The sequence below is a fragment of the Phymastichus coffea genome, unplaced genomic scaffold (assembly GCF_024137745.1).
Source record: "Phymastichus coffea isolate CEN01 unplaced genomic scaffold, Cenicafe_Pcof_1.1 PCOF00072, whole genome shotgun sequence".
In the NCBI taxonomy this organism is placed as follows: Eukaryota; Metazoa; Arthropoda; class Insecta; order Hymenoptera; family Eulophidae; genus Phymastichus; species Phymastichus coffea.
Window position 1 is genome coordinate 547,246 of NW_026706883.1, and position 144,179 is coordinate 691,424.

A 144,179-nucleotide genomic window follows, 5' to 3' on the forward strand; every position below is an offset into this window, starting at 1 on the left:
TCGTCATTTTTTGTTTAAATGACATTTTTTAATGTATAATACTATTTTCGAGCAATTTAAAGTTTACCATTGGACTGAACTTGTCTCGAACTTTGACAGTATGTCCCTATCAATTCTGTTTATACCTATAATATTAGTTAACAGCTTCCAACGACTGGTTTTAGACAGAAACAAGTTAAATCATATTATAATAGCTATTTAAAGATGAATTATGAGTAGGTCATTATGATATACGATAATAAATATTAATAATGGTAAACATTAATCATACCTGGTTTAATCGAATAAAGAAAAATTGAAAATTAGTATTGAAATAGATAAGATTCACCTATTGCGCTAACTACAACTGATAAATATTTATTATACAAGCTCCACTCTGCAAAGCAAAATAATTTCTACAGTGAGCTTTGGACTCAACATTTAATTCTGTAAATTTATTCATTTCATACTTCTTGTGCCATCTCATATATTTTGAGGACGTGATTCTATCGAGCGAAAAGTTTTGCTGAATGATGCTCACAGCCGATAACGTAGTTTCCGGCAGTTCCCGCGTTCGACGCAAGGTAGCAATCTCTGTCGAACTTTTACCATTTCACGCTGTAATAAAATATCAGCTGTGCAACCTTACCTTCCACTGAAAATTTTTCTTTACCAAAAATTATATAAAGCTGTTGCACCACGTAACAAGTTGCTGGCCTCACTTCACATACGAAGCTGCTGTGAAATTCAAACGTGCACAAAACGTAAATTTAATTCGGCTCAGAAAAGCTCATCATCGTATTTAAAACAGCCGCAGTAAGCTGCCGGGCAATTATCATCATCGACATGATAGTGATAAGTTACATAATTTACTGAAGATGGGACCAACCGCCAAAAATATCCCCCGAACCATTCTAGTACTGAAAAATTTTTTTTAAATTATTAAAGGATGGTTAGAGGGATTTTTTTACATGATGCTTGATCTGTGATAAAAAATTTTCCAAGCGTACAAAGGTATTTGACTTTATTTTCTGTCGCCTGTTGCAGAAAGCTTTCTAGCTTCGTTATATGTAATATTCTCTAACTCTTTGAGACAAAAGAAAGTTGATACTGCATGGAAAAATTATTTCTCACTTTTACACTTTGATATAAAAACTGAATTATTCCGGGCGCGTCAGCATAAAATTTTTTTTCCATTGTGAAAAGTTCGAATAAAAATGTGTATCTTTTATATAATTAGTGAAAATGAGGTATATTTATAGTTTAAATACTTTTATTTTTTTATAATTGCTAATTATTGCTGATATTAAATAAAAGCATTCCATAACTGCGTTCCAATCAGAATCAATATTGAACAAAATGCAACCATATAAAATGACGGAGCTCTACCTACATTTCCAATACATTGGAATAAATTCGCAAGTTTGTTGACGTAACCGACACTTACGTACACACAGGATATTGTGAGATAAGTGTATGATACATATAGAATATATGACCTCAATGTTAACTACATGAAATAATAGAGTGAGTACGAACAAATATTCGATAGTTTCCTGTAGTACATTTTACACAAGCACTATTACATCAAGATATTGGATAATAGACTTTTAATAGCCTTTCCACAAGAAATGAAATATATATTTTTGTTTTGAATTTTTACGACTTCAATACGATGATTAATAAAATAACAAAGTAAGAAAACAAGAGAGTAAAAATGAGAAAAATAAATTACGAGAACTAAATACGTTCGATACTTTCACCACTACAATCTAACATCATCTCAGCGTACACAGACAGGAGTGCACGAGGCTAAAGCCCTCCGGGGATATTTCTCCACGAGAACTTTGGGATTGGCAGCCACGCGCAAGTGTACCGAGTATTAACTATATGAAACCTACAATTTGGATCTATCGTGTCGCGCTGGTAAGAGCCTCAGGCAATTAGAACACGACGGGTAGGCTTGGCAACGTTCATTTTAGTGCTAAAATACAACAATTTCCAGCTATTATGTTTACTCACTACTAAATTTTTACATCGTCGAAATCACATCATTTTCTATTTTACATTATATTAAATTTTGAAACTTTTAAATGCAACTGAAACCCACTCTACTCGAGAATAATAAACTTTTCAGTAATTTCCTGAGCAACTTTTCATCTTTCCTCCAAATCCCAGCTAAACTTTTCGAGGTACTTCGCTCTTTCTTCTTCCAAGGAGCCTCCTCGTTATTGCGTTTCCGACTGCGGTCTATGTCACCCATTGTTTTCGTCGCTCAGGCAATTAGCATTGTAGTTAACACGAATCGCGAGAGTTGCATTCTACTTTTTTCACTCTATTATGTCGACTACACTTACGCTCATCTTTAAAAAAATTCTAAGAGATTTTCATGAGATGATTTTTATATTTTATTGATGATCACTAGCTGAGAAATAGTTGTTTTTTAAGACGTAGATATCAATGCGACTTAAAAATATGCTTATGTTTGAAACACGCTAATTTATACGATTTCTATCTTTGACCAAATTATTGAGGAATAGAGACTTTCGTTTTTAAATTTTTGACAAACAGCATGAAAACGTTTGATTTAGCGATGATTATCTGTTTATAATTATAATAACTTGAAAATATAAGTAATATTAATTTGTTTTATTACATGACTAACTTTAATCGATAATCACATAAGTTTGATACATAATTATTTATATAAAATAAGTGAATAAATGAATATGTGCGATAAGCAAGAAAATACAGTTCGCTCAAACTGATAAAAAGTGAAAATAGATAAATTCAAACGCAAACACAACAATAACAATTATTCTCTACTACAATATAAATATGGAAAATAATTCAGAGACATCATAAAGTTAACCAAGTAAATAAAAGTAATAGTAAGAAATAGGACTCGTAAAACTGCAGTAGAGAGCTTTCAAGCGGGAAGTTCTTGCTACACGTTCTTCCCTTCCGTCATACGGTTTAATTTTCCTCGGCCGCCAGAAGCCTCCACCGTTACGAATTGATTTCGCGCTCGTGACAAATTGTAATTGCTCTGACCACATCACACCGAATATTAGTGGTTATAAGTTTCAAACTATGCTATCCACTGATCTACGAGACTGCAAATCTTTGTCAGTATGTGAATTTTAATTTGGGACTTCCACATTAGGTTTGCGCATAGTTAAATTTAAGTTTTAGTTATGTATTTGAAAAAAACTTTATTAACGTTTATATAGCAATAAATTACAGACATTAAAACTTTGTATAAATACGTGAAAACATAAGTTTGAAATATTATATCAAAGACTACACTTTAATTAATATCAAGATTCATACTGCTATCTAGTACTTTGAAACGTATCGCAATGTTTTTCTGAAATTATAATAATATAATCGTATTTTCCGGAAGTATTGCAATTATTTAAAATGTTTCATTCGCACCGAAAAACGTAATCCAGCAATTTCTACTGCCTGAAGTTAATTGAGGATCCTTGAAAAAGTTAAAAGCTCTGCGCACAGACTATAAAACGGCCAAAGTTCTTCATTGCACTACCGCGCGTGCATCGTGCAACTTTTCCTCCTGATGTAGCCGTGCGAAACAGAATCCGAAAATCACTCGGAGAGAGCTTTCTCTCTGGAGATGTAGCGGGCAAAGTCGAGCCTAGAGTAAAGGCACCCGATATATCTGTGTATGCTTATTAAGCTGGAAAAACTTGGAGCCCGAGCTGCAACTTGTATAGAATTCTTTTTTTGTAACTCACTAAGCTACAAAACTTGGAATATAAGCTCATAACTATCCAATATAATTAGTCGCGAACCTTGTTTTCATGTTTGTGTTTGTGAAAAATTTTCTTTTTCAAGTTTAGGCAGCGTTTATTTGTAAGAGCCTCGTTATTAAAATATAGTTCATAATTAGGAATGTTGAAAGCCCTTAGTACAACTCAAATAGCCATGACGGAGAGTAAGAGAGCTTAATCTCTTCGGAAGAAGTCTAAAAGCAGCAGTTAAACTTAAAAAAAAGTTGAGCCGCGCTTGAGCATCTGGACACTTGGTTCTTGCGTGCGCTGACTCGTGAATCACAATGCAGAACTCGAATCTATTCGCCGCGCTTCATTGGCGATCTGCAGGATGATTTAAGGAGTCGACAGACGAATTCGGAGAATCTGCTTCGATTTCCGATGGCGATGGCCGGCGACCATTGCGAGCGTTTGTCAAAGTTTCACTGACTTTCGCATGTGGAAACAGGAATACTAGATGAAAAGGCCAGCGAACTGCTCGCCAGCTGGCCAACCAAATGCACAGTTTACGTGTACTTCGTCCAGGGCTCGCCTTTCCGCATCCCGTAACGATCGATTAAAATTGCATAGAAGTGACTGATACAACTTTCCAGTATTTTCTATACGATTGAAATTGTTTACTTAACAAATTATAAGGGAGCCCATCGTAACGGTTTTCTTGCTTGGATAAAAACGTATTATAAATTATAACCGAATATTGCAATCTTACACATAAATCGAAATGATGCTTGGAAAATTCACGAGTCGATCAAGGTAAAAGGATGGAAAATGATCTGTGTGATCGACGACTAAAAGTATCAAGGATGAAAAGCAAACAAAATAGATCGATGAAAAATAAAGCGAAGAGAAAGCAGAGCCGAATTGTGGGTAGAGAATCGACTTGCTTTCAGCTTGTTTGCGGCTCGACAAAAACGTGCCGAGGAGTCGGAAAAGAGGCTCGGAGGAGGTCAAGCTTCCTCTCGTTTTCAGAATATAATAACGGGAGTCAAGCGGACTCGTCATCCGATCCCCAAGCTGCTTAACTGCGCGAAATGATAAAGGCTCCATTTTCTCACATACGCAGTGTGTATTTCACCTACTCATAAAGCCGATCAGTACGGCCTATATTGTTACGCTTATTCTATGAGTACTGAGGATAAGTTCGCTTCATTATACGTAAACGACTGTTGACCAACGTACTTTACTATATAGGACATGCCAACTGTAATTTTGAACTGCACACTCTCAACGCTTCTATTATTTCTCTTATGTTCTAGTCGATAAACTCGCACGTAGTTTATACTTTAAGTATCTATAAAGCGTCAACCATCATGAGAACGACAACAGTTATTTCAAAAATTTGACTAGGCTCTCCGTTATATGTTTGAAAACCTTTTGAGATGATGCTTATTACTTTGTTGGAGATCAGTGAAATGAAACGATGTAATTAATAGTAAATGGGGACGCGCGAATGGAAAATACATAACTGAACCGTGAAGAATTTCTTTCGTTGGCCACACTACTATCCCGACAAAGCCGAGTCTTCCACATGATTTTTTGTTCAGTAAGAGGAGTAAAAAGGCAAGTAGCAGCTGCTCGAATTTTCACCGAGTTCGCAGGTAATAACTCAGCGCCGAAAGTCGAATGTACGTATATGGGACCTCGAGAAAAAGAGGCTAGGAAAACGGCTCAGATCGAGCCCGATAAAAATCGCTGTCTCCTCTTTTTCCTTCTTTTTTTCTTATTCCCTTTACCCTTTCTACTTCTCTAGTTCAACCTGACTTGTCTTTTCGTTCCTTTTTCTTGGATTTAGGAGTAGTCGCGCAACAGGAAAACGCACGAGCCAAGGGATTTGTAAAAGGATGAAAATGCATCCCAATAAAGAACATTTTTACTCTGCGATATTATTCTCTGTACCAAATAATTCCATTTGATTGAGTGGATAAGATTAATGAGTTGAATAATTATATCTTGAAATATCGCCCATTTTCCACATGAAATACGACGATTTTACGCATCGATAATGAGAACTGATCAAACAGACATAACTTTCGAAAGAAAAGCTTCCGAGAATCCGCACACCTGTACGTCGGAACCTTACGAGCGATCGGAATTATTGTATACTAATAATTGTTACCTCCTCTCGCTTGAACAGCTGTATAAGAATATATTGCGCATCACTAAGAAGAAATGAGCGACATGAAAATAAAAATACTTAAAACTTATTGTCACTGTATTTTTGGTATTCTTCCGGAGGCATTTCTATGAGGAAATGGGGTACTTTTCAGTGCTCATATTTTATGACGCTTTATTTCTCATGAAAGTTTATCTCCGGCATGCACAACTTTGAGGAGAGTTTGACGATTCAACAAGTACATGCATACGAAGAAGAGAATTCTCGAGCGTAGACCCGGTAAATCGTAAACTTTATATCTAGTGCATTTTTCTCGGTTTACTCCGAGAAAATTATGTATGTACATCCTTGATTATAATAACATTTCTGTGCATAAGAATATACGTGTAATCTCAATGCGGCAAAGCTATCGGTCAATACAAAAAACATTTTTTTAAAGGAAAAAACTTTTGACGTTCAATACATTTTCCAGCAAAACAAGTCAGAGAGTGCACCCTTTATCAGTGGCGCTCGAACTAAAACTAGCCGAGGCACCTAACGAGAGAGAGAAAGAAAGAGAGAGAGAGAGAGAGCAGAGTTTATCGGCTAGGACGCCATTAAGATTAGAGCACTTTTTAACCTTTTGCGGAGAGCGGAAAGTAAAGGAGAAGGAACGACGTTTTTTTATCGATGACGATAAACATTTTTATAGGCCCTATGCGAATTACTAGTTTTTTATAGCTACTCTATACCCTGTTGGTTTACCGGCGCTACTTGTTCTTAACTTTTCTTACCGAAAAACTTTTTTGGAGAGTAGCTTGCAAAAGCTCATATCTCGCGTGGATTGAATATGTAACATGTATTCTGTGATTGTGGTATTTTTTACTGCATAATTATATGCGAACTCTATTGTGCTATTTTAGCATTTACTTCATCCAAATCATGTCAGTGTTTAACATATGATCTATCTATTGTTCACTAATATTTATATTACTTTTGTTGCTTAGCCGCTAAATTTCTTTGAAATATGATATTTCAAGATAAAATTAGGCGTTGGATCATGCGCCTATATGCAGCTTTCAAAATCATGCCGGTGGTTATCGCTAATTACGCCAAGCGGGCCTAGCGATAACGTGCGATTCGCTTCATCTGGTAGGCCTGCGTAAGCATGCATCCAGCGGATGATCTGGGTGGAATGTATCATCTCGAGTAGCATAATTGATCCGCCTTTTTGCCCGATGGAAAGCAATTTAACGATCGCGTAAATGTTTCGATATATCGATATATTCTTAAAAAGTATTCATGGGGTTATTTGCAAGATTAGATTTTACGAACCAATCGACTCTTTAAGTTTACAATCCTTCTAAATAAGTAAGTCGATTTTGAGTAGTAGAATTTTGGACCCTACACCATTATCGTATAAACTTTGTGTACTATAGTTGGCACATAAAGTTTACGCGAGCAAAGTCACTTGCTTACTCTATGCATAGTGGATTTATTAATGTGCTCTCGTTCTACATCTGCTGAAGTCACTTCTCTATCGCATCTAAGCAACGCGTTCGTATTCTCGCACAAAAGCTTTTGCATGGTACAAGTTTGATCAATCTATTATTACCATAAGTAATTGATGGAAATAGCAGTTTCTATGTGAACAGCATTATCAACGGTATCAAAATTTTAAGGAGGTACTGCTTTTGAAAAATACTTGATCTCGTTAATTGTATTCTCATTTTCATAGTAAATATACAAGATGACTTCAGAATAGAAGACTTCCGCATTATAAAAATATAAAATTGTCACGAAAGTTTTTGACATTTGTAAATTTTGCTTCTCGTACTTGACACGAGTTCGGTGGCGGAAGTGTCGGGATGCGATTGCAGCACAAGCGAAGCAATGGGAGTAGGGCGAGATGACTTGGGGATCTCGGGCGGCGGCGCGGCGCGCAACCAGAGCGGAGGGGGATAAACGACCGCGAGAGACAGAAAGAGAGAGGGTCAAAGCACTGCGCAGGGTTCAGTAAGCCTCCGGCTCTCAGGCGTTCCACTTCCTCACGCTTTGCTTACTCGTCGGGTTGTCTAAGCACGTGCGCGTTGTATTTTTAACCGGCCGCATCAAGCAAGTGCTACAAATTTAATTGTAGGTGTGCCTGTTTGTGAAAGGAGTGTGGATTTTTGTTAAAAACAAAAGTGTTTGTCGAAGGAAATTCTTTTATAAAACTTCTCGTTGCATATTTGTAATTTGAGAGTTTGGTAAGATGTTTTTTCTTTAGCAGATTTTCAAAACTCGCTTATCGAACGCTACTTATTTTTAAATACTTGAAACCGTATCTTTCAAACATAGCGATAGAAAATTCATATTAGTAATAAACAAATGTAATTTTCATATTAATACATCATATTTGGCATATTTCGTTTATAAAAAATAAATCAAACGTCCGATAGATAAGTATTTCGATATTAACTTAGCTTTCAAAAAAAAATTAATCGATAAATATTTTCTGCAAGAATATTTATTTTGAAAATGTGCAGCGCTACAAAATTTATTAATAAATATTGAGATACCATTAACCTGATTGACGGGTTAGATATTGGACTTTCATGTTTATTTTCGATATCCATGCACTTCAATTTTACGTTGATGTGTGATTTGAAACTCATCCAATATCACGCTGTCTATATACTAAATAATCTTGGCACATATCTTTAAATTAAATATTTTTTGTTTATTTAACAACAGTAATGTAACACGTTTATCACTCATCAGAATTTTATTGTCAAAAAAAAAAATTTTTTTTTACTAAATAAAAATAAAATAAATAATTACGAAACGAAATTAAACAATTAAACAATGACACGATTTAAAAAAAAACTTGTTTTTAAACCGTCTGACTGAATGAAGTGTTAATCATTCATTCCAAAGATACTATGTTTCAAAGATGAAATGTTTGGACGATCAATAAAATATGAAATATGTTATATATTATATATTCTAGATAAGAAACTACAAGTTTACTACTTACTTGACAGTTCGGAAAGAATTTAAGATCGTTACCATACTATCATTTTATTTAAAAATTACCTATTCAATTTTTTATTCGTTTCTAAGTAACTCCAATTGTTATTGTTGAACATTAAAGCCAAAATTTATTTTAACCTTAAATTTATGATATTTTATGTACAATATACTTATTCAAAAGTTCGTTACGTGATATTTTTTTGAAAATAATATTTCAGCAATACCGACATCGTGATTTCATTCTAATATACTAATTGACCTTAAAATCTTGACATGGTCTATAAGTAGCAAAAAAGAATTAATCTACGTCTACACTGAACAAAGTAAAGACTATGATGACGATGTGCAGGAGAGATAAATAATAGCAACCCGGACACCAGAAGATATGTGTAAAAAAACGCCGACGAATGGGCATCTGTACTCTAGCAACGAAGCACGTTTCAGGTTGTAAGGCAGAGGACGGGTGTCGGGTCAAGGATCAAGGTAGCAAACGCGCTTGGGAAACTGCCGTAAAGTGAGGCCCTCGCCACATATGCGCATACGCGCGCGTACGAGGGCGTACAAACGCGTACAAATCGCTAAAAATTTTGATAGTGCCAACAACAGAAATTTACTACTATTCCTCGCATGCCCCAAACGAACACACTTACTCCCGGAACAAACGTATCATAACGCTATATTATTGAAGGTTATGATACGTTTGTTCCGGGAGTAAGTGTGTTCGTTTGGGGCATGCGAGGAATAGTAGTAAATTTCTGTTGTTGGCACTATCAAAATTTTTAGCGATTTGTACGCGTTGGTACGCCCTCGTACGCGCGCATATGCGCATATGTGGCGAGGGCCTAATAAAAAGAAAAAAATATATTTCGCTTGGGTAAGGTTATTTGGACTCATGTGCGATGCGCATGTCCGCAAAACCAGCGCCGGTCTGAAGACGGTTTACGGCTTGGCGATTTAGGGGAGCAGTCTGGACTGTATCTACACATGTGAGAGCAATCGGGAAAATATACGTTAGGGACAAAAGAAAACAGTGTTGTCTGTTCGTCCCGCAGACAGCGCACTAGCACTCAACAGAGGAGTAACGCGCGGTCTAGACATTGTGAAAACGCATAAAAATAATATACCATTATATTGTACGACCTTGTTAGCTACGCGATTGAACCGGTCAAGTGCAGAAGCGAAATGCCCGTCGCCATGAGTCGTATCTGCCTCGGCTCCGGTCTCGCCTGTAACTCGAACTCCACCTATTAACGTAAATGTGCGTGTACCCAGCGCATACCGTCGCCGTGAAGCCGCAACTCGGTTCTGAGAAATTCGATTCCTGGAGGTTAACAGCCCCACGTGAAGCACATGGTTTCCGGGTCTTGTGGGCGCCAAAAACGGAAAGAGAAGGCATACGCCGACCTTTGGGCCAAAGGCTGGCGGAAGAGAATGCAAGCGAGAAGGAGGAGAGAAAGATCTAGCGTAGGCGTGGCCAAGTGGTTTGTAAACCGCAAAGGCCCAAGGAGGAGGATAAATGAGAACATGGACCCCGGAAAATAAGTAGTGACGAGGGGGGACGGACGAGCTTTCGAGGCTCGGTGTTACGCATAGCGAAGGCAGTTCGAGTTTTCCCCTACAACCGGCAAGTCACCGCACCATTTGACTATTCACGCGCTCTATAAAAATTCAGCTTTTCTTTCCAGTAGAGATTATGCTCTTGTTCTTTTGCGCATACTTATAAAATTATGCTTGTTTCTTCTTGTTCTCAATCTTAATTTAATTTGTCATCGTACTATCATTATTGCAAATAAAGTCATTTAGTTCATTAAAAATAAACCATTGGCTACCACTTAATGTTCCCGCTCAACCTCACCCCTGTAGCTTTACATATTGTAAAGCTACAGGAAGCACGTAAGAATACAAAGAGAGAAATATATTTTTAAAAGGGTTGAAGAAAAGCATAGAGAAAGTTGTGCGCGTTACGCGGATGCGCTCGCCGAAAAGAACGGCTAGCATACATTTATGCATGCGCCGGGATATTCGTGTGTGGGAGGGGAGGGGGGAAAAGAAGGAAGAGAAAGAGAGATGAAAAAAGTGATGCCTAGGGGAGCAGGAAAGCAAAAAGGACATAACTCTTCGGAAGAGCCCACGCGCGAAAGTCAGACACGAGCGCTTAATGGATTTTTAGTTATGTGCAGAAAAACCATTAAAAACCGTCGCTAGCCCCGCTCGAAGAAATTAATTCCGATTGCCCTCTATCGTCGCGAATCACGAGTAGGATTTACAGAGGAAATTGCGCTGAGAGTGCTGCTGCTTTAGCCTTTTTGTCTTTGAGCTACTTTTTCGTTTGACTGTTTACCAGGCGTGAGAGCGCGAAACTCTCCTGGGTCTCGAGACCTTGATTCTATTCTGCTTTCTAATTAGCACCGTGAAGCGTTTGTGCAAATTAATTGTTCTACTTTTGAAAGTACGCGAATTTTTCATGCTCAAAAGAATTTTTAATTTACTGTTTTTAATTTTCCGAAGAAATGTAGCACTCGTCACGAGACCGAGCAAAAAGAACGTTTTCCAGTCTGAATAAGGATTTTTTCAAAATCTACTCTCGAATCGTAATATTTTAAGGGTACTTTTTTCAATCGATAAAATAAATGATGTAGACAGCTCGAGTTGAAATGTTCTTCTATGCCGTCGATAAGACCAACTTTAAAGCAAACCTGCGGAGCGAAAAACTCTCAGCCGAAAAAAGTGCATTCACCCACCGACTCTGTGGTCAGTCGAGAGACAAAAGACGGAACATTCAAAGCAAAACTTTTCTCGATCGTACGTGCGGCTTTAACTCACCGAACAGTTCTTTTTTTCGAATGGAGTATGGCAAAGCGGGAGCTCGCCTCGTTCGTGGTTTTCGGCACTATTTTAATTTCCGAAAATTACGCTAAAAGAAAGTTTGCGACAAGCGACAGGGAGCTTAGTTTTTGTTCTGCGCTCTTTGTTTTTCTGTCACTGGGAGTTTCCGTTGTTCCGCTGGACTTTATTTCTATCAGTTGTTCCACTTCCAGGTCCTGTTGAAATTAGTTGAATTTTTATCTGCGCTATTTGTATTGTTAACGTTTAAATGATTTCCCTTTTAATGTTATTACTACTCAAACGATAAGATTAAAAAGAAACTTGAAGTATGGATAGAAAATAAATTATTAGATATACGAGACTAATTAAATTTTTTTATTAATATTTATAGTCTTAAGTTTAGATTTAAAATGTCTTCAATGCTGTGAACAGTAGTCTGCGTACGATTCTACAGGTTTATAATAGTATGATGCTCTTAATTGAGTGGATCTACTACCGTAAATTTTTATTAGAGAAAATAAATACATAACTAAAAAGAAAATAAGAAAATAAGAAAATATCGACAAGAGTGATAGCTGTCAATAATTTTTATTGAAAGCTGAATGTGAAGAGGTATATAGATTATGGACATCTGTATATAGACAACCTCACAGAATTGTATATTCTCCATAATTATTAACATTGTTGGATACGATTACTTTTTTTATTTTCATCAGATCGGAGGGTAACCAAAAAATGTAAATCCTAATTTTTCATCAACTTGATAAAAAAATCTATAAATAAAAGAGAAAAAAACAGCAATGGCTGCACACCGAGTTAGGCAAGCGCGTCGCTCGTAAATGCGCATTTTTACGAGGCCTTTGCCTGCTACTTTTATTTTCTCCAGCGTTACACTCAAAAGATTTCGAGCAAGCGCGTGGGCGACGATCACTCGCAACATTTACTCCTCCATCTCTCTCTCTCTCTCTCTCTCTCTTTCTCTCTCTCTCTGTATTTCTCTCTTTTGCTGTGCTTGCGTAGATATATGGGTAATGAAAAGAGAGCTGCATCGGAAATGGTTTTTCGAAACGATAAACAAGCTGCAACAGCGGCAGCGGAAGGGCGCAACGTGCGCAAAACGGTGCATTTTGTTTAGCTGTATGCCCAGAGCAAATACGATGCCGCGTGATAGCGTAAAAGAGACGTTGCCTTCTATATGCTTGTGTCAACTCTTTCAAATAAAAGAGATCCGCATTTATCTAAGGAAACTCTGTATATACGCAACATTACGATCTGACTGTAAGTGAAAAAGGTTACGGTTATATGAAATTCGGATGTGTTTTCATAGAGAATAAAATCTTTTTCATTCTGTACCATTTGGTTTTAATTGATTTCATCAGATATGAATTATGAGTAATGCATACAAATTATTGACGGGAGATCGAGTCGATCCACCCTGAAAGATTTTGAGTGAGGGAAGCGTCCGATAAGCGAGTTAGGTGGTTCGAATTATCGAGTGGCGTGTGTCATCGTCCCGGGGGAGAATAGCCAGAGGAATTACGAAGGTTTGCAGGCAGACCAACAGTGCTGCAAGCGCCGACGCCGATGGGCACGTGACGGGATTTGGCCGCAGCATACTAACAGCAATCTGAGAGATGTGCTGCTCAGGAAGCGAGGGCGGCACGCGAATGACGAGGTGCGGCTTGCTTTGCGGTATGGCCGCTCTGGCCGCTCTCACCGCTGCTCTCCTCGGACCAGCTTGGCTGCATACCGAGGAAAGGCTGCCACACTTGCCACGTCACTTGGCTGGCCTTGTCAGCGTTAAGTTCAAACTCGGCCTATTTCGCGCTTGTCCCAAGATCATCAAACCGGCTAACCTGTCAACGTGTAAGTTAACGTTTTTTTCCTCTAATGACGTTTGATTTTCCATTGTATTTTTTTTTTTATTAAATTGCAATGAAAAAATCTAACGAAGTTCATTACAATTTTCTTAAATTTATTAAGAATTGATTATCAAAATATCTTAAAAAATTGTAAGTAGTAATGTTCAAATATTGTCAGACAATGTGACTAATTTTGAAATTTCGGTACTTTTGTTAAGAATAGTAACTAAACTACGCCCATAAAATAATTACTGTTGGATTTGAATATCAATCATGGAAGTACACTTGAGTAGAACAATGAAACATGATAACCTTTTAAACCTAATGGAATGTGGCAGACCGTTCTATCAGTAGCTAAAGATACACATAAAAAGCGTCCTGACTTGTAGAGACTTAACATCCGAGTAATTAGCCCACTAGACTCGTAGAAAAATCTTATAACTGGGAGTAGAGGAAAAAGGGAAGAGTATACAAGCAGTTGATGCATCGGTAGTGTCTAGAGAGGACCGAGACGAAGTGACGTAAAAACCCGAGTACAAGCGTAAAAACAAAAGGAGACATGCGGAAAGCCGCTATCGTCGTCGCGCAGCATCCATCCGTGCGATGACAACTTCTTTTTATTTTTGTCGACGGCAGCGTGCACGCCCGCGCGCTCGCTTTTTCTTTAAAAAGACGGGAGGAGAGACCTTTTCTTCCTTTGCAGCTTTCAGCCTTTCTCCTCCATTTCTTGTTTTCTCTGCTGTCATTATGCTGCGCGAGCCTCTATATCTCTGCAATACGATTTTCTTCCGTCCCTTCCCTTGCTTGCCCTTCGTAGCTTTGTCGCTTGCTGGCCTCGGTAAGCAAATTTCTGCTTCGATGAGGTGAAACAAGATCCCCACGTTTTTATCTCACCGCTTTCGCCAATGCTTTAGTTTTTCCTCTTCTCATTGTCTCCTCGTCGAGTAAGCTCGCTGACCTCTTTACATCGACCTCGTTAAGAATGACGAGGAAAGTGAGAGAGACGAGATTCTTTAAAAACTCTTGAACATTTTCACGCAAGCAGTCGTCGTGTCAATTGTCATTATTTCTATGCAGATGAAATCTAGGAAAGTAATAGTACTATTTAAATTAGAATAAGTGCTTTCCTCGTTCAGATTTCTTAAAGGCTAATGTTTCACGCGTCATCTCAACCTTTCTGAAATTCTCGTACGTTCATGCACGCATTTATAACTACTCATCTGGAAACAATAAATCTTTGACGGTTTCATTTTACCGTTGGATAATATAGCTTACTTCGATAAATTATTTAGTTGGACCGCTATCTAGTTCTCCGTACGTAAAACAAATACCAGTAATATTTGCTCGAACTGTTAAATGGAGCGTACGCCAGTCGAGTAAGCTATCTTTTGGGTATCTAATTCGAATTTTGCCTCTCCGTTATGAAAAAGAATAGAGGAAATTAAAGTTACATTTTGTCCTCGAGAAAGGATCTCCAGATCAACGCATAGGAAACAATGGATTCCACGACCTTCTTATTATAATTTTTTTTTGTTTTTTTTACCAGTCAAGACCAGAACAATTTGCGATGAGCTAAAGCGAGGAGAAAAATACTTGGGCAAAAGTCGTTGCTGTCAGGCAGATATCCGGATGCACGGAATTCAATGAATGTGAGCCCCATGAAATTTAGTTGAGAAACACGGCATGCGTACGCTATTTGTAATTCTTATTGCAAGCGATTTAATTTACAGCAGCATTTTAATTATTATGAGAGTTAACTTAATTAATTTTTCTTTGAAATTTCATTTATAAACTTTTCCATAACGTTTTTTGATAAATTAAAATTAAAAGTCATTTCGCAATGAATAACACTCGACAAAAAATATCTGTTCTTCAATAAAATTTTTCTTTTGAATTCGTGACGGAGCAGTCAAAGCATTTCAACGTCGCAAAAAAGTAACCATGCAAGCTATAGTCGATGCACGGAGGTTGAGCCAGTTAACGAGTCTCTTATTATCGCTGCCATTAGCAGCGAAGAAAAGAGAGGGGGAGAGTGGCGCGTCCTGGAGTTCAGTTGAGAAATTCACAAGGTAGTTGAGAAAATCGATGAAGCCGGTGCCGCAGCCGATGCGGCGACGTAGATGCCGCCGAGAAGAAGAAAACGAAATTCTCGGCGTCGCCGTAAGGGTTGATGGTGACTAATGACTGTAGCATTAAAAAACTGAGCTGTAGTGGTAGCCGATCGCCTCTGTATTGATGTGCTATCGAGAGTTCGTGGTTGTGCTTCAGCAGAGACTTTCACGCTTAAGATTGAAAGGTATCGATTGAAATGTGTGAAGCAGGCTCATCGTTTTTGTTGACACACGAGCAACGTGATTGCAAAATCGACGATCGGAAGATAATCACGTAAAAATGTTATATTGTGATTTCTAAATAATCATCGGATTTTTCCATTTGATAGTTATCAGTTTGTTTATCCGATTAATGCTCCTTTTGTAGAAAAATAATTTGTTGGCTAAGACATTCGCTAAAATTAAAACACATCGCTCAAGCTCGACGGCATGACTCGCCACCAGCATCCGAGTCATTCATCTCTTTTTTCTTTTTCTCCAATCCGTCTCACCCTCGAATCCTCGTTCCCGCTTTATCACTGCTTCGAGCCAAACTCCGAATTTACGCTACCCACTTGCCCCTGCGCGATAAGTCGCGTCGCCAATGAAGACAAATCGTCGGTGCCGCAGCTAGCGGTTTTGTCAAGGCCATAATTAATTTTAGGCTTTTTTTATATAACGCATATTTTCACACTCGCGATATATTTTACAGCGCGACATTAGCAGTCTCGAGATGATCTCAGATAATCTCGAGGTACCGCTAGATTGGTAGCACTATCGATGAAAATGTTATAGTCCTGGAATAAAAACTATGTTCACATTTTATTTTGCTTGATTACGCTGTGTCAGATGATTAATAACAACGTTGTTCCTCAATATATTGGTGTTTCTTACTGTGATAATAAGATTTTGGAATTCTACTTCATAAATAATTTAGCTCTAGCTATTAATTTAACTGTACCACAGATTATATCTCATTCCGATAGATTTTTCTTCTGAAACTGACCGTTCATAATTTCCCATTATTACGACGAATGGATTTTCCTTTGTATCAGTAGCCATTAAATATTTGATACATGCGAATTGGAATAAGCACTAATTGTAAGATTAAGTGAACAATAATAGCATAAATTCGAGATTATGTCTGACATTTTAGTTGAAACTTATGTACTACCGCAATCGCTAGATTTTCATGTCTTTCTCATTCTGACGCATCGCAACGGCGATTACTCCGAAAGCATCCTCATGCCTTTTCACCGCTGCAAAACAAGGAACTGTCTTCATCTCGCTGATCCCTCTAAGTCGTCTGGAGGATTTGCAATTTAAGCTTTGGCCTGCAGGATTCCCAACTCGACGATAAAGTCAAGAGATGTGCCAGTGGATCGACAGTGAACTCCATGTACTTCGTTACACATGACTTTGAATAGTTCAACCTTGGTTGATCTTTAAACTGTCTTTAAAAGTTTTTACCTTCAACTGAAATAATGGTATTGCCAGTTATTTATGAATCGTACCATTTTGAAATCGGCATAATAATCTTGACCAGCTCACTTTTTATATGTGATTTTTTTAGCACCCCAATAAACAAATAGCAATGGTTTTAAATATTCACATTGCACTAAGAAAGGGTACGGCGTCAATCTTGTTAGACAAGATACTCGAAGCTTCCGCCGCTTAACGACCACGGGATTATTCCAACTGGTGTATTTACGACGGCTCATCGCGCTAATACCTCAGTAGGCTTTAGCTCGAGCAGGCCTTATCATAAAATTAGCTATTTGCGTTAATCCAAGATAGATCAAGCACTAGTCCCGCGAGCCTCGAATCCACGGGAACGCGGAGTAGTCAAATAGAAATATGATCGGAAAAATTCGACACCAAAGGACAAATCGTAAAAATTGTTGACGAATTGCTTGTTTTTTTTTTTTTTTTTTTTTGACGGCTAGACGTCGAGTGCGAATAGACGGAGAAAGCGCGAGATGGAAAAACGTGCAAATCAATTTCTCTTTTCTCCAATATGGAATGCATTTTCTGATGCAATTTTTTTACACGTTACAATACTTATAACTAATTAATATCTTTAAAAAAGGCGAACGACCATACAAAACGTTTATCTTTTCCATTCATACGCAAATTCACGAATCCATGAGCTACACAATTAATCCCCTCGGCAAACTCAAATATCCACTCAGCATTAGCATAACGGACACTCGATTCCCGTCTATTATCCCGAGCGCCTCGGTGAAGAAAACACGTAGCCTTGCCTGGCAATTTTTCTCCCGGTGCTAGGCCGTGCTCGCCCAGTAATGAGGTTACTCGTAATTCCAGCGAGACGATATCGGATCTTCCTAATTTCCGGCGGGAGAATTACGCGCGCCTGTACCTGCCTCTGGAATCCCAATCGTGAAAACGCTGCAGCCACCTACCTATATATTCTCTTTTTCACTAACACTGGCTGTCGCTCAGTTCGAGTACAAAGTAGGGAAAAGCTATGTGAAATTCGCTGAGGACATTTAACGTTCGGTACGTATTAATTTCGAATGAATTCTCAGGAATCGTGGCGAGAATTTTCAAGAAGATATTTTATGTCACCCTGATCGAGAAGCAAGGCAGGTTCTTGTTAATGGCGATTATAGAGAGCGCAACTAGTCGAAACTCTTTACGGTTCGCGGAGCATCCTTCGCCGCGATGAGTTTCGCGTGGATCTGTGCTTCTTAATTAGAAGACGCGCTCTACGAGAATTCAACCTTCATTGCCGTAAACTCATTCTGTCACTCTTTATTGCACGAATCATTAACCAGTTTCATGAGGCATTTCACTCGGTAATCTCTCGAATATTTGGTTTATTTAAAAATGGCGCAGTGATCTCAAATTTAAACAATTATCTTTCGTAGAACATCAAAGAACAGTCCTTCTCCCTTAAACCCCCGGAAATCAACTAGTTGATCAAGCTAATTCACAAGTCTACAGTCAATTAGCCATCAAAGCTGTTCACACACAGTAAACGGCGGGTTGAAAATAAAAATTTGAATAATCCCTCGCAGTGCATTGTGAGCGACCGTGAGGTAGAACTGCTAAAAGCCGCAGTGGCAGACTCGGCAACATCTGAAATTCGACGTTTAAATGCTCTAGCTGAAAGCCTCGTGACTTGCAAATGGCTCGCCGCTGCAATTATGCTTGCAAGCGCTGACTACGGTATCCTCTGTGTGTGTGTGTGAGTGTGTGCGTGTGTGTCGCCTCATCTTCCTTTTTTCTCCTGCCTAGACAGCTTCCATTTTTCCGTGTAGACTTTTGTTGCCCGATGAGAATATTTGGCCCGGCATATTTTAATAAGTCGTTCCTTCACTAGAAGCAGACTGTATGCACAAAACAATAATCCTTCAAGATCCTCTACTATACATTAACGTCACAGTGGGCATTCATTTTTTTTCATGACTGACAAAAATGATGAAAATCAACCGGAAAACAATTTCATCACAAGCAGAAATAAAGAAAAAATAAGCAAAATAGATATATATCTGATAAGACAAAGGTTCTAGGGTTCAAACACAAAAGTCGGAAATGTAGGATTCTTATCAGCTTAATAGACATCGAACTAACCTGCATACGCAAAAGGCGACCTTATTTGCTTCCAAAGTTGATCCCACCCTTGGCCGACCTCATTCTGATTCGTACTACTTGCATTCAATTGTGATCGCATTGTTTCGTCGTCCGCATTTGTGCAAGAAACATCAGATCTCTGGAAATCAGCACAAATCGAAATAGAATACGTTGGATGCAAGTTTCTAATTAGTAGCACTGATGTTTGACAGATGTTACTGATTTAACCATCATAATAAATTTTTATTTCTAACATTTGACATTTCCATTAATATTATATGCATTGATATTTTTAAGTCATAGTCAACAGCTCTATAAGAATAGAAACAGACAATTATAAGTTCGATATTGACCGATCCAATCAAGATACAATCAAGAATGTCTGTTTTGTCGAGAATTGAATAATTGTTCTCACGAAGATATCAGCCATGTTGAGGCAAGGATAAAATTAAATCAGTCTTACGAATGAAAGGTAGGTTCGCGAGGTCAAGTTTTCGAACAAGTAGAAAAGTTATGATCGCGAAAATCCGAGTTAAACTTAGTACGAGAGAAAACGAAACGGCGAATCGGTCCAGCGCCGCGAGGCTAGTAGCTCCCTTCCCCCTTTCTCCTTTCCTCGTTGGAGTAAGGTACCGCGAGAGAAAACTTCTTGTCTTCTGATAGAAAAGTTTTGTCGTCGCGTTAGTGCTTTTGTTTGAAGTTATCCTATTAGTTCTATGGTGTAATTAAGGCTGTCGATCATTGGGATTGAAGGAGTAGTGACTGAGAATTGGAAAAAAGTGAGGAAAGAAGCATGAATGAATTGGTGGGATAGCCATTCACCGTCAAATTGTTTTAATAAAAACGACATTTTAAAATGGCTCATATTTTGTTTAGAAATTCATTCGTCAATAATAGTTATAACGAAAATATTGTGTGACATTTCTTTTTATCGCATTAATTTCTGTTAGCTTAGTACAGGATAAAGATTAGCTCACTTTGTACATTAATACCTTTATGAGTTGTCAACTTGAAAGGAAAAATAATATTATCATATTAGAGCTACGCGTAAAACATAACAGGCCTAAGGCGACATCTGGTTTGATGTTTAGCTTGGTTTAAGTGCGCCCAAACAGCATTTCAAAGGAAATAGTCGAACGCGTACATATAGAAAGATATTATCATCGGACTGTCTGGAGGGATTAAAGAGGAAGCTATAGGGACTTTTGACAGCAAACAACTCTCTTGTGTCGTTTATCAAAGCGAAGCTCCGCAGGGAGTCAGTGTCGAGAGCGTTCCGTGTACGTGAAAATGCACTTCACTCGATTTACTGACTCGCTCGCTCGCTCGCTATTCATTCATTATTATCGTCCGAATGATATGCCCTTTCATTGCAAACCAATCCATATTCTAGCCGTTATATCGATATACTACAACCTCATCCACATCCTGGTTCCCGATAATTTTAAAAGCTTGTCATTGCTGCGAAGTAGTCTAATGCGCGTGCATAAAGTGAGTTCACTGAATGAATGGGGTATTAAGAAGATTAAGTAATTTATGACCAATGTTTTTCAGCGCTTTTTTTCTCTATATTCTCTTCAACTGAGTTTCGATATTGGAAAATACCGAATATAAGCAGAAAATATACACACATCAAACGCTTTAATTTTTTTATATGGAAATTCTGTGTAATCCGGATATAGAATGTACAACATGGAAATACTTATTTTAATTTCAATGTTTGCTGTACATTATTTATGTCGATCAATCAATCCGATTACATTGCAGATATAATCACACTTTACAGTATTTGTCAATCGAAGAAAAAAAAATCAGTACAGACATTACCACTCACGTACACGTAAGCACCGTTCCCGAATCAAAGAGAGAGAGAGAGAGAGAGAGAGAGAGAGGAAGAGTGAAAGAAAGAGCGATTTTCGCGCTGTCGCTAGCACGAAGTCGTGTGGAGGTCAGGGAGAAAAGGGCGAAAAAAGTGACGCGTGCGAGCTTCGTTACTCGGGGCTTCCGCATTCGATAGCGCTCCAATTTACGATCGAAAGCCGCGCTTGTTTCGCGCGTGGCGCAGCTTCTCCCCCGGCCGTTGCTTTGAAATTCGCTGCAGTTACTGGCTTGCCACGCTGCTCACTCGCTTTTCTCTGCCTCTTTTTTATTTTTTACTTTTTTCTTTTCTTTTCTTCTCTCTCTCTTTTTTTTTTTTTTTTTTTTGCTTTTTGCTTCTGCTCTTTTTCCGCAGACTAGCTCGACTTAGCCAAGGCGCACGTTTGTTTTCATCCGGACTCTGAATCTTGGATAACGAGCGAGCGAATTTATTTACCGTGAACTTTGGACTATACGTGTTTTGACGGGCTGTACGTGTAACATTCGAGAAGTCTAATTGATTTTAAACTTTTGATTGCTCAATTATTTTGTTGAAGTTGCCAGTAACTTTAGCTCGATTCAAAAGTTGCAATAACAGCTATACTGAGTATTATAAAAACAATAGATTTTTTAAAGTTTTTATTGTTTCCATAATAACAAGTCGGTTCCTTAGTGAGTAGTACACTACTTTGCTGTTTTGAAATGTACTTTATACATTGCTAACTCATTTTTCTGGACAATAACAAAATCAACGTAGAGAAAGTCAGAACGAGTCTATTATAAGTTTGAACGAGGCTATTCGTTTCGAGGCGAAACGATCAAGAAGTCGAAGTCACCGCGTCTCTGTTCAACTTTGCAGCGAGTCGCTGCTAAACAAATGAGCGTGTCGAAAGAACCGCGACGATGCATGCGCCTTAGAGGGTCTCTCTCTCTCTCTCTCTCACTCTCTTTCACGCTCGCTCTTGAGAAAACTTTCAGTCGCACCAAACTTTCAGCCCCGAAGATTTTCATTTTCTCGAGGACGAAACAAGTTTCTCGTAGGGAGTGTCGTAAACTTCAATTTGTCGGTATGAACGTGAAAAAAAAGGTTCACGCGGGACAATGAGACTTCGAAGACGCGCGCTCGCCAGCTAACGCAATTTCGCGAGTACAAATCTGATTCGCTTTTCACCAGCTTTTGCAAGTATTTCATGTCTGCCCCATGTAAATTGTACAAGTAGTGATCTAATCTAACGGGAAATTCATTTGAAAAGGTTATCTTGCATTAATTATTGTCATATGAAAACTAACTTTTGCAATTTTCCAATTTCAAAGCTTTGAATGTGAAGACCCGTATCTACAATTTTTACATCTTCAAAGTGACCAAAAGACATTTTTCCAAAAGAATAATGAAAAGAGCGTGAATTTAAACAATAATGTACTAAATCAGGTTCTAGGTAGTTGTTGGGGCTAATTAACTATGCAGTAGGTTACAGTGTGGAAGGTTCTGGCTAACACATGTAAAACGAAGACTCGGGTGCGCGCACACTTAGCCTAACGAGCTTTTCGAGAACGAGCACACACAAGGAGTGCGTCGGTCTGCGGTATTTGCCTTGCTGGTACTCGGCCATCCAGTCTCTGCGGACCTTGTGCAGTCGCTGAACTTAAACCTCCTCTTCGCTGACAATTGCGTCTTCATCTTCCATATGAGAATGAATTACTACTTTATATATATTTGCTCGTATGTTAAATTTAAATTTTAATATCAACGCTGAATCACCTAGAAAATTGAGTGTTTACATTAATATTATGTTGAGACGAGGTTGTTCCAATTTTGTAAATTACTGATATGCAGTGATCGTAATTTTCGCTGAGGTGAGTTACGATGTATCTGCGAGCTACAAAAAAAATGTCTACTCGTAAACTGTCGAACTCACACGCACATGAAAGCACTATACACGAATATCCAGCCCTGCGAAAGCACTATACACGAACATCCAGCCCCGCCGTCGGCAATATTGGCTTTGGCTGGGGGTGTAAATTAGAAGGAAGTGGAGTTTGCTAGAAAAGTTTTGCCATCGAAAGAAAAAGAGAGTGCACGACTCTACCTTTCTGCTCGAACACACAATGTCCTTTTCATCTTTCTTCTCCTTACGCTCACGCCTCGTATTATCGCCACAGACTCCCGATTTCGGAGATTTTTTTCCTTTTGCGAACGTACGAGAGTATAACGTCACCATGGTCAAGGGGAGAAATGATTTACTTAGCTCCTACGGATAAGCTTCAAAGAAAAGAAAGATATTGTGGAAATAACTCTAGTAAGCTTTTTGGTATATATTTTCATCATAAAGTTTATGTGAAGATAAAATGGGTCAGAGCTTTCCGTAAAGAATGTTGAACGATTATTTATTTACCAAAATTGAAACACTCGATTAACAATCTAATCTATTACAAGACAATGTTTAATAGATTCTCAAACTTATTTTATAAAAATGAGAAAAGTACAAATCTCCTATCTTCACTTCCTCGAAGAGTAATTGACTTTTTTGGGGAATATGAAATATATTCTACTTCAAATGACCTAGCTTCACTGCTCGTATTTTATTTTGTTTTCGACATTCTACCCTTGGAATGTAAGTTATATTTTATCCCCTCAGGAAGGTAAGGCATGAGAAAGATGACTAGTGGCTACAAGCCCGTAACGGCACTTTAAGTGTTGCCCAATGTATCGCACCGCTATGAAGAAAAATATCACCTCTTTTCAAATTCTTTTCCATTTTCAACTGTACTTTTCCAGTGGTAAAAATTAATTTCACGCGTATACAGGTATTATATCTTCACAGCATTTTGCGAATTAATATTTTTTAATTTTTCCTTTCAAGTTATTTTATTATCTAGTAATAAAATTCATGACTTAAGAATCTTGAATTTCATCAAACTAATAACTTCAATTCTTTCATGATATGAAGCTTGTTTTTTGAAACGTATATATGCAGTGAAAATTAATGTTCAAAATTAGGTATTATGAAAATTTACTTCGCAACATAATAATTAAACTAATTTTCGTGCATGAAAGTTAATATTACATCAGTATATTCATCTCCATGCGAAAGGTGCAAAGCAGTAACTTTCTGATTTTGAGTTATGAACGCATATTGCCAAAGTTTATCCCATCCCTTCGTCTACCGAACATCCACATACGCGCACGCACATATCTATATACTTGCGCTAACGCAATAGCACCCACCGGTCGATCGTATTTTCGAGTCCATTCTGAGAATCGAAAGAAGAAAGACGGAGCGAGGGAAAGAGAGTGAGAGACAGAGAAAGGGAGGGAGAGTGAGAGAAAGAGGCTACATTAGAAAAAGAGCAAAAGTATATTCGCCTTGCGCTGCAGGAAGATCGACTTCCTAGCTCATGGGCGAAACTCTTCCTCTCTCTTTTCTCTTTTCCTATAAGTAAAGCGATCCACCGCAAAAACACGGAAAAAGAGAAAAGAAGAAAGCGCCCGAGCGATTCTTAGGAAAAAGTTGTCACACGATCGGAGAAACTTCAAAACTTTCAGGATTGTTAGCAAAAGTGTACGGATTTTTTTCCTCTTTATTTTTTCATCCGTTGTATTGTGGAATTTATAATCAGTCTTTCATTTAGCCTCCACAAGCTATTAAAATGTTTTGTTTGTCCAAAATTGTTGAACACGACGAGTTTGACGATTGAAAACGAAATGCACTAATCGCCGGCAAGGCAGCATTGAAGTTGCAACTTCCAGAAATACGGCAAACCAACTATCGCGTGACCAAAATTCCTCGTGAGCATTTTCACCTTCTCTGCCTCTATCTCTCTCTCTCTCTCTCTCTCTCTCTCTCTCTCTCTCTCTCTCTCTCTCTCTCTTCCACTGGCTGTTGTACGTACGAAGCCAGGTCGATTTCATAATGGCTGAGCAGCAACTCGTAGCAGCGGATCACGCACTTTGCTACGAAGTTCGAGAGAAAGTTCGAGGAGGAAGGCGCGGCCGAGAGAGAGCAACTGTGCGCACAGCTGCAACTTTGACGCGTATTATGCTCGTTAAGTTAGCCGCGCTTGCGACCGCAATGCGATAAAACGCGCGAAACTCTGGCTAGCGACGATTAATTCGACTGATATACACACGCGGCTCTCCCGAATGCAGTATAGCCAATTGTCATTAGAACTGTTTAAGTCGCTCGTGCTTGTCAGCTGCGTTTCGTGCCATTATTTTGCTCGGGTGATTACGTGTTCGGAGCGCGGAGTTTTTAATTAGGCCGCGGGAGGATTTAACTTGGCACGGGAGGGAAGAGCCAAGCAGCAGCAACTAAAAGTAGGGGGAATGGCTAATCTCCTGCCAACCTTTCGAGAGAAGATTAACCATTAAATTTGCAAGAGGTTGTTCATCCATTAAATGCTTTACATTACTTTTAAATGCATTCATTACATCTGCATACACACTTCATATTAGACTGGCTCCATCCGAATAATCATCAGTCCGACAATATAGCAGAAGCGAACAGTATAACAAACCTTCTTTTTTAGTTTTTTACACGTCCATAAAACTAACGAAATCATTAATTAATCTGTCAATTGGCAGCAGTTCATTTATTTTCCAATGAAAAAAAAGGTAGAAAAAAATAGAATCACGACAACTCATACCACAGCCGAGCGATATTTCGACCGTAAACATCCGCGATATAACGAGCTGATATAAAGCCAATATCCGTTGGCGCGTGCCCTCGCAGCTAATAATCGAAAATACGTCGACGCAGCGCAACATTTGGTCCTCAGCGTTAAATGCACTTTTGCCCTTTTATTCGGCCTAATTCCCTTTGAGAAGTGAAATACGGTATGAATGGCTAACTGGTAGGTGCTGGTAGCGCCAATAGACCATACATATATATGTACATATATACATATATATACACATATATCTGCCTAATGCCCGATAAATACCTTATACCAAGCTTCGTTACTCAGCGAGCACTTTACCTTGCTAATGGTCACGGTCATAGATCTCTACCCTCCCACTCCCACTCCACCATGTACATGCCATTCTATGAGATTAGGAAAGGGGCTCCCGGATTGCTTTTCTTTATGTAATATATGTATATGTTTTATGAAATACGATATTAACTAAGCAAGATAACAAAGGGTCAGAATGGTAAGTTAATACACCGCATTTCGACAACGTACCAAGTCTCAGACGTTACTTTCTGAATTATCGATACGTAGCTCGATATCCTCTTCGCATTCAATGTTTCTCTACGTTAATCGTACAGGTATATTCATAATACATAAGCTATGGTTTATATTGAGCTGTGTCGGGTCACACTCAAATAATTCTACTTATTTCAACAATACATTAGATGTACCGAAATCCACAGGTAATCAAACATTTGCGCCCTTCTAGATTGAACTTTGCTTCAAAGTAAATTTAATGCTATAAACCGCAATTTACCATATCTTCTGTTTGTACTAGTCAAAGATACCTTTGCGAGTTTTGAATGGCGCATGTAAATTAAATTCGTGAGTAGGACTTGAACGAGAGAAGAAAAAACAACCGGTCAGTTTGTGGACGTGGACGTTCACCTTGAAGCTTTCGTTGCGAAAAAGTTTCTCAGATAGCGTTCGGCTTTCTCCCTGGAGTTGCTACAATTTCTAGAGAAGTACACAGGGGCTTTTTCGTGAACCCCGATCCTGGGCCATTCATTTTTCAAGAGGCCAACTTTGAATTTCAAAGTTAACCCGTGGAATCGTAAAGGTGCGAGAGCCTCTTTAACGCGTCGGGCGACGGGATTTTTTCCCTTGGATTTATCTATGCCACTAGAATCATTCTTTACATAACGGTGCTCTTGATCGGCAAGAAAAATGAAGAAGAAAGAAAGGAAAGTAAGCGAAGCTACTTACAGATAGATCACTTTGGAAGTTTAACCGGCCTACGAACAGAGCTTCGGAAATTGATTTTATCCTTGGCAGCCTCGAGCAAACTTTTAAATGGATAATTAATTACCTGTCAGATGGCGCAACCGCTCTTGAAGACGTCGTTGCCCGAGAGATTTGTATTCCGGGCGTTAAACCCTTTCTCCACTACTGCTCCTTTAACTACGAGGCAGGCAGCTACTATGAGGCAAAGCTTTGAAAATGCCTCACTCGATTTCCCAAAACTTCCGGGCCAAGGCCATAAGTATGCCAAAATACTTTTTCAAGTATCTCAGAAAGCCAACTGCATGGAATCTCGCTGCTCGTATATATAGAGGACGTGACTTTTGTTGAATAATTTTTACATTTTGCCCACGAGTATATCCATTTCCTTGCTTCGCAGAAAAACTCGAGAAAGCGTAAAGCACCTCCTTGCGTGCTGTTAACACAAAAAGTATTGTTGCTTTGAAAAATATACGTCCGACGTTTCGCTGAGCAAGAGACTCGCGCACCTTGTAAGAAAATAACGAATTAATAATTCGGAATAGTTCGCTTTCTTGAATTTGCGAAAGCGTCACTGGCACGCTAGCTCTATAATTTTATTCGCTAGTCATCCGCTCTGAACAAAGGCCATGCACTCTCGGGGCTCACGTATGCGCCCCCGGTAAATAAAAATGGATAACTCGCCTCTGGATTAATGATGTCTTGATATATTGAGCAACTCACTTCCTCAAGCGACTTGAGGATGAAAGCCCCGATGCTCCGTTAGGAGTACTATATCTGTGTGATTTTCACGCTAGTAAGTTGATGCAATCTACGGGCTCCTATAAATCAACTATGCGCAATCGCTTAAACAACCAATCGCTATTGATTTATTTATATACAGAAAACTGATTCAAAAATACATTTTTATATCATTTCAATTGTTGAAATATAACTGTGGACATAAATGAAAGAAGCATCTTCAATTTTTATAGTCGAAATCTATTTTTGTACGTAACTTCTCTAGAAGATATCTGATTCTTTGGCATGTACTGCACTTCAAACGTAATACATGTATTTTGCTTGCAAGAAAATTTATGCACGGGATAAACATAAATACGGCTGTATGTATACTCGATGCGAATGTCAAAACATACCTGTTGTGAGACCTTTGCATAGTTGATATCTTGCAGACGAAATGGACAAAGAGAAGATATAACAATAAAAAAGATAAATCCAGTATCTTTCTCGTGCTCAGAGTCAAGAGAAAAAATTTGAGGGAGATAACAGGGCTATACTGTGAATAAAAGTAATAAAAATAGTTGCAGTATAAACACCGGGAAGTTAATATTAATTATATATTCATAAAATCTTCTGATAAGTCTTATTAGAAGCCTGACATATGATTTTCAAATTTTTGAAAGTAAGATATGGATTCTAATGATTTGTTTGAGATTTTTTATAATCCGTATATAACAATTATCAGGAAAAATACATTGCAAGTAAAAAACCATTATTTAAGTCAGCCTCGCTCGTACATTTTTTTGATTTTTTTAAAGTCTCTATTTCTAATAGAGCATAATCGTTATGTTGTCGTTGTTAAGTTGTTCAGATACCTTACTTACCACCTTATTGTGAGAGGCTATTCTCCATTTTTAACATCCCTGACTGCCTCTTAGTTTTTTTTACTTTGCCCTCCCCCTCTCTCCGCATAATGTTCTGCACTTTATTCACTGAATCAAACACGTAAAAGAAAAAAAAAATAAAAAATTTACATTTTATAAATCTTTAAAAATTATAAATTCTTATTTTTCGCTTTTTTTTTTTTTAAATATTTCCATCGCAAACAGCATTATCAATTTAATCTATTAGTGACTTTATGATATAGCCTGAGTATCAACTGTAATTTATAATTTAATCAGATTAAACTTTGATATTCGTATGTGATATATGGCAATCAACAAGTGCTTGGTAATATTATTCGCGTTGATATTGTGAAATATACGATCTTATCTTTCATACAAAGTATTAATAAACATTTGTATGTTTGCTTTATAATATATCAACGCACACAAGTATATATTGCTGGTAGTATTTGTGTTGGGTTTCGAGGTATGTGTAGGTAATACAATTTTCCTCTGATGGTACGATTTATAAAGGCACGATTTATTAAAAAATTTTGTAAGCCAGTAGAATAAAAATTATACGAATCATTGAAGCACTAAAAATTTAGTTATCTGAAGCGATGAAATTGCTATCAAACACAAAATTCGTTCTATTTCCAGCTTTTGAACTTCGACATTCTTAACATCGATACCTGTTTCCCAATACGCGTGTTCCGACTCGCCTACCCCCTTCTCTCTATACGCTACTATACGCTACTCTCTTTGCGATGCAATATCGTTACTTTGCAGTGCTATCCGGATGCACGTCGATGCACAGCGAATGCTTTTGAAACACCGTATTGAATTATTTTATATAAAAGTAGCGAATTTCTCCTATGCAAATTTGAGAATAAACTTCACTATTGAAAATTTGTAGCATTTTTTTCAAAAACTTTAAAGATAACTCTGCGTGATCATCTTTAAAAAGAAAATCCACATGATTGTGTTCATTATGATGTTATTTTGTGTACGCAATAGTCAATTCTCAAATATTTTTCTATGTACAGTTCATGTTGAAAAGACGATCATCGCTTCGTTTGATTAAAGCTCTCGCGTATTCATTTGAACGTAGGTACTCTCTAGCAGGCACGCTTCAAGAAAAAACCATTAAAAAAAAATCGAGGAAAAAAGCGATCAGGTCAGCCGTTTTTTTCTTCTTCTTTTTTTCCAGTTTTCGATCACGCTTGGCAAGGCAATAAAGCGAAGTTCCAGGGCCGCTGGAAGGGGCTGTCTTTCATCGCGTTTGCCGAGTGTGATCCGGCTGTCGGGTCTAGCGCGCTCGCGCAACTCAACGTCAGCGAGATTAAGGCTATGGCAAAGGGTAATATAACGCTCGCGGCTTGCCACGGTTAAATTACAATTGCTCCCAGGTGAGCACATTATAAACATTTTTTTCTTTCACTTTCGCTCCAGGATTCTTAAAACTTCGTGATATTCTTAATAGTGTGTACATTAATCTATTGAATTTGCTAAACGAGTGAAAACAAAGAATGGTAAATATTTAAGTTTGTCAGAAGCTTTTTATGTTTATTCATGCTAAGCAATTTCCGTTATAAAATATTTGCTTTCATTGTGTCTCAGTGATATGAAGAAAAGAAAAAATAATTAATAACAGAAAAAAATTTTTATTTGCTCGAAGTCATTCAACTTAGATACTCGATAAATGCCTCGAAATAAAACGGTTGGAAATAAGGTTGGGGCGGCGTTATCATTAGCAGTTAATTATTACTTTAGCTCTGCGGTTCAAATGCTAGCATACATCTTAAAAAGAGGCAATGGGGGAGAGAGAGAGAGAGCTACAAGTGCTTGGCAAGCGTAACTTAAAACTTTTAAAGGGATTGTGTACAAAACGAAAAATGCATTTTCCGAATTGCCAAATTACTTATGTTCTGGCAAAACAAAATAAATAATGCTAATAATTTTCGGCATCTGACCTTCATTTAGATTTGAATAGTATTCAAACAGCTGATGGAAAGCGTAGTAAAAATAATAAGTAGATATATTTGAGGAAGAAGCAAAAATGAAAATTCATTAACAGCAGGAGGATAATCCATATTTCCAATACGATCAACGTGCAAAGGAAGCATTTATCCAAGCTCGAGCATCTCATAAAAAAGATAAGTGCTCGTCCAGTACGATCCGTAAAACTTTTTATCAGAGCACTAAAATTTGGTACACGGTGGAGAAGGATCTATATATAGGGGCTACACCAAGAATCGAAGTCTGGAAAAAAAGAAATGAGCTCTCAACCAAATGTGGAACACGAAAATAAAAGATAGGAGTGTCCAGCGGGTACGCGCGTGCCCGCATCTCTCATTCTTTAGTCTGGGGGTAATTTTTCATGGCTTTGATAATTTTTCCTTTTACTGCGTAAAATTTTGACCAACAGCCATGAGTATAGCGCCACACCCATCCACATTTGAAACCTTATCGTGCAGCCTCTCCGCCTCCCTACCCTCTGCGGTCCTTATCGAGCGTTCCGCTCCGCCGGCGACGCCGCGCCAAAGGCTTTCGCTTCTACGAATGCGTGGTATTCACTCGGTCGAGCGAAGTATGCCGAGTGTGTGCGCCACGTGGATTCCTACATGATTGTTGCTCATACTTATCATATGTCAATGACATGTTGTTGATCTTGTGTTTGCACGCAATAAATTTTTATCAACCGACGTGGTTATCGTCTTTTCCAAGAGAGCTGTTGAAGAATTGACTATTGCGTACAAAGATAATTAATAGCTTCTTCAGCATAAATAAATAATGAAACTTCAGTTTAAAAAAGCATCAAATCAGTTTTTAATTTGATGGTAGCTCTTGTACGTCTCCGCCTGTTATCCTAAAAACACGAAATAATATTATATGAAAAATATAAGCTAAAGGCTACGGTGGTAATTTACTTCGAAGACCAGGCTCATCAGGCCAATGGAAAAGTCTCGCGGGCACAACACTTTTATGCGGGCGCTATGGGAATATCGTAACGAGCTCGGTATTGCCATAGCTCTATGTGTATCCATCATTCAGCACCGACAAGGAAACTGCATTAAGCGAAGTCGCCGTAAAAAGTTTTGGTCGAACGAGGGTTGTGCTCTCCGTAGAGGAAAAGTGTTTCCGTAAATCAACTCACGCCGTTTTCTAAGTTCGCGAGTTGGCGAAAACACTAGGGCCACTTTATGCGCTTTGCTGCGCCCTCTCATCGCTGCTCATCGGGTCTACTTTAGCCGCCGCAAGAGAAAAATTTCCTCATGGTGTCTCTTCTCTTTTTTTTATCCGTGTCTGACTTTGACATACGCACCAGGCTCGATTTTATTTGAATATTTCACTGGTGAAACGCGTTTAATGCGCGAGTAAATATGCTTTGATCGACTACAAGTGCGTACGTTTGTTGTAGCTGAAAAGATATATAATATATTTTAAATATAGTTGAGTAATCACAACAGACACTAAACCATGTCGGTTTTGTCTAACGTAGTTTGAAATTACATTTTGCCAAAGAATATTTGTTCTAGTTAAGTGTGAAAGTATGAAAAAAACTGGTTCACGATAAATTGCTGAGCAAAGTAGGTTAAGTTTTATCCCTCCATCTTGGGTTGTGCCCGAAAAAAAGAATGATTACTGAAGGGGAGATAGATCATTTACAATGCAAATTGACTGCAACGCGTGAGTTTGGCGTTGAAATTTTTCCCATTTAATGTACACGATCCAATTTTTGAAGCGACATAATTTTTCATGCTTAAAGACTTGGCATCACATTTTTTCAAAAAGAACTTTTAAATTCATACTAATATTAATTTATCTTCTGAATAATTTCGATGATATTGGATTTATGAGCTGTAAATGAAGCTCTTTCCCATTTCAGCAGAATTTTCCTCTTGCCAATAATTTCTTTTTTATATCGAATTTTTTCATATTTTCATTTTTATTTTTTTTTCTAAAATCCGTATCGTACAAACTTACTGTTCATTATATTTCATCGATATGCATTTTCCATCAGAGGTGCATATATTAACGACAAAAAACGCGAAATAAAAAAAGTTCTGGCAAAGAAATGTTAAAAAGAAGATGAATGAAGCAGGTGGATCAAAGAAATAAGATACTGCAGTGACATACATGCCGGGCATGTCATTGACTAGAAAACCCTGTCTTAAAAGAAGTCTAAAGTATTTCGTGAGTATCACAAGTAAGATACATGGAAAAGTAAAAAGAATTTGTCTATAACGAAAAACTAATTAATTTTTGGAAAAAAAAGTCATTTGAAAAAATATAACGAGGCTGTTTGAAGTTTTTACGTAAATAATTATCATTAATTACTTCACCTGACCACAGCCACTTTTTTCTACTGAATCAGATACAGCCTTAACGACATCTTTTCCAGTCGAACAAACATGCATCTACTACAAAGCTAACACAGTTGTATTATATCGTGGGTTGGTTGTCTGAGTGTTTTACTGTCGAAATAATGTATTCACATCTCCCTTCTACAGGGAGCAACTCCAAAGAGCTCAATATGAGAGTATAGTCAGAAAATGCAAACCACCGCGCTATTTCTGGCCAAAGCGCGTGCACATATACAATTGAATCGTCTGGTGCGTTTCTAGCGATTTTCCGCGCGAAGCTCTGAGAGTCACTATAAATCGCTCGCTCGCTTGCGCGGGGATTTCGCTTTTAATTGAGTTAGAAGAGAGAGAGAGAGAGAGAGAGAGAGAGAGAGAGAGAGTGAGGGAGGAAAAGAGAAAGCGCGAGCGCAGGTGTGTATCGCCTCCACGGAGAGGGTAAGAGAAAGAGTCTCGAATCTATCTCTGTATCGGCTGTTACGCTTTGTCCGCAACGCGTTTAGCCACCTATAAATTATCGGCTCTCGCGAGTGCGCTCTTCCTCTCCCTCTCCCTCTCTCTCTTTCTCTCTTTCTCTCTCTCCTATTTTATCTCGACGAGCTCTCTACTGTTTCTTACTTTTCCCGTTCTTCGAACCCGAGCACTTCTCCATTCTTTTTCCTCTTATTCGAGGAAAAGCCTGCCGCGTGCTACTCGCAAGCTGGATTCGCTCGCGAATTAAAGGAAATCGATTGAGTAATTAGGAAGACTATTTCACTCGGCAATCGGTAATTAACTTGGCTTTCAGACGTGATTTCGGACTCGTTATACGTGATTGTTTTCTTCTTTTGAACGATGTGATATGAAAACTTAAAGAATCAACATGAGATCGATAAAAATTGTTTGCATTAAATTTTATATGGAGCTACGAAACTTTTGCGAAAAATGAGGGATAGAATCGAACGAAGCGATATTGCATTAGTTAAAGATAAGGCTAAGGGTGACGAGGCATGGGTTCACGCCTGATTGGATCACAGACTTGACTATCGTCCGATGGGCGCTACTGAGGATTTATGGCTGAAGCTACGTTGATTCCCACTTCGATTATCGGTCGTCGCTTCTCGATCGCACTTGTGTCATGACCTTCATGCTCGTCCTTCTCTGGGAACTCGTAATTGTGCATGCTCGACCATAAAATAATCTGCAGTATACAGCATTTTTTTTACATCATGATTTTATTGTTAATTAGGACATATTTGCTGTGAGTTTCTTAATCTATTAAATTTAATAATAAGTTCAAACGTAGTTTATCAAAGTAGTAAGCGTGATAAAATATTTATTACTCGTTCCATATAAAAAACTGTCAATTTTTAGTAAAAGGTCGCTAACTGATATTTGAGAAGGAAAAATGGAAGCAAATTTTACTTTACTCAGGTAAAGATTTCAACTCTTGCACCTGCTCAAACAAGGTTCGACTAGTCCCTTTTCAATCTTTTATGTCCATGTTGACTTACCGTCTACATATTACTTATACAAACAGCTATTCAGTATTTATTCTTTACAAACAATATTTGTTTTAATATGTCAACGCATTTTCTGGAAGCTTCAGATTCATTATTTAAAAAGTACAAAATAACATTTTCTTTTAAATAATGTCTCATCTGTTTGAAGAAAGTAGGATTTAAATTAAAAGGAAAATGTCTCCTTGCAGATGCGCCATTAAAAAGTAAACTCAAGTTGAACTCAGCTGGGCACGAGAAAGAAAACCAACGAAAAATCTGTCCCGCGAGAAAGTAGAGTCGCGCAATGCGCTCGGAACAGTCACGCGGAGAATACTCCTTATTCGTGTGGACAATAAAACCGCAAGAAAAAGCTCGCCTCGGTTTTTTCAGCTCCCTCTCGGAAAGTCGGCGACGTTCGCTTTTTAAAACAATCGGCGCTCGTAAACAACGTCATTCGCAGCTCTTTGTTCGCAAACTCTCTAACGTTTCACGCAAGCGCCGCAACCGTTATATTGTTATTATACGCGAAGGGGTCGCGCGCGAGCGCTCCATTTATAACTGACGCTGCGAGCTATTACTCGCACGACGAGAACTTTCGGAAAGAGCGAGAGTCGTATATTTTAACGTCTAATTGCCAGAGAATTAATGTCGTACATTCATATACTACTTATAGTACAGGAGAGGAGTCACTCGCCAGACAATGCCAGTGCCAATTCAATGCGCCATCTATCCTGTATCGATGTCAATCTTAGCGATACATCATCTTCAAATCTTATTACCTGCTACTTGCCGTTCAATAAGACTCAATGTTTTGCCTGGAATTCGAAAGTCGGCCGAGCCGGAAAGCCACCAGATCGCGCTCTGAGAAAATGAAAAAGAGTGTGTATGAAAAAAGAGTCTACGACGACAAGCATTTCGCGGCAAAGTGAGAAAAAGAACGCGTCCGATAGGAGTCATCGACAACTTTCCCGCCGTCGCGTTATATACGCTAATGGAACTTTTTTTTTCTTGCGTCGTCGTCGTCGGTGGGTAATTTGATCGAATGTGATGCGCTACTAAGGGGGAGCATAGAAAAAAAACGCCAACGGCTGAAAGCCTTGTACATAAACAGTGTAGTTGTGATGCGGCAACCAAAAGACCTTTTGGTTACTACGACTATAGCCCTGAACGAGTTTACTCTGATTTTCGACGGACGTGTCGCATCAGGCGACAATTACACTTTCAGGGCTCGATTCGCCGCAAGCTTTGGAAACCAAACTGCTGTTTGCATTTACATACAATTCTATCGCACTCGTTACTGCACACGTATAGTGGCGTTCGCAGGACAATGCATTTCACGTCTCTGGAATTGAGAGTGGCACTGGTAAAATCACACGTTACGTTATTTGCACAGCAAATAGCTGTAAATCATTTTCGACTTATTGAAGCAATTGTCGTACGAAATTGGTTTGCCTTATTTATTATTTACATATTTTTCATTGTAGCTTGCTCGAACTTAGGCAACATTTAAGGATTACCTCTGTCATATGAAACTGTGAAAAATCAATGAAAGTAATTGAAAGAGGTCACCTTGTAGTACAAACAAAACTTTGAAAGTACGTCGAGTCTGCTTAGCATTCTTGCGAACAACCGATAGGTTGCGACAAGTTAAAAGGGGGAGGGCGGCAATCGAGCGAAACGCAATTATTTGACCCTCCAGCTGAAACGTAATTTGCCAACGAGATTGCTGGGGGAAAGGGGGCTGCTATAGTGTGGATACTGCGTCTGATATCGCCGCTCGATATTTATTACCAGAATACTAGGCTCCAACTTTTTCAAAATTCCACCATCAATTGACGCTTTCGGAGCAACTTCTAGATCATTACTGGCATAATTAGGCTCTTCAAGTGCACGCTACGTCATTTTTTTCTGAGAGTTCTAAAAGTTAATTATCCATAGCAAGAAGTGATAAAAAGAGCAAACAAAAGCTAGCCAAACTTGTCGGAAAACAAACTTGCATACCATCGAGTGCGTTCAACCTGGTTGAAACTGAAGTTGAAAAAGCTCTGCACCTTGCGACTCCTCAAAAAAAAGGCCATCTGACGAGACGCCGTCGCTGAAAATTAATGCGGTATGATGATAATGGTGAGGTCGTAGACATTCCACGCGACGTGCGCGATGAATAGTCAAGCGTCTCTTTCTATGCTAGGACTTCATATCTCTGGCTCGACTTTTTTTATAACCAGTTATATTGTGCAGGGGCTGTAAAAAAAGAAGGCGAGAGCGGCAAAAATGTTTCAATGAAATTGCTTTTTATAGCCGAAGGGATTCTCGCCGATGAATCTGGATGATTGCAGCACTTGAATGTTTCTACCCCTCCCCCCCTTTCTTTCTCTCTCTCTCTCTCTATCTCTTTCTCTCTTTTTCACTCTCGGCAGGTGAAAAGACTTTTTTTCACGCAGAGCATTGCCTTCCAAGCCGCAAACTTTCTGCGTAAGGCAAAAAAAATTTTTATTTGTGTAGTGGCGGCAATCGATTTCTGCCAACTTATTCGCGAACAGCGATAAAGTTCTTGGCGCAATCAATAACAAGAATCATGCGTAATAATCGCTAAAACAGCGCTGATTGAGATTAACGGAATCGGCATTCCACGAAGTGCGGTAAATTAAGGATATTGCTCCGGTAGTACAGCGCGTAGCCCTACTCGCGGATTCCACAATCTGCGGGGCTAAGAGTATAACGGCCTTCGTGCATAGACTGTGAAAGTGATATACCGCGGCGAGAGAGATATGGCGGACGATAAACGCAAGTTTGTAAAGATTTTGATCTGTACAGCTGTTTTCTTATATTGCACCTCGTCAATCAACATACTGCCAGCGCGTTGCTGGGTAGATGTTCTCCGCCATTTTCCGCTCAGTAATTCAGCTCACATCTTATCAAGATGATCATTATATCCGCTTATATACGCGATAGTAGACGTTGCGCTGCTGCAGCGGATTCGTGCGCGGAGAATCGAAATACATAAGCGGCGCACGTACAAATTTCAGCTTGTATATATGTATATGTGAATGCGCGCGCGCATGTGTGTATGGGTGTATAGTGGGAGAGTAAGGCGCCGTAGACGACGTGTCTTTTAGAGCAATGTCGAACGCTTGATATGCCGACCTCTAATGGCAGCACTCAAAATGAAATAGAGTCACATGAATGTTGCATGCCCTTTTCTCTCTCTCTCTCTCTCTCTCTCCCCTCTTTCACTCGTGTACCGTGTGTTGTTCGATTCTTTGAGCTGGATTTTCTTTTTGGTTTCCATTAACTATTAGATACGAATTTCTTCTCAAATCTTTTCGCATTCAATAATATATTCACCATATTATCCATTTATCTTGTTTTTTATGTAATGCTATTTTATATATATTAAATTTAAAAGAACGAAGAGTTACGTTAATAATAAAATCGAGTATTTTAGTATTTATATGAAGCACGAAAAAGAATCGATAAAATGAGTAGACTATCACTAAATGTGAGTCTGTATAAAAAGCGACTCGATCTTTCGAAAATGCCTGTCTCAGAATCGACATTATTATTTATTTATATATGTCTTTTATCTTATATTTTAATTGCTACTCTTGACCAGAATTTCCGTTTATTTAAATAACTTTTTTCTTAAAAAGCCTTTCATTGCAAAATTTTTTTTCATACAATCTGACGAATCAGAAGAAAGTTCACTCAGCTATTTTCATTCGAGATGTATTTCTTCGACATCATCATCATTGCGAAGCAAACTTTTGATTTTATGAAAGAGTTTTAAGTATATTTTTTTAGATGCTTTATAGAAGAGGAAAAAGTTTTATTTGCTTCGTTTTCTAGAAGAGTTTTAATAGGGACTTTAAATTAGGCATTGCCTTTTTAGTTTTCTTGAAATTTTCAGCCTTACTAAATAATTGAAAGTAATTTGTTTACTTCAAACTGTTAACTTTAGATGCTAACGAGCGTATACCCACGGTAATGGAACTACTCGAAAGAGAAAGTCTATACTTTTGCTAATATCGCTAACTCATTTAGAGTTTCTTCAAAAATAAATGTAGTTGTATTAAACAAAAACCCCTTGATGCATTCAAGCTACATCTCCTATTATTGCATTTTTTTTCTCTCTTTAATAAACACGCATAAAAGCTCCCAGTTCCATTTTCTGCTCCATAAAAGCCACGGTGAAATGCTAAAAGAACACCAGATGACGGCATACCTTAACTTTTTTTTCTATGTTTGTTTTCACCTCATTAGGCGGCAGCTCAGATTTTACACCAGAGGTCTTGCCAGAGATCAAGAAAAAGTTGAGAGATTGATCTCGAAATGCTCGATTGTAAAATCAATGCGTTGCACCTTCGTATTTGCAGTATTAAGCTATATTTTTCGATATCACTATTACAGACCTGCATTTAAAAAAAAATTGTCTAAAAGATAATAATTGGAAAGTCTCACGTCAATAACTACTCAATGCTTTATATCATCATGGACTACTCGGGAATAACCGTAGATCAATTTCTTAAATTATTCGTTGAATAAAAGCTGGCCAAACAATCATCTTCATAATCATAATAATCTTTGTGGAAGGGACAAAACTCTTCAATTAAGGTAGCAGATAGACGAGAGGAATCTTGAGAGCAAACCTTAGTAATGCAGCGGGCCGTGGTTGACTGAGCTTTCACTTTACCTTTGTAATTGGTCTTAGCTCAGCTCGCTGTCTTTTCACTGTTTATTTTCATTATATTTCGAAAAAGACATTAAACTATCGACAGGATGATCAAATTTCTCATGTTTAAGTAATATTCCAGCAAATTAACCGCAAATAATGAAATTATTCGTGTTTGATTGATAACGCATACGATCAAAATTATGTGGTTTTTTGAATCTATATTATATGTTTCAGAATAATTATTAAGCATTTGATACACACACATACACACACACAATATATTCAACATATACATGTGCACGATATTATAGAACCGATACTGTGTCATTCTGAAAGCTATTATGCTCTGAATCAGTCAATTAATTGATGTACATATTCCAATCAATTGGTTATTAAATGTCAAACTCTGCAGGACTAATTAATATTTTCTTTATTAAAAGATAAACTAATCTTAAGATTGGAGGCGCAATCGATGCCGGTGTGTAAAAGCTAGCGTAGTTACACCACTTGAAAATGAAATTCACGATTACATATTGCAGAGGTCCCAAACGACACATGCGACATTTGCTCAGGCTTATTTATGGATATGGTCGAGTGAGAGAGAGAACGCGGCCTATTGATTTTTCGTGCGCCTCCCGTAGCGCCAGTTGTGCAATCCATCGCTTCTCATCCCATGTGTATATATATGTATATACACGCACGCACACGCGCGCGCGCGTGTATGTGTGTGTGTGTTTGTGTGTTTGTGTTTTCGGACGCGCGTCAGATACACGCGTCGCCACCACTACTACTAGTCCAGGCAACAGAGGCAAAAAAGGCCTGTTTCAGACAAAAATTCCGGGATGGGTTTTCTCAACGGAAATCGCTTCAGTACAATGTAAATAGAAACTCTTGATAAAATGCAACTCCTAATTTATTGTCAGATTTTTTTTATGAGCGTTCAAAGTTGACGAAATATGGTTTTTTCAATCTGCAAGCCACGGTATGCATTTTAGCTGAAAAAGTTTCGTATAAAAGTTGTAGGCAATAGCAAAAGCTACAATTTGAGCTGTCGTGCAATTTTTTTCGTTTGTTAGTTATTGAAAAAAGCCCCAAAAACCCTTAAAAATGGCCATTTTTACTATATCGAATATTTATTGCAAAAAGAACTTTTTTTAATGTTTATGACTCTTAAAAGAAAGCTCTTGTGATTCTAAAAAAAATGAATCGTCGCACGACTATTTAATTTTATTAGTTACTGATATATTCTAATTAGTTAATTAAGAGACGTCCAAAGTACGGGGCTGTAAATTTTTTTTGGCCGAAGATATCGAGTTGTAAAACAACTCAATCTCTTTGTCAAAACGTCAATTTTAATAAATGAATGGGAACGAATCAAAAAATTAATTTGCAACCCCTAAATTTTGACTTTATAAAAGTGCACCTTTTTTCTTTCATAAACAATTAGAATTGCGGCTTCCCTATGCATTATAGAGATTTCTTTTTTAGAAATTCACATATCTGAGATCAAGGTGCATATTTTGAAAAAAAAAAAATTGTGTTTCGACCAATAGGAGCCGAGATAATTTTTTTTTTTGTTTAAATCGCCATTGTTGTAATAATGAAAATTAACAAATCGGTCCAAGGGCATTCGATCGTTATTAAGTTATATTTTCTCATTACGATACAAGGCTTTACATATTTTGGCTTTTTAACAATTAAAATGACGTTTCATTTCCAGCACGAGAAAAGCCAAAGGCCGGAGGCGGTGGTGGGGGGTCTCCCTCGCGCGCTTGGAAATACTGAAAGTCCGCGTTCAAATCGACGCGCTTCGCGAAAATCAGGCTTATCTCGCGAACTATTGCATCAAATTCGATCATTTTTTTTTTTAATTTGGGGTAGCTTCAAAATTTATTGAGATTGGTGTAGTTGTAATTAGTATATTTAGTGCCAATCGTTTATTATTAACTTAATTGAATTCATACATATCAGTGTATGTATAAATTCCAATTAATTATTACTTGCTATCCGTAAATATGGATAAGGATAAATAATAATCAATATATTTTCAATTATTAATAACAATATTTTAATTTATATGCATACGTAGGCTATAGTTTACATGATTTCTTATTTTCTAATTGTACCTAGTTCTTTTCGGCGCAGACTCATTTATTTCGTTTTCATTGCATTCTTCATTTAACATTACTTCTAAAGACTACTTAAATTATACTCTTCGTTATCAATATTATCATATTCATGTATTTCTTCTACGTTCGTACAATTATCCCCGTAGCAAAATCCACACAAGCGAGAACATTTGAGGCCATGTTTGCGGCAGCTGCACGCAGCTTTACAGCCTTTTTGGCATTTACAAGATATTTTTTCTGATACTTCGGGAGGTATCATTGGCTCTGAAGAATGAGTGGGTTCCAAAGTATTTTCGACTTTATGCCACCCATACTTCATAGGATTTAAATCATTACCAAGCCACGATTGTATTTGCAAATAAGCATATATATATATATATATATATATTCCAAAAAGGTTGTGCAGCAAACATGGCCTCAAATGTTCTCGCTTGTGTGTATTTTGCTGTACGAATGTAAAAGATATTGACAATGAAGAGTATAATTTAAGTAGTCTTGTAGAAGTAATGTTAAATGAAGAATGCAATGAAAACGAAATAAATGAGTCTGCGCCTAAAAGAACTAGGTACAATTAGAAAATAAGAAATCATGTAAACTATAGCCTACGTATGCATATAAATTAAAATATTGTTATTAATAATTGAAAATATATTGATTATTATTTATCCTTATCCATATTTACGGATAGCAAGTAATAATTAATTGGAATTTATACATACACTGATATGTATGAATTCAATTAAGTTAATAATAAACGATTGGCACTAAATATACTAATTACAACTGCACCAATCTCAATATATTTTGAAGCTACCCCAAATTAAAAAAAAAATGATCGAATTTGATGCAATAGTTCGCGAGATAAGCCTGATTTTCGCGAAGCGCGTCGATTTGAACGCGGACTTTCAGTATTTCCAAGCGCGCGAGGGAGACCCCCCACCACCGCCTCCGGCTTTTGGCTTTTCTCGTGCTGGAAATGAAACGTCATTTTAATTGTTAAAAAGCCAAAATATGTAAAGCCTTGTATCGTAATGAGAAAATATAACTTAATAACGATCGAATGCCCTTGGACCGATTTGTTAATTTTCATTATTACAACAATGGCGATTTAAACAAAAAAAAAAATTATCTCGGCTCCTATTGGTCGAAACACAATTTTTTTTTTTTTCAAAATATGCACCTTGATCTCAGATATGTGAATTTCTAAAAAAGAAATCTCTATAATGCATAGGGAAGCCGCAATTCTAATTGTTTATGAAAGAAAAAAGGTGCACTTTTATAAAGTCAAAATTTAGGGGTTGCAAATTAATTTTTTGATTCGTTCCCATTCATTTATTAAAATTGACGTTTTGACAAAGAGATTGAGTTGTTTTACAACTCGATATCTTCGGCCAAAAAAAATTTACAGCCCCGTACTTTGGACGTCTCTTAATTAACTTATTAGAATATATCAGTAACTAATAAAATTAAATAGTCGTGCGACGATTCATTTTTTTTAGAATCACAAGAGCTTTCTTTTAAGAGTCATAAACATTAAAAAAAGTTCTTTTTGCAATAAATATTCGATATAGTAAAAATGGCCATTTTTAAGGGTTTTTGGGGCTTTTTTCAATAACTAACAAACGAAAAAAATTGCACGACAGCTCAAATTGTAGCTTTTGCTATTGCCTACAACTTTTATACGAAACTTTTTCAGCTAAAATGCATACCGTGGCTTGCAGATTGAAAAAACCATATTTCGTCAACTTTGAACGCTCATAAAAAAAATCTGACAATAAATTAGGAGTTGCATTTTATCAAGAGTTTCTATTTACATTGTACTGAAGCGATTTCCGTTGAGAAAACCCATCCCGGAATTTTTGTCTGAAAATTTCTCTGTTGCCTGGACTATACCGCTACCGACATCCTCTGCACATTTTACTGCCTTCGTACTCTTTTTTTTAAACGTGAAATCTTCGGGCTTGTTTTGGTTTCACTATCTTTACGTTCAACCCTTACTACTTGCACTGATTCATCACCTCAATTATTCCGGTTACGAGTAATAGCAAGATTGAAAAAAATTATTTGACGTATAAACCAGTGGAAACATAATTAAAAATATAAGAAACACCAATAAAAATTAATTTTTCTCTATATATTTTTCAATATAAAATTCGTTGAACGAAGCTTTTAACAAATATGCGATTTTTATACCACAGTTGCATTGCCTTTGAATTATTCTTTTTTTTAAAACTTAATATTGTATATCACCGAAATGTTTCTTCAAACAGAGATTGTAAACAAAAATTTTTCTTGTTTCAGACATAACCATTCCCGCTTGCAGTACGATTCGGTACAAAAGTTTAGATGACGTCAATGCGACAGAGCTTGGATTTCAACGTCTGGAATTCACACCCATTGTTGTTTCAAAAATGAGGTATATGCTAGTGCAAATATAATATTTTTATTGAAACTCTAAGAATATTTATTGAATTTGTCTGTAAAGTGCTCCTTCCTTTTTATAAATTGGAAATAGTCGAAACAACCAAGTTTTATCAACATTATCGGAATTTGAAAAAAAAACCTGTATAAGCAGATTTGCTCCTCTTAGAAATTTAATCAGTAAGAAATCCAATAAAATCGCTTATTAATAAGGCAACGTCGAAAAAATTGCTTTACTAAAGTTTTTTTCAAGAGAAAAAGTAGCTTATTAAAAGTTAAAGTTAGCTTCACCTTATTTAAATTATTCTTTTTTTCAAATAGAAGGATCTAAGATAGATGGATCTAAATTTCTATTGAAACATTGATGTGATGGTTATCTATTAACTACTTAATTTGAGTGAAAGAAAAAGAATAAACCTGGAGAATTAAAGAAAAAAAACCAGCCACCGGTCGTAAAAAAAAAGTATAAACCGCGTGGCGAGACCGAAGGATTTCAAAGTCAGTTACAGCTAATCCCCACGTTATTAAAAGTCACTTTAAGTTAGCATTACGGCTTACCCAGAAAATTTTACTGACTCACGAATTCTCACGTCTCTATTGCTTCAAGTTTAATCTTCGACTTGTTTCAAGCCTATCTTTCTTTCATTCTGTGGACTTCGGGCTTCTTAACTTCGCGGTCTCTTCACAAAGTCAATTGAATGCAAATGAGAAACGATCGTGATTCTAAGAATAAAAGAAAATCTTTCTGATTATATTCAATTGGCTCTACAATGGTCAAAGACTTGACAGTTTCAGTGAGTAACAGATATATTTTACAAAATAAATGGAACGAATAGCTGCCGAAATTGATTGCTTCGTAAGCGTAATACGATTTTACGCTGATCGACAAATTATAAAGACGAATAGCAAATGAACGGCTGAACGTATCTGATAGCCATTCGCGTAATGCACAACGGCCATACCGCATTACGTGGCGATGAATATAGCGCAGCCTGGAAATTGTCGATAACCAGGAGCGTATTCCGAAACAACGGTCGGCGCTCTTCGCTCAAGAATGCGTTGTCCAGTATGCGATTCACGCGAGTCTCGGCTCTGGAATTTGAAAAAATGCTCTGGTGCATAAAGCCTAATTGAATTTGGCGCGATTTCGAGCTCTCTTGTTTGTTGACTGGTCGACGCTGCTTTGTATCGCGCCATGCTACACCAATGAAAGGCTGTTTTTTATAGCTTTGGAGAGCTTTCAACCCTGATTCATCGCTGATTACATCTTCCATATAGCGCGAACATTCATTTGCACATTCGATGTTTTGAATGGAATGCTTGTTTTCTCAATATATCAAAAAGCCATATTGAAATATCAGCACTCAATTGGCTGAATAAATAGACTTTAAAAATAGAATTACAGGAATGAATAACTACTGCTCCCTCGGTGGTAGTCGATTTCGGTAGACTCAGAATATATTGTTGACTTGACAAACAGAACGTCTGGCTGGAACATTGAGAATGACTTGACGTGAGAGCTGTAGACGCAGCAGAAATAAAGAAACCTCCTCCAAGAGTTTAGAAAAACAAGAGACGCGCATGCACCTCAAAGTGGGTGGAGAATAAGGAAAAAAGAGAAAAATCGAAAAGTTTTCGCAAACGACATATATCACTTCTTCCATATATATGATCCAGTGGCAATATAAGAAAAAACAAACGCCTCCGGCGAAGCCTTGGAGAGCCTCGTTGTCTATCCTCTCGAGATTGGATTCGCCGACGCGACGATATCTCTCTCAGGGTCAGATGCTTAAAATTCATTCAACTCGATCTCTTTTACGTCTTTTCTCGCTTTCCACAGTCTTCTTTTATTTTATCGTCATAATTCCGAAAATGGACACTAAATTATGCCAAATGTCTTCTAACACCATTACTCTAGGCCATTTTGCAAAATCATTTCAGCATAGTATTAAGCTCAACTGCACCATCAAATTTTCCTTGTCATTGTTAAATTTTTAAATTGTAACAACCTTCATTTACACGTATTTAAAAAATTATACACTTTAGGAAGAACGTTATGGGAATGTTAATTATTTTCAGTCAATAAGCTCATTTGTGTCTTAGTGAATCAATTTTTCAAGCATACATATTCCTGTAAAATCTCTACTAAGTTGTGATAGAAAAAGTACGAGACACAGAGCAGAACAAAAGTGGGCAGTAAACGGGAAAGAAGCATAAGAAGAAGCGAGTACAAGAAAAAGAGCTACGAGACTAGAATACCGTCTAAAGCGAGCGAGCACTACAGAATAATTGATACAACTTTGGTTATAGGATTAAATCGAGCGTGAAGAAAGTCGAAGAGAGCAAGAAAATGGGCTCGAAGGTAAAAGGGGTTTCAAATTAATTTTTCGTCGCTGCACGTATAAAAAGAGAAGAAATTCGTAGACAATCGAACTTTTCTTCTTATTTCTCAATACGACGAAAGCAATCTATTCTATTAAGATTGTACCTATCCTACAACATCCACAATCGAGAAAATTGCTGATTCAACTGTAAACACCTGCTATCCACGAAAGTGCTGCTTCCTTTCTCTCTTCCACTTTTTTGTACCAATGTACTCTTGTTCTAAGTTTGAGTTTGTTTATTTGTAAGCAACTGCAAAAGCTTTGAGCTTCTATGAGATTTAGATCGGTATCCGGTAAGTGAATTGAAATGAATGCACTCGCGAAATTCAAATGGACTCTGCCTTCTTGAAAGAGTCAAGCTACCGTTGCGCGCAAACGAATCTTTAAGCTATAATTATAATCGATTCTCGTTGTAAAAAATAAATTTAGGCATTGTTAGAATTATCAATAACTGAGATATTGATTGATCGCGGAAGAATAATCAATCTAAGTAATAAAAGCAAGGCTAAAAGACCGATAATCACGCTGGTCACGTAGCCTATGCATCAGAAAACTCGATTTTTCTTAGGTGTGTTGCGGCGCGGCGATGGTCGGGAAACGCGAAACAGTATCGCACTAGCGAAGGGCTTTATTACTTGCTCGCTAAACAGCACTGACCACGCGGTATATTACCGTGGGTTCTGATATATTGCTAGCCCAGAGCTGCTCACCAATATCCGGCGAACAGAGTAGAGAGAGAGAGAGAGAGTGAGAGGGGGAGAGTGAGTGAGTGAGAAAGTGAACCTCCACCCAAAACTATTAATTTTGCTTTTGACCAAACACACATGCGCGCGGCTTCATTCAATTCGGATGGTCACCGAGACACACTCAGCTATACTCGTCGATTATTTTTGTACATACGAGACTTTCGTCAGTGATTCGTATCAGTGTACGGTCAGCCGGATGAAGTGTTCATCGAGCGTATCCGAAGTGCGTTATTCAATATTTCTTCTTATTATGATTTCTTTTCTTTACCTTAAAAATTACTTTCGCTATTTTCATTTTAAAATTAACCTATCGGAGTGGCTGATACTGTTTGCAATCATACCTTAGAGTTTTACTTGGATTATCTTAATAATCATTCTCGCATCTTAACTATTCCAGGCGCGATACAACCCACTAGTGCTTTTCGTTCACCAATATACAAGCATAACAATACCGTGTAATTTGCGGAGCTACCCTCGCGAAATTTAAATGCCGCCTCGCCACACTCCGCCCAACCACTTCGAGTTCTAGACTATCCGCACCCTCCCGCACATGATGCTGCCATGCATTTCTATCGGCTACTTAGTGCAGTACCGTGGCGTGCTCTCCTTTTCCCCTTCAAAGTCTATGTTATTCCTGGCGGCTGAACGTGTAAGTTTGCTAAACTACGATGTTGACTAGTTGTATATCCACGAGTCAAATAACGAAATCAATATAAAGTTCAAGAAGTATAATATTTATAATATCCAGAAGATTATTTAAAGTTGCGATAATGTATTTTTATAATCAACTATCCACACGGTCATCTAATAATAAGAATACACGATTTGACTGAGAAAATTTATTATCGTAATTTGATTGAGTTTATTATATTGATTTCGAAGACTCGTAGGGTTAACATTTTCATTCTCACAGAAAGACGATTCATAAACATCGATGTATCATCGAATGTATTATTGGGTGTTGATCAGCCAAATTGATAGCATCAGCGTCAAATTATATTTGACAATATCACGCGAGCAGAGCTTTATTGTGCTTGAAAGCTCTCGACGCTATAATCGACGATATTATTCCGATCGATCGACCACCGTTGGGCACAGTGTTGATGTTTCTGTTGTAAACGGTGGGAATCGCACCGTTGTACTAGGAACATATGCAGCTCGTAATTTTGTGGATTGAAAGTATAACAACTAATTATTATACGGAGTTTAAATATTTCCAGTGATTTTATTTTAATTTCTCTATTACTGTAAATGGTCTATTTATTAAAGTTCTGTGCATATCTCGGCTTTCTACCCCTCGTTTCCCTATGTATAAAGCTGGCTCATGTTCCATTTTTCGGGACGGCCTTCTGTTTTCTACGGAGCTTGGCTTTACAATTTCAGCTTACAAAGCATGAATTCGTCCGTTAAAAGGTCAACTTCCGTTTGCTTGTGCATAACTCTTCTACTGGTGGAAAATATGGAATGAAAACTGGAAGCATTCTGATGTATGTTTTTTCAAATCCTTAATTTTTTTAATTGAAAAAAAGACTTTCATTACATGCATAAAAGCGTGTCTACATAAGGTAGCAGATCGCCAGTTGTTGAAAACTCAAATTGAAATATAGATATCCTGTTGAGTTGGAAAACATGATTGTTTATACATCAAGATCTAATCAGATATTTACTTTAAATTTATTTGTTTGTACCGGTCTTATAGGAGTTATATTAATATCAAGGAATAACCGTTAAAAAGTTAGACAATACCATAAGTTGTGAAAATGCTTTATAATCAAGCGTGGATAACCACGAAACAACAATAGTGATTTATCCAATTTCTGTATATTTTAAATTGCTCCTAAATCTTTTATCTCTACAATGATAAGAAAATCACCATGTCATCTTTGTCGGATGTGTTAAACGGCGTAAAACTCAAAGAGAAGTATGAGACGCCGACAGGATATTCTACGAGATTAATATGCTGCCATATATAACTGACATTTAGATTGTAAAATCAAACACAACTATTTATAGTTTTGCAGAAATATTTCTCGATGATCATTAAAACTTCTTTCATCGCTAATCTCCAACTTTCTACGAACATGTGAATATGAACGCATATGCGAGTACGTGAAATCGTTCGCGTGAGTTGTTTGCGCGAGTAATTACTAATTAGTATGAAAGTAATTTAAACCTAAATATAGATTGGATAGAACCGTTTAAACGTAATTTTCCTACCATAGAAACGGCGAATTTACATACGAGAGCCACACTTCACAGAAACAACATGGATTCAAATGGAGTTCCCATTCCCAAAGGTCCTTGCAGTAATAATAGCGGAAGGCAGTATTCCGCATGATATGAAATTTTATGCAAATTTTATTTGCCAACTGAAAAAAATTCAAATGTTGGTATTTTATCTAAAGAATAACTTTGGATGCGGCTATTTGAATGAGGAAATCGTCAGTTTTACTAATTATCGGTTACAGGTGTATCGTCGCGATGCGGCCAGAATATATTTTTTTTTGTACTTACATAATTTATTGTGTAGATCAAGAGCATCCATGTGTCTAGGCAAGAAAAAGAAAGCAAGATAAGATGTCGCAGCGCTAGCAATCTCGAGCGATCCTGGTGGCATTAGCTGCGTGTCAGCGCGCGCCTCTCGCGTAAATTGAAGCGGCAGGAAAAACAGCGTAGCGAGAAACCACGTACACCGCTAGGAAGCATTGGATCCCGCGGGGAATAGCCATGGCGAAAGTGAGACGGAAGCCTCTGCTTGCAGGTATATAGACTTGAGAGTTAGGCACGAGAGAGCGAGGGAGAAGCAGATGGCTATTCAGCCGCATGTTAAATGGTCGTCCTCATCAGAGCAGTGCTCGTATCTGCTTTTTCCACTTCATCTTGCCACCTCGTTCCGGTGTGCTAGCCTTCATTGTCGTGCCACTCTCATTGTTACTACAGCTGTTTCTCTTCTCGTTTTTTTTTACTCTCTCCCAGCTCTCGACTTTTCTACATTTCTCTGACGACCTCCTTGGGCGGCTGAATGAACGACGACAAAATGGCTCGTCGAATTGAAAGGAGCTTCGTTTGTTCTCCGTCAGAGGAGGAGTATCATTGAGCAGCGCCGCTCTCTTTTGTAACGCAAACCAGACCGGCAGCGAAAAAAACTTTGCCCTTTCAACGAGCTCGCTGGGACTTGGACTAAAGTGGGTCGTCGATGCGTCACAGGCTTAATTGACATGCGCATGCACAATGCCAATTCTCAATAATCCTCCTTACTCGACGCCACGTCTAGCAGCTGCGGCGTGTGCGTCTCTGTGTAACCATAGATGCATGCCTGCCCTGATAAATACACGTGTACGCCGTGGTAAGAGCCGACGAGTGAGGCGGCACTATCGACGAATCAGACAGGCGCGCTGCCGCTGCTGCATCCAACGCTCGCCTAATCTAATTAAGGCAGCACGAGCAGAGCAAGGTAATTGAAAGGCACCGGCGAAATTTCACCGCGTGCTAGTGAGCGAGAGAGAGGCTGTGTGACGCGCGCATCGAGCCTATAGCTCGTCCAAAAGGGGATCCCTGTCTCTCTAGCTTGTACGTCTAGAATAACGACAATGCGTACGTTGCTCCACATACGACCAACAAGCTATTACCGAAAAAACTTTTATCTCCTTTTTTCGCTTTAGTTCGATAGTGTCGTTGAGGTAGTTTAGGTAGAGAAAGCCCGGATGAAAAATGTCCCTCCATTGTTACGCGAGCCGAGAAAAAAGTTATCGTGTAAATTAAAAACACATGCAAATCTACCTCTATCGAGGCGATGACAAAGCGATTCGATCGCACGATAAATAGTTAAAAAAATAACACTAAAGCAGATCGCTTTTTCGAAATATTGAGTGGAAAAAATATGTTCTACGCGAGACATGGTTTTCAATCGATTTCCAAAAGTACAAGGGACCGCCGAGGAATCAGGGGTCACTATCGGAAAAATAAGACAAGAACGAGAAAAACCTACTAATGGGATCGAGGAAAATAGAAAAGTGAAAAAGTTCGGTAGAAAGAGTAAGGCTATTCGTAGAAAAACAATTTTTCAGCTTTCTGGAGGCGTGAGAAGCGTTGCTGGAGCCTTGCTGAACCCGCCCATAAGTGAATTATTGCCGCGACGCCAGTCGATACACGAATAGGGCGGTCGGTCTGTATGTGTAGGTGAGTGAGCGAGAGAGAGAGAGAGAGAGAAAGCGTCACGACGACAAGACTCGCATTACATGTTAAAGGGAGGCCAGCAGCACATATCGGGTTCGTGGTGCTCGCGCCGCGTAATTGACAGGTCAATTTTGTAAATGGGCACTGCGCTGACCCGCAAAAGCCAGCAGTGACAACCCGTCCGATGAAACCCCCGTATGCGCCAGAGTCTGTGTATTAACAATGGCTCTTCAATCGAGTTTTGAACGAGCTTTGTCCTCCTCCCTTCGACTTTTTTTTTATCGTGTTTGTGATGGGAAGCTGATGGATGGTCAACTATCAAGGTAACGGCGGCGATACGCTGAGTTTGTAATTGCCATCATAACAAGCAAAATTGCTCAATTTTATTCTACCGTACATTACGCCGATAGGTTTATTTTAGACGCTGAGTCGCATATCGAGTAATAAAGAAAGCGAACGGTTGCCAAATCCATAAATCAATGTGTAAAAATTTTTTGCAACTGCTGCACACAATAACCAACTACAATTCAAACAATGATTGCTCTGCAATGCTACAGATTTCTCGACACATTTGTACACAGTTATACTCTCTAGGATTTTTTAACACTTAACCGAAGCAAAAGCAAAGAATTCGCAAAATAATTGAATTCGAGATTCCAACGTAGAGCTTGATAAAACTCGTCGTCGAAGTATTTCCTTTGATCCAATTTCGGATAGCGCGGAAGAGAGAAAGCAGTACTTAATTCAACTGTCCGGGCACCACTTCCTCTCTTTTCCTCTTGTGGCAACAGAATTAATTGTTTCTTAAAGAGGTGAAATAATGTTTTCAGAAGTTACTCTGTCTCTTGGTCCCTTTCCGCTTGTCTTTCTCGCATTCTCTCTCTCTCTCTCTCTCTCTCTCTTTCTCTCTTTACCTTCATTTATTATTACGGCTAAAGCAAGACACTTGGCGGTCCGGAAGTGAATTTGCGCCTTCCGCGTTATTATGAAAAGTTGCTCGCGGAAGGCGCTGCGGTACTTTGTTGGGCGATAGCTTGTTTGCCTAGCCAGCGCTGCTGTTGGCCATGAGAAAAATTGATGAGGGCGCAACTTGCAAGTTTAAACTCAACTCTCAACTTCACTCCCGTAATTAACCCTCTCTATTTCAAGATAATATGCGTGCATCGCAATTTCCAATCTCCGACATCTAAATTTTCCGCGACGGCTGAAATTTGAATTTCAAACGAGTACGGGGTTTTTTCTTCCAACTTCTCGAAGTCGGATCGAAAGACACTCTCGCGCCGGCATTACATTACCATACGCAGCTACGTCTCCTTGAGGCAGCGCGCCGAGCAAGCGAAAAAAGAATCTCCCGCGCGTTGACGCGAACTCTAGAGCCCATCGTCTCCAAGATCACGTCTCGAGCAAAGAAGCAATAGCGTCTTCCTACGCAGTTACTCACGTCATCGATGCCCCCAAGGCAACGCCCCTCGCGTGTTACTCTGAGGTACGTCAAGGCCTACTCGATCGCAGCCAAGTTTGTTTGCCGCCCGAGATAGCAGATCGGAAGTCAAGCGACAGTTTACTAAGTGGATTAGCTGCGTGCGAAATATGCTTGTTGGATTTTCAGATTAAAGCCTTCTGCATAATGCCTTTGTACACTGCTGTACTAATAATTATCTATGTTTCTTTAGCTAAATCCTTGAGAAAATAGACACTCTTCATTGCGCTAATGTTTGAAAACTAGTTTTTTCAGACGTTTTCTCTTTCTGATTAAAGGAAAAGCTAATACAAATACAAAAAAACTCTTTAAAATTGTAATTGTAAAGTTTTTCGTTAATTTTTTCATCGAGTGTTTGAACGAATAGCCTGAGGCTACAGAAAGATAGTCGTTAACCATGATACGATAAATTTAAGAGAAATTGGCTAGTAGGATAGGAAGACGTGTTAAACTTTCTTCATCTTATAAAACGCCGGCAGCCTTCCTTCATCTCGACACCTTTTTTTTCAACTACCATCTTTTAATTGAAAACGAGTCCCACCTGCGTGTCAAATTAAATCCAGTGGTAAAGTAAATTGAAATGATGATTTGGCAGCCTTGGTATTAAACCACCCGTTCAATAATTTAATTACAAACAGGACAATTCTGTAAGCCAAAATCAATTGGGGTTTAGCTTTATTATTCATCGAGCCTAAGCTCTCGTAGCGCCAGCACTACTCCTCGAGACTAGCACGAGAATCCAATGCATTTTAATAATGTTCTCGCGAGAAAGCGCATTGTTCAGCAACAGGTGAAGCATCGAGATTGTCACAGTGGGAAAATGAAATTAGAAGGTGCACTATTGTCCAATCTAGTTGTTCATTTAATCGTGATTTCCTTGAAAATTTGTTATATACTCTTTTTCTTATTAACAAAACTGCGATCGTTTGCTATAAAAGTCCTGAACCAAGAATAACTTGTACGAGAATTTACCGACAAAATTGTGAATTACCAAGCTTCTTGGATGAAAACTCATAAGATTGAATGAAAAAGCACTTTTTAACAATTTCTCTTGGTCGTACGGCGACTTGGTCGTACGTTCTTCTTGGGCAAAATTACACTAGTCTAGCTGATGGATACATGTAGGCTGAGTAAATTGTCGTTAAAGCGAGGAACGAAGACGAGTGCGCACGCGAAGATATGAACGGTACCGCCTTCACTCGAGAGACTTGGCTCCCGCCCTGCCAAGATGATTTGTACCTGGGAAGCAAACCACTTTATTTTTCCCCGAAGCATCCATTAATTTTGCTTGCGTGCGCTCGCTTTGGGCGGACTTTAAGATTTCGAGCGTGTCGATCGTCGATCTCGTCTTACGCTTGGCGCGCTTTTCAAAATCAGCAAAAAATTTTATAAACTCCGCCTCACGGGGCATGATTCAGCTGTTATCGATCGACATAATAACGTTAAAAGTCAAAAGGACTCTGATCCTATCATATACATCACAAAAGTGAGGTGACGCTATTATGTGTTTTTCCAAGGCAGCGCCTAATCTCCATTTCCAAATCGCTTAAATCTGTTGGCTTAAATCTCATCCCCTTCGCGTAACCGACTTGCCACTAACTTTTGCTTCTCACCTCAGCATCCTTGTCTCGACTCCAGCCAAAAGAAGCATCAGAGAACGAGCGAGAAAGAGAGTGGAGCGGAAAAAAGGAAGATAGTTTGGATTACAGGCAAAATACGTCTGAACCAAATCCTTTCATCCCTTAATACTAGCCACCAAGAAGCGGGCGCCACAGAAGAAAGAAAGATTTGAGGAGGGGAAAAAGATGATGGCATTGCCGATGCTGGAATACGAGGATTGATGTAGCTGTGACCCGAAAATTACGACGTTTAAGAAATAATTTCTTCAGCATTCTTCTTTCTCTTATTTCTAAGCTACTTGAATACATAAGGGAAACAAAGAACAAAAACGTTACTCGACCAAACCAGTTGAAATCTGGCAATTGGTTTACCTTCTCTTATCGCTAGTAGTTTTTTAGAACGCCAGCAAGCGAACAAAAGAATCTGGAATCAAGCTACGACGAATTATATGCTGCTAATCCAATCGCTATTGTAATACAAAACTAAAAGTTTCCTTTTCACAAGGGAAAATGATCTACTCGCTCGTTCAAGATAAAATTAATGCGTTTTGCAAACATTGCATTGGAGTGAATTGATTTGTGTCACACCGGAATCGCTTCTGAAAGCTTTAAATGCTTAAAAATCGCTTGACGACCACGCATAGGTTCGGTAATTGGCCGAAAGTAAACGCGCGCAATTCAAGCTCGCAGCAAAGCCGACGCATCGACAATCGAGCGTAATGCAAATGGCAGAAGCTGGTTCGCCGAAAGGCCATTATAAAACGCAGCCCAGAGTGTAACAATCGGGCGAAACGATCGGCCGATAAACACACCACTTGGCGAAACAATTGGGAGCTCGCGCGGGGCCAAGAACGCGCGCGCGCGCTTAACGGCAAACAAAACAAATGGCAAGCCCACCTCGGCCATTACAAGCGTAGCACATTGAGGGGCAGAGAGAACGTCGGGCTTTACCGCTAGCGCGCATACATCATGCGCAACATTGCATTTTGGGAATCGGCTCGCGCTGCCGGAATCTGTAGAATGCGTGCGTGTTGTTCTCCCGCGCGCTCCCTCCCACTGGCGGTGAGCCAATGCCAGTACCATACCGCATTAATAGAGTTTTATTGTTATTTACCGGGCGCGTCGAGGACCGCGCGTGTACCGCTGCTACCGTGGACAATGCTCTCCTCTGCCTGTGTGTGTGCGCGCTCGCCGCGACGATCCCCTCGCGAGTCTTTTTCCGCATTTACGACTCGGACCTGTAATTGTTTAGTGCTGCTTAGCAGCAGTCCAAGTGGTTTTCTCCTCTGGGCTTGATGGTCAAGTAGAATAACGCTTAGCCAGCACAAGGATTCGCAGGCATTACTTCCATTTGTTTCTGCCAGTGACTTTATTATTTGAGGATTAACTGTGTGTGTGGGTGTGTGCGTGCGCGTTGCTCTCTCTCTCTCTCTCTCTCTCTCTCTCTCTCTCTCTCTCTCTTTCGTTCTCTCACTTCTGTTGCTTTTCAACAGCTTTTTTGACGGTACGACATAGCAAGCATGTTTCGCCATAATTCTATTTGGATTCATGAAAGTCGAATGCGCATGGAAGACTTATGCGTCTGACCACACTCTGCTCGCACTACTTGTTTGGAAACCGTATTCCAGCTCTGTGGCAGTTATTTATATTTACTCATGCGTGCAGAAGCGCGTGCTATATTAAATTCTTACCCGCGACCTCGGGCTATTCTATTATTTCGAGCGAGTTAAAATGATAGCACGTAAATTCGAAACGAAGCTATACATTGCGGCGCAAACTGTTTCATACCCCAGCAGCTCTCCTATCTCTGCATGACTCAAGCTTATTACGTAATCGTTCTAATTTGTTTAGATCCGAACTGATTTCGCATGAACAATATCTCCGTCGTTAACGACCGCGCGCACGCGGGCGCGGGCTCGCTTTTATACTACATTATACCCGTACGCACTGATCGCGCGACGTTTTACTAGCCAATTTATCATAGGCTCGGCTCCAGAATTATTATGCGCGCGGCGCTCTGGTGTGCAATTTAACGCGCCGATAAAACTCGGCGAAATCCAAACGATGATGCATCGCGATTTCCTTGTCTTCGCCGTAAACACGCTCTCAAGCCCGAAGCTGCGTCTTTGTCGCTATTAACGCTACGGAATTACGAGGTGCGCGTAACCTCGAACCCTCCTATGTTCCATATAGAAAATTGAGAAAGATCCCGCCTGCTCTATAAGCTGCCGTGCGTATACATCAGAAAGTACGAACACTTAAGCGATACTTTATTCCCTAGTGTATTTCTCATTGTGGTACGTGTACATTATCAATTTGAACTTCAAGTAATAAAGCCGATAGTAATCATCATTTTGAGAAACACTTAAAGTTTATGAAACTTACAACCTGTAACATTTAAATTATTTTTGAGAAGAGAATAAAGAGCAAATAAAAATGCCACAAAAGCATACAACTTTATGTAATTGATGATTTACTTAATAACAATATTGTAACGGTACTTTTTGCAGCCTATGGTCGGTGAACCATTTAACTCTACATTAATATGAATTTTACTGCTTACATCGTAGATGTGACCAGTTCTAATGAAATATAACGATTCTGAATATGCAAACTAAAGAATCGTAAATAATTTCTAATAAGGCAGCGTACTCGTGAACAATGTTACCTATCTGAAAGCACGTGACGACGGAGAGAAGAACGTACGATGGCTCGTTGCCTGGGGCTCTTGAAGATTTTACTCTCTTTAAACTACGTCGTAAATATTTGGACTTCGCACTCGAAGTTATCAGTTTTTCGTAGATAATCATTTCGTTGGAGCTCTGAGTTTAGGAAACGAACGATGGTGTTGCGATACACGTGGTCATTATTGACTATACCGGGACTGTACGGAGGTTATTGAATCCATGCGATACTGTGTTTACTCAGAAACTGCTGCACAAGATTCGATGCATGTTCCGACGAATTATGATGGAGACGTCATCACCACTTGACCAAAAATGCGGTCGTTTTATTCTGACTGCTTCACTCAAACGTTTCAAAATTTGAACATAATATTCTTTATTGATTGTCTAGCCTGCCCGCTCAATATTATCCAATGCTTTTGTCATCGAAAGTCTGCCAGAACAAGAATCGCTATCAGCAGAAGTACAGCATTCTTTGAAATGATTATATCACTCTTTTATTCATATTTTGCTCATGCACTTTCAAAGGTCTTCTGTATCATCTGAATAGTTTCCGAACTTATTTTTTCGAGTAGAAAACAAAATTTGATGCAAATTCGTTAAACTTGTGTTTAACAATTACAAAATCGGCCGAACTTAAAAATAACTTTGTAAACAAAGAAACGCTGCACATGAACTATACGTCCGGCAGATGTCAGCAAACAACCAATAGATTCGTGATTAGTCTCGTAAGAATTTACTGTTAACGTTCATGCCTCGCAGAGGTCGCTCGAACACTGTGACACGAAGATATAAAGGTAGGCCCGATACTTTCCGGATAGACCTTGTACAGATATACAATAACTCACAAGTATGAAATAATTTAATACACTGGCATAACTTATCTACACCTTCGAAAATATAAAAAAAAACTTTAAAGAATAGATAGTTTATTAACTTTGATATCATTTTATTAGAGAAGTTGTACACGATAGAAACAAAATATGTTCGTTATTTGAGTTTTACTTCCTTCTAATCTACTTATCAATTTTTGTAAATATTATAATTCTGATAATATAATAGTTAATAGATAAATTATATTTTCTGATAATATAATAAAAGCACGTAGTTACAAGCTAATAATAATCATTCTGTTAAAAAAGCAATTAATAGTTTTGTTGAAGAAATCATTTAACGGAATGTTCTCGAAACGATATATGAATAAAATAAATGATAATATTTTTCTACCTTTGACAAATTTTGGACTGTTAAAATATATTGTATAAGAATATTCATCAATTCTAAATTAAATATCAAAAGATTTTATCACATTGATTTTTCTTGCCAATTATGATTTTGTTCCTTTAGCCTATAGAACAAAAAGATACATCGGAACAGACTGTGAAAAATAAATCGAATTTTTCCTCAATATTCTTTACTACCTAAGGTATCTAAAGGCATATTGTGAAAAACAAATACAAAACAAAGTATTAAATTGAAATGGTAAATATTGATAATTGATTGAGAAAATAATAAATAGATATATGATATATTTTTAAATTATTCTTAATAAATCGAGAGAAAACCTTATTTTTTTGTAAATTTAATTAAAAATTATTAATACTCTATTTTTTACTTCTACCCTCACTTTAATAAATGGTTCCTTTATTTTTAAAGTCATGTTTTGCATTTGAAATCTAAAAATAAAATTCATTTATATTTAAAAATTAACTTTAGCGTAATTCTTTATAAATAAAAGTTCGTTTACCATTATTATGATTATTCATAAAATTTCCAAGCTATAAACTCTTGAATTATATAAATTGTTTTGATTACAGTAAACGCATTGTTCAAGAGTTAGTTGACTTTGAAGAGGGACTTTAATTTTTAAAATCTTGGATATAAAGCTGCATAGGTTTCTAAAAAGGTTTATGAATTAAAATTGAAAAATATATCTTTGTATTTTTTATAAAGAATATTTTCACAAAGTTTCATCAAAATTGATCCCGTAATTCTAGTAGTCTTTTTGTAAGTTTACTAAAAGTAGATTTATAAAATTATTGTTTACAGTGTCGGTGGTCTCGTTCCATCAATCCCCAAACCAAAAGGCTCTTTATCAGCAGTACGCAGAAAATACGATCCCCTTTCCTTCTTCTGTTTTGTCGACCAGCTTGGAAATGAAATAATTGCCTCATTTTTGCACTCATTTGTGAGGAACGTATCATAATCTTTACAACGCACTGCCAACAGAGAGTTAGGTTTGGTCAAAGCCTCAGCGTAATAAATATATGCACGATCATGGGCACAATAGTGGTTAGTATCCTCGCCGCAACCTGGTTGTTCAAGACCCCCACCGTTAGGATAGAAGTCGGCGTGGCCTACAGGCTCTGACAAGCCCAGGTGACCCGCGTTCGTATGGATTATCTCGACCATAGTGGCATCGCTGCTGGAAATGCCGTTACCGGGGCCTGCAGATTTAAAGCCTGGTCCAGCGGGATCGAGACCTGATAGTAAAATGTCTAACTTCAAATGACTCCATAAAATCTTTTTTTTGTTTAACAATATTATAAACATAAAATAATGAGAACATGATAAGATGAAAATCCTAGAATCACGTAATGATAATAGATAATCAACTAATTATGCTAACAAAGCTTAGTTCATAATGAGTTTTTCGGCTGATTTTATTAAACAGAAAAATAAATTGTTGTGGAACTCTACTTTGAAAGTACAATTTTAGTAGAAGTACACACTTAACCTGTACTCATTTTACCTGTCATGTTAGTTATCAAAATACGTATAACAACATAAAAGCTAATCTTAAAATAAATAACGGACTACATAGTTTACATATGTACTTTTTAAATCATAAAAGCATATGTTAATCTAAATATCAACTTATTATCAGGCCAATACAATTCTTAACAAAGTAATTCAAGAACTTTGATTATATATAAGCTTTTGCTTAGTTTATCATTGAGTTATCTGTAAAAATAAAAATGTTCAGATATATCTATTCTACAATTCCGTTTAAAATTCGCCGCCCGATTGGTTATGCATCAGAATTCGAACGAAGCGCAGAGGTGAAAAATGTTTTCAAACTGACCGACTACGTGGCCAATTTTATTGCTCGCCTGGTATCCAGCTAATCCCATCACGTGCGCCCCCAGCGAATGGCCGACCAGAGACATATCACTCAAACTGCTACCTTGACTCGCTAAAATGTCGATCATTTTTGCTATATGTGCACCTACTGCTTTAATTAAACCAGCAGCTTCCAAATACGGTAGTTTAGCTACATTTGCCCAATCAACGACAATTACATTATAATCATCGTGAGACAGAAAAGCTGGAATAAGAACAGATATTTTGAACATTAGCTAATGAATTCAATAAAGAATGTAAAATACAAATAATTAAACAAATGTTTTATCCAACCATTTTTAACTGTCATGCAATTTCGTCCTTGGTAAGAATTCAGCCAACCATGCGTCATAAATTTTGTTGCCCTACTGGACTTATATAAACTCTTGTCAATACTATTTTTATCGTCGACCCATAATTGTTCTGGATTGTTTAGATTTTCTCGTGTATATAGAAAAAAACACACATCATCGCGTAAATCAACTTTGGAATCGTTGAAAATTATTTTGAAATTGTACTCATATTTAGGTGCTGACATTGAAAATCGTGCTATGAATAATAATAATAATACTTAAATATCAGTATGTGGATAACACAACATTTTCACTTATAAACTATATGCCACTTACTAGAAAAGTACAACACTAGAAATGAAAGAATAATGCTTATATTTTCCATAGTTCTATTTAGAGCACGAGACTGACGTTAAAAATGTCGTTTACTGAATGTTTCCTCTCAAGTTAAACCTCTGCAGACATTGATATGCAGACACTGATAATGAATATCTGTCAATAATCTTATCACGGATGACTCAAAAATATTGTAGCCACAAGCTCGGGAATATTGACAAAGCGATTGTGCTTACTCATCCCAGATATTGTTGAATCACATATTCCGTAGCTAGTTACATTGTAACATAAACATTTTCGATTATTTACTTACAATTGTTATTTAAACGCAATTATTTTAAATAATTGACTTGCTTCAATCTTCCGATTCAATTATATTCAATTATGTCTGGAATAGTACTATGAAAATAGACAGTCATGAAGAATCAAGCTAATCAATCAGAATTTAGTTGAGCAAGCGCAACGTATCAAGCTTCTACGGTGTGATCTTATTAACCTAGGAATGTTATCAATGCAGACATTGATAGTGAGTATCCTTCAATAATCTTATCACAGAATGCTTAAAAAAATTTAGCAACAAACTCGAGATCAGTGATAAAGTGATTATGCTAACTCGTCCAAAATATTATTATCATGTGAATATTTTTTATTATATTTATTTAATTACCATTCTTATTCAGGCAAAACTATTATATATAATTTACTAGTTTTAACTATCCGTAACAATTATGTTCGAAACAGTATTATAAAAATAAACAGTCACGTAGAATCAAGTAAATCAATCAGAATTTAACTGAACCAGCGGAATAGCATTAGTTTTCTCGTCAACCTAGGAATGTTACCCAGCATAGCTCGCAAATCCTGATTAACTTGTTAGGTCTTCATCTTCGTGCTCTCGTCGTTTTGAATTGAATTGGGGTTTGTCTGCATCAAGAAGAGAGCGAGAATTATCATGGTCTCTGTATAAGTTTCCTTCGTATTTATCTTTCGTTCCCGAAAATTACAGTTTACCTTAAGTAAAGTTAGAGCATTTTCTTTTATTATTCTTATGGAGCCGTTATTATCGCTGAATATCAGTATGAAAAAAATTACATTCATATTTCATTAATAGAATCATTAGGTTGCTCTTTTAAATTAATTATAAAAACAATACAATATTTCAACAACGTAGTCTCCAAATATTAATGCTTTGTGCAACATGAATTCTTCGAAGTTCTAAAAGTTCAAGTTAACACAACACGATATATAAACTCGTGATATAAATATATCGAAAGTACTAGTCCTTTACTGCATAGTAACTGACTATAACTCACAAGAGCCTTGTTGTAATCTTCCGGCTTGGCATGTTTTGATTACCATCCTCGTCAACTTGTCACTATGTCTTAGGGAGTATTGGCGAGTGCTGTCATCATCAAATATTTGTACAAAGTATAGACAAAAGATAATATAAATAATGTACAATCTCCAAAGCCAGAAAATGTTTTTTATAAATCAACAATAATTGATTCTCAAACTACCAAGATAACTGTAATTTCAACGCACTCTCAAAGCAATTGACACCCATCATTTATGATAATCAGAGTTATTATTCGAAATGTTTTAACTTTCACATAACCTTTTCTTTACAGAATATCGACTCCATTTCAAGTAGCGGCTGCAGCGCTGATCCTCGCCGGGACAATATCCGCCCTGATCGGTCATTGTTGCTCGGATCACAGGACCCTCGTCGCTTGTGGTCTTTACCTCCTTGGCGGTGAGTCTAGAGCACCTGATCCTCAAGCACGCGTGGGTGTATGTATATGGGAAGAAGCCCTTTGAGAGATAGGGGAAAAAAATAAAGGCGCGATCGTGATAGCCATATAGAAGAGTCGCAAGCCGCTTTGCACGTACACAGGGTACAAGTTTTTCGATCTCACAGCGCGCACCTTTCGCTTTTATTTTGGTAGCTTCTGCTTGGAAACGCCGACACTTGGTAAAACTTCCATTCGACAGGCGATACATTAAATATTTTTTTTATATTTAAAAAAGGTGTTTATTAAGAAAAACTACACAGTAACTTTAGTAAGATTGGTGAAGAACGATGTACTTTTTATATGAGCTTACAATTTTTATCTTCTATATAATTTAATTGTTTGTTATTACTTAAAATGTATTGCATTTTCAAAGTATTTTTAATAACATATTCGTCAATAACAGAAACAATATACAGTTTATTGAATCACTGCTAGAAATAAAATCTCCGCACTAAAAAGATTTTTTCTTCTATTGTAACTAAACAATGTTGAAAAAATATATCAATTTAATCTCGAACGTACGCATGTTTTCAATAAAGTTTGCTGTCAATAGAACAGTAATGAAATTGCTCGTACGAGAGAGAGAGAGAGAGATAGAAAGAGAGAGAGAGAGGGGGGGGGGAGAGAGAAAGTTTACTAAAATCATTTAATCCGGACTAACGAACCGTGGTCGCTTTCCACGTGGATACAACCGTGAACGCGTGAAAAATCATTGGACGTTCGTCGACCATTTTCGTCGACGCAACGCGGCAAAATGAGAAACGCTTTGGTCGACACGCAGGAGCTACAGAGTGAAACGAAAAATTGTCCTAAAAGCCAGGGTGGCATTTATCGGCCGATCACGTAGCCTCGTCGACGACCCGCATAGTAGTCGCGCTGAAGAGGCGACGAGATGTACGACGACGACGAGACAACGACAATGGCGATCCTTGATCTTGACGCGGGCTCAAGCAGTGTTATAAATGTGAACGTGCGTGAAGCCACGAATCGAATGTCGCATGGCGTAGACGCTTTCTGTATGGAGTGCCGTGCACTGCAGTTGCAAAAGCTTTCAAAAGAGCTCTATTTCATTATTCTTTTATTGGGCGTATCGCTTGTTTTGCAATTTGGCAGTGAGTCGACTTGAAACACACTCTCGTTGAGCTTGATTTCCGTGAAAAATACAAACAAAACATTGATTCACATCAATGATCAATATTATTTCAACGTACATTTCAGTGAGTCAATAATACTTCTGCATGATTAATGCATCAGTAAACAGCGAAAATAGTACATTTTCAACCACCCATTCAACTCTCGTTACGTTCAACACTTTTCTGTAACCGAACATGTTCTCACTTACATTACAAAAGTTAATTGTCGCATTTGATGCAAAGTTTAATATTATTTCAAGTGCCGACCTTTGAACGCGATACGTTCAAACAAGCGCTACGTCAACCGCAGACGCGTGCAAAGAGCAACTCCTCCCCTGAGCTTTTCGCGGCTGACCGGCCAAGATCACGCTGCCAATTCCGGCGCAGCAAATTGCTGATTTACAAATGATGCTCGCCTAATTAATGAGTCCACTGGGACGATGTTTAACTTTGACATGATACACCTTTCTCTGAAATAAACGTAATTGTTGTGATTTTTTTAATTTGATTTATTTCGTACTTCAATTTCACAATTATCTATTTACATACAGAAGCATTAACATTTTTGAAAAAGATGTTGAAAATGATTTGAAAAACAATTTTAAAAGATGTTTAAAAGATTTACTACAAAGTCAAAACTCCATTAGAAATATGGTACATGATCTAAAAACGAGGCAAGTTTTTTCGGTCGTCGAAATAAATTATCTCACCCTATACTAGCATATTTTGTACTAACAATCTCCGATATTTTAGCAAAAGAATAAAAATACAAAATTAAATTAATCAATGATGAAAAAAATCATATAAGTAAGATACGGCTAAAGATTTTATCAACCGATTAGCTGAAAGGCGTATCTCTTTTCAATTTCTTGGTTGTTCCTTTCTTCGTCAGGTCAGCTTACTCTTCTCCATAATTTTCTTCTACCGTTCGTCACAGTGGGAAGCCTCAAGAAAGTAATCGAGGGGTTACCGGAATGATCAATCGCGCGCCTCTCAGACGTTACCCTAACTTTTACTGCAGCCAGCAAGAAAATATTAAAAATTAGCCTCAGGCTGATATTCTGCAATTAACTTTAGAATCTACTCATTAGTCTTAGAAATTGGCGACAATAACGTCGTGGTTCAAATACCATCAGAATCACAAATTAGTCTTGTGAAATTGGTTAAATAATTCAAGTCGTATTAAACATATTCTGGCAATATCATGGGTGACTGCAATCAAGTGATTCAACTCGTTGAACGCCCAAGTATAGATCGTTTACTGTTTCGACAAACCGACGAACTGCAGCTTTGAAAAATATAAGTAAATGGTGTCTGGCCTCTTACGACTGGCTGAATATATAAGTATATTCACGCGTCCCATCTTCTTGTAAAAAAAAATGTCTGCGATTCAATTCTGCGTGAAAAGATCGCTCTAACGAGGCTCTTTTCCTTGATTTTGCAGCAAAGAAAAACTCATCGTATACCGTCCAGTGTGCTTTTCGTTATTTGGTCGGTCTTATTTATTAACGTCTACAGAATTCCTGGACTGAATGTTGGCACGAATTTTATTGACCTCATTAAGAGAGTAATTGCTTCCTGCTTTCGGGAGCAGCATTGATATTGCCGATTACTTTGGCGTTGCATAATTCTTCGCATGGCTCTGGCGAATTTATACTCGGCATTTACTGTACTCGGTGGCTACCGATAAAAAGGGTATTACCCGAATATATTGCTTTGGATATACATATATATTTTTGAACTTACAACGTATAAGAACTTGTTTTATCTACAGTTGCGCTCGTAAGATCGAAATTATACAAATTCACGACAGCAGTATATATTTAACTAGGCAACCAATGAAATACAATTTAATCTTGTGGGCAAAAGTATTTTTGCATCAGGGAGCCCTAGCAAATTGTTATCTGACGTAAATAGATGTATACGAGGTCTGTCCGGAAAGTATCGGGCCTACCTTTATATTTTCGTGCTAGCGTTATTCTTTATCATCTGGTGAGTGGCATCCTTCAAAGTAATCCCCACTTCATTGAATAACACGGTTCCATTGATGTTTCCACTTTTCAAAACAGTCCTGGAACTCACTTTTAGGGATAGCCTTAAGTACACTCGTCGCATTGTTTTCAACCGTTGTTTTGTCATCGAATCGGTGTCCTTTGAGTGGTTTTTTTAGTTTTGGAAACAGCCAAAAGTCACAAGGGGCTATGTCGGGACTGTATGGAGGTTGTCGAAGCAATGCGATATTTTGTTTGCTCAAAAACTGGTGCACAAGATTGGATGAATGCGCTGGCGCATTATCGTGATGGAGAAGCCAGTCACCACATTCCCAAAAGTGCGTCCGTTTTCTTCTTACTGCATCACGCAAAGTTTCAAAATTTGAACGTAGTATTCTTTATTGATTGTCTGACCTGTTGGTGCATATTTGTGTTGTACAACACCTTCACAATCGAAAAAAACAATCAACATTGACTTAACATTGCTCCAACTTTGACGTGCTTTTTTTGGCCTTGGTGATTCAGAATGCTTCCACTGTGAAGATTGTTGTTTTGTTTCAGGACCATAAACCCATGATTCATCACCTGTAATAACTTTTCTAAGCACATTATCATCATTATTGACCATTTCCAAATTGTCCAGGACGATTTCTAAGCGAATGTTCTTCTGCTCTGCTGTGAGCAATTTTGGGATGAATTACGCACACACGCGTTTCATTCCTAAATTTTCGGTTAAAATTTCTGAAATGATTGTTTTTGGTATCCCAAGGTCTTTTTCTAGTTCTCGCACAGTCATACGACGATCTTGTTCGATTGCAAGTCGCACCCGCTCAATATTATCTGCGGTCTTTGTCGTCGAAGGTCGGCCGGAACGAGAATCACTATCGACAGAAGTGCGACCATCCTTGAACCGTTTATAACACTCTTTTATTCGTGTTTTGCTCATACACTCGCTTCCAAAGGCCTTTTGCATCATTTCAATAGTTTCCGAACTCGTTTTTCCGAGTTGAAAGCAAAATTTGATGCAAATTCGTTGATCTTGTTTTTCAGTCATTTTTGACAATATCAAAATCCGTCGAACGCGAAAAAGGCACTGTAAACAAAGACACGCTGCGTATGAACTATACGTCCGGCAGGTGTCAGTAAGTAACCAATAGATTCGTGAGGCTTTACTATTGACGTTTCTGTCCGGTAGAGGTCGCTCGAACACTATGGCGCAAAGATATAAACGTAGGCCCGATACTTTTCAGACAGACCTTGTACTGATTATATTTCAATCGAAGTACAGTAACGATAAAATTAACGTTATTCAGCAACATTCGTGCATTAAAGCAGCCGTTACAAACAATGAATTACATTGTTTGTAAAACTATTTGTGGGTATGAATTAAGAGCAGGAAATTCCAACATCAGCGCAAGCACAAACTTTTATCGTGATCCAAATTCTACCGAGAGAGAGATGAGCCTTGTCTCGCCGACAAGGTGGCGGCGCATTAACAATGCGGCAATGGATTTGCAATTCAGCGGCGCCTCGACACAAATCAACGTCTTGGACTCCCGCGAATGCGGGCGCGGCGTAAATTTGAGATATATGCAGATTTTACCGTTATAATTTCTTGTGCAGTAACGCGTACCTTCTTGATCCTTACGGCGCTTTGTGATTTACGCTTAGCAAACATTCAGAGTATAGTTTAGCCTTGCGCTTGCTGTGATATTAATTTGTTGAAGGCAAATTTATTATGATTCATAATTAAATTCGCGGATTGTGAATAGACTCAGGTAATCTAATATTATGCCGAAAAATGAACAGAAAAATAAATAAACATTCCACCGCGATGTTCCGCTTGCGTGAAAAGCGAGGTATACGAGTAGAGCGCGAGAACTACGAACACGATTCGCAGCTTTCGCTCGACAGCACATTTCTCTTAGCAATTTCATTTCTCCGGATGGTGATGTATAGACACGACCGATCTCTTGCCTTTTTACTTCTCCGCTCTCGACTTCCGGACTGAATCACGCGACCATTAGCCGATAAGGGCCGAAATCTTTTTCGCTCGAAGAAAGAAGTTCTTTAGTCGAAATTGTGAATGACAGCATTTTTACTTCATGTTGGTGAACTGAATAGGGTACATTATAGAAATTAAAGATCAGTTCACCGATAAGATTGAGATAAAGGTTAAATAGGTCGAGGAAAAACATTATATACTAAGAATTCGACAAAGTACAGCAAAATAATTGATTTCATTGTACATTTTTATCATTTTCTTCTTCACTGATTCGTGTTTATTACTATCAAAATTATAATACAACCAGGTTTAGTAGCAAAAAGTAACCTGGGAAAATGTCGAACTTTTCGAAATCAACTTGACAGTTACGAGCACGCACGCTACGCCCACCAAGTTCAATTATGCAAAAGCCCGCTGCTAAACTCTCAACGGGAGCGCAACTTTTAAATTAATATTCGAGGGCAAACATTTTAAATCAACGAGCTTGCAAGCTACTTTTTTCTTCTAGACTCAATTCGTGTATCTGATGAGGAAAGAAGCTGTCCTAGAAACACACAACAGTTTTTTTTTTCGACCCTTCATACCTTTACCAGATAACAATTAGATTTTTACGAGCACTCGTGAAAAAAATACGGGGCGTTGATTAAAAAAATAACTGGAGTGTGATAGTTGCTCTTTGACAAATTATTTGCTAGGCGCTATGGAAAAATGTAAATTTTTCATACCAGAGTTTATTGAAAATAATTGAATACTGTAATTAAATAAAAAAGACATAAAATAAAAAAAAAGAACTTTGCACTTGTATAAATGTACGTGCGTTGAATTAATTAAAAAAATAATTAGAGCATTAGGAGTTCAAATGAAAGCTTACTAGTATCAAGGTGATATTTCGATATCTTTTTCACTCGACTTGACGTATTCCGTGATAGATATTCCCGTAGCTATTCGTCAGATCCACAGGCACGAAGTCACGAGTTCGCGTTCACTATTAACGCAGCAAATCGACTTGAAATAAGATTTCAGTGCTCGAATCCTGCACATTTTTCCCAGTGTTCGCAGGAGGATAGTATGACAAGACTATTTCGTGGATTACGTCGTCTCTCTCCTTATCTCTTAGAGCCGTGAGCACAAGATCCGTAAATTTATTCCAATCCGATATGCGAGCACAAAACGCATTATTCCGACGAGAACTGCAATATCGATGATCAGTTATTCGCATTTTTTCCTCTGAGGAAATTCTACACGAGACTGTAATTAACGGTAATAACATCGGAGTATCCACGTAAAAAAAATTAATCTCGAGAAAAGGATAATACGAACGAAATAGAAAACTCGCACACACGTCGTATAATATAAGGGTGGACAAAACTGACTTTCCTTCCTCCGCGATATCTGCCAGCCTCTCTCTCTCTCTCTCACTCTCGATCTATCTTATACCCTGCTTGACGCTTTAATAAGTTTCTCCCTCGGTAGCTGGCGACGCACTAAGACGACGTTGCCTTAGGTTTATTTCTAGGAGGCTCTCGAGCATAATACGACCGCGCGCATATGAGAATACGATAATTTGGTTTTGAAACGCAGCAAGACTACCGGATGAATGTGATAAATAGCTATTTACGTGCTTATTTCAGTATCGAATATCTTGGGGAATATTGTATTCTATCCTTCTCTCTCTCTCTCTCTCTCTCTCTCTCTTCCTCGCTATTCGTTTGCTGCTGGCAATTATTAAAAGTAATAAGAGAATAAGAGATTTTTACTCTGCGAAACGGGGAAAAAAGTCGATTGAACGAGAAAAAGAAATAATTTGGTAAGCTCTGCTGATAGGAATATTTATGAAATGCCTTCCTATATACAGATACTAAATTAAGAAATACTTGCAATTAAGTCTCTAATATTTTTGCGAATTACACTTCAAAACTCTTTGCACTATTAATAAATGAGGGCATTTGCTGCGAGACTAATTAAAAGGATGATATTATTCAGAACGTCCGTCTTTGATAACGCTTCAAAGTGCAAAATGATGAAGGAGGATATATACCATAAAGACTAAATGTGGAGCAAAAGAGGTGAAGGGGGAGGTGATTAGCATAAAGTTCAGTGGCTCTTCCCAATCATTGCTCTACTCACTTATGCACGTAGGCAGTCTTATACGAGTGTTCGTTATTAAAGGCCCCATTATCTACGCATCCGGTGGCATACTACTCGCCCGGAACCAGCATAATTTTCGCCAACTTTCTGGGATCAAAACTTGCACGCAAAATCGCGCATCTCGTTCTATTCTCGGAGCGCTGATGAAATTCTTATTTACACGTCGATATATCGCGCTACACTCGCCACACTGATCGATTCAACTGGTTGCTCAATGGATTTCAACTGCGCGAGCAGGAAAAATACTCAAGTTTTCATGCTTCGCCAGCTGCAACTTCGCAATTGCATATACGCTAGCGCTCTCGGCTTCTTCTTTTCACCCGCTCGACTGCCAACAATATTTTCACATCTAAGGCTCAACCCACGTCTATATATGCTCTATTCTTTCAAAACTTTTATTCAAAGAAGCTCTGGCTCCCTTTGCTACCCATCACAGCCGGCGTCACTTCAATTTCAGACATGCCTTTGCACAGTTGCTCTGGCGAAAAATCTCGCCTTGTCGCCTACATAATCTGCTCCAATTGCTTCGTCTGACCTTTTTCTTTTCAGAGTGCATTGACGCTACATAACGTCAGCAATATATAGCGCGTCATTTCGGAAAAAAAAATACTCAGCCGGAAAAAGTCAAAATGAAAAGACCAGATTCACTTTGTGAATTCTAGCTGCGTCTGTTTCTGAATTACGTAATCAAATGCGCAACAACTTTGGAGATGATGTTGAAGCGAAGCTCATGCTCGCGTCGTCGCAGGACGCTTTCTCACTTTACATGTAAATTTTGGAACTTCAAACAATTTCCCGGCGACTTTAGCGAGCTATTGTAATCAGATTCTTTCTCCCCGGCAAAGAAAAGTTAATCGAAAACTTAAATAAATCCAAGCGTCGTACGCTGCCCAAATAAAATCGACCGGGATATTTAAACGGCCGACTGCTTGAGAAAGCAACGCGGACAAGCCGCTCGAGGAAAATCTAGTCATCAATCTTTACAGTGCTTCCCTATATTTACTATGTCGAGAGAGGGGAGAAAGGTGGAGAGGGAGAGAGAAAAGCTCCGGGTGCCACCACGAAAATCTCGACGCGCTCGAATACACGCCTAGGTTTGTATACCATATCACTGCCACTGCTTGTCAGCCATGTCCCGTCGGATCTCTACATCTCGCGCACTGGCACAGGAACTTTGAGGGACCGCTGACTTCAGGCTGTCTTTTTTGTTACGGGTGAGCACTGCTGCTCGAGTTCTATTTACTCCAGTGCTGATGTTTTCATTCTTGTTCTTCTTTTAGTTCTCTACAACACGTCTCGACTTGTTTCAATATTGCATATGCGCAGTCAATAAACATTATAGACAAATTAATTTTGCCTACTTATGAAAATAACCATTAATAGTACAATGTTTCACTAAGAATAGTTATTATCACAATCGTTTTCAAGCTGTCAATAACTATAAGTTGAAGTATCTCGTACATATAACGAGTCGTAAGTTTAATTTGTCGAGCGTTTATTTTATGTAAAAAATGACCGAAAAGAGGACTACCATTAGAGCTTTAATAAGGGCAAAAATAAATCATAAAATTCATTTTAAAAGAAAAGCTCTAAAGCCCTCGAGGGCACGAATTAATTTTCAAATTAACGTACATGTCCGCGTTTTTCCTGCTCCCACCGAGAAGAGAAACAAAAAGCACTGTTACTCAAAGAACCAACCAACTGTAAATAAAAAGCTTTGCTCGCCTCTGTCGGTGATGCGTGCAGGTTGTTAATTATTTTACCGCGGGCAAACAACACGGAAAACAAGTTCTCGCTAAGGCATTTATTTCCTTTTTTTTACGACAAATGCGACAACACCGAGCACACATTCACACTGATTTAGAGGTGTAGAAGTACGGCAAATTTTACAAGCCACGCGTCGCGCAAGCAGCTGATTGTGATTCACAGCGCTGAAATTTTTGGCAACGCACTCGTACTCGCCTCTGACTCCTCGCCAGATCTATTCTTTCGCGCTCTAGGATTTACTCTGGTTATGATCTTTTTATCTGTATACGAGTATGCTTGTGCGATGCGTATAACAGCGAAAATGTTGCGGCTGGTTATTTGCATTTGATAATCCACTGCCGAGAGAATAAGTTTCATACCAGAACTAATTTGATCAGTGATTTGATAAAACATAAATCACGTATTCATTTACTGCAAAAAATTCGCATTCGATACCTTCATCCAGTCGTTAAATAAATACGAAATGGACGTACTCTGATATGCAGAACTGGTACGCTCAATTTACGATAGAGAATTCATCAAGTTCGATCGATTTAACAGCATTTGCACAAGGTTCTTCGAAAAAAAAAATTGCAGTACGCTGGCTCATATAGGCTATTCTCCTCAGCTCAGCTTTCGATGATACGAAACTGAATGCCAATCGATTAGCTCGCGTATACTATCGCGCATCGGCGCCAACGTACGAGTATTGGAGCGTTAACCGTGCAACGGAATCACAAGAGAGACGAAACACGTTGCTCGTCAATCAAAGTCTCTATTCTACAGTAGTCACATTGCGGCTAATTTATCTGTTTATGCGAAGTTTTTCGTACTTGGTGTAACAAAAATTGCATATGTTACGTGAAACTCGGTGATGTTAAGATCATTCAAACTTAGAATTTCAGCCAATCGGACGCGCCAAAACATTCGGTGAATAGCGTTTGATTGGCAGACGGCAAATTGGCCAGAAACTATAGCTTGAAATAGAATGCTTGTCGAGTTGGAGATGGTAAATATAATTGTATTTGCATTGGCTCTTGGAGTTTAGGGCGAAAGCACACAATAGTCGTGGAGGCGACCATTGAACAAGCGTCCACACGCTCAGTAGCGATTAATGTTCAACGAGCTGAAAGATTGGTTCGTATTCAATTGCTCTAGACAAATACTTTATACGTCTATTTGACACATTTGCTTTAAGTTTTATTCGCGCCTGTGTCGCACTCTGACAGCGATACATTTGTCTTGTGACTGATACGGTGTGACATAACACTCCATATGTTCGTAGTCACCATTGGATGCAAATGCACAAGGCGCTAACAAAGGGAATATAAAACGCATGTCTGCAGTTCAAAGCGATGCAATTACCTACGCGCCCATTGTCAATTTCGGAATCAATTCAATGTCGAAGGTAACTTTGTAGCTCCTCTGCGACTGGGAAATTGCATTGCCTAGCGCCATTGCGAGATGTCTTTGCACTGCTGTCACAGCTCTCGAGCGACGCGACTACAAGCTGCTTCGTAACGACATCGTTAGAGCCAACTCTGACGCCTCCTCGACGGTGCACTCGTTCTTTCACCGGTGTGTATCCTCTCAACGAGTTGCAAGTACCTATCCTTTCATATATAGCTCTCGAGAACCTAACGATTAAGAGGAATATGTAGAGCGTTTACTAGTATTGGAAGTTAGCGAAACGTATTTTGGACTGGTGACTTACAGAAATAAATTTATGTGCATTACTACGCATAGTATTGTAAAATTTTAGAATAATATTTTTTAATGGCACGATCGGAATAAGCTCTTTTGAAATGTACCTCAGAGCAGACAAAAGTAAAATTGGCTTCCGCATACTTTTTACTTTGAAAATTGTTTCGCTGATGACAGCCTGGTAACGGTAGTATGGAATTACTATATACTTTTTCGATAATGAAAACATGAAAAATCTTCTCTTTAATGGGATATTTTCTTAGAGAATATTGGATACCGAGGAAAACTGAACGAAAAAAAATAAAGCATGCATACGATTCGAAAGGAATCTAGTTCAATATTAATGAAACGAAGAATAAGATTATTAAGCGCAACAACTATTTATCATTAATATTTTTCCGAGGTGAATTCTCAAGTTTCGGTATACCTGATGAAGCTGACCTATCTAATTTCCATGCTATAGTGGTACTATATACCTATGTAACGCAAAGGCGATGGTTAGAGAGCGGAAAAGCCGGTATGTTGTTAGAAACTGGTGTATGTCGCGCGTAAGGTTTCAGTTCGTGGAATACTCTATGAAAATTAATTAGCGAGCCTTTGATGTAATGCTGATTATATCCATTTAGCAGGTAGAGTTGCCACTCTGTAATTGTCTTTCAACAGCATTGTTGGATGAGTTGTTGGATTGAATACGCATCAGCGGAGCTGATTCGTGATGTATGTTTCATTCCATTTAAAAATTATCAATTAATCTGAAATTTCTATCTGGACGACAAAGAATACATGCTACAGTTCAGTGGAGCACTATTTAATTCATAGTTAGTCAAAGTGAATATTCAAGCTCTCGATTATAAAAGCTCTTTTCAATACGACCGGTTTACGTGTGCTCATTACTTAACATTTGTTGCCCTATGTCAGGACAAACCAATCAGCTAATTTCGAATATTTTCACATTTGTGCTTTTAAAAAAATAGCAAATAATAACAGCTAATAATATTTTTATAAACATGACGATCACTTGACAAATTGGCAAAATTTATTGAGAAAAATGTAATGTTGCGTGAAAAAATTAACGAGCGAGCTTTTACATTACAAGGGCTTACAAGAGCGTAAGATCATCGCATCTGCTATAGACATCACCTCTGTTAGTAACTCGTAGCTAGATCTGATTACAGAGTTGATGGAGATTCCTAGCAATGAGGCTTCCACAATTAAGGCACACGTCTTTCAATTAGCTTAATTAAGCTATGCTGGCAGCACGATCCTTAAGCTCAAACGAGATTCCTACAACCTACCTTCCAGTGTAAACTCCATATTGTGAATAAAAATAGAACGAACCTCATGTTTTATAAGACGTATTGAACAATCATAAGGAATCTTTGTGCAAACTAGATATTGCTTTTTCATGAAGTTCGAGCGAGACAATAATGCGCATCACTTCGTACGTTGAACTCACAGCAACTTGTACGACAAAAGGCCAATAAATTCAAAGCACTCGAGAGGGGTGCAATATCTTCTGGAAGGCAACGCAATATTAACGGCTCATCTTGTTGAAACGTAGTCGATGGATATGCGTCTACAAGTATATCCATACATCAACCCAACACTAATAATGATATTATTGCATCGGTCCTATCTACAAACATAGCATTGTTTTAAATTTTCCCTCCACTATTCATAATTAGCAAAAGTAATCACTGTTATCTTAAAAATCAAGCAGTATAGGTATAGTAACGAGCTGGTCGATAATTTAATTGGCTGATTGGACGTCAATTGTACTAGCATCAAAGTATTTTCAATTAGCTCGTGAGAGAATCATTGATTGCGTCGTCTATTAACGGATTCTTGCGTCATTGTTCAGCCAACTTCTCGTCGTTGTCGAGATTGTAATTATCTTTAATTAATTGAGCAAAGGGTACGCTAGAGAGAGACCAAGCTCTACGACAAAAGCCCTTCGCGTCGACGCCTCCTCACTTTACTGTATAGGTTCTACGGATTCAATTTTCCCTCTATCTTACGTCTGTGCTTTTTCTTTATTCGCTTCCAACTTTTTCATTTGTTCTCTGAATTTTATGGACCTTCAAAGCTTCCGATATGGAAATGTGAGCTTGATACATGGTAATTTGGAATTTTTCGATGGCTATGCATTTATTTTGTATCGATAGCGTTAGTGACGGTAGACCATGGAAGGTCATTGATTTTTGGCCGGTTACCAGCTCGTTGTCGTTTACACTGGCAGAGCCGAAGACAAATGCCATCCAATCCGTTTACCACTCATGTCCCGTCCTTGACTGGCTGTCGCTCCTCGGCCCTCTACAGCTTTGCTCGTGAACGTTGACAAACGAGTGTACCCCAACTGAACATCAAAAGACCTATAGATATCGAGAAGCCATAATTGCTCTCCTCAGCCTTTAGAAGTGAAAACTGAATGAATTATATTTGGCTGAAGTTAATGAGATACAGTTGATACTTAGAGTCCTCATACTTATTAAGTTCGTTGTAGGAAGTTTCTCAAAGAGAATTTCTCGAACTTTAATTTAATCTGAAAATGGATCCGTTAACATGTTTAATCGGTTTCTCAAAAATTATTTCGCCCCCCCCCCCCCTCCCTCACCGTATTCTATTAATATGTCACGTTATCCTTGGAAAGTAAATTTTCGCATTGATAAAGCATTGAGAATTCAATCTGAACATAGCAGGGTGCAATCGCCTTTTGTGCTAAAAGTCTATGTAAATATTTGCCAAGCGCAGGCAAGTGTATATTTGAGTATGTATATATGAAGTCAGCAGCAGCAGGTAAGGTACGTGAGAGCGATATGCGCCTCACGGCAAACAATTACTTCGCAGCGTCGACGAAGACGGATCGCGCGAGAGCTGAGCGCCAAGTCGTCGCTAAAAGAAGAACGAAGGCAAATAGAACTTAAACGAATTTATACTTCGCGCCATGAATACGTGTACCACCGGACATATATACATCGTCAAATGTATAAATGCAAACGAGAGAAACGTGTGTTTTATAGAGTTGAGAAGTTTACCAAACGATTTTGTAATAGACTCCTTGCCTGAAAATTCTTTTGAAAGTGAAACATTTTTCTTCTTACAGTTAAATGTGAGAATGATTTTAAATTCTATTTTAATCTTTATGAAAAATCTTCTTTTATTAAATGAAAATCCTTGTGTTAAAATGGAAACTCCTCTTGTTGCCTTAAATATTTTAAAAATGGTTTAGGATGCAATTTTACGACGGATACATTTCTGTAGTAAGAAAAATACTTTTAATACAAAAGTCTTTTTATGAGTATATATGTCGTACACATTTTACATTAGTTACACAGAAATCTTTTTCTGTAGCAAATTTCCAATAAGATTAATAAAGGTGATAATAAAGATTAAAAACTTGGAGTAGGTTTAATATGACGCATATTACGGAAAAATAGCTCCAAGGCACGAAAATTCACAAGAAAAACGTAGGTGCGACAGGCAGCTCCTGAAAAAAATCAAAAGCAACAACAACAACGAGTTCTTGCGAGGATATTGCACTCGCAGGGTACGTTCGTACAGACGGAGAAGACGAAATGGAATTTTCTTTGAGACTAAGAAGGGAGAACAGTAGCTCGTGGAATTTTCCTGGGTAGCTAACATTGTCTTTGAGCCCTTGTTCCTTTCCGCTTTCTATCTTTAATCTGCTTTTCTCTCCTTCGCTTCTACTTTCTTTCACTTTCGTATCGTCCCTTTTTCCCATCGAAGCTTACCATTACCAAAGACTTTTGGATTTGTGTTATTTCCTCAAACACAACGTTTTATACTTCTTCATTTGAGATCTTAAAATTTATGCTGTCTCCACATGGGCTTACAAATTTTGTAATTCAATGAAATACATGAAACTAACTAAAAGAAAAGTACGTATACATACACGAAGTAGTCATGTAACATAAAGTAATTAAATATGATTATATATTAGACAGTACTGAAAATTTCTAGATAACAGTGCTCCGTATTGTTTTGCAAGTTTAGAGAAACTTTATAGTAACAAAGGTGACTTTCTCTCTGCGCTAACTGATTATTCACACTGTGAATGTTCGATTGAAATTTTAATGCAGCTTATTCCTCTTATTTCATTGAATTAATCTAGCGAAATAAAAGTATAGCTTAAAAGTTGTACATTTAAATTCTTTATAATACAGTAGAAATTAAAAATTTGAACAGATACAATTCTATTTTTACATTTATTATTATCGACAGATATCGATTAAATAGCGATGTTGTAAATAAATTTTAGTCTATATAAAAAGTGTTTTTTATTTTAACACTGTTAACCATAACATCTGGACAACATACACTTTTAAAAGTGTTTTGACATCAATTCAACGCGAGCTCGCGACCTGCCTCCATCCATTTTCCGATTGTTCACAGTTTTTTTAGCATTCTGCTAAATATTTAGCAATAAAGCGGCTTAATTTTACATGGTCTTTATTTTAATGTAAAGTATAATTAGCTTCTAATTTATTTGCCAAGCACATTCGTATATGTTCACTAGTAAGATGAATATGCCAGTGTGGTATTTATTTGAGGAATTTACTATTAATTTACGCAGTTTACATATTTGACAAATAACTACTTTTCCAAATGTGTCGTGTATAATTGATAGATGGTTCTATATATAGCAGAAATGCAGATTTATTCGATGCAAATTATTTATTGAAAATAACGGAAATTATACTGAAAGGAATATTGTATAAACCAAAAATGCTAAATATGAATCTTCTTATCTTATAAAAAATCCTCTTATCCTTCTCTTATAAAAAGGAGAACTTAACAAAGTGAGTCCAGTTCATTCGTAATTCGATTGGCTGAAAGATAGTCACGCGATTAATTATGCGATAGTTATGTATGTTGTATACACTCGTAAAATTTTATACAGATTTTCGTAGATTAAATGTTCGAAAAGTGTATTAGTATAAATAGCTTGAATTTAATATGAATGATTGTTTTAATCATACTAACCTCAAAATAATAAATGACTGATACCTCAATACACAGAGAAATTAATTTTACTTTATTAAGAAAGTAATTAATTTTACTTTATGCGAAAATTTAGCTTCGAATAAAGTAGGCAATAAAACATATAAATCGATAAACTATCATGATAAAATATTGTACAGTAATCCTTTGAAAAAATATTGTACAGTGATTTCAGGTTTATGAAGTTACGTAAAATATTAGAAAATTTGTTTGAAAATACTGATTACAATCGTGAACGTTTACTGAAGTATGTTATTTACATCGTGTAGGATATACAATTATAGAAAACTATAGCGATTTTACAACTTATTTCATATTTTTTTTAGTATTTTTCAAACTTTTGATTGATGATTTTTCAATAACACAAACCTTCAGATGATAAAAATTTAAAGCTTCACTATTAACGTTTTTAAATCATTAATATCAATGTAACTGCATATTTATCTAACAATAAATAATATCGTTGAATATATTTCATATCGAATTATGGAAATATTTTAATTTTCAATTTCACCAGTGAAAGTTTTAATTAACATTTGTGCATTAAAATAAATGCAAGATAAGCGCAAAAGATGAGCGCGCGAATTGACCTATACATTACTAGTACATTTAAATTTACATTTTAAATGCTCATAATAAATATTAAAATTAACGAAGCAAAAGAAATACAAACGCAGCAATTACGCTATATTTTAAAAAGAACCACTTAATAGTAGCATCGTCTTTCATAAAAATATAATAAATGCATTCAGTGCAATAGATTGACCCGCAGTAAATCTTATTACCGGATAGAGCAGCACAGGCAAAAGCTCCTCTTTCTTTCTTAGTCCCTTATCAGTCTTGCTTCGTCGACAATGGTTTCGCTATGAAAGCATCCCTGCTTTTTTTTTTCTCCCCGAGACTTATTTCTCGGCTAGGTGCAATCCGTCATAAAAATGGCGAATGGCAGTTGCGAAGCCAAGATACCGTAGAGACTTTACTAGGGAATTGTTTTGCGAGAAACCCAGTACAAGTAAGACCGCGATATTGTTTTCTTACTGCTCTCATAAAGCGCCTGCGTCGTTAAAGAAGAATCAGAGTGACGCATCTTCTTCAGCCAACGGAATTAATCGTAGAAAAAGTAGTTTCGATTGCTATAGTCTTTGTTGTTGCATGACGGAAGTCCGATTGCTAAAGCGATACGCTGTTGGGTACTGGATGGATCGTTTTCTTAAAACAAACAGTTTTTCTTTATTCCACATCATATTATTATTATAAATTCTATTATAAATCCAATTACTTAAGGCACTTTGTGGAAAAACTTAGTACAGAAAATGTTTTCTTATTTGTGTCACGACTGCAAATAACGTGGTTCTGCTTAGTTTCGAAATATAATAGAGCAAGGCATGAACAATAGCTCACTCTGTCTGATTACAGGTCTGTCGTTGGGTGGCGGACTCATAGTTCTGGCATCGCTGTTGTCGGACGCCACTTGGGACATACCGCAAACCTACTCTTCGTTTGACAAGTCTGAAGATACTGGATTGCCACACTGGCACTACGGATGGTGTCTGCAGCTCTCGGGACTAGCCCTCATCCTGTCAGAGCTCGCGGCCCTGCTCACCATATCCGGCTATATGGCGCGCTTTCCTACAGTCGAGGACATGGTACGCATACATACACACGCCACTCCTCTTCGTTAATCATCTCGTTCCGCAAAACCAAAGTCGATTACCTTACCCGACAGAGTCACTACATAACCAATATGTAATTAAGGTTGCGAGCTTCTGCTGCTGTCAGGATCATTGATTGTTATTAGTTGGTGAGTGGTAAATACTTGTAGAAGGAGAACTAACGCAACAGAATATTGTATAGTTACATATAATGTTAAACTTGTATCCTTGGTTATGTAAAATTACACCAATTCAATCGGCCTCTTTTCTAATCGTTATAAACTTACATTTTAATTTTGTTAATTAACATTTTCTCTTCAAAATGATCGCAGAAGATTTGTTTCATTGCAAGCAAAATGCTTATCTAGATAAAGAAATTAGAATATAAATTAATTCAATTTTATAGGATTTCAGGATGAACTTATACCTTTTTATGCAACGAACAAGTACATAAAAATAACTACTGTAAAAAGATTTCTTTTCGAGAGTGTTCAGTTGAGACTGTAATTGAAAAATATGCTACAATTCAACCCGATAACTCAGCAAAATATTCGCAGGTGCGAGTAATGGTGCCAGGTGCAGAAAGAAAGTTGCGTGAACAGCGTGGGCTGAGTTCCGAGTATCTAGTAAGATCACATCAAAAGTCACCTGGACCGCCTCCCGGATCGGGTACAAATCAACCTACGAAGGGTGAAGGTATAAAAAGTTGTCTTAATACTTTCTGAAACAAAGCAACTAACACGTCCAAATTCACAAGGTCCGCCACGACTGACCGAAGAGGGTACATCCTTGCTGTGCAAATCAGCACCAGACATCTGCGCATCGAATCCGCAATCTGCCATAAGTTACGTCGACAAAGCTGACCTTTCACACATGCTGCCTGCCTACCCCGAAACAAAAATTATCGAGCCACGATTTGTCGGCACAGGCTTCCCCGACAAGGCTGATCAGAATATTGTAGATTCCCGGCTGAGCGGTTTCGTCGATAAAGAAGGTCTCGTGATTGCATTCGCCGAGGGTAAAGAGCAACTTGCCTGCCAAGAACCACCCGCTCGGTTCAGCGACTTTCCACCTCCGCCTCTACCCTTGCCAACCGAACAGCAGCAACAGCAGCAGCAACAGCCGATAACTCCACAACAACAACCACCTTTGGCGTTCGCTGACAAAGACACCCACGGCTTTATCGTTGAGCAGCAAACGGCCGATCAGTCGTTGCTGGATGCACCATACGGATACGACACTCGCTACAACAGCCTTGCCGGTCAAACTGTTCCTATCACTCTCAAGCATCATCATCAAGCAACTGTATCAGTTTCGGCTATTCAATCGTCTCCAACACCTCAATACGTGTATCAGAATTTCGGCACGATACACTCAGGGATGCTAAGGGTTGCTGAACCCGGTACCAGTTCCACTATGAGTTCAAACTGCTCCAGTCAACGAAGTATGACTTTACAGAATCCTAAAAGGAAAGTCACCGGTGGGGCGCCTATTGCCCAAAATGCTTTTAGTACTCTCGAATGTGAACGACGAAGGAGAACGGGTGGTGGTGGAGGAGGAGGTGCTTCGACAACCGCTGCCATGGCTGCAAGTGGCAAGGCTAACTTTTGTGCTGGCAGCGCGGTATGACCTCCAACTCATACGACTCTTCCTAGGTAACTGAGAAATGAGGAGACCCCATTGTAAGCATTCACTGGAGTTCATCCTCAATATTTGACTGGATTGTTATGATCTGACCGGCAGACTTTAACTACCGTAATAATAATTTTCATGACCATTTAAGACTTTAGGAAAAATGAGTTTTCTTATTAAAACTCTACTAAACATCTAGTTCTTTTTCACCAGATTCTATTAAATTACTACGATATGACTGTTAAAAATGGTGTGATCTGCTTTTCTACAAAATACTGCCAAACATTTATAACAGAAAATCCAGCGTTATGGAAATCTTGCAAAAGGAAATAAAAGAACCTTTATATACATTTATTAGAGTAGAATGAATTTTCCGTTTTTCGATTAAATAATTTAGGCCTATTGTTACTAATAATTTCGGTTAAACTATTTAGCTCAAAATTTTTCGAAAAGTCATACTGGAAGATTTAGTTATTGTACTGAAAAACTATGCAAAATCTATATCATCATATATTTTATACCTTGTTCTAGAGTTTTTAAGATATTAGAATATTTTTTTCATTGTAACACTGTCTCAGACGATTTATGATTTATCCAAGATCAAATTGTTTAGAATTAAAAGAAGTTTAAGATTTTTTATCTCATTGAGCTTTGCGGTGGGAAAAATGTAACTTTTGTAAATAAATCATAATCTACGTTATATACATATGATAAAATATAATAAATACTTTATGAATCAATAAACAACCTCACATAGCAAAAATCATAAACAAGTTTCCAATGTAATTTGTAAATTTTCAATGAATGATTGTGAATCTCATTAAAATTGATATAAGAATGTGCATTTGTACATTATGCATATTCCTACTGTTAATATTGAACTCTGATCCAGACACATTTTTTTATGCTTACATTAAGACGTGATTACTACAAAAATGTTGGTTCTAATATAATGAGACATAAAGTAACTTCGCCTTATTTTGACTTAATTGTTGGAACAATCTTTAATGATATCTTAGTAAGCTGTAAAAGTGAGGAAACTGAAATACTTCCAAAATGTATAGATAATTAAACAAAGTGTAAAACAAGCTGAACTTAAAGTGTGGTAAAAATAAAATAACAATTCATAAAATGAATGTAGTGAATTTAATAAACCTGTAAAAATGGAGTACTTCTTAAAAATATTAATCTGATTCGTAAACATTTCAGCGCTTAGTTGTGTGGTTAAGAATGGATCCTTGACATATCAAGTAGTGTAATAAACTATTTTAAAATAATCTACATTCATGGAAATTTACAACTGTATGTCAACAGTCTAATTTTCTTTCGTTAATATTTTTAACAGATAATGTTTTCATTAAAAAGAAATACTTAATTTTATTTAATTACATCAATTTATAAAATTTTACAACATACTATTATCAATTTAAAAACAGGGAAATTTGGACATGTAATGCTCCTAGTCATTAAATGTAATAAAATGTTTCTTTGATAGTAAATTGGAATAAGCTTTAATTCAATGTTCCCGAACATATTTAAGTAATCTGTACAATTTTGTATTATTTTTTAATTTTAAAATAAATAACATCAATGGTTTGCACGTATAAGTCTAAGAGTTTCTATATAAAAAGTAGAAGAAATTGACGTTTTTTCTGTATATATATCCCACATAGGAATGCTTGAACTTTCAGTGTAAAGATGGCGCGCTGACACTAAAAACGGCTGAACTTCGACAATTTGAGTTTACGATAAAGTGCTAACTCTGTTGGAGCGACTGATGTTTAATCAACGCTGCATAATTGCTTCATCAATTAGTAGACACCGTTCAATATTAATCTCCGATTTGAATTCATTTCAATGTGTTTAAATTTGATTGAATGCATAATCAACACTTGAACTAATTACGAACGCAAAACCCGTATGTTTTATTAACATAGTTGAGATCAGTGCTAAGAGAACAGTTTTAAAATCATTCTTTAAAAAAATTTTTTTCTTGCTTCTAATTTACAAGTATAACTTTCGTTGGTATAATTTTTTGATAAATTTTTTTGGAAATATGTAATAAGCTTAACTTAAAAATCTTTCAAATCTTTATTTCTTTACTTCAAATCTTGAAATACAACTCAAAATTCAAAATCTCGATTTAAAATTTAGTAAATAATTTAAATAAGCATTAACTGTAGTCATAAACTACGTTGTCAGAAGATTAGTAGTCACTTATCGATTTGCTGCTCATAGGCACGTCAACCCTAGTGAGCACACACGTCTTGTGGAATAATTATTGACGTGCATTGCCTCTCCGCTTGACTGACAGCGTGAAAATAAACAAACTTTTGGCGTGATTATCTAAGATAAATTCTAGCATCTCGTATAAATAAGCTTTGAAGAACAACGGAAGTTTTTTATATTTTTGTAGTCTTGATATGAAAACTTAAATCAAAATATTGTACACTAAAATATTCCAAAACATATCCTTCTAAAAATTCATTTACTTTTGCTCCCTCGTCACAAAATGAAATTCACGAAGGGTATAATATTCTTAAATTTTCATTCCCCGTTCCTATAAACAACGTCATTCTAAACCCTCCCACATAGTCGCGAATGAATAGTTGAAACCACGTGATCGCCTCGAGCAACCAAAAACATAAGCCTGAACCTCGCTTTAGAGAAAATTATGCAAAGAAATCACCCGGCATAGCGTGATCTCTGATAAAAATATGTAGAGAATGGAGGGTGTATGTGCGTGTATTATGGTGGAAAAACTGCGGTGGCAAAAAATAGGCAGAAGATGATCAAAAACAAAAAGACGAAGCGGAGACGCACTTATAATCTAGACCGCCATCTATCACCGCAGAAAATACTAGTTAGACGATTCTATCTTGCTGCCTTCTTTACGCACCCCGCGACTCTAACTCTTTCTCTCCCTCTCTCTTTCTTCTTCACACATACGCTTTTGCTACCTCGCTCAATAACATGTGATGAATGCACAACGCCTCATGAAGGATTTTACGTATTACTTTATAACTTATATACTTAAATTTTTCAATTTAAGCGTTCGCAAATTAAAATCTCGAATTTCTCATCCTTTAAATTTACGCTAATTTTGATTTAGTTACGCTCCGTCACTAATCTTCGTCATTTTAAAATTGGTTCAGCTGGACGAATAATGGAGACAAATCTTGGCGATGAGACATGCATAGAACGCTCGAGGCAAGTCAATCTTGTGCTGTCTCCGCAGTTTTTATTGCTGTTTAAAAATCGAGGATGCGCAAGACAAGGATAAACTCGGTCTGAAAAAAAAAATTCTTGTAGCAATATTAATTCGACTGGATTTCAAAGCCATTATGGCACTATCACAGGCAACGACTGTAACCAGGAGAAGCGAGCACACAATCGCACCTGGCACTAAAATCGTGCAGGAGAGCGAGGGCACGAGAATAGTACTTCAAATCCTCATAGCTCTAGCGGGGCTTTATCGGGTGGCAGTAGTGGCGGCATTCGCTCTCAGCTTGTCAGGCTTGGCGCTTGCAAAATTGTTAGCGAATCCGCAATGTATCAGCAGAGTCGAAAGAGCGAGAGAGGGGGGGAGAGAGAGAGCACAGGGAGGCGCGCATTGTCCTTATCGTCCGATAATCCAGCCGATTCGGGCGGTAAAGCACGCTGACAAATGAGAGCTGCCATCTAAATCGCCTCGCGGCCATCCATCCAGCAGCCGAAACGACTCCCTTATCTCAGCTCAGCTGCGAGCTGGACGAGCCTGCACACCCCCGCGACGAGCGAATTAGCGCCCGGTATTAAATTACGCGCGCGATATCGCATACACGGAATTAACCTCAGCCATAGAGAGCGAAGCGCGCGCAAGGATAATTTCATTTGGCAGACCCGGAAAGCTTTTGCTATCTCGCGCTAGTGCTTGCTTCGGGCGGTGCCGCCCTTCCCTCCTGCGATTTTCGTTATTTCATGCCCATAGTCGCATTGCTACGGCCCATTGTATATTTGCCCTAATGTCCCGACTTTTATCTGCGAACTCTCATTCTTACTGCTTTTTTTGCGTGATCACGAGTCTACTCTGCCTGGCTACACGGCAGTTACGACCGCGGGCATTGTATTTCACACTAATTCCGCACAATGTAATCCAGTCGAATATATACGCACCCGTTTTACGCCAATGTTCGCAAAAATGATTCACAAAACAATAGTCAACGCGACGTGAACATCAGGCTGTGTATGTAGATGCACATAAAATCACGTCTCTCGGGACATAAATCTTGTTTCTATTTGTCTTATCTGCCTTCTTTTTTCACCAAATGATCATGAGGCTCGTTACAAATGAGCTTTCCAACTTCTCACATAAAAATAAAATTTACTGCCCAACAGCACGAACGAAGTAAAAAACAATCTGTATAAACCGGGAACAATATGAAAATCGTGGAGTCCGCTGTATGTACGCAAACACACGAAATTCCCAACACAACCGACATTTTTTTAAACTCCAACGAAAGAGAGGAAACGTCGCTCTCGCCTCGCAAGCGCGTTATCGCGATGCCTATACGCCACGTGAGCGAGAGAAGTCACTGCTTTTGTATACACGCAGGCACATGAGAGTGAATACGCGTACGCGTTCTTTTTTTTCCTCCAGTTCTTTCTCGTTGCTGGCGTGACAGCGTAATTTTTCATAAACCGATACCCGATAAAACGCTGAGACTACTAGTAACCTCTTATCAACGTTGTGTTTGATTTTACAGAACGACGCTGTCTGGAGCTTGGATTGGAAAGTAACATTTTTACTTGAAATCTCGAAACGATTTCATCAATACACATAAAACAAAAAATACATGATCCAATTCGTATTGTTCATATAATTAATGTTACATTACTGTCTTCGGTTAAGGGTTTGAATTACGAAAATGAATCTTATTGAAATAATGCTTCCTAAATTATTCAGATAAAAAACATTAACATGATCCGGCTGTTAAGATAAGAATTCATGGTTTCATCTTGAACGATTTTATTTATTTTTATCCAAGCAAGACTTTGGCATTAACATGAAAATGAGATGAAAAGTCGCAGCGTGAAGCCAAATTTAACGCTGTCTCGTCGTATCAACGATTAAATAAGTAATTCGATTAGATCGTTACATCCGTAACGAGAACTTCATAAATTACTTCAGGAGATTATCAGCGGCGGCGAGTCGCGCTGATGTTAATGAGCCCATAAAGGCGAAAGATTCCTCTTTCCTTTTCTCTCTCTTCGTAGAAATACTTTTTCTCGCCACAGAGCTGCGAGTAATTCGATTTGGCTCAGGTCCGCGTTGATCCCCGGGAATTGCTTGACAAATTCGATGGGGAACGCGTGACAGAGAGAAAGAGAGAGGATCGAAGAACGCGCTCACAAGAAAAAATGAGGTTCGCGCCCCTACCCCGAACGAACCGCGACGAAAACTCCCCCATTTGCGATCGTCCCTTCGACTTCATCTTTGCGCGCACGCCCCTTCACCGCGCGTCACCGAAGGGATTTGTTCGTGCGGTTAACCGACCAGTCGGAGCTCCTCCACTTCTCTCACGTTTGTCGCTCTTTGTTTTTGCCTCTCCGAACAGATGTTTCCTCAAGTCGAATCAGATCGTAGTGCTAGCTCTAGTAATGTGTACACGATGGAGGATGCTCGTGATTTTTTGACGGCCTGCAGCATCAATCACTTTTCACGAAAATCGAATATTGATCGATCAAGTTCAAAGTACGGCCGACAATGCGTTAACTGCAGATTTTTTAAGAGCTCATAAAACGAAACTCAAAAGTGACAAAGTTATGGCGACCATGAATGTCACTGACGAGACCTTTGAGTGTGGAAAAAAATTTTCAAATTAAAAAGTCAAAACACCCATACATGCGCTTCGGAATATCTTCTTTGTTGGTAATATATCACGGAAATACCGCAGCACTCTAGCGCGAGATTTTCTATCCTCGACTTCATTTCATGGCGGCAGTATTTTCATCAAACATTATTATTATAAGTCAAGATTAACGTCGCCGACAGCGCTACGGAATAACGCCATTTTTACAAGTCTCGCACATCCATCACAATCGTCAAATCAGCTCTTGATCTAGACTACCGGCCACCGAGAGTCGGGCGCGCGTTCATCTTCATAAGCGTTATAACCAAGTGAGATAAAAAAGCACAGGCTTACCGATAAATCAAGCAATCAGCTAAATGAAAAAGGCCGCGAACGAGCAATCGCGCGTTAGGAGTGTAAAGAAAAAAAGCTCCGTCAAGAGCACCGCGCGCAGTTACCATGGCGACGACGAGAAGAGAGATCCGTCTAAATCCACGGCTGCACTTGGCGCTAAGCTGGGAGGATTTGCGCGGGCCGCCCCGGTTGGTCGGTTCATTGTTTCAGGCCGCAAAGCCCCTCGATATCGCGCCACGCTAAAGTGCCCAACCGCCATTTCGGCACTGACATCGCAACCTCTTCGGGGAGACGCTTCTTTTTCTAACCGGAAACTAAGTTCTATCTTGGATGTCATTCAAGATTTATTTAGAACATTTTTTAAATAAATCTTCAAATTATACATCGAATGTGGAACAACATTTTTTGTATAATTAAAGCTCTGGGTTCACATTCGTATAAACACGTTCGTATGTGAACGTTCAGTAGAGCTGTCATCGATACAACATTGTATTTGAGCATAGTATACGTTGGATACCAACGATAAAAGTTATTCATTAATATCTATGATATATATTAAAGCCACGATCAATCAGGTTTGTTAACTTTCCGCTGACGTTTTCAAAAACGACTAGCGCAGGCTTGTTGAATCTTCGGAATACTTTAGCGCATTACAAGGCTGTAACGATGACTTATTGAGTATGAATGCTGGTTTTATAGAACCTACAATGCTGCTTACCAGTGATGATGTAATTTATGATTGTTCGATTTTAGATGATGACGACTGACTTCAGAAAGTTATATATCCCAAAGGCAAAATACTATTTATTGTACTTCAAAATTGTGGATGCTGAACATGCGATAAAATTGTTCGTTACTATGTTGAAACAATGCATGATTCCTATATATCGAATAAAAACACGTTTTTTTTTTTATTGAAAAGCAAGTTAATTATCTACGAAAGTAGTTCTCGAGGTCTTACATTCATATTTAGTTTCCTTGTACCTCTGAAAAGAGATGCTTTGCTTCCTGAATGATATTTGTTCAGGCTGTAGTCGTCAATCTATCAACTTTAAACTAAATACTGATGAGCACGAAGTTACAATGTTGCATGTGACACCGGCGCTATATAAAATAAAGGATAATCGCGTTAGCATAAACGTCTTAATCAGTTGAAATCTACCTTACAGAAGCGTAAAGACAACCATAGGCGCATTTGCGTTTGTAATCTAAAGCGGAATAATTAAGCCAACTCGCGGAGTGTAAAAAAGAGAAGTACGCCGGAAGCCGATTAGCTGAGAACAGAAGCGCTACTCGCTTGCTCGCTCGGGCGAAAACTTGTAGGTTCGCATTTATTGTGACAATAATTTAATTTAGTCCGCGGCAGAGGCTCGTAAATTCACCGATTATCGTCTCCGCTTATTAAAATCCCGAGAGCACGCTCACGTCTTTTGCGATTGCTTCTCGGCTCTCTTGCCCCCTCTACCAGTGTGTTGCGCCTGCGGCGGATTCTTCACCTTGCTCGCTCCTTCCTCCTTGGTCTCCCTTTCTTTCCCTCGTTTTTTCACGCAAAGAGAGCCGCGGCACGAGCTAAAACGAAGACAACGAGTGCACCATTATAATTATTACAATTTATTACGACTTGAGAGCGCCGTATTTCATTTTTACGCTTAGTGCGCAGGTTGGCAACGCGCGCGACCGGAGGAAAAAGCAAAAGAAAAGGCGAAAAGAATTCATTTATTCTCGGTCGGAGGATCGATGCCGCGTATGGCGGTGTGCTAATCGTCGTTTTCGCCTAATACGCCTTCAACTCTGCAGCGTGCGCGCGCGCGCGGCTTCCCCTTTACGATCCTCTGCGATGCTAATTTCACGGGGCTTGTATCGCAAGTCAGCGCGCGAGCGCGCGAGAGAGAGAGAAAGACGTCGAGGAGAAGGCGGCTCCGACTATGACGAGATGATCGCTCAATTTGGCCAACAGCTGCCGCCGCCGCCGCCGCCGCGCGGCTTTGCAGCCTTTCTTGTTGCCGTACGGAAACTTACCGCCAGGAAAAACGATCCTGTAATTTCACCTGCGAAATGAAATGTTAACGATGCGTTAATACCTTCTCGCCTTCTTTTTTTCCGCTTTCTACGGGTGTTTGGCTGGCAAGCCAGTGACCGTGCGAGCAGTCGATATGTGTGTGTGTGTGTGTGTGTGTGTGTGTGTGTGTGTGTGTGTGTGTGTGTGTGTGTGTGTGTGTGTGTGTATAAATCACAAGCAAAGCGCGCTTGAAGAATTGATTTTTTCAGATTAATTTCGGATATTGAATTATGGATGTGGTCGTGCCTCGAGAAAAAAGGAGAACGCGGTGGAAAAAAGTCCGAGGGGTTATGGTAAAGAGGAAAAAAGAATCGAAAGATGAGAGAAGTCGGAGGAGAGAGGCACTTCTTAATCCAGGCGCGCGCGATTATTTATGAACATAAGAGGACAGCCCCGGAATCTCGCGTAAGAGAGCCGAGCAAGTTCTTCAGTTCTACCGTGCACACTCACCAAATCCTATATCCACTTATTTGCATTAATGAAATAATCTGTTAAAGAGGCGTGACTCTGATGCTCAAATTTTTACTGATGTAATTCTTTTTTTCTGCTATAAAATACTAGATGATGGTTTCGAATAGATGCGGTTATTTATTACCTGAGTTTTATTGTTTTCATTATGGGATTGGATAATTGATTTAAAATATCAAACTCTCGAAACTCCTACAAAAAAAATGCTACGGTTAATTTTGAAACTGATAATAAATGGCATTTTTAATATACCTCACGAGTTTCGTGATTACTTTCGTTTAAGACGTCATTATGACTCACGTCGCAGGTTATAATAAATGATAATTAATTTATACGTGTGGAAAGTGACGTATGCAATATATTTTGCATGTGAGATGTCATATGACTTTTTGCCGGCTCTTTGACGCATATTTAAAATCAAATGTTGCGGTCTACTTACGTAGACACACACGAGAATCGTATTGAAAGTGTTGATCTGCATTTTAACGTGCCGAAACCTTATACATGAAAGTTTAAAGATAAATTTATTTTTAACGATATCAGAATGGTCATGTTTGCGAGAGCGCTTTCATTTTCAATTTGATAAGCTGACGTCAGTTATCTTAAATGGAACCCCGTTACTTTTGGAAAGAGATTGCATGATTTTAATTGAGAACGACTTTTGGCTTATGTACGCTTGATGCAAATAGCGCATAATTTCAATCATTTTATATAAAATAATCTTTCCTTATTTCCGTGACCAGAAAATGGTGGCAAAATATTTTGCAAATCCCACAATAATATTTATGTAACTTGCACATAATATAAAATTTCGAATTTGGAGCCTATATAATATGTTGAACAACTGTTTAAGAACCTATAACTCTATCATTTCCGTCCACAAGCTTAATTGATTACGGGATTTTCGAAAAAAAAAATAATTCTGTGATATCTTACCGATTTGTAATAATACCTTGTACAATCTGGTGCAAGGGGAATCTTCCACGAAATAAATGTAAAAGAACGCCCAAAGCTCGTCCGACATAGAAAAATAATTTTCTTAAGCGAACGCTGCCGATCTCATTGACCCTAAACGCGTCTTATAATCCTCCCAAAGCGAAATCTCATAAATTCTCAAAATTTACGGCTGCCGGTCGCACGTGGAATTCTATTCTGACGCGCCTATCTCTCTCTCTCTCTCTCTCTCTCTCTCTCTCTCTCTCTCTCTCTCTCTCTCTCTCTTTCTCTCTCTCTCGCTCTCTCGCTCTCTTCCCTCGTATACGAGCGAGAAAAAGGAAAAAAGAGATTTAAACGACCATATTCTATTAGGTGCGAGAGGTGCGCGAGAGGCTATATAAGTTTCGAGGTTCTCCTTTGATGAAGGAGGCGCGAATCGCTCGAAAGAGAAACTGCAAGGGGTCTGCGCGGATGAGTGTTGAGGCAAGAGAAAAGAAAGAAGCGTGAATAGTGACGGCCTGATGTTTTTGTATTTACGATATGGCTTAATCAGCGGCTGTAATGCCAGACAATTAAATTTAATAATATATGCGCGCATAATTTAGCGTAAATGCATGCCAACTGAAAATAATGTCCGCAAGATGCGAATGAATGTGATTATTTGGGCTGCCATGTATATTATCTCTATTTTAGAAAATGTCTTTATTAACTCAACTCAGTATCGAGAAGAGGCAACGATTTTTTACGTTTTAATTTCACATGACAGAAGTAGCACGATATCAAGCTTGCTTCTATCATTTTCACATGTACATACGAACGTATAGAAAAACGATTCTACGTATATGCCCATCACACGCGATCATCGCTCAATCTGTCTAGTCATTAATAAAGCATTCGAAGCGATGAAATATTCGATGATACTGAGAACAGAAAAAACTTCTGACAATAAACGCTGAAACGCTTCGAAATAAAATTTTAATCTGATAGAAAAGTCCACAGTGCGCGAACTACTTATCGCGCGGTATAAAGTATAATTGACGCCTCGGTTTAACTTAAAAAATCCTGACAGAAACTTTATAATAGACCACAGAATAAAGAAGAAAGAAGAAGAAAGCGGAGCGAAAAGAAAGGTCGACGGAGGGAAATAGAAAGAGAAACCGCGCGCGCGTGCAGCGAGCAGTGAAGAGTATATAAGAGGAGTGCAAGGAGAGAAAGAGCTTCGCTATCTCGCAGGCAGTGCTGCTATATAGTGGCTCACGGCTGTGGCTGGGGCGCGCGAGAAATGAGAAAGAGTGTAATAAATTGGCGCTGAGATTATGCCCGACGTGCATTAAGACGTCAAGCGGCGACGCGCGCCTGAAAAGTATTGCCCGACACCTTCTTCTACCTTCTGCCGCTGCACCGCCGCCTCCCTTTCTCTCTCGTTTTACGCCTTCGTTTGCGCTCACTTGAAATCCATCTCTCTCTCACCCCTTCCTCACCTTTTTCTCATTTCGTTCTCGCGCGCGCGCGCGAGACTTATGGCAAGCTTAATCAGCCAAGGTGCGAACGGGCTAATTTGAATTCGTTAACCATAAGCGACGTGACGTCTGCATTATGTGAGCTTTGCGTGCACTCACTTCTCGCGTATTGCCGATCTCTGCCGGCTCGCGCTCCCTTTGACCTCCTGTAAATCCTGGATTATGACGACAACGATGATGCCTACCCGCTTTCTCGTCCGGCTAATCTGTTTATTGAGAAAACATCCCTGTAAGGCACCCACCTTTTCCGTGCGGCTGTTACGTCTAATAGATCGCGCTGCACAAAGGATTGGCTGCCGTAACCGATAGCTCTTCTCCTCAATGGTATATACTTTGTTTTTTATTTTTGACAGGGCTTCCATCGCATTAACTTAATGAGCCTGCGAAACATCGTATTGATTTCTGGAAAATGAGCTTTCGATTGGATGATTGATTCGCATTGATCGCGATCGTTACGAGTGAGAATCGAGGTGCGATTCGAGTTGATTGAGGGTTACTGACGCGGCGTTATAGACCTGAATCACGGATGAAAAGATGTTGCATCCACCTGAATCCAAATAGCGCATCGAACGCGGTACAATTACTAGCCGCGCAATGGAGCACGAGCGAAAATTGCGGCGTGATAACGTAACGGCCCTCGAGCAATGAGCTTAGCTAAGCGTCGTTTTTCCTTCGCTATGCGTTTGAGACGCGCTTGTAATGTCCTAAGGAAATGACTCAATTAGTAACGAATAACACTGGCCAGAATAACGCAGATGTTCCACCTAAATAGATAATAATCTCGTGCGCACTGCGCGAGTTGCTTTTTCCGATTGCCTTGCTGCGATAAGTGCAGCTTTAGCAGCTCGCTTCAATGCCAAAAAAATCAATTTTTTTATTCATTCTTCCGTGCTTGCGCGTCGAGTCGGGATTCTCTTTCTTTCTCTCTCTCTCCCTCTCTCTTAGAGAAGGCGCAGGGAGCGCTCGAGGCGCGCAAAACATCGACGTTTACGAGGTGTTATTACGTACACGCGCGCGCAGAGAGAGAATACAACGTATACGTCCTCTCCTGCAAAATTTCAAGGATATACCGCGCATGCTGCCAAAGGCTGGATTATGAGGTGCGATGCGCAGCTTTCGCAGGGAGAGAAAAAAGACAGAGCGGAAAGGATATGGAGTGCATTAGGATGTGCTATTTGCATTCGGATTACGGACTTCGATTCAGCGGTGATGGTCTTTTAAGAGAAAAATTGTACCCGATCCGCTTATTTTTCTGTTCCTCGTGATTCAGCTCTGCCGCATTACATTCCGTGAGTGATGAGAGCTCTCGTGCGTGACTGCTAATGAATTTGCAAGGAATGCAACGGCCGGCATATCAAAAACTCGATTTTGTTAGCTTCTTTTCAGTGACTCTCACAGTCGCGGGTTAATTTGATGAGAAACAATCCATCAAATTGCACAGTACAAACACACATTAAGTTACAAGTAAACATCTCGACTAGTCATTTTTGTTGTTGTTTTTTCATTTTAATTTGTATGCCTCGTATGTTCAACATTTCATTACTAAATAAATAACTGTACCTCGGGGGTATTAACGATCGTTGCGTAGTTTGTCAAGAAAGCTTATATACGTATGAGCCCGTGCGTGAGCGTATGTACGCGCGTAGCCTCAGTGAAGTAAAATAAAAGGAAAGAAAATTAATGAATTGACGTCGATGGAAATTGGTCAAGACGTTCATTATCAGCATAAATGCGTATGTACGAATATGAATCGTAGTTAAAACGCGCAGCAAAGGGGCAGCGGCGACGCAGCGAGAGAGCAAAGGGATTTTATTGGTATTGCATTGAGTGATTGATTTATTGAGGGCGCGCATAAAGGAGTCGCCCCGCAGAGCTGTACACGATGAAGACGTCTCTACGCGAGATAAAATAATCTTTGCTTTCTGTCGCGCGTCGCGTACACAACTCTTCGTATACATTTAAAAGTTTACGCTCACGTGCTTGTTTTCAATGTAGGTTGCGATCTTGCATTTTCGTTTGTCACCTGGCGTCACGCAAATCACCAAAGTGCAGATCGCAGATGCAAAATCGAGATGGTGAGCAGTTGGAAAAGTGTTCCAACGCTTAACTTTCATTTGATTTCCATGGGTGGGGGGAGTGCGCGAACAAGAAGAAAGGCGCAGCCATTGTCATACGCACAACAAAGAAAGATCGATGAAAAGAGACTGGGGTAATAAGATTTTCATTGTAAAAGCGATCGATGAAGACGTTCTCACACCTTGCTCTTGCGCGAGAGCGCGGCTCGGTCAAAGGCCCGCGGGGGGTAGGGCCCCTGAGACCGCGCGGCTAATTGATACGTAAGATTACGTTTCTCGCACCAAGCCGCTCCTGCCGTCTCCCTTTCTCACTCTCTCTCTCTCTCTCTCTCTCTCTCCCTCTCTCGCGCGCGCGCTCGCTTTCTTCTTGTTCGTCTTTCTTTCGACCCCCGAGGCCCTGTGTCCATTCCTTGCACTCAGCTCGCCAGGATGATTGGTCGTCTTGCTGAATTCTTCGTTGCTGGTGGTGCTATAGCCGTCCGCTCGCTCGCGCGTCGACAAGCCTCAATGTATTCTCTCGAAGCTCGTAAATCTGCTTTGTTCTGCAAACGATACCATTAACTGCTCTAAGTGGATTAGGTAATAACTTGTTTTTCGATCATTTCTATTTGCAAGCCATTGCATATGCGGGACTAAATTTCTTCACTATTGTACACTGTTGTTTGAAAAATCAAAATAATTTTATGATAAAACGACATGATGTTGACTGTCATAGCTGTCACGTAATTTCTAAAAAAACTATTTTTCCAAAATAATGAAGATCTCAGCGGGAAGAGCTCGCTGCGAGTCGAGCGTATTAATAATATATCATTTGGGAAAAGAAAAATGATGGGGCCGATTGAATCGAACGGGAAGAAATCTACATTAGACGAAGTCCGAGCTAATACACAGCGTGTAGCAAGTAGCGGTGTGAAGCTTTCGTAAAGTGCGGCATGCAGCCCTTTTTTTCTCTCTCTCTCTCTCTCTGTCTCTCTCCGCGGCCGTGCGCACACTGTAATGCGGCTCGGATATACGAATGGAAGGCCGATAAATAACTTTCCGCGTTAAGGAGGTGTGAAATAACAAAGTTTCTCACTTAATCACCTTGACGGACACACCGCTCGCGCCACCGCGGCGGCTTTTCTATTAAATTTTATTTTTGTTTCCACCTTGCGCCAGAGCGAGAGAGCCGGCAAGAGAGAAACAAGACACCTGAATGCGTAAAAACCGTTGTAAACTCTTTACAATGCGCACTATTCATCCGCGGTTTCCTATAAATCACTCGCATCATTCTTCTAACAATCTCATTAGAAGCGATGCACGCGGTTTGGCTGAAAAAGTCGGCCGAGCGGCGTTTCGACTGACGTGTATCCACCTGGTCCTTTTCTGATTTCTTGCGGAGCGCGTGAAAATTACATCTCGAAACAATGCAGTCTCGCGGAGTAGAGCTGTATGTGCCAGGGGCAGGGAGGGGGAGGGGGAGAAGGCGTGGTCCCGCGCGGGTGATTTAGCGCAAGAGTCCGCGTGCGTGTCTCTATCGCGCGCGCGGCTAAACAACCGGCTGCGCGTACCGGCAGCTTTACAGCCGTTTAGTGTTTTACGGCCGTTTTATGAGCGAGCCGACCAGTCGTGAGACTCGGCTCGAGCTCCGTCGCGCTGCCGCTGCAACGACCCTGCTTACTTATTTGGCGGCTAAGATTTTTGAGGACACGCTCACTTTTTTCGCGACGCCTGGGCAACAATAACATTTTCTATTGCTTCGAGAGATGATTGCCGTTGAGCAATGGATGTGACGTAAAGTAGACTAAAGATCGTTTTAAAAGAGAAACTTGAAGTTACGTCACGGAAAATACGATTGGTGTACGGCAATTACTTAAATACTAGTTCGAGTTATTGTTTGCAACCAAACTGTCGCGATAGCTCCACTTCGAATGATAGTCACGCTGTAAAAACTGAAATTGCACTTACATCCGTAATTTCACCCCTAAACTAGCCAAATTACAAGCAAGTCACCATACTACAAGAAAGTTCATTCTCTCACGGTATTGCGCGGTTCATGCCGACCGAACGAACGTTATTGGTTATGAATTCTGCTGGGCGACAATGAAACCTGTACGGATAAATTCAATTGACATGCACCTTATAAATCTACAATGTACATTTTGTTTCAAATCGCAACGAATCATTCTCAATTGTTACACTTAGACTCTTCGTTCTCTTGTTCACTGACACTATTAAAAGAAGCATTACTATAAACTGTATTGGTATCTCGTCATCGAGATTTTGATCTACAAACTGTTACTCTTTATATAAAAAGTCATCTATCTATTGTACTGATGGAAAAAAATATTTTAGTCATAATAGTTCACAATAATGGACCTGACCTATTGTTGCGTATTATATATTCCAACATGAATTGTATTTTGAACGCATTAACAACGAACATCTTGAGGCCAGTCGGTTATTATGAAACAACGATATGTGTTGGCATTAAAAAAGAAAAAAAAACCCATGAAATCGGAGAGTCCCGGCACATTACAAATAGAGCGCTATTCGTTCGCGTAAACAAGACCACTTACGCGGTGGATCTCTTGGCTTAACGCTGCAGTTGTATAGAGTACTATTTGCACTCATACACATGTATACGAATATACGAGACTATATCGCGCTTGAGGCGCTATGAGGGAGAGTATATAACGATAACGAGGTAGTAATAATCGAGTTAAGACGATGGAGAGGGCGCGAAAAAATCCATTATCTAGGAAGGAACGGCCCCACGGTCCGATCGATTTTATCGGAGATGACTTCGGCGGCGGCGGCGGCCTCACCAGAGAGAGTGAGAGAGAGAGAGAGAGAGAGAGAAAGAGCGTGAGCGAGCGCGTATACTGCGCCGATATCGCCACGAGGAATCAGCTGGCGCAGCAGCATTGAGTCAGTCTGCATTTAAGGCTGACCATATTGCACGTGTTAAGACCTGACAAAAGAATTTTACGAGCTGAGCTTGTTTATGCGCTACCAATGAGCACTTGATATACGTCTATTATACCTACAGTGAAGATTCTCATGAGAAACGGAGCTGAGTATCTTTCACATTTGATTTGATTTCTTTATGTGCGTAATGCACTGGATTTTTATATCATTTATTAATTAGAAAGAAAAGATAATTAAAAGTGGACGTTATTCGAGTATATAAAGGTGAATCGAAGATCTGAAAAATTGTGAAGTGAATCTCTCCAAAGGTCCTACCTCCACTCGTCGAAAAGGTTGAGTTGGATTTTATCTAGGCGAACGTAATGTATCTGTTCTCATCTATCCTTATCTGGCGTGCGCATATAGTAGTGGTTAAGGTGGTTGGTAACATTGGTATTATTTAGATATCAGTAATTACTGAAGTTGGTCTTCATGTGTGTGTGTGTACGTTTTCAATCGCTGTGACGATCCGACTTGAATAAATCACTTACAACTTCTTTGGCCCCTTGTAGATCGCCATGGGTGGCAGAAATTCGTGAACTTGTACACACGCGGCGATCGAATTCATTTCTCGTTCCCAACTAACTTCTCTTCCCATTGTCTGATGAACTCTGGAATTTTGATTATCATCCGGAAAGGTCTACCCTCGTGGCCGCGGCGCGCAACATACATAAGGATCATCGGCTAACTTGGCAGCACCGCCTCTGAGTTAGGTCAGGCCTGGGTTCGCTCTTTTCTGCATTCAAATTAATTTGCACCGATTGATTTTTAATTAAACCGGGCTGAGGCCTATATCGCGCCGCCCGGATCAACGAGCGCGTATCCTTTTCGCTAAAGATTTATGCTAAGCTCGCGTCGATTATTAATTTTACCCGCGTGTACGGCCTGCTCCGAACCAAAATTCACAAGTCGGTTCGCGCGCGAGTTAATTGCCTCCAAAGACCCCGCATCACGTGTGCTGAAAAAATTTGATTCTGTCGATTTCTTTTTTCTTTTTTTTTCCGTTTCATTTGCTTCAAGTGCACACTTTCGAATTACAAACGACGTCCTCAATGCTTCTCGTACTTTTTCCAATTACATTTTTATCGTATGCGATGCGTGACTGAGATACATACGACAGACAAATGGCAGTGCTAATTGCTGGCCAAACAAAATTTGCGTTTCGTATTTTTTTTTACAGTCTTTCGATGCAGCATTTCATTTCTCGCCAATGCTAAATAAGTCGCATATAGCAGTAAAATTATATACAATCTTTGCCTCTCATTCAGTTCATCTGTCAGGCTATTGTTCCACAATTATTTATGCTTTGGATAAATAAAAATTATGCACGCGTTCAATAGAGCAATTAAAAAGCTCATGAATTTTGAAAAAAAAAGAAAACGTACATCCGTAACTCGCGCGGCAACTGTATTATCATTTTAAGTTACAAGACCCTTGGCAAGGCATATTGTAAGTGCAATTTCGGTAGTGTAAAGGAGTCTCGTGTAAACGGGTATTACATCGCATTAGCACCTTCTGAGGCGCGATTAGACGCACATACAACCAACATGAGATCGATCGTCGGATCAAGATTTACGACGAAATATTTCATTTGCGAAGCATTTGTCGAAAAAAGAAAACGAATGATCTCACTCATTAAACGTCACATTCATGCTGCTGAGTATGTTCGAGTAATTAGAATCGTTGCGATTTAAGGAGCCAATATGAACTTACAGAGCATCCTCTTTTTGCCACCGAGTTATTATCTCGTTGCTTTCGATATCCGTTTCGCACGCACGCTGCGTGCAAGTAAAAGTTAAAAAAAATTTAAAAAAAAACGGCAGAAACTCGACCGCGCACGAGAGCAAGAAAGATGCAGCAACCACGCCTACCCATAACGATATTTTAATTAAAGCTGTGAGCTCGGATCCGAGCAGAAATTCAATCTTGCGATAATAAATGATCGTCGGGCCAACACCTCTCTCTCTCTCGCTCTCTCTCTCTCTCTCTCTCTCTCTCTCTCTCTCGCTCTCTCACTAAAGTGCAGTTCACACCTTAGCCGCGCTCTCCGCTCTGCTCTCGATGACGCGGCTCTAAGCCAATTATTATGTGCAGCGCTCGGCAAGTTTGTTTTGCTCGCTGTCGCTGCCTGATGAGTGCACTGATTTTCCAGTGCAGATACGCGCTTGCTTTTCACCTCGCGCTCGAGGAATTCCATTATGCCCGAACGCGTTTTCGTCATATTGCGGACTTATCGACTGCGCCGCGTGGCAAATTAAATTTTAAATAATCGTGCGCGCGGTGGGCTTGGAAATGATGACACTCGAAATAACTCGAAAAAAATCGAGTCGGAATAGCTGAAGTTCAGTTGAAATTCAATGTTTTAGCTGACTAAGCCGCTTTCGAGCAAGCCAAATCAAAAAACCAGTCCTGCTTGCTCGCGCTTCTGACAACTCAATTCGTCGTCGCTCCGACCTTTTCGGCGTCGAGAGCGAGAGAGAGAGAGAGAGCGAAAGAAACAGAGGCAGGTACCACTCGTTTGCGTTCACCACGGAAAATTGAATTAGTGACGAGAGGTTGCGGCAGACTCGCTGGTGCCGTTCATAATTGCTTTTTTCGCTCGCTTGTGCATGAGTCATCGATATATCGTATACCTATATGCATGAACCCGCATGTATCCATTTCTCAAACGCGAAATTACCTCTCTAGCGAGAAAAGATTCTCCCTCTCCCCATTATCAAGCGTGAAAAGGGCGTGAGGTTTCTTGATTCCCATTGTTCTTACGCCACCTTTATATCGGTAAACCACGGGGGTGTATTGTCTGCTTGCAGCTTATTCAATTTACATTCAGCAATGAAACGTCAGTTTTTCAAAATATCTAGAAATAAGTGTTATTCTTCGAAAAGAGATTGAAGTTTATTTCTCAACTACGAATATTTCGTTACTTCTTCAGTCAATTTCGTAAACCTGTGAAACAATTATTCGATATGAATATTCAAGTGTCGAGTTGACTAAAAGCAAAGGCCTATTTTTAAGTCTATACAAAATTGTAAGTAGAATTATGAACTTTAGGCAGCCGATAAACAAGTCACGCACACGCGTATATCTAGGCTTGCAAGTTGCTTTGCCATGACACCTTATCTGAAAGCTCCATCAAATTTATTAACACCTCCTAGAGGCAGCAGTTGACGAAAAAAAACTAGCTCACGCTGCAGCTGTCTGCGCGCAAGAACGATCCCCCGAACACAACAACAGCCGAACTCTCGGCTAATCGAAGCTAAACGCGTTGCCAATTATTTAAAGGATACGGCCAGGCGGCGTGAACAACACGCCCCGCGGTCCACCCACAAAAGCATCGATACACACAACTCGGCTGATAAATGTTCGACTCATGACTTGGCAAAAACAGTTCGTACGTGAGCGTCCGAGGCGCGAGTTCGTTAATCGGTGCGCCGCGGCTGCTGCCACTGCTGCCGCATCATACTCGCCAGGCGTGATGTCTCTATTACGGAATTAATAACTATAAATCTTGACCGCGGACGGTAGCGCGAGCAAGAAAGAGAGAGAGAGAGAGAGTCATCTTTCACGGGCCCGTTAATTATAGCGTGCGCGCAAAAGCCGATTGCCTGCGCGCCGCCGCAGCCGTCGAGACGTTGCATGCGCCGAAATATGCGCGTCGCGCTCCGCAATAGTGACTGGAATTTCTACCAGCCTGGATACCACCTACCTATACACGTGCATGCGCGCGCGCGCGCCCCAGTGATTTTATCGCCCGCTGCAGCACTGAGCACTTCATTACCCCAACAAGCGCCGACTACGTAAATTTATAAGCCAATACTTCCTTGCCAAATAAAATTTGGCTTTCTCTTTTCTTGTATATCATTGAATTTTCAAGATAGATGAAGGAGACAAAAAACGATTGAAATTGTTCGTTTTGACGTTTGGAATTTGAAAGTGAAACTATGTCAGTCGAACTCTCCGACTAAATCTAAACAGTGTGACTAAATGTAACAACGTATGAATCAGACAGAACGTTAAAACGATACTAGTTTTTATTTGTCGGGCGCTACGTAAATAGAATCTCCATTTAATATCACTTAAATTACACTCATAAAAGGCCTAACCCTCAAGAAAAAAAAATACGGCAGAAAAAGAGCAAAGAGCCGCGGTGGTACAAGCCGCCCTCTCGCGCTTAACCAGGACAATCGTTAAGGGAGTAGCAGCAGGGCGAAATCGGATTGGTCTGGTGCGACGCAGCTTAGCACAGGTCGCGTGCCCCGGAGGCATTAGACTGACGGTGGCGCGCACCACCGCAGCCAGTTTGAATTTCGAGCAGGATAATTTCATCGACACGGTCCGCTCTCTAATTGGCCTCCCCTTATTACCGTCCGATGCTCGCTTGTATGCCACCACCAACAACTCCCCCCGCAATGCACGTATAAACCTACAACTTCGCGCGCGAGCTCCGATTATATTGCCAGTTATTATCTGCCGCGGGACCGTTCGATTTAATGGCCGATTGTTTCGAGCGCCACCGCTGCCGCCGCCACTGTTGTTAATAGAAATTTATCGCGACGAGCGCCCGCGCGTCCTCGATCGAGCTTGGCGCGCGCGGGCGCGCGTCCCACCACGAGGTACCGGATATCGACACCTTTTGCCGCGCCTATGAAATCTTGTTATTCAATTGACAACTCGCGTCCAATAAAGGCATCGCCTGTGATATTAACCTCATTGTGAAGGATATTTATTGAGATTGAAAAAAATCTTTCAATCGTCATCTTAAAAAAGAAAAGACATGTATAAGACCGCGAGAATATCGCAAATCCGAGAACTTTCAATTTCCAATGAATCGCTATTCCATTAACCACCCAAAAGCAGTCATTTACATATAAACCATATACCTGCAGAAGCGGTTTCGAGATTTTTATTGAGGGTCAATAAAATTCGATAGCCGCCTATCAGAAAACCAGTGTCATCTGGAACTGAATACAGTTGTAAATAGAAGCTGAAAGGCGTTATAAAAGATAATAACACGGTATATGCCAGATCTATTCCTCCTTTTTTCCAACCAAATCGGCCGGTCGTCATCGCCGTTTGCTACCAGGAGCCTAAAAATACAATTGACCGAATTCTATTAGACCGGTTCTCACCGCAGCTATGCTTGTCCCGGTATACGTGGAATTGGAATTCGTGTTCCATCTCTCGTACGAGGAATCTAATTGGTCAAATATTATCTCTCCGCGCTGTCAAAAATTTTTCAGCTGGATGATTATATTAACGCTAATTCCCTTGTTTACATTACTGATTTCCAGTAAACGTTGGCGTTTACCTCGGGCACGGGAGATAATTGTTTTCTGACAAGGCTTCGTGGAGCGAACATCATGAAGTGAGTTATAAAAATACCTCGATGAATGATCGCGCAAATTAGACAGCTATCGTATTAAATTGAATTCAGAGAGCGTGTCTTCAGAGGAGTGACTCAATTTCGATGATACGCGCATGGCGAAAACCTCGCAGGAGTGATTACGCTAGGGTAATTTTTAACCTGTTATCTTCATCAGATTTACGACCTAATAACCGTCCATCAAATTGCCGAAAGATCGAGCAAATTAAATTAACAAAACAATTCATCGGGTACAGTGGAGCATCGCGCCACGCAGTGGAAGTATGATTACTGCAGTGGATCTGCGAGCGCTATTCATCGCGGAGATCGATCAAAACCAAAGAAGAAGAAACAGAAAAGCAGTCCATAGAGCGTTCTTTCCGAAGCGTTGTTTGACAGCTGCTGAAGTCGAACTCTTAGCCAGGGGCTCTTAATTGAAAAGCGCAAGCGGAGGAAGGATGCATAGCAGTGCGCGCACGCTGTTATTAGGCGTTCTTTAAGCTCTGCCAAAAAATTGGTTCTTAATAGGGCCCCTCTGGATCGGTAATAACTATATTAGCGGGCAGCCTTTCCGCGGGCAGCGCTGTATCCTTTTTCGCCGTGAGACTCGCTCGGACGACGAGCCGAGCGCATGCAATTATCGATTTTCGCTAGATAAAAATTGAAGAAGGAGGCCCCCCCATCGCCGACGCGCGTTTAAACATAATCACATGTGCAGCGATTTGCGCCCGCGTGTATATAATAATGGGCAGGCGGGTAACGCAGTGGATCGCCGACGCGCACGCCCGCGCGCGCGCGCGCCTGCGCTGCGTGGAACGTTAATCTGCTGAAAGGGCCAATTGAAAATTTGCGGGACCGAAGATTGAACGATCGCGTTGCTCCATAGGGCAGACTTTGATGATAGAGTGCGCTGGCAAGTCCTCAAAGCTCGCGTGCCTTTTTCGGGACAAAAAAAAATTTAGGCGCTCATTTGTAATGCTTTCATGGCAGGCTTATATTTATGGCTGATTAGTAAATCGAGCGTTGTCGTTCGCGAGGTCTGTCCGATCAGTCAATCCGTAACTACTGATGGAATTGATCGATAAGCTCGAAAATGATTGTTCTCCGTGTGGCGAGCTTACAGTTCCCAATCAGTGATAAATGGAGATTATTGTATTGAAAAAAAGCACGTCGGGTCGTATATACAGGTATGGCCTCTTATCTGCAGCTTGCGCGCGATGTTAAAACGCGATGGCAATATATGCGTTGCGCGCCTTTCTCTCGGTGCGCGCGAGCGCGGCTCAAAGCGAAGGCAGCTCTCATAAGGTATAATATACGCAAAAGAACTTTGGGGTAGGCAAAATTTGTAGTCCAATCTTTATCTTGGCGCACATTACAGCGAGAAGCTATCTTTCGGCAGGAGGAAGAACAAGAAAGAGGGAGCGAGGCGAAAGAGCGGAGTAGACAGACAGACGGAGAGACAGACAGACAGACAGAAAGAGAAGCCGCCGATGGCGCGCGGCTTGCATGCGCAACACATACACACAACTTTGCAGCACGTCGGTTGTTCCGAGGCGATTTATTATGAGAATTATGAGCGGCCGTAGACCTTAACGGAGGGTGGGGAGTGAGAGTACTCGCGTCCGTGGGCAGTGCTCGAGGAGGTGCCAGTAAGAGGCGGTGCTGCCTCGTAAAACTTAGATTTACTCTCCGACCCGCCGCCATGAAGTGTCTTTACTCGCGCAAGCCAGCGAGCGAGCGAAAGATAGAGAGACAGCGATATTGCCGTACACACACGTATACTTGTGCACACGCGCAACAAAGCGGCGAATCATAGAACCCCCCCCCCCCCCCACCCTCTCCTGCTCTTTCTCGCTCTCTGCTAATTATTGGCCAGCGATCGGATCCAGCATCCTCTGATTGCTTTTGGCTTAAATACACGTGTTTGATGAGCGCGCTTATCGATCCGCGCCGATCGATATCGTGCATCCCTCTGCCGTACAAGGCTTTTATTCAATAACTTTGCGACGGCCGTACGGTTCAACCTAAGCGCTACGTTCGTTCCCTCTTTCTCTTTTTCTCTCCGGTGCGCAAAGATTACACGAGTTACGTTCGTTCGATTTCTCGTACGACACCAAATCGGAAAACTGGGCAAACCATCAAGAATATTGTTATGTTCCATAATCGTGTTACTCAATGGGTTGCACAAGAATGTGGCACTCGTAGCCACGATTCGCACGAATGTTTATCTCGTTTCCAATGTACGGACTTTCTTAATTAATTGTATTATGCAGACTTGTGCAAAAACGCATTTGCGCATAACTTATAAGACTAAACGATTATTTTATTATTGCACGGAATAATGCAAGTTCTCAAAATGCATATCCATAAAAATAAACGTTTACGTCGGAAATATTAAAAAAAAAAATAAACGAGAAACCTTTTACTCGATACCTCCCAGCTGGACGTTAGTTGCTCGAAGCTCTCTCGCGCCGCAGCAGCAGCGTCCTTATCAGACTGCAAGCGCGCTTGGGCATCGACGAACAATAAATAATATCAGCGAGGCTATAACCATAAACATTCAATCGCAAAATTTCACGCAGAATTCCGCCGATCAGCATAATAATTTTAAGTGGCCATTTTTCGATTGCATCTCCCTCTCACTCTCTTTTCGTTTGCCTCGGTAATCCCGCTCGAGATCACGCTCGTTTGCACACACGGGTATTATGCATAATTAAGAGCGTACGCGCGCGAGAGCGAGGGAAAATCGAAACGGAAAAAAGGATAAAAGAAAGAAAAAATTACACTGATCTGGCAACAATGCGCTGTACGCGTCGCTTTAATATAAATCGTCGTGCACGCACGGGGCCATAACACTCGGCGCTATCTCTCGTAGACGAGTTGGCGATCTAGGCATGGCGTGAGCGCAATAAAATTTCTTCCCGACGGCCCATAGCTTATGTATCCTGCCAAAAGCGGCTATTAATTTTTTTATCAGACATCAGCCAACGCCGCCTGAGATACTTTTCAATATCCCATTCCAAGCTATAAACATATTCATGCGCGCAAGACGCTCCGTTACGTATGTGCATAAATACCACGAGGGAGAGAGACGCACAAGACACCGTGTGTTAAGTCGATTTTTGAATTCGCGACGATGCTTGGAAAAATATGGCGTGATATCTCGAAAGCAAAAGAAAGCAATAAGTGAAAGACGAGGGAGAGAGCGCGAGAGATATTATAACGGGTTTGTCGCTTCGCGGACATTTAACTGTCACGATAACTTCGCCGAGCGATTTTTGTTCGCTGTCATTTTATTCTTTGGGAGATCAGTCCAGTATTTTTCAATTGTTTCTTCAAATTTCGCATTTCACTTTCAAGACCAACATATGTTTTCTTTTTATTAAGTTTTCAATTAGACTCACGTAGAAATAAAATATTTTCTTTTTTTAATATTTTTAAATTACACAAGAAATGCAATACACGACATTTCACTTCAGAATCAGGAAGTCCAATGAGCATCTTCAAATTTACTAAAGCCTCATGTGTATGAAATAATCAGCCAACCTTTAGACTGACCTCTTACTTAGCGTCCTACCTGACACCTTATCGTCGTGTACGTGAGATCTCACTTTTCGTCGTTCCGAAAGCCAGCGAGAAGTCAACGAATATCGTATACTCCAGAATATTCGCATCGACCTGCTGCGTCGCTCTTGCATAATCGAGTTCAGCCCCGAAAGCATGAGAAGAAACGCCGCAGCGTAGGCCTGATTGATTTTGCGAACAATGCAAGTAACGAATAAAGACATTATCTGAACGTACCTTTAATCCTTTAATTATACGGTACAAGAAAACCAAGCATTTCTCAGTTTCGAAACATAATTTATACTCAATTTTATTTTTTGCGCGGAGCTTTTGTTGTCTGAACACATTGAAAAATAAACGGCCTGTTATTAATTACTGCTAACTTTCGTTATTATTGCTTTTCTCTTTTTTTTCTCATCGATATTTTGAATGAAGTATTTGCATATTAAGTGCATCGAAAGTTTTGCAAACGATGAAGATGAGAAAAAGTGTTGAAAAGTGTCGATCAGCCGTCAAAACAAAAACGCGAGTGTACAATATAAAAGCACCATGTAGGCAGGAGCGCAAAATCATTGCAGTACCGGCATCATAAATAATTTCAAAATAATCCCGTAATATCCTCGTAAATACTGTTGTAAATAATAAATTCACCTACTCACGAGTATATGGTCGAACAATTGAGCATCGAATTTTTAGCAATTATTAATACATCTCCGCACGAGCAACGGTCGGAACATCTTACATAGGTTCGTGATAATTGCCTGCTCTTATCGGCATTTCAGAGTCTTCTCTGGCGCGTTCCTTTAATAAGGACCCTCATCTGCCGGGTGATTTATATGGACCTATGGCTTACTATTGAATATACTTCGTCTCTTTCTCTCGATAGCCAGTCGATAACAATAACTCGCACGAGCGCGTGCGAAAAGAAATGCGCATTAGCGGTTAACGCGACGTGTGTGGGTGGAGTTTCATCGCGAAGAGATGTTCACTCGAGATTAAAACACAACCTTTTCGGCGCGCTAAAGGGAAAAGAGGATCTATTCTAAGTCGATCGATATACCTACATATTCTCGTACATGCGAGGTTCATAGGATCGTGCGAAACAGCAGCAGATATGCATCTTTATTTGTACTGTTTTTAACGGGGAAAGCTGCCGAGGAGGGTAATTATTATCCGCAAGTGGAGAGAAGGAGAAAAAGGGAATGGTTTTTGCGAGGCACGGTAATGGATTTTGCCGATGCTGCCGATTTACTGGTAGATTGAATAGCCGCTGTACATGTGTAAGTGTGTGTATGTGTGTGCGTGCGTGATGCTCTCTCGTTGATTCCGCATCTTAATAGTTTCCAAGGTGTTATGAGAGTTAGCGCGCGAGCGGCGTTGTGCCTTTTGTTCGCCTTTCGATGGGAGGGAAATCATTTAAGATTTATCGAGTCTGATTTAATTTAAGGTGGGGATTTATTTATCTTCAATTATATATCATTAAAAGGGGATTCCTTACGAGCTTAGTCGCGTACGAGCTATCTTTAGGCGTCAATTGCTCTGACGTTTCATGTGTTTGTGGCTTGAAAGATACTTACGTAAAATACACGCGTAATGGGCTTTGGAAATGAAACCATAATCTAATCATCGAAAAAGACAGATTTTATTACACGATTGCTGTCCACTTGAATAGTTTATCCTAATACCTATGGGAAAAACAAGAAAAAAGTTTGACGAAAACTGTAAAAATAGCAATTGATTAAGGATAACGGTCAAAATTACATCTTTTCCCCTCGCACCGAAGATCACTTAAATTTTACAACTCTATTGCGCGTGATCGTGCAGCGACTCATGCTCATCAGCATAAACCCGCAAAGCGCAGGAAAAAAGGAAAGAATCCCTAAACAAAATAAGCTTGGATATTGCTCGTCACTCGGCATTAGAAAGCCCGTGATTTATAACGTTCTCGCAGCTTTTCCGCGTATATAGAAAACGGTGATACTCTCGGGCGAGCACCTGGCCCCCGCCGTCGAGAGCAATTTACGGAATTATACTCCGCCACGACGCTTGGGCATCTCGATAATAAAGTTATATCTGTCGATGCGGATGGCCAATCAAGTTGAGCGCTGAGGAAATCAAATTCCCCTTTTTACATCGTACAGGCTGAGTATTAATTATGACCCGATAAAGGCCGCGCGTTTCATTAAAAAAAAAGCTGCAGGAGAAAAAAAGCAGAGCAGACCAGGTCCGACCCACTAGAATTACATCGGCTTTGACGAGTATGGAATTTACAAAGATATATGTCCTCCAGTAGCTGCTCTCTTTTCAGAAAATGGATTGTCGACGTGAAATTAACTGCCGATCGGAAAAAATTAATTGATACTCTTATTTATTTTCATCAAGGCATATATTTACGTAGCCACAGCGATGTCGACTAATTTTTCATGATGCGCGAAAATAATTTGAATGTTCATTATCTCTCTGAACATTCGCATCGCTTCCCTTCCTCCTTCCTCTAAACGCTCGCCCATTATACGAGTATGTACCCGATCTAAATTTTGTACGCGCATATGCGCATTCCAACGTCGTTGCATGAATAATCCGCGCCGATGATGACACTCGGTGATTGGTCAGCTAAACTTACGAGTGGGTGGAAGATAGAGAATGTACAGCACGTAATAATTGAGCCTTCGCCTGTGTGTGTGTGTGTGTGTGAGAGAGAGACCTGAATAATTACGTCGTGCATGACGCTCACACAATGGGCTTTTGTTATCCAAGTCAAGCAACTCTCGGGTATATGTATAACGCGATGCGTCAATTCTTTACCGCTCAATTATGTCCGGTTTCTTTGGAAATCATGCGATAAAAGATCGAAATCGAACAGCGAGGACGAAAAACAGCAAAACTTGTAATATGGAATTTCTAATTAATGTAATTTTACGCCGTGAAGCGTGGTTTTACGAGCGGCTCTTGATTTATCTTCCGTTGAATTGAAAGAACTTAATTCAATTGTCAAGTGTTGAATGGTAATGGAATGTTTACGTTCAAAATGATAAATCAATTTTGCGCAATTCGTACTCTATGCAAATCATTGGAGGTAATAAAGGTGAAGGAGTAATGTAGGTATCGTAAAGTAAGAAAAAAAGACAATGATTTTTGTTGAGAATAAATTAATATATATTTATAGTGGATATACGATAGGTACTGTCTTGAATCTCAATTTTATGGCAACTATGAAACCAGCCAATTGATATACATATCAGCTTCATGAATTTTTCTCGTATTGCACGCATTAATCTGCAATTTTTCAAATGAGAGGAATCGTTCGCTATGGCTATGGCATCGTTTAATATTTCTGTGTTTTATTTTTCTTTATTTCTCGTTTGTTCGTCGTTTAAAGCTCCGCTCGTCTCTCGACATTATTTACATTTACACATTTTTTCGTGGAGAACGCACACTGCTATTGCTTCAGAATGTTATCGTCGAACACTGGGTATCCGCGTTAAAACTACAACGTCGATTAAATTATACGCATTCATCTCTCTCTCTCTCTCTCTCTCTCTCTCTCTCTCTCTCTCTCTCTCTCTCTCTCTCTCTCTCTCTCTCTCAGTTCATCTTGACTATTTACAATAAATACACTTGACTCGCGCAAAAAAAAACAATCTAAAACGGGCTACGTATCTACGACTCACGAACGAACGGACAAAATCGATCGACTCGTAGCTCTCCGACACTTTTATTGCACGGTAATTATTACGGTGAGTTACGACGAACGAAAAAAGAAAGCAACTTAGCTATCGATAAGGGAAGATACGGCACTTTTACTTATCTGTCTTTTTGCTTCGCAGCTAGTACTGCTCGTATGGATATGTGGCAAGCGATATGCGCCGTCAAAAAGGATAACCCCCCTCACTTCTCGAAACTTAATATACATCCTTTTGCTCCCTACATAGTTAAAGTTGTTGTCGAAGAAATCGCACTTTGAACTCACTGATCCGAGGATTTGCCAAGCGACCTGCCGCGCTGATTGTAATTTCAGGTATGGCACGAAAATGATGAAACGCACAAGTCGAGCAATCAATGCGTTTGAGATGTTCTACGGTGAAGGAATCATCGAAGCTCAGTCTTGCGGGCAAAAGCATCCCCCTTCCACCAGCTCAGCCAAGACTACGTGAGCGTGGGCGAGGTGGGTAGCGAGCTGGCCGACGACACTGGCGACGCTGCCGGTGACTTGAAGTCCCTTCCCGCGACTATCGACATCGGTATCGCGTCCTTGTTTTCCGCTGCTGCCACCGTGTTGTTGCCCAGCAGACTGTCGATGGAGAACGGATTGAGCCGACGCCTTTCCTCGCGGCCTTTGACCGACAAGTCGATACTGCTACTTTGGACTTCGTCGCCGGCGCTCGACGTTTGACTGCTCGCCCCAAGACTGACCAACTCCCGCCGCCGTTCCAGCAAACTCAAGCCCCAGTGATGGATGCCTTGCTGGTGATTCAGTCGGATACTGGCGCTCGGTTGCCGACGCTCGTAGCCATCGCCGTCGAGCGAGCCGTCGGCTGCCGAGTCGACTCGCTCGCTGCCGCTTTCGCTACACGAATCCAGTCCGCCTACCACGTCAATTTCCTCGTTCGCGTCGATGCCCGATATACTGTTGCTCTCGTTGTTATTATTCAAGCTGCTGGAAAAACTGCCGTTCAACGAGCCACTGCCGCCGGCTGCGTTTCGAGACTCCCATTCGGCTTTCAGCGTCGACAAATCCACTGTGATGCCCTGCGATAAGATAAATACTCGTTATTCGACACTTCAATTGTAAAGGGTCATTGTAAGAATACACGTTTTTCACAGTCACAATTCCAATTGACCAAAATTTACGCCTAATTGAAATGTACAGTTCATAATTGTATTCTTTAATCTGTTTTAAAAAATGATTATGGAATGTAAATTAACTAATCGATTAATCCAGCAGAAATTAATTTCTTTTTCAGAAAGCAAAAAATAAAGAAAAAAAATACGAAGGTTCAGGCCAACGCGGTTATCACATCCACTGACTCGACTCAGGCAAATATTAACTTGTCTACCTCCGAAATTCCTTAGGCGTTCTTATAATTTGTTTTATTATTTTCGCTGCAGAAGATTAATTCGGATGGTTCTTCTCACCTTGGCGGCCAATTTGCGCTGCTGCCTCTCGAGCGCCTTCATGAGCTTCTTCTGCCGCCTTTCGCGTTCTTTCCTACGGAGCTCCTCCGGCGGTATAGGCTCGCCACTGCAACTCTGTGGATGGGCGTTGTGTGCCGGCCGACCAGGGCCCTTCTTCGTGTGCTCCTTCTTGCGCCACTTTGCCCGTCGGTTCTGGAACCACACCTGCAACAAACACAGATGCGATGCTAACTCAAACCCGAATGCACCAGCCGTAAAATATCGAGAATTTTTTTGGTAATTCGCGGCAAATGATCGCAATTAGTGATTGCTCCGCTTTTCTTTACGCGAGGCTCATTCGATTAGTCGCTATTACGTGCAAATTCGAGTGTAATTGCCGATGCGATAAAATAAAAAAATTGGCCCGGCGTGCATCCGCGCAATTCGCGAGTGAAAACGTCTGGTTCGCAGCGAACTTTTGCGGAGCGTTGCATTACACATCCGGAACTTATCGCTGCGTGTTTAATTCCAAAGCCGAGAGTACTCGGGCGCAATGAAAGCGCGTTATTAGTTGTCGAGCAGAACTCTACGGCTACTTCAACGGCAAAAGCTTCGTAAACGTCCAACTCGATTCGCACGTTTGACCGCAAAGTGCCACCCTCGTGATTTCCTTCGAAGGACGGGAGGAAAGAATGGTATATAGCAGCTCGTCGCCTTTAACAAGCCTCGGCTTACGGTGCGCGCGAACCGGCTATTTGCAGCCGACGCCGACGCCGCCGTGCACAAAGGGATAAAGACATTGTGCCAGGGCGGGCGGTAGCTGCTGGCGCGCCGCGCTGCTAACCTCGCGGCACGCGAGCCCAACGAAATCGATATAGCCCAGCCCCACGCTCGCCCCTCGCTTTATGCGCCAATATATACGAACAGCGTCGCGTGTCCCGGGGCTTTTCTTTTTCGCGCCCCGGGCGAAATGTTTTTAAGAGATTTCGCTTGATGCACTCATTTGCCGCCGCTTTCCTTCCTCTCCTGCCGTGTCTTCGGTATACCGAGTTTCTAACTGAATATCTTAATGTACACAGAGCGTACGAAAGTAAATTTGAGAAAGGCCAAATACCTCGGAAAGAGTGCCGCGGACAATATTAGAGACGTGCAATTATTCAAGCGCATGATAAACCTCATCGAGTACATAAAGTTGTATAATTTCTCGCTTGTGATGTACTCGGGTGGTTGATTTTTCTGGCTATCCGCACTCTGTGCCGCTAATGAGAAAACGCCGTGTTTCTAATTAGCCGTCTAATTTCTCGCGACGCGCTCCGCTCCCTCGTTTCGCGCCACCAAAGGGCTTTGATTAACTGCCTCTCGCTGCTCTCTGCGTCTGCACTCGCGTACGTTATATTATATACGGCGAACGGGTTCCATAAGTGTTTCCGCGATAAATCTGCGCGTTTACGAGAGCGGCAGCCCCGCTCGCGCTTGATTTTGGTAAGGCCCGATAGCGACATCGCGCGGAGGAGTTGCTCAGTTGGCGCGTGACGAGTAGACGACGGCCAGCCAATCAGGCGAAAGCGCGAGCGCGCGTGCGTGCGTGCGCGCGTGCTCGAGCGCCCGATAAGCGATTAGCCCTTCGCTTTATCAATTTGCCTGGCCGCGACATCGAGCCACCCATTTATATTGGGTAATAAAAGCATCTTGTCACTTAATTCGACGCACGAAAATCCGCGGTCGGATTTCTCGGCCCGTATTTGACGTTCCACCGCAACAGAAAACTACCAAATAACACGCATATCGGGACACTGCGCTCGTAGTAAGGCAAAAGAAAGAGAAAGCAGCCGACCGAGCCCCATCGCCCAATTCACACCTACGAGCGTGTGCCTCGATTGAGCGACGACGTATGTGTGCGCGCGTTGCTGCCTCTGTCAACCCATGGAAAGAAGGTCGGCTTCATTATCCGTGCATTAAGCTCTTATCTCGAGCTGCCGATCTCGTGTCGCACGAGCGCGTCTAATCTGCGACACGACTCCCGAGAGGCTACCGTGTAGTCGTCGTGCGTCGTCATGCATCTTTATGTTGTATCGGGTCCGTAAGGGTGCGTGAGTCACTTGTCACGCGGCACGAGGCCAGATTTGTACCCACGTATTTCTTTCCTCGGCGATGACGCGTGTCATATTAGGCCACGCTTGATCGAAAGTCCGCAGCGACAGTTCGGGGGAGACGTTTGAAAATTCATGATCCGACGGCGAACGGACGAACGCTGTAAAATCAACGGCAGAACGAACAACGAGACAATGTAGGAGATGTCATTGGGAAATTAAATTACGCGCTCAAAGGTCAGCCCCGATTAAGAGATGAATGCGTCGGAGCATTGTGCTCCTTCTCTCTCGACTGCTCGTTGAAGCGTGTCTAAGGGCATAAATATAAATATGCCCGGCCGCGAAACGTATGCTGCATAGCGAGAGCGAGAGAGCACGGGGACGCGAAGCCGACCAGCCGTGAAATTGAGCGAACGCCGCGCGCTAGCTGCCCCTTCTGTCCACCAGCTCGCCGCGCGATGGGACATATGCGCGCGGCCGTCTGCGCGACGCTCCGCGCTCGAAAATTTTTCCTCGGGCCCGATTTCACTTTACGACGCGGACGTTTGAGCGTCAGGCAGTCCTGGCGCATCGTCGTCCATCGGTGTCACGGTGCCAAAGGCATATACGGAATCGGCGCATTCTTACCGCGACGCGGCTCTCTTTGAGTTCGAGCCTCACAGCCAGGGCCTCGCGCATGAAGACGTCGGGATAATGGCTCGCGAGAAATGCCCGTTCCAGCTCCTCAAGCTGCCAGCTGTTGAAATTCGTGCGGCTGCGCCGCCTCTTACTGCCACCCTCGTCGCTCTCGCCGTCGCAACCTGAAGACAACAAGAGAGAAACACATTGAGCATTTAGCTTTATCTTGCTCGTAGATTCACAGTACAAGCTCATCGAATGTACATTGAATTTCGACCGAACGATGCGCAATTTCATTTGTTTGTTGAATTATCATGCGCGCGAGATCAGGAAGGGGAGACAAAACTGTTTGCGGTGCATCTTATTTTCTATCAAGATGTACGGCTCATCTATCGCCGTGAATTTATACATAGCTATCGTAGATGTTATCGTTTTGATTGACATTTTAATGGGAGTATGTTGTCCTTTCTTTTAAGGAATGAAACCTTGAGAAATTTGCAGACGATTTTTTGGTGCAGTAGAAAAATCACAATACAGAATGCGTAATTTACTTTGCTTGGTAATTTCCCGTAAAGAGTTTATGAAAAAGAAACACTTCGATCGAAATTACTGGAGCGCGGAGAAGGAGAAACATCCACTGCTCGTCTACGTGTGACTCCGAGTCCGCCTTGTCCCCTCCTCCCGCTTTCATAGCATCCTCCTCGACTCGCGAATAGCTGACAACTATATACGCAGGAAGACTGTGCTTATCACGATGGAATTGGAGCGTCCCCTCCGGGCGATCCGGACAAACAGAAAAAGAGGTCCGGCCATGAACTTGTCTGTGCGCACGCGCATGTGTGTGTACGTGCTCCACAGATAAGCCGGATATATTGAATAAACATGGAATTTCATGATTTTATGAGGACAAGCGTCTTTTTCCCTCTCGGTTTTTTTTCCTATCGAGCGGGCGCATCTCTCGATTGTTTCGGCCACCGCCACCGCCTCTGCGGCTCGTATGTATGCTAATGCGCGCGAGCTCCGCGAATATTGAATAACGGAGAGATCGCGCATTACGATTGGGACTTGTTATCTTCAAGGGGTGAGCTATTTCTGTGCGAGACAACTCACTTTTCGCCCACCATTGCCACGAGTGCGTGATTTTATTGCTTCAACTTTTCTGATTTAGTGCTGGCGTTGCTAATCGCTGAGAAATATGTCACTGTGTGCGAGGAGACTTTCGATGACGCGTCGTTGCGATAGAAACAGAAATTTAATGCAGAAAAGGAAAATTGTTATTAAAGGAAGAGGTGTGGTTTTGTAAAAGTCACGCTGTTGCCAAGGGGAAGAGAGTATGAACTATATGTATACGCGCACCTCTGGTCGCATCTGTCTCGCGCGCGCGAGGTTTTTCTCGGTTGGTCGACTCGCATGCGTCCCTGACGGATGTGAAGTTTATGCGCAATGACTTATGCATACGCAGAAGAAACAAAAAATCACTTTCTTGCGCTACGTTGGTGAAGCGTTGAGTACGTGCCTACGCATAGAGCTGAGAAAATTGAAAGAGACTGAGTTAGGAGAAGTCACTATGGTCGAAATAACTTCATTTCATTTATTTAAGCTGTTTCTTTCTCATTAGATAAATCTCTGCCGTGAACTTTTCACGAGTGCGTTTGCATGCTTCGCGCGCGTTAATTTCTCCTCTAATTAATCAGCGCTGAAATGCCATCTTTAAGCAAATACTTTTTCCAACCTCCGTTAAAACTGCAGCGAAATAAGAAAAGGAAAAAATACGCGCAAATTAAAAAAGATACACGCGCAAATTAGCTGACGTGTTGTGCAATCACGTAATTATTAAAGCTCGATGATTCGCAGCCTGGGCTCGTTGAGCGCAAAGAAATCTTAATTTCAAGCTAACGCGTTAGCGAGCTTTCGTAGTCGATCGTCGCGTAATGCGCTCGCATGACATGTAATGATTTCATGTTCCACAGCCGTTTGAGAAGTTTTCGCCTCGGCCGCGTATGCTGCTTTGCATATAAATTGTACAGGCGGCTGCTGTTACTGTTGCCGGTCACACGTCTCCGCTTTCGTTCTCCCGACTATTCTGCCAGCTTAATTATTTTTGCTTGCCCCAGTCTCTCACTTTCTCGCTGTCTGTATCTGCACCCGCGCGACGACAATTAAATTCTAATCAAGAACGCTTCTGTCTCGCATGCACCGCGATTCAAGCCTACGATGATGCTTTCGGATGGTACGTACGAGAATGCGCGATGAAAAATAATCATGCGATCGGAGACGCGTATGTATTTATTATCACAATTAAGCGCGATTTATTACAAAAACTTATACGTTTTAGAAGAGATTTTAATACTATATATACATGCGTCCAAGTGCAAAATCTTTTAAGCGAAGAATGATCAGGTGATAAAGACTTTAAATCTGGGATAATAATGCACCGTGTTTATGGAGTCATTGTGGAGTCCGTCACGTGGACGTGGAAATAAACTTGATTTAACGAGTCCGTTGAGGATAAATCGTCATCTGTTAATTACACATAATCCTTCTTGAGGTCAACAATTTCTCACACACTCTTCATATATTCTTGTACGGCAGTTGCGAATAATCTTTGGTTACTAGTGTGAAGTAATTTATTATCTCAAGCAAACAACAAAATAACGAGGTAACGCATGTTGACGGCAGCAATCTTCTTATCTTATAAATTTTCTCGTAAAGCCTTGGTGAAAAAGGGGGGGGGGGAGGCAAAAAGAGAAAGTGCGGAAAATGATATGTATATGTATGAAGACGGAGCCGAGGCGAAAACAAAAAGAAAACTAGATCTAAGCCGCTTATTATGGGTAATCGATCGAATTCGTAATGAACGCTCAGAGTGCAGCTGCAAGTCAAAGGATTAAATCGAACTGTGTAGGCATTTAACGCCTTCAACACGATGCTATGATCCATTTCGCGAGCGTTATAACCGATACGATCGTACGAGAGAGAAAAAAGTGAAAGTTAATTGGTTAAGCTCTTTATCGCGTTACATTTTACGAAGGTTCGTCATTATTTTTCATTGGTTGCGGCAGCCAGCGACTAACGACGTAAAACGTGTGTCACGCTTAACGCGCTGAATTAATGCCCTTTGCAATCGTCATTTGTCGACAACTCATTTGAATTTCCGACGAGAAAATAAGGTCTTTTTGAGATTTATCGCCGAGGAACTTACGGTCAGCTACAAATTTACACTCGGCGCGCAGCCTGCGTACAATAGAAGAAAGAAAAGCTTATTTACCTCTCTAGCACTCTATGAACTTGTCAAATGTTCCATCATTTCCCATACACAATGTTTATGTCAACGCAGAGTAAAATAAATCCAACGGAATCTAATTTCCAAGTCTCACAGAAGTAAAAGTCCATCAAACGTGACACCGCAAAAGCCACGATAATTAACACATTTCGCTTACACCGCAAGCAAAAAAGGATACAAGAATTCTCGGCAAATAAATTCATCAAGATGCCACGAACGGCGCATCAATCGGCAATGCCAAGGGATGCACGTACAACTCCTTGCGTGCCTCTCGTCGGCGTAAGGCGTTTAATAAAGCCGGCAAGAGAGTGAGAGAGAGAGAGAGAGAGAGAGGAGTATACTACCGAAATAACATGCAATTAAATCGAAATTACAGTGCCCGGTCCCTTTATCTTGCGGGGTCCAGCTCGCGAGTCGATGGAGATACGTACACATAGACGTACACATCGCGTATCAAAGTGACTCCGCAGGCCACGCGAGGCGCAAATGATCGCGCCTCACTTTGTTCCAACGTACACGCGCGTGCACGCATGTACGAAATTGAGGGATGACGCGCGCGAGCGCGCTCAAATTATACAGGCCTCGAACGCAACGTCGACGAATTTCCTTCTGGATTCCCGCGAGCCGGCGTCCTTTTCTTTTTCTCGCTGTCTCGGCCAGTTTTTGAAGAGTGGATTAACTTGACGAATGGCAAAGACGACGCGCGCGGCCCATACGGGAGTGAAATATCTCGAGTTTTATTTGGCCTAAGTGATTCGATTGAAATCGAGTTCGCGAAACGAAGCGATTCTTTTTCCTTGATTTTTTCGGGAAAAACCTTTACGTAAGGAGGCTTCGCGGAGCTCATCCCAGCGTCACCGTATACAGTATCGCTCCATAATTAGGCGCCTACGAAAGCACTGACGGCGCTCTACTTTGAAAGAGAGAGAGAACAAGATATTTGGCAGTAATGAAGCGCTCGCAATCATCTCTGCTCGCAGGTGTCTTAATACCACAGGGCGGCGCGAAGGCTTTTTCTGCGGTAATGATGGATTCGCTGGCTGCTCGGATAACAGAAATTCGCCTTTTCCTTTTTTTTTACTTTTTTTGGTTTATTTTCTTCGGACTTTTACTGCGCCTCTGGCTGTGCAATCGATCTTTGGAGTTCTCTGGTTTTCAGAGGATAATCAGTAGGTTCATAGCAGAGCTTCGCGTATACACAATTGTTTGGTTTTTCGAATCATGCGTCCGTGTCCGTGCCTTTAATTTCAATTCCATCAGGTTTTACGCACTTTTAAGAGAAGACCGCGTCCTGGAAGGTAATCTTAGTAATATCGATTCTACGAATTACGTGAGAGCAATTTTCGAGGAGGTTAATGCATGGTAGCTGAATGCATAATTTTGGTAAATCAGCCGAATTTCAGAAGGAGCGAAGCACTCGGTCGTTCGCCGAGCACGTATCCACGTGAAACTGTGAATTGACTGGAAACTTCGAAGAAGGGCAAAAGACGTCTATTAATTCGCTTAACAAGCTGCGCGATAAAAATCTTTATTTCTCGTCCTCATCACGGCACCGAGAGCAAGTGCGCATACACAGCGAAGAAAGCGAATGAACAAATGGCCTGCAGTTGCGGGAGAAGCCGCTGTGGCGCAGCTCGTTAGGCCCTAATCACAACGGCAAGGCTGCGAGTGCTAATAATTTTACGAGCGGCTTGTACCTCTCTCGCTCTCGCCGGATACGTAATGCGTGCGTATGGTCAGGATAAGTGGCGCGGGACCAATCGTGAGAAACGCATCGCGTCTCACATTGCACACGAGTAACGATAGGCCGCGCGCTCTTTCTTTTTAATCATCGTCGCGGCTCCTGCAGGTGATTAGCGTAACGAGTGCGGCGCCGCGTATCCCACACGCGACCCTCGTCTCCGACCAAGCCCTTTGGCCGACGTTACCTATTTGGCTGTTGCGCGCGACGCGACGGACAGTGCAAATTGATTAAGCGATTGTCGTGCAGCCGGCGGCCCAACGAAACAGCTCGCGCCGAAGCTGGAGGCGAAACGCCCGAGGATTGCGCGGGCTTGATTGATTAGTTGATTGGCCGCACAGCTGCATGTTTGTACACCTGTATACAGATATATATGCACGTAGCTGCATCGCGAGAAAGAGAGTCGGCGCGAGGTTTAACTACAGGGCAATGGCTCGAGCGCTCCTTTTCACTCGGAAGGTGTTTTCATGGGCCGTGTGTTGCACGCCGCCGCCGCCGCCGCCGCCGCCGCCGCCTCTCCGCCAACCGAAGGTGCGATTCCTCTTTTTCGCCTTCGCAGGCGATTGTTTTCGTGCTCTGCTCCACCGCAATCACGATTAGCCGTTCTCGCGGGCTATTACTTTATTTTGTCAGCTTGCGCGCTCTCTTGTCGACAATCGCCGAATGCGCACGCGCGCACACATGCACACACACCTCTGAGATCTATCGCGTTTGCGACACTGCTCAATCTTGCGCACTCGCTGACTGCGTCGGGGCGATTGGCTCGTGCACAAGCGCTGGATAAAAATTAGCGAGTCTGCCCGAGGCGCAAACAATGAGCTACACTGGAGTTCGTAATTAGGTGTGCATTGTAACAGGCTCCGCGAGCTTATGATCGATCTGGAGCGAGGCTTTCGCTCTCGTAAAAATGGACGGAAACCGGAACCGAGCATGGGCAGTCGATCAATCGCGAGCTGAGCAAACGTATGCGAGCATTAATTACAATAGTGAGGGAAATTGAATCGAGCCCGCCAACATCAAAAAAGCAATAAAGGGAGGGGGGGAGGATGGCTGCGAAATTAAGCTGTAAGGCGTTAACTGGCATAAGGCGTCGGTAGGAGGTGCAGTTGCGCTTGCGTGCAACGCGCATTTGCATCTAGACGCCATCAATCCTCCGGACACCCGGTTACACATACACTCACCTCTCCCTCCCGCTTGCTCCGCAGATAGTCCTTGTAAGCAGCGCGCGCCCTCTGCGATCAAGCTGAATTAAATATCCTTCTTAATAAGGGCGCCCCGAGCGCTTTCTCTCCCTCCCTCTCTCTCTCTCTCTCGGTGCTCCTCGCCGGCACACGAGATTGCATAGAACATTTTGCAAGTGCTCAAAGCTAGTCTTGAATTCAATTCAGTCCGCTGTCATTTTATTAGGTATTACTTTATTACACGAGATTACGGTCATAGAATTTCCTTGCAAGGAAATTGATTTGTTTTACTCGTACGCCTGAAATAAATATAATTTCTTTTCAAATACTCGTTCGTACGCCGTGTTTTCCTGTGCGATTCCCAACGCTAAGAGTAATTTAAAGAGCATCGAACAGTTAGAAAATTCACTCGCGATTACAGTACTTCAATCGGCCACTCGGAAAAGGCCGCATCCGATGAATGTTGCACGCACTATTGTAAATAACACAGCTGGCGTTGAAAAATTGCCAAGGCTGCGAGGCGTATCATCATCGGGTAAAGTGAAATAAATCGCGAGAATTGCGAAAAATGCGCGGCGCAAAGCAAACAAATACGTCGATTGATCGTGCGATTATACAGGAAGTGCGCCTTCTGCGCTCTTGTTCGCAATTTTCTCAGGATATAATTAAATAGTCGAACGGTTGATCGGCTCTTGCAATAAATAAAAGCGATTTTCGTGCTACTATTAATAGCAAGCTATAATGCGGCTGTGCCCACGACTACCGGATAATCAGCGCTTGCCGAGCACAACAAATTCACACCGCAATATATCGACCAACCAAATCAAAAATCAAATCTTGCGCACGGATTGAGTAATTTTCTATTTTCCCGTGGGCGCACTTTTCTTGCGGTCGCTCGCTCCGCGGCAGCGATAACATCTGACAGCGTACCCGGCTAATTACACATTGATGCGGCTCGCGTGCGCTGCCGATTATTATTCGAGTACACGCGCGCGCGCGCGCAAGAGAGAGAGAGAGAGAGAGAAACATTGTATACATGCACGAGAGCTCGATGTGCCCCAAACGGCTACGACGCCCGTCGCCATCTCCTCCGGTTTTTACATTTTTCGACCGTAAAATTGAGACGTCGTTAGCGCTCTGGAGATCGCCCAGAGAGATTAACCTTCTTCTTTCTTCTTCCTCCTGCTCGCACGAACGAACGAGGCAGCCAAATCGGAAAGCCGTTGAGCTGATTTTTTTTATTAGCCGGGGCAATTGATGTCGAGGTCGTTGCCGTGCCAGAAACGACCGACTGTACCTTAGCGCGCGCCTTGTTATACAATTAAATTGTTTAAGCTTGAAATATCAGGTGACAAAGTCGCTCGCTGGCAAAGTCCCGACTTAACGAGCCTCATTTCCGAGTAGCTAAGTAAAAAGGCAGCATATTGTATAATAAACATGGCGGTGGCGGTGCGCACGCGAGACTAAAGAATGAAAAAAAAAAAAAAAACCCGGCCCGTTACTTGTTTGCAAATACTTGTTGCGCGAAACTCAGCTTTGCTCTGCGGCTTCGAAGCCAATCGGATTTATCGGTTAAAGAGCTGAGAAATTTTCAGGCTGATTTACGAGCGCAGATCGCATTAGGATTACGTTGCGCGTATTTACAGCAATCGGAAGCTTTCGCACTTGCGCCCTGATAATTCGTCATAATTCACTTCTCGTTACACATATATATATATATATACAGTCGAGAAAACGCACTTTTCCACGCGCTCGGCAACTAATGTTTCGGCCTTTTCTCTCTTTTTTCCGTTATCGACATCATGGTAATTGTGGGTTTGCACCCCGTCGGTTGCACTGCATGTACGTCGGGGCAGAAAGCTCAATTACTTGACATCTTGCTCGCACGAGTTTGTTCACCCTCTGCCACATATAGACTGGCGTGTCACCGGTTTGCGTGCGAGGCAGGCCATTCGATGCTTCAAGTCGATTGTTTTAGACGAGCCGATTCGAATCACCTGTGAGCACTACAATACTTTGCTTTAAGCTGGAAAATTCGTATTCTTGCTCTCCCTCCCACTTTCTGCACGGACAGTCATTTCACTTACACCTGCGCAACTTTCATTATTCCGCGAGCTTACTTACAATTACTAGATTATGTGGTCAATTAACCCGATGACTTCGTAATTAATGACAAAACGATCTTGTGACTTTTTCCTAGAGAGCCAAGGAATTAATTTTGGGTATAGCTAAGCGGATCGCCATTCTGCCAATAAACGAAAAGTGGAAAAAAACAATTAACACAACCCGGTAATGAGAGAAGAAGAAACATATAAAGCGATCGAGAAAAATATTTACCGTCCGAGTCGGAGATAAGATTTATCATATCAAAGACCGAGGCGCAGACGCATAAACATTCAACCTCACAGTTCATTGGTCGAGTCGCCATATTGTGCGCTTTTCGGAAGGTCGCGCTACCTACGCGCTCGCTCTGCGTCATTATTATTAATACCTTGCGCAAGTGGCGCCTACGTGCAATAAATAACAATTTTAATTATCGCTGCAGCGCCTGCCGCGAAATTTCACTCGACTGGCGGCGCGGCGCAGGCGCTCGTTTAATATCGACTCTATCGGAGAGCGCGCAGCGATACTCGTTCGGGCGCGTTGCGATAATTATTAAAATGCACGTCGATTATAAACCGCGTGTAATGAATTGGAACTGCCCGTTGAATTAGGCTCGCTTCGTTCGCGAGCAAATTATCAAATTTCCTAGCCAGCGTGTCGGCTGGATTTCGCTATTGGCACAGCGACAGGCTGGAACGAGCCGTATTATAATTGAAACTCCGCGAGCGTGCACGTCGACTTCTCGCGAATTGACTTACGATAGCACGAGTGCGTTTAGACAGCGGCCGTGTCAGGAGCGCGCGAGAGCGCCGATAATGGCGCAGCCAGCGACTAGCTCGTTCTTTTTTAATTAACCACCGTCCATCACCAGAGCCATGATAATTAATCCATTAAGTGGCAGGCAAGCGATATAACTGTAGACTCGCTTGCGCGCGCGCGCGCGGCACTGATTCAATTATCGAACAAAAATGCCGCGCGCGCAGACGCGAGTCGCGGATAAAAATACCTCGGGGTTTCGCAGCCGCCGCGAGGTCGCCTCGCGCGCGTGCGTGCCATCCGTGCAATTTATACGGAGGCGCTGCGCCGTTCGAGCCTGCGCGACGTCTCGCGCGTTACGCTTGTAATTGATTGCGGCGAGACGCAGGCGCGCGCTTCTTTTCGCGCCCGCGCGTGCCTGCTCTTTCGCACGTTCAGCTCTTAATTGATTGCTCTGGTTCCCGCGTTATTAACGCGGATGTGTCGCGTCTCTCGCGATCGCCGACGCGTTACGCTCTACTGCGGAAAGCGAGACGGAAACGTTGAGAGAGCGTTAACGAGAGCGCGCGACGGGTCTGTCCGCGAAAATTGCAGAACAGTTAAATGCCCGCGAGCGTCGGGCTGACTTGCCGGAGAGCAAAGATTGGAGCGCCAAGAAAGTTGACGGGTGATACGAAGGGAGAGAATGGGATGCTTATCGTTCGAGACAATTAGCCGAGCGTATAAATAGCGCGTACTCCTAGTTCGCCGAGGAAGCGTGGAGGCTTCTGCAGTTGCACCCCCGCCTAGGCGCAGTCTTTCCCCTACCGCGGGGCCGCGCGCGCAGTCGCTTAGCTGTCGAGGAGGCGTGCATAGCCCGTCTTTTTAACTCCTTCCAAACGAGAGAAACCTTCTCTCTCGCGAGTGAGTCGATTCGAAGCGCGTGCGCGCACGCTCGCACGTTGCAACTCAGCGGCACAGTTTAATTAACTGGCACTTTAATTTCGAGCTTCTACTCCTGTTTATGCCGCTTGCATCAAGTTACTTTGGAAACATTTTTATTGCTAAATTCGTCAAAAGATATATATACTGTATTTTTACGGCATTTTATTCTTCAATTACGCAATTGTACGCTCGATGAAGTAATACGGCTGAGAAATTGACGTAGTCTATGAAATCAAGACTTTTTTTCTTCTTCTTCTTGGGAAACTTGATTGAATTTGTAGCGTGGGTTTTAAACATTTCAACGGTGTTTTTTTCTCCGAAGCTTCAAGCTCCCAGGTACCGAGCTAAATCAGTTTAATTAATTTTCAATCGATCAATTCTACCCAGTCACCCTGCTCCGTCGGTCTTTTTCGAAAGTTCAAAGAGCAAAGGAACCCCGTAATCGGTTGAAAAAAAAAAAAAAAAAAAACAACAACGACTCGAAAAATAAAAAAGCATTTCCACGCGGAATGAAACCCGTCGATGACAAAACGACTGTCCTTAAGCGAGCAGGAGGGACGGACAGAATCGAGGTTCAAACGCGCGCGCACGCACATATACTGATAGCGTTTTTTTCTCGTCGTTGCCCGAGATACGTCGCACGGACTCTGTTTCACAAGAAAAATCGACTCGGCTCTTTTTTTCCGTCGCTACTACGGGAGGAGGCTACATTTTTCAACGCCCGTCTTGTCTTTTTCAATGTTTCTTCTTCCCATCGCGGCATCGATAACCTTTTGCCTTGGACGATAACAATTCACGTAAGGACACGCGATCCCTTGTTGTTGATCATCTGCGTAGTCTGTAGCGAGGGTCTTAACTAAAAGTTCTGTCAAGGCGTTGCTTTTCAAATTATCGGGACAAGTGACGAAGCGAAACAGTTGATAGGTTTCTCGCATTGTCACGATACTCGCGAGCAACGGGGTTTTTATATTGATCGAAGCGAATGAATGACCAACATGAATTAGAGAATTGAGATGATAAGTGTAATTGGCAAGCGTACCTTCGGCACTGATAAGGAATAAAAGTGAAAGTTTAGTCAACGTTTCGATTGTGCTATCAAAGATAATACTGTTTTCAATGAGGAATCATTATGTCGTAATGCTGCGCTAAGACACCGCAGGTCGGCTCAACCTTTGTGAAAGTCAATCACGTGAATCGCACGCTGTTGCTAGATCCTAATTAAAGTCTTACTGCTCTGGATTTCGCGCGTATCTCTTGATTAAATACATTTTATTGGAATATCAAAAAAGGAGAATTGCCAATGTGGTTGCGTCGCAATGACACTTGAAACTCGAGGGACTCGAAGAAACGAAACTACACGCAACGATCCACACACGTGAAAGTCATAAACACGGTGTTTGATATGCACGGGCCGAGGACTAAGAATTCTCAGCCGTTCCCGAAATGAGAAATTATCATTTTATAAGGTTGCTAAGACAGCGTGCGGCTACCGGTGCTGATGGGAATAAAAAAAAGGTCCGCGAAAACGCAAATCGACGAGACGGTAGCCTTTCGAAACTGCCATCAGCGCCTCGTCACCGCCGTCGGAAAAGCAATATCCATAGGCCGTACGCCGCAAGTTATTATCCCAATCAGCTAATTTATTGAGCGAAAACCGGTTATGCGCACGATGAATTAGTCGTAGCTTGGCCATATAATATTCGGCTGCTGCTTCGTCGGCCGATGCGTCATATTTTTCTCGAATTACGGAGGAACGCGCGCTCCCTGATATTTATATCGATATATACGTGCGAGAAGATGAATAATGAATCGGGAGAGAAAGAGATCTCTCGGAAGAAAGAGGCGGGCTCGGCGAATTGATAAAGATGTTGCGATGGTTGCCGATTGCGCTTGATTATCGCGTCTCTTTTACATAAGCATGTATATCGCTCAGCGGGAAAAAAATGAAACGTGCCCAAATTCCATCTTTTTCAGAGCATTCTCAAAAGAAGTGCTTATTACATTTGTCCGCTAATAATCTTACTGTGTATTCTGAAATTACGCCGTGCTCAAACTATTCTTTTCTCCGCCGTCGAAATTGACGGTTATATTCATTGACAAGATACTTAGTATAATAGACGACACTGCCCGATGATCTGTAGTATTGAAGCCAACAATATAGCTAACAAAGCAGCAGAATTTCGTTTGCTTGTTGTGCACATGAAAACGAGAAGCTGCTTTTCGGTCGACACAATAGTTTCGAAAAAGGTAGCTACGGAACGTCTTGACGCGACGATTCAAAGTTCTCGCCCAAACCAGTCGTTAGGACGTCCATCGACTTCACGCATGCCGCTCCCGCGCCACGGCCCGGCCGCTCTAATTTTCAGACAAGGGATGGGCAACAATTTTTTTGACGATTCAATTTGCCAAAAAGACCGACGAACCTCCAGGCACGCGAGCCGTATACGAAATCGTTCTTGTGCAGCGTTTCGAAACAAAAGAATTCACCAGAACTCTGTAACAACTAGACAGATGTCTAGAAAATAATACGTGAATCACGAGATAATAAGATAAAGATGAATGAGACCTTTTATATTGGCGATCAGCCACTATTTCGAAACTATTCCTTGTTGTATTGAACAGACTGTTTGGCATTGCAAACTTTATCAATTAAAGATAAAGATGCTCAGTCGCTGAAAAAAAAATGGAAGCTAAGCTATAATTGATGAAAAAATGTTTTTATACATGTAGACATCAATACAAACATACATTTTTACAATTTAATGATGTTTCTAGCGATGAAAAATGTACAGAATATATCTTTTGAGTAGATAAGTGTAATTCTTTATATTTTTTTCAACTTTGTCGCAGATAAATCAAAGCTAACAAATATTAATAAGCAGTCATTTCTGCGGCTACTCTGAGTGAGCTTGGTAAGAAAAACAGATGGTGTTAACTGAAAACTATTATCAAGTCTTGTGACAAGTAGTTGATGGTAGGTCATCAATAAAAGAAAAGCTATCTTCCAGTCTCTTAAAGCAACTCTGACGATTTGGACTATCGCTTTGTAAGTCTATAATCTCTTCGGGGTATTTTTCAATTAACCGCTTTCCTGTTTAATTGCGTCATTCGAGACTTTTTCTCTATGATTAAACAATTTTACAAGATGTACTTTCTAGCGTTCTACCGACATTATTATCGGTCCTCAGCCCCAGTGTAGAGATAGCAAATTACAGACGCACCAATTAGTTTTACTATCACAATTACAGCAACAACAGCGGCAAATGTCGACAATCGACTAAACCGTACAATGTTCCACTGCGAAACTAACGACACTTCCAGTAAAGACAAATCAATTTTAAGCTTTGCTCCAGACACCCATTTTAACAATAAAAATTCTCTTAGCTTTTTTAGAGAGAAAAAGAGGTGCGGGCAAGCCAACTGTAGAAAACAGGCGCAAAGGAAAAAGGCGAAAGAGAGCAAGAGAGGAGAGGGGGGTAGGCCGGAGGGTAGCAGAACGAAAAAAAGGAGGAAAAGGAGTTTTGAAAAGGGACTAACGACCGGCAGTTAACGGCGGCTCGGAAATTGCCGGTTGCGCGCATCTTCTCTCTGCTTGCGCTCGGCGCGCCGCCGCTCGGCGAATTATTAAACTGTAGTTTAGTTTAAATTAAGTTATTACCCCGCAGTCGCTGCCTTGCTTTTCTCTTCCTTTTTCTCCTCTCTCTCTCTCTCTCTCTCTCTCTCTCTCTCTCTCTCTCTCTCTCTCTCTCCCTCTCTCCTGCTCCCTCTTCCTGCGCGCCCAGGTGTACATATGTACATGATCTCCGTAAAGGCGACTCGTGTGTCTTAGCTACTGCTGCTGCGCGCTTCCTTCCTCTCTATAGCTATTGACCGCGTTGGCTCTTCGCTTTATTTTTAGACTCGAAAATTGCCCAGCGACGCTGTGCTTTCAACTATCTGCTCGCCACGAAGCAATTTGTGACAAGTGCCGCGATTTGTCATCTATTGAGACTTGACTTTGACCGATACGACGAGCACGCCGCAAAATTATATTCGCTATTCAGTTTAAAAATTAATTAGATTCATTTACTATTACGCACGATAAAAAACCGTTACCGTCATGGCAATCCCAATCAGCGACTATTATCATCAGAGTTTCAATCTTCGCTTTCACGAATATCTTATCGCAGCTTTCTCAAAATAAGTGATTCAAAAATATAACAAATTACAAAACATGAATACAATATTATCATTCTCCTCGCAAACTATTATTCACGACCAGTTCCGACGCAATTATGAATTCGCCCTCGAGTGATAGATTCCTCACGTTGAATTCTCTGCCAAAAATCATATGGCGTAGCAGTTATTTTCCAATTTTACAAGCGATCAATTGTAATCGATCCTTTTTATACGTACGTTCGTCGCTCAGTTGCACAAAAAAAAATACGTTTGACTTTCGAATAAAAAAAATATATTGTGATTTCAGAGAAAGACAACGCGCGAGTTCGAAATGTGGAGCATTCATTTTCTCTTTCTTTCTCCCTTGCTCTCGCGAATTCACTCGCTGCAGTGTGCGAAATTGCGAAAAGAGAGAGAATTAAGCTTGGCGCGGTGCCTTTAACGATCGACCATTAAAGGCATTTAACGAGCGATGGAGGCTGCTGCTCTTCGCGCGAATCGCCAGCTCCGAAACGAATTTGATTGCAGTTGATGAAGAGCCTCTACGCGCGCATGATGAATTGTACTGGTACATTTGCTCTCTCGAAAAACAGATTAGTTTCCGCTCTCCTTCAACTGCAGTTGGAAAACTGAAATTGGTTTTTTTTTTCGCAAATACATGGCGCGGGGTGCATACGCAAAAATTACTGTGATTTTCTACTGCAATTTATCAGCCATAAGGTTTTAAATGTGAACATTATGTAAGCCATAAAGTAAACTATCGCGGAAATTACGACTCATGTTTCGATTACCGACCACTGCAAACTCCCGTCCGATTATACAAATTTCGCCGCTCTTACAGTAACTGCTGGCACTCGCTAATTGTTCTCCGAAATAAGAAAGCCGAAACAACTTTTCTGCCGAGCTTATTACTGAAACTTAGCACTTAATAAAGCGGATCGTCCCACTGAAAACCTCGCAATAAATCCTCAAAAGCTTCTCTCTTTTTCTTCCTCTTCCCGCTTGAAAACTAAAGCTCAATAAAAATTGACGCGCGAAAGGTGTCTTGCCATGGACTGGGATCACGTAGTTACAGCTCACCCTCGAGCTTCTCGCATGTGTTTTTTTCTTCCATCCTCGTCGGATTTTCGGGGCCGACGGGGGCACTAAGCGATCCCACGGGATTCTCAGCAATGATCTTATGATTGACCGCGTTACAAAAGTCCCCGCAGACCACTTTCTCCGAGTGCCTCGTTTTGTTTTTTCTTATCTTTTTTTTTGTTTTTTTTTTTTTCTTGCTACCGCTCATTATTGTTGTTGGCGCGCGCGCGCTCGTATTCGATATAATCCCGCCAGCTAGAAAAAAGAAGGCCGCAGTCACACCTCGCACGTGGCGCCAATTGTTGTGTTAGACAGTATGTGCGTCTTCCAACTTAATTAACGTCGCTGTACTATTTAATAAAGAGCGTGGTGGCATCCGTAGCCAAGTTACGACAAAAAAATTACGAAATGCAGCGAGCTAAACGCTACATCGCCGTTTTGACTTTTAAATACCGAGATGCTCTTACTTGTACATGCCCGTGATTTTGACACTAGAGTGCAAAATCTGTATGTGGTCATGTGCTGAAAATCAAATACATATTTGAACACTAATGAAATCAAAATAGACGTCTTTGTTTGTTGAGCATCAAATCACATAAGCTATGTAATGAAAATAATGTTGCATAAGCACATAAGCCTGTGTTAGCTGATTATCAAGTTAAAAGGCCTAGCTGGCAGGATTCAAGCTGTATAATCAAGCAGCCTGAGTAATAAATAAATTGAAATACAAGAGATCTGCATAACTCGAGTTCAGAAAAGTTTTAACCAACGTGAGTATAGGTATTCAGAAGTAGGATTGATTGAAATAAAGGAAACCGAGCAAAATGACACTGATTATTTATGAAAACGCTCCGTCACCTGCCAATAGTAGATATCAAAATAATCAAGGTAATAGAACAAAAACGAGATGAAACAAGAAAACTTAACCTCAAGTATCGCTGCAAGCGCAAACTTATCTCTCACCTTTCTTATCGTCGTCATCCTCATTGTGATCAGTCCCATGATGAAGATGATGCGCCGCCGGATGATGCGGTCCGATGCCAGGCATCAACGGATGGCCAGCGAGGGCCGAGTGTGGGTGATGCGGATGGTGACTAAACAATCTGACGGCGGCGGCGGCGACCTGGTGTTGGGCCTGGGGCAGCATGGTACCGGGATGATGCCAGCCAGGTAAGTGAAACGGGAAGACAGGTGCACGCTGGAAGAGTCGGGCCGAGGGGCCGAGTAGCGAGCTGGTGGCGGCGGCTGCGGCGACGGTGGCCGCCGAACTGCTCGTGGCCGCCGCGGGCGCCGGAAACGACAGCCCGCCCCCCGGCTCCAGCACCATGTTGGGTATCAGCTTAGCTGGCGCGTCGTCGTCGCCGGCGCAGCAGCTCCTGCCCCGACCACGACACTCGCACTCAACTTTGTCTACGTCTCGAGAGATCGAGACCCGCTGTCGAGTCTTGGAAGCGCGCGCGCAAGCGCGAGCCCGGCCTCTTTAGATCAGTCTACTTGCCCGAACGACGGGGTTCCGTTCCGCGGACATTACTCGCGACGAATGTTCTCCTCGGAAGCCACTAACGATTCGGCTCGAGGATTCCCCGCTGCCGAGCAATCGTAGCACTGCACCACTCGGTCCAGTAGTTCACTTCTTACTCACCAGCGAGGTTCGGTATTAATGTTTTCTCCACGGTTGACATGTCGTCGGAACATTTGTCAACTTAGCACGCATATCGTAATCTCTGCACGTTATCCTACGAAAGCGATCGAAGGTTCCAATGGGTATTCTTTGGTATATAGAAGAGTATTTGCTGTACAAAGCTGGCCGTCGGATGACGAAGCGCCGTACTTGGTGTAATCGCTACCTGCTAGTCTTTATTGTAGTTGGGCTTCGCAGCGGGTGTCGAGACGCACCTTACCCTTCGAGTAGCGGTTGACCGTTGTCGAACTGTGCGGCTATCAATCTTGCCGAGGTGCTACTTGATTGATCGAGTGTATGGAAATCCACTTCATTGCACTTCCAAAAACTCCTCATAAAGACTTTTGATTGTTGAGAGACCAACGACCTCTTGCAATTCAATCGAGTTCAAGCACCTACGTCACTTATCGATTCACCAATAGAACAGACAGTGAGCCACACTTTTACCAGAAATATTGCACTGGCACTACATCGAAGCCAGCAAACCCAGCGGTGGAACTCAGTCCCGTAGCCGTCAAACCTCGCGACTGGACAAGCACCACGAATAATCAGTTAATAAAGGCCGATCAGCTGTGCAGTGAAATGTACGTGTGTGTATGCCCGTGTGTATGTGTGTGTGTGTGTGCGTGCACGCCGGTAGAGCAGAAAAAGGCTGAGCGGCGGCAGCGACAGCGGCAGCAACGGCACAGCAGCAGCGTGAGGCGACGGCACAACACTATCTGGCCTCGGCACACCAACCAGTTCTCGTGCCCCTTACTCTCTCTCTCTCTCTCTCTCTCTCTCTCTATCCCCGCGCTCGTGTGCGTGCTCTCGATTCTTGCACTCTCCGCCATTGGCCGAAACTTCCGCTCGTGTTTCCCGACCAATCGATGTGCGCCACAGTCACGCCCACCGTCTTCTAACCGCGCACGGAATTGAATCGCGCGGTGGGGACGAATCAATTGGTGGCGACTCGGCTCTGCCAGACTCCTCCCACTACCATCGCTCGCGCGCGCTCTCACTCACACGGGTACACGCACGTACGCGTACGCGCGTACACTCGCTTCCAACGACTGATCGATTTGCTCCGAACTCCCTCTTTCTCTCTTTCGTATTAATCGGTTTGCTCGCTCACACCCGAAAGTTTCTTTCGATTTTTTCCGATGCTACTGCTAGTGCCGCCGCCGCCGCGCCCCCGCTGCTGCTGCCGCTGGATTTTGAGCCGAGCTGGCGGATTTCCAGGTCAAGTGGACTTTATTGGCGCTGATAAGGCCAGCGAATTCAATGGACTGAACGTAGTGGGTGCCGAGCACGGCTATATGCCCCGCACCGCCCGCTTGCTCATGGCCGATTTCCGCCGAATTGATTTGCTCGCGGGCTTGCGCGCACTTGAGTTAAGATGCGACCGAATTTTTTTTTTTTTTTTTTTTTCACTTTTTTTTCATTTTGGTACCGCAGCTTGTACAATTGATTCGATACGGCGACCAGAAATTTATGCATAATAGCGATTGCGGCTAATAAGAATATTACGAAAATATATTCTCATACGATGATGAAACAAAGAGGAAATGATGAATGTAAAAATTAACACGTAATAGTTCAGCTGGCGTGAGGCATATGATAGAACCCGCGATAATTCTCGCGTAACTGCATTAAAAATCAGCATTTTGATTTTTAGACCTGTCTTAAGCGCGTCGACAGCACAATACAAAAATTCTCCCGGCCGTTGCACAAGCTCATCAGAAAGAGAGAGAGAGAGAGAGGAACTCGATTAAGTTGCGAACGATTAATCAACCTAGACACGTTGTGTGTACACCAACGCAGTTTATTCCACGTGGCAGAGAAAGACACCGACCGAGCGTATATGAAGAAAAAGCAAATGAGAAGCGGGAGCGCAAGCATTTTTATGCACAATTTCCGCGTGAAATTAATTAAATTGTCCTTCATTAACTACGCACTCGTAGTGATCGTTATACGCGCGTATCGTGCGTGCGGATCTTTTTGTGTTAGCTGGCTTTAATAAAAGCTCAGCTACGCACGTCGGAGGTGGGGACTGGAGGAGGAGAAGGAGGAAGAGTAGGGGGATAAGGGTCTCTCGGAGGCGTTAAGTAATTATACGTCTATTCTCTTCCTCGGCGGAAATTAGCCGAGCGCGCACGAGCGAGCTTACTCTCGGGAACTAGAGTATTATAGGGCGGTGGTAGGGGGCAAGGGACAAAGAATGTGCTTTCGCCGAGGAAAAATTAGGAAATTAAAATTACCCCCGCCGATTCCTCCCGACCGCTTGTTTTACTGCCGACGCGATTGCGTTGCCGCAGATTCTATACGTTGCATGTCTCCGACGGTTCTTATCGATGCACTCTTTTGCGAGATAAAATCATTGGCAGGAGGTGTTTCTCGAGGGCAATGAACGGACGATAACGTTTTGCGCGAAGTAAAAAAGCCGCAGGTGCATATAATCGAATCTGCCTACTCGAAAAACTGAATAGAGGCAAGTTCGGAATACAAAGAGCGGGATTTGAGCTGGCTATCAAACTCGTCCCAAAAACCTCACACCCGTGGGCTCTCTCATTTGGACGACTGCGAGGATCCGCGAGCAGCCGGCCGGAACTGGCTGCTCGAATTTAGGAGGAGCCCAACACACCGCACCCGCCGCCCATTACCGGCGTTACGTAATTTTCTCCCTCTCGGCCGCTTCTTTTTCCTCGCTTCTTTTTCCTCCTGCCCCCGGTATCTGTCTCTCTCTCTCTCTCTCTCTCTCTCTCTCGCACTCTTTTTTCTTTTGACTTTTTCTCCTCTACCTCGCTCAGCCAAGAAAAAGGGACGGCAACACCTTGTTAGCCAAGTCGTTTCGCTGCTCTCAGGCCATGGCGAATCGACTGCGCGGGAATTTGTTGCGACTACTGCAAAAGTCCGACGGAAGTGGAGAGCGAGAGAAAGAGATGAAGTGCCAGGTTATTCTTTTTCTTTGCTCCTCGCCCTCCGAGAGCCTTCTTATATTGTATTATGAAAGTTGATAAAAAAGACCGAGGAAAGTCAGCTTTGGTTGCGCTCGCGGGCTTCGTGCATACGAATGTTTTTCAAGTGTGATTGAGTTCGTGCCGCACTTCTCCCGGGAGCAGACGACGACGAAGAATTGCCGTGATAAAACTGAAACTTCTTCTCCACTGAAGTTGATCGGTTGGAAATCAGATACACGAGATATTCCACGGAATATCGTTGTCGTCTGACTTTTGACAGGCGAACGCTTATTTTTCGCAGACGAGCATTTATCGCGGTCTCGCGGAGCCTGCATACGCATGTGGAATAACAATGCTCGTGCGCGAACCTTATCGCTCTTGTTAGCGAAATACTTTGTCAAAAAAAAAAAAAAAAAGTAAAGAAAAGCAAGATGTAAAGTTAATGCGTCTGAGTCTGGCTGATATTTCGCCTGGCGAGACGGTCATTTCGTCACCACTATCAAGCCAAAAACTGTCTACCACTGTGGCAAGATAAACCGGTGCTCGCAGTGTCAATGTCTCCGTAAGTCAATAAATAGCGCGAGACGCGGAGAGATAAGTTTTTCCTTGTCAATTTAACGCTGAACGCTTCTCGTTGGTAAACAACGTAATTAAAAGTCCACAGTCCGCGGAAAATGCTCCTCTGGTGAACCTTTCAACTAGCGAACGCGTGAGAGGAGTCACGAGTGAGGATGACGATAAAAAAGAAAAGAAGAAGTGAAGCCGTCCGCGTTTCTCTCGTTGGCCACTTCCATGCGTAAGTAACGCTCTGCCGACGGCCGCGCACAAAAGCTCACGGCGGTGGCGGCAGTGTCAGATGCTGTAATCTCATTCCGTCGAGATTATTTGCTATTCCGCGGGCGGGCGAGGCAGTGTATCGTTATTTAAGTCGCGGGGCATTAAAGCTCCTCGCGTTATTTGATGTATGGCCGACGCGTGCGCCGCTTTCGCCTCTCCTTCCTTGCCCCGCGACTAAACATGAGATATCGCGCTCGATCAATTTTTCATAAAGCCTCTCAGCAGTGAGCAAGGGAACGAGAGGGACCCTTCGGCGCGCGGGCGCAACTTACGCGCTTGTAATCTTCGCGCCGCCTAAATGACTGGCCGCGCGCTGACGCTCCTTCTTCCCTTGTTTCTTCGCGCGACAAAGCGATGCCTCGGTTGCGTATGAAAAAGTGCCTCTCACGAAATTTCGCATCTCGTGGCTTCGCGGAGCATCGCGGCGCCTTGACAGTTTTAAGTGGACGAGCGATGTCGCCATTAGTCTTCATTCCCGATGACAAATTGCCAATGCAAGTGAAACAAATTACACCTGTCGATCGCTTTGTTTCCAATAATTCCTTCATTTCGTTGAAACAGCCGTACGGCAGTCAAGTACTTTGCTCAAGCCTCTCGCTTTGTTAATTTAATTGTAATAATTTCTTTTCTTGCCGCTGACAAACCATCACGACGAATGGGCTTTCGATGCCATTCGAAATCGTTTGAAAAAAAATTAGTCGTTTCGAACTCCACAGCTAGTGACCAATGCGCGTGAATTTTCACATTTTACAAGCGATTTCCCAGAAATCATTCAGATTATAATCTACGGTGCTTTAAAAAAATATGACTACCGCGCGAGTTATCTAACGAAGCGCCAACTGTCGAATACAATAGAAAGTCTTGATATTTAGGCGGGAGCGCTGGTGTAATGAGAACATAAATATTTCGCGTTGATAGTCCCGTGAGTCGTAACAAGAGAAAGCACAGACCTCTCGTTATCTAAAGCGAATGGACGAGTGACCCCTGCTACGCCACAGTCTCTGCAATCTGCATGTATGTGTGTGTCTTTCTGTATGTCTCTGTGTATGTGCGTGTGTGATCCGTTTGGACAGATGTTAAAATTGTCACGTCCGAGGCTGAATTTTACACTCAATTTCACAGCGAAGAATAGATTTAGAAATTCTAAAGCCGTGCTTCTAACTTAGATCTGTGTGAATGAAAAATTTCAGTTGAATGGAGCTTGTCTAAATCAGTCTTGTTAGCCCTTTCACAACAAACTGTAATATAATTACATTATTTGTAATATTATTTTGTAGATATCAAAAGAACTTTATTTTTCAAATTATAACTATAGAACGTGTATATTTATAATAATTATCAATTGAGAAGTATTATATTTCGGGAATCATCCTCGTATAAAAAAGTAATGGATGCCATGTTGAAATATTTTATTCGTGATTTGATTGGATGAGATATGGCCACGTGATATACTGTAATGTGGCGGCAAATAAGCGTCTACGTATGATTTCAAGTAGAGAATTTCAATCTTTCAAGTCAAATTTCAATCTTTCATAATTTATACGGCTAATTTTGAAGATAATGAGAGTTTAAAAAATAGTTTTCAATGTTATTATTTAAATTAAAACATTTTATGAAACTGACGATGAGTAAATTGTCTCATAAAAATATGAGGTTCTAGGCTTTGGAATTGTTCTAATTATTTTCTATTACCAATCAATATTCTGATATGTGAAGTGTAAGATTAAAAGTATGTCTAAATGTTCAATAGTAATTTAACCCTTTTAGTTGGGAAGAACTAAAAGATTGTTTATAATTGTCTTTAATGTTATTAAATAATAAATTTGGTATACGTAGAAATGTACTCGTAACACATATTTCTCTACTGTGATATGTGTTTTGTGAAAAAATTTGAAAAAATCCACTTTGAAAAGAGTAATTTATGTTCAATATGTTGATCAATATGATAAGAAATGTAAAAGAAGATAAGAGGAAGCGAAGTGCGTCTGACGTCGGTAGTATAATACACTCCAAAAAAAATAGCATGCTTCTTTGTCCCAATGGTCCATCTCTCAATAAGCAATGCTATAAAAATTCAGAACTAGCAGGTGATCGTTATCATAATAACAGCACGATCGAAATAATCATGATCAATTAAATAGTCAATCTTAGTGAATCTGGCCAAGCAAAGTTTTTCGTCGGCCGCGCCTTCGTTGTGAAAAAGAATCACGTGCAGACGGGGAGTGAAGGGAAAACGCAGAAGCTTGGAAATCAGCGCGACCGAGCAATTATTCGTTCCGTGGCGCTTGCTCGACCGGAATTGAATCCCTCTCGCGCCCGCGCAATCGCAGAGGCAGGGAGAGCATTGCCTCTGGTGCCCATGGCAACGGCTTGCCGATGAGGTTGCCGGGGTAACTCCCGTGCTCGCTCTCTCGCGACAACCCCTAAATACGCGCGCTTGAGAAAGACGGCGAGGAAGGGATCTTCAACTTCTCTCTCTCTCTCTCTCTCTCTCCCTCTCTCTCTCTCTCTCTCTCTCTCTATCTCACGGTGACTGCCTGCATCGTAATGGAGGCAGCAGAGAGTAGGAAGGAATCTTTAATTTCTCGAGTGAGTGAGAATTGCGATTTGCGGCTGTTCGAGTGATTTCTTTTTCTTTGGTTTCCAGCGGGAGAAATAGAGAGAGAAAGATTTCAGCTCGCGGACTAATTAAACTTGGCCTCGTTGATAGATAATTACTTTTTTAACTGTCTTCGATTAAATTGCCTCGAAGGGCCGTTGCGGGGCTATAACAATTTCATGGAAATTGTTGGATAAAATTCTCTGGGCGAAGCTAAAAACTAGATAGTACTGTAATATAACCGACCGTCGATCGTCAAGCAATGAAAATCAGAAGGCTGCCAAGCAGTTTTAGTTTATTGTTTGTCCTCAAGCGAGTCAGTTATTATAAGGTCTTTGTGGCAGTTAGTCCTGTAGTTTAGCTTAATAAAGCAGTCTTTTACATGTGTGTTGTAATTATATCCATATTGGGGATCGGGGAAATAATCAGATACTATTGACAATTTTCAACAGATTTCAAGTATTGAGAAAAGAAACTCGTGATGAATTGTAAAAAAGGCCTCTGATTACTACGTAATCTCGACCACGTCAAATAATATTCTGCGTTGTCTTGCTAGACTTTTATGAGACAACTCACTGAAAAACTAGCAGTTTGTGGCGTTTCAAGAAGAAAAACGCAGCAACAAAAACGGCACAGTGCTAATTTAATTTTGAAAAAAGATCCATGATTTACAGCGTGCTTCCAAGTTTGACGTTAATTTTCCAGCGAAAGACCAAGAAACACATTAGCATGGGAGAGAAACACGACGAGAAAAAAAAGGCAAAAAAGAAGTTGGCCGCGCAACGTAGAAATTTACAAGGGAAAACGAGGCACTCGCCGTCGCCAAGTAAATACCCAAGGAGACGCGCGCAAGGCTATATAACGATGGCGGTGGCATAAGAGAGGTTCGCTAACAGTTAGCTCCGAGAAGGCGAAGAGACCCAGTTAATTACTAAAGCGTTTTAATCTCCGGCAAAGTTGGTACTCCGTTGCGCGCGGGCGCGCGCGCGCAAGAGGAAGAGAGCAGCCACGCGCGCGCGCGTGGAGTCTGCGGAGCTTGCTAACTGACGCGGAAGGGGCGCAACTAACGGCCGAGCCAGCGGGTGTAAATTAGGGACTCGCCAAGTTGGCCCGTCGCGTACAGTAGCAGTAGCGGTGGTCTTCTCGAGCTTTACGTAGCTCGTTAGACTCTCTCGCGCGCGCGCGCGCGCGCGCGCCCCGCGTAAGATTTAGTGCGGCTAGGCGGAAGAGCCTGAGCCTCGGCGATCTCTCTCTCGGGGCGAGAAATTATTTTTTCCGAGGATTAACCAAAACTCGGCTGATGAGTGCGCAAAGTGTTATACTCTCGCGCAAGTCGGCGAATAACGAATTCTGTCTCGCTGTCGCCTCGGCAAACAATTATCGAAACGTCGCGCTGTTGCATCTCGATTATAGCACGGCGAATTGGAAAAGACGCGCACGGGGCTCGTTAGCGCGGAATTTATTCGGTGACGCGATAAAACGGCAATTCGAGAGAGGTCGTCGAAGGATAAATAACGAAGCTCGAGAGAGAGCGAGAGAAAGAGCGTGCATATGTACCTACAATAACAATCAATGAAAATAATGGACGACTAGCGCAATCAATAAAATTTATTATCGCTGAAGGGGAGCGACGTTCTGTGACGATCGCCAACGCATTTGCTCGCATGCTCTCCCAACGTACTTGAATTACGCTCGGGAAAACTAATTGTCGCCTTATCGCGTTATCTATTAGCTTGGCCAACATTTTTATTCGCGGTTATACTGCAGGAACACATTCAGAAGACAAACAGCAAGTGCTATTTCGAGAGAGGCGAGGAAGATACATCAAGAAAATGGCATCATTATGGCGCCGTTCGCCCATGTAAGCATACAGGCAAGAAGAAGCCAAGCCAAAAGTGGGCGTAATAACCCTGGAGCGATAAAAGAAATATTCCGTCGGGGAAACGTAGAGAGAGAGAGAGAGAGAGAGAGCCGTGAGTGCTATCGCTCGGCGACGAGTCAAAGTTTCACCTCGATAAAGGCCGCAAGCTCGCGGCAGATATGTCCGGCAATTTAATTAAGCGTCGCCGCGTGTTATTTTCCATCGTTTTTCCCCGCACTCTTCGTTGCCGATTGAATATTGCTTGCCAATTGCTTATCTGCGCGACGCCGCTGCAAGACTGATCTTATCGCACGCGCAAGCCAATCTCTTGCGTAACGCGAAAATCAATCGGGAGGACCTTCGACCGCTTGAACTCGCTGCCCGTGTGCTTTTTGTATCTCGTGTTTACGTCTAGTTACGCCGTTACTATCGCGCTTCAATCTGAATTTAGCTAGGCCAATTTTTCCGTGATCTTGTAATGTTTCATTTTTTGTCCGTGAGATAATGCCATTTTCCGGTATTTCGTCAAATCAAGACGAACATTGAAAAACATGACGTCCAACAGCTGTTTTTTTATTATATGGTAAACAATGCTGATAAATCGTCCGTCATAAGAGTAGAAATTTTCATCCTTCGACAATTATCTCCTAAAAAGAACTCGTGATATTAATTCTATGCATTAGTTATGTTGAAGCATGTCTTTTGATCGTGAGTGATTTGGTAAATTTTCAAGCTTTCCAATGCATAATATATTTTTTCTTTGTTACTATGCTGCTCTTTTTGGAAAAAAATACGGAATTATTTGAATCAATTAACATACATTTTTACCAAAGGTAAATAAGCAAAGTAATTCTGCGCTTACATATTTTTATTAGGAACAAAACAAATCCGACATTCAATAAAGCAATCGAATCTGTAAAAATAAAGGAAGGAGCCTATATCTCATCTGCACCCACACACGCGCGCCACGGAAATTTTATCACCCAGGCAGTGGCGCTGCAACGCAACGCGGCACGGAGGACTCGCCCATCGCGCTTGGCGAAGCCAATTGAAGCGCGACGACGATTTGTCGCCCGCAGTCGGCAGCGGCGGGGGAAGTGAGAGAAAGAGAAGAGAAAAAGCGACGAGCCGAGCCGGCGAGCAGCATGGCAGCAGGCAGTTGCTATAGGGGGGAATAGAAGAGTAAGAGAGTCTCGGGTATTCGGAGCACGCGATCTTGGCCGCCAGTGGTACGTCATTCGGGCCGCCGCTAATCAGAACTAACCGCCGACGCGTGCTTGGCATCCGCGATGCTCGCTCGGAGAAACAAAGAAAAAAGAACCCAGCGGCCATCTTTGCATCTTCGATCTCGTCTTTGGTACTCTCTCCCTCTCTCTCTCTCTCTCTCTATCACTTGAAACATCAAAAATAAAAAGCGCGTCTACCGGAAACTGTCCATTTTTAAATGTTGATGTTATTGTTCAGGTTGTAAAATCAAAATGCGAGGCGAGTCGAATGTAAAATTCAGGCATGAATAGAAATTACTTTCAATAAAACTATCGATGAAAAATGCAAAATCTTCCACGAGATTCGACTGCGTAATCTCATATAAATAGTCAATCTTGATTTTTCGCTTCTGTTTGATTGACTTTCTATTCCACCTCATTGAATGCAAACCTCAACTTCGATTCCACCTATTCCGCGAATTCTATTGTCATTTCTCATGCAAAACTCGACTGTGGCACACGGAGCTGCCGACTGCATGATTTACTAGATCGCGTTCACGCCTCATCGATCGAGGAATGCATTTCAGCTCTACGGCGCGCATCGCGCCATTGTTTCTTACGACCAGGTAGCGCGCTCACGCATTGCCATATAGTACGGTTTGACTTGCAAAATGCCCCAAGAGAGCGGGAGCAAGGGAGAGAGACTAACACTTTCGAAGACGTTGTTTTCATGGATCGCGATAAGGAAATTACGAGATTTTAACGGGAGAAACCTCCGCGGGAAACTATAAGAGGCTAAATGCACATTAAACATTTTGAAATATAACACTTTAATGAAGCGCCCCTCATTATGATACCGTTAGATATCATCATCGAGAGTTCACTTATCACTTTTTTTTTAAATCCCGCAAGTTATATATTTTAGACTCTGAGAGAGTTATCGCCTCGTCAAGCTTCGATAATTATTGAAATCACTACTGCCTGACCAATGCCACTTTTACTACTGCTCCTGATTTTCTTAACTTTTCACCCTTCATTTTTGCAGATTCCGAATACATAACTCTGAAGAACGATGAAAATGAAACAACGCCAAATATTCAGTCAGATGTTCGCCTACGTGTGCACCTACCCGCAGTTTGCCGTGGTGTAATTCTTGCATAACGGCACAATTAAACAGCGCATGTTGCGGCGCGCTGCTACAAGACAAAAAGTGTCAAACTGATGGTGAAAAATATCATTTAAATCGAGGTTCTCTATTATTTGACAAGCCGGGTAGAGATAGATAGAGAGACTGCGACTGCCTCTGAGAACGACGTCTCCCTAGGAGAGATTAAGAGCTCGCTATTGAGCGATATGATCGAGCGACGTTGCTCCAACAAGCCAACAGAGAAGAAACGAGAGAGCGAGAGAGAGGCACGAATAAATGAAGATGTAAGAGAAAGGTAATATGAGTTATAACAGTACACATGCCGATATATTGACTTTCCTTAGGATTATTTCACACGGAGAAAATAAATTCTTATATTATGCCAGAATAGTTTGTTGTAACATAAAATTTCTATATCGTGAAAGCGAGTGATTTTTTAGCGCAACTATTTTGAGAGTATAGAGCGAGCAACAATGTAAAGTCCTCGGAACAGCGAAGCAGTATTACATCTCAGTTGAGCTTATAACTGCGGTGCAGAGCAGCTTGGAGTGAAGAAAGAAGGGATAGCTGAGCGGGGCCCTCGAATGAGAGATATAACGTCGTCCGGACATGATTTATGACTTAATAGTTAACCGGCCGTAAATAATGCTAATCACACTCTTATTATACGTTCCGCTGTGGCATCGCAACGGCCTATGTTTTGTCCGGGTGCCGCCGCTCTCTCAGATCTCTCTCTTAACTCCATATAGCTTTCTTTCTCTTTGCCGACGCGATCTATTTGTCGGCTTTTTCGACTCTAGCTCTCTTGCTCGCGCGCGGGGTTATTCGTCTTTCCAACGTAGCGAACGAATAAGAGAATCCCAAGCAAATGAATGCAAAAACCGCGCGGCCGACCGAGACAGAATTTGTCATTTGGTTTTTTTCTTGTCTTTTTCAATTTTTAACACACCCATGCGTGCCTGTGTAATTTGGGTATGATAATATTCAGAAGAAATTTTCAACGTGATTTCACCGAAGGTACGCAGGTTTAAAATCAAAATAATATATATGTAAGCAGAAGCTATTCAAACACTTTTCTGCCGCAAAATAGCACTTCCTGAACGAACAAAAGCCGCAATGTATATATAACCATCTGTTGATCGCGAATTATCAGCGTTCAATTTTTACGAGATAATCATCGTCCGGCGGACCCGAAAGAACTTCATCCTCGAGTGCGCGTAAACATAACGTCGAGCCTCCGTCTTTATATATAAAACACGATTACCCGCTCCATGTACTTTTTCCCCCTTTTCACCGCAAAATCACCATATAGAATAATAGTCTTAGAAATTCATCCAGCCATTATACCCTGCGAGTTATTTTTAAGAAAAATTTATTTTTAAATTACGCACCTACGCGAGTAGCCCGCAGCGATCTAAAATACATAACGCAATATAAATAAGCAAGTAGTACAATCTAGTAGTCAGGGTCAATTAGGTCAGACATCGAACAATTTTTACGTTTCTCGTCCCGAGTTTCAAACATTTGATTTTTGAAAGGTTCTGTACGTCACGTACACGTATCCATTCGTTTTTAGGGAGCACCGGGGAGCAGCTGTGCGAAATACTCTCTCGCTCGTGATCGAATTCGATACACTTTACGCCGCGAGGAAAAGAAAAGGAAAAAAGAACGGAGCGACGACAAGAAGCGCGCTTAGTTAAATGCAGATAGCATTGAAAAGCTGACACAGACGTTTTTTTCTTTGCAGGTGCGAGCGCAGCAAGTATTTTCGATTTTCGTTAGAGTCTTTTCTCCCCAGCGACGCTTGTACGAACTTCGCGACGAGCAACTTCCAACCGAGACACTTACCAAGGATTTTGATTTAAAGTTTTTCCGGTTAACAGTTATTTTTACCAAAGAATTTTCCGAAGTTAATTTTAAATTTTTTCCATAAAAAGAGAAAATGAAACGAGGTAGATTCAAGCTCATTTTATTATAATCGTCAATAAGGACAGGACTGTTAAGTGTACACGTACGTATGGAATCAAAGTTGACTTCCATTTTAGTTTTAAGTTTCGCAATCGACCTGTCGCACCCTGATCTATTAAGTCCTTTGCCAACATCTATGCAATTATCAGTTTATTCTCTATGATTTTCTTTCTTGTTTAACGAGTAAGTAATTGAGTGCACGATCAAAAACCACTCACTCGATAAATCCACATAGATAATCGGTTGCACCAACTTGATAATGAGAATAATTTTTTCAATCATCCATCTGATGAATGAAAAATGTTTTGATTTTTACCGCGTTATAAGCATGAAGATGATTGCACATACACGAGGCTAAACATATAGTGTTATGTCATTATTTCTTGAAAGTTTGAAAGTTTGGTCGGCGTTT

General features: G+C 40.8%; 3 protein-coding genes across 5 annotated transcripts; 1 reads left to right on the forward strand and 2 right to left on the reverse strand.

The window, feature by feature from the left end:
• The first annotated feature begins 7,903 nt into the window (after positions 1 to 7,903).
• LOC131667935 (uncharacterized) lies at positions 7,904 to 82,688 on the forward strand. 2 transcript variants are annotated; one of them, XM_058941711.1, is made up of 7 exons: positions 7,904 to 8,114; positions 13,251 to 13,572; positions 43,577 to 43,691; positions 62,166 to 62,290; positions 79,496 to 79,725; positions 80,289 to 80,427; positions 80,489 to 82,688. In XM_058941711.1, the coding sequence occupies exons 2-7, from the start codon at positions 13,341 to 13,343 to the stop codon at positions 81,358 to 81,360; spliced, it is 1,713 nt and encodes a 570-aa protein (XP_058797694.1). In that variant the 5' UTR covers positions 7,904 to 8,114; positions 13,251 to 13,340; the 3' UTR covers positions 81,361 to 82,688. The 2 variants fall into 2 exon arrangements, with proteins under 2 accessions (XP_058797694.1, XP_058797695.1); XM_058941712.1 differs by having other exon boundaries at positions 13,259 to 13,572.
• On the reverse strand, positions 58,675 to 60,640 carry LOC131667936 (pancreatic triacylglycerol lipase-like). 2 transcript variants are annotated; one of them, XM_058941715.1, is made up of 5 exons: positions 60,538 to 60,640; positions 60,203 to 60,457; positions 59,871 to 60,113; positions 59,006 to 59,268; positions 58,675 to 58,934 (listed from the first exon to the last, which is right to left on the reverse strand). In XM_058941715.1, the coding sequence occupies exons 1-5, from the start codon at positions 60,584 to 60,586 to the stop codon at positions 58,881 to 58,883; spliced, it is 864 nt and encodes a 287-aa protein (XP_058797698.1). In that variant the 5' UTR covers positions 60,587 to 60,640; the 3' UTR covers positions 58,675 to 58,880. The 2 variants fall into 2 exon arrangements, with proteins under 2 accessions (XP_058797698.1, XP_058797696.1); XM_058941713.1 differs by having other exon boundaries at positions 58,675 to 59,268.
• A 27,023-nt stretch (positions 82,689 to 109,711) lies between the features above and the next one.
• Positions 109,712 to 131,908, reverse strand: LOC131667961 (homeobox protein unc-4-like). Its single transcript, XM_058941745.1, has 4 exons — positions 130,494 to 131,908; positions 114,314 to 114,486; positions 111,618 to 111,821; positions 109,712 to 111,230 (listed from the first exon to the last, which is right to left on the reverse strand). The coding sequence occupies exons 1-4, from the start codon at positions 130,855 to 130,857 to the stop codon at positions 110,628 to 110,630; spliced, it is 1,344 nt and encodes a 447-aa protein (XP_058797728.1). The 5' UTR covers positions 130,858 to 131,908; the 3' UTR covers positions 109,712 to 110,627.
• Positions 131,909 to 144,179: the final 12,271 nt, after the last annotated feature.

Coding starts and splice junctions, on each gene's coding strand:
- LOC131667935 (XM_058941711.1), top strand. CDS start 13,341: ATGTGCTGCTCAGGAAGCGAGGGCGGCACGCGAATGACGAGGTGCGGC. Junction 13,573..43,576: donor ACCGGCTAACCTGTCAACGT/GTAAGTTAACGT, acceptor TTCTTGTTTCAG/ACATAACCATTCCCGCTTGC. Junction 80,428..80,488: donor TCAACCTACGAAGGGTGAAG/GTATAAAAAGTT, acceptor CAAATTCACAAG/GTCCGCCACGACTGACCGAA.
- LOC131667936 (XM_058941713.1), bottom strand. CDS start 60,586: ATGGAAAATATAAGCATTATTCTTTCATTTCTAGTGTTGTACTTTTCT. Junction 60,114..60,202: donor TTGCATGACAGTTAAAAATG/GTTGGATAAAAC, acceptor TTCTTATTCCAG/CTTTTCTGTCTCACGATGAT. Junction 59,269..59,870: donor TAAAATTGGCCACGTAGTCG/GTCAGTTTGAAA, acceptor TTTTACTATCAG/GTCTCGATCCCGCTGGACCA.
- LOC131667961 (XM_058941745.1), bottom strand. CDS start 130,857: ATGGTGCTGGAGCCGGGGGGCGGGCTGTCGTTTCCGGCGCCCGCGGCG. Junction 114,487..130,493: donor GGATGACGACGATAAGAAAG/GTGAGAGATAAG, acceptor TGTTGTCTTCAG/GTTGCGACGGCGAGAGCGAC. Junction 111,231..111,617: donor AGCGCAAATTGGCCGCCAAG/GTGAGAAGAACC, acceptor ATCTTATCGCAG/GGCATCACAGTGGATTTGTC.